This window comes from Pteronotus mesoamericanus, unplaced genomic scaffold (genome assembly GCF_021234165.1).
Source record: "Pteronotus mesoamericanus isolate MK-2021 breed Mesoamerican mustached bat unplaced genomic scaffold, CSHL_Meso_final contig_90, whole genome shotgun sequence".
Lineage (NCBI taxonomy): Eukaryota > Metazoa > Chordata > Mammalia > Chiroptera > Mormoopidae > Pteronotus > Pteronotus mesoamericanus.
The window spans coordinates 34,361,311-34,505,489 of record NW_026555277.1 but is presented as its reverse complement, the minus strand read 5'-3'; the positions used below and the strand labels follow the sequence as shown (position 1 = coordinate 34,505,489).

Here is a 144,179-nt window from a genome sequence, read left to right as displayed (position 1 = left end):
TGATTCTAAATATGGTTAGCAAACATGTTAATGCAATGACCCCTATCCATCTGGCATTGGTTTTCTGGATACTCAAATTAGGCACTCTCCATATGTTGATGCTGTTGAAATGCTGTGACCAGACTTGAAAGAGAAAAAATAAGTTAATCAATTAATCCTCTTGGGTCTTCCTATATGGCTAATTCTCCAGGCTGCCTGCCATAGAATCTCCTATTAGTATGACATTAAGCAATGCCAAAGGGAATCACACCTATTGATTTGGGTGATACTCAAAGAGTGCTATTGCATATTGAGCAATGAGTTCCTTTCTGGTTTTGCAGCTTATGTGGCAAAACAAAATACCTTTCTACACAATTAGACAGAGAAAAGATAAAATAGGTACCCATTATAAAACTGTTTTATGGATTTCCTTTCTTTCCATCTCCAAACTTTACCTGGAAATTGGTTGACAAACTTATTTTTAAATATGGCTCCCTACACCTCACCCCTGATGATCCTCATGCAGATTTTCTTAGGAATCGGAGCCCAGGAATCCAAAGTTTTAACTCATATTTAGAATAATGTTGATGCAAACTGTATTGAGGTACACACCACAAGGGACTCCAGACTAATTCAGAACAGATGCTGCTGACTTCACTGTTCAGCAGATTCAGCCAAATATCTCAAACATGCTAGAGTACATTCCATTACATTTAAAATTAAGTGTTCCATAGTAATAAGTATAGTAGTATAAGTAGTATAAGTCAGAGTAATATATTCCACTACATATTTTTAAATTCCCTGGCAGAATCAATATCAAAGGACAAAATGGCTAATATCCCTATACATAAAGAGCTCCTAAGGTGAAAAGAAGAAAAAAATTTAATAAGTGAAATATACAGAGACACAAATGGCCTTTAGGCACACAGAATGCATAGGGGACAGGTCAAGTTGCCATCTTGGGAACTGTTCTAGGCAGAGGCCACTTCAAATGCAAAGGTCCTGAGCAGGAGCCTGTTTGGTGTGAACAAGGAAGTGGTGTGTGGGTTTCACAAACTGGAGTGTAGTAAGCAAGGGAGTAATTATTGAAAGACAAGGAAGTGGATTGTTTAGGGCCTTCTAGGCTCAGGTTAGGACTTGGATTTCACTCTGAACAAGAGGGAAGTCATTGGATTGGAGTAGTGGAGAGACCTACTATGACTTGGATTATCAAAGAATCATTCTGCTGCTGAGTGGGGAATAGGCAGATGGTGAAGTGGCCCACACCTTCCTCCTCATACTATGACCTCTATTCTTAAGGGAAAAATAACAGGACTGTTATCTGCCTCACCCCAAATTTTCCAACGCACGTACGCGTGCGCGCGCGCGCGCGCGCACGCACACACACACACACACAAAACAGACGTTTGTTAAGTGCCAAAAAGAACTGGATTATTATCTGGCTCTGTTTGGCATTAGCAGAATACTTACCGTCCTAAACTTCAACATCCTCATCTGTTGCATGAATTAGTAACGAATATTTCTTAAGGTTGTTGACAGAATTAAATGAGGTCATGTGCCTAGCCTCATAACTTTCGATGCCCACCAATCATTTCTTTTCTTTCCTTCTCTTTTATTTCAGGTCAACCTCTAAGGCTTAACTGTCTGTAAATGAAATTGTTTCAGGTAAAGTGACAGAGGCAGGGATGGGGAACCAGGAGAGAAACTGCCAAGAGGTGGGAGGCCCCATTCTCAGCATCCTCCCTATGCTCAACGATGTTCAGGGTCCACCTCAAAGCTAAAAAGTATCTTCCATCTTTGGTAGGAAAACTCAATCCTTTGAATTCTTCAATATCATATATTTTTTCCTCTCTAGCCTCATAGAATTGGAAGTTGGAATTCTCATGCCATATAGTGACCAAAGTGGTCTTAAATTTTCCCCTCAGCTTGACTAAACTTTAAGGAGCTTTCTTGCTGGCATAGGCCAGATTTACAACCCAGAAATATCTTTCTTAAGGACCTGGGAGACATCCCTTCAAAATGTAATCATCATAAGAGATAGGAACTTTAATGAGTACCAATTGGAAACACAAATGCCCTAATCACATTGACCAACATCCCCACTAAACTTCTTTATTTTCCACTAGCCCAGCAATTTTCGACCAGTGTGTCACAAAAATTTCTAAAACATGCAATACCTGACTATTTAGTTATGGGGACTGACCTTTCTTTCCCTTAAATTTTGAAATAAAAAATGACAACAGCCAACACAACAACAGCCATCTGTATAAATTAATCAAAATTATACCGATTTTTTTTGGTCAAACCAGTAAAAAAATATATTTTTGTTTTAGTAATTAGTTTTTGTGTGCCATGGGATTAAAAAGGTTGAAAATACCTTCACCAGTGCCAAAAATCTCTCCTGTCATTTGTTTCAGTAGAGCTTAATTCCATCTTTTCTTCTTATTGCAATAATCTTGAATAAAATCTTCCTTGCTTCTTTAACTCTATCTTGTGCAATTTTTCTTTGACAAACAAAACCCTATATCCAGGACCGGAGCATTCACTGAGGCCCATGATTGAGGCTTAACTTAAAGATTCCAAAGAAAAATGCTACTTGTGACATTCCTATACTCAGACTGGGCAGTTATTCATACAAAGAAGACTTAAACAATTGTCTCTCAGAATAGAAATGTGTTTAGAAAGACATCAGAGCTTGCTAGTAAATATTTCTTATCTATGGCATCATTGGTTAGCATTTTTAGTTATTCAATTGTCATGTCGGGAAGATAAATTGCCAACATTCTGCTCCCTCATTTCCACTGATGTCCAGTAAAATCAATTTCTTACATTTTTCCATCTTTCCCTGAAGTATGTGTCAGGTCATTTCAACAGGTAATCAGGTGCACCAGAGGGACCACTGGTTGTGGGGCTCTTGTTCAATGTATCTCTTTGATACTGAAGCTGAGGATAAAGATCCCAGGTGCCACAAATATTTATAGACAAAAGGTTGTCCCTAGTTTTCATTTGCATCTCTTTGTTCTCATCACCAAAGACACTTGTGTAATGGTAGCCTTAAAGAGGATCCTTCTACTTGCTCATAGTGTGATATTTCTCTTGCTAAATTGCGAAAGCTCTGATTAAGGCCCTGTCCTGGGCAAATCACTTATCTTGCCTCCAGTGAAACATGAGCCTCCTGCTTCTTAGAGCATGTTCTATATGCTATGCATGAAAGAACCTTGAACCAGAAGTAAGCTCAGTTCATACTCTAGCAACAAAGGGCCCATAAAATAACAATCTCTGCTTATTCAAAACCGATGAGAGCCTTGATTACACCTACTCCCTGGAAAGAAACAGTCACCTTAGACATGTTTGTCTGAAGTCAAGGATGAAAAAAAAAAAAGCTGTTTATTAAACAGGTGAGTGATAACCTCAAATCTAGCATTATACCATTTGGAATTGGTAGAATTAGAGATCTGTGATAACTTCAGAGGGTAGGATAAGGGCCAGATAATTTGGGGTCAATTTAAGGAAGAGAATGTTAACAGTTAAAATACACAGAACAAGCTGCTTTAGGAAGCAGTGGAGTTGTTAAAAAGGGAATTCATCCATAAAAGAATTACTACCATTTCTGAAATTATATGGTTTTTCATGTTAAATTTCCAACAAAAATAAACTGAAAGCATAAATGAACTGGAACAGGAATCTGTCAGAGTCTATTAGACTTTTGCAAGGCTCTCCTTTCAGTAAATTTGGAAGTATATATTAAGCAATGGAATTTGATAGAGATTGCCATTTTTTCTTTGGGCAGGTTATACCGGCTATACTTCTGCCAGTGAATTATGAGGATTGTCAAACTTTTGACCTTTGATAATCTGAGAGGTAAATATGAAGACATGTATAGTTTTGGTTTACATTGTTTTTTTGATGTGTGATGTCAAACACGTTTTTATATGTTTAAGAGCCAGTTGTATTCCCTTTTCTGTGAATTATTTGTTTATTTCCTTTGCTTATTTATCTTCGAATGGTTGGCCCATTTCTTATAGATTTATATAACTCATAGACATTTTTCTGTGATATGATTAGCAAATGCTTTCCAGCATTTTATGTTTGTCTTATGACTTATTGTGTTTTTCTAATATAAATTTCAACAACCTTTCTAGTGGAATTTTTTCCTTTTACTTCTGGACTTTGTGTCATACTAAGAGAAGAATTTTTAAAGCTATTCTCCATTTATTTGACTAATATTTTTAGCAGATAATATTTCATATTTAAGTGTATAGTCCATTTAGGTGTGAACTATGAATCCAATTTTAGTATTTTACAGGTGACTGCCTATATATTCCAACAGTTATTGAAAAGTCAATCAATGAGTTTCTCACCAATGTCACATCTACCACACACTTAAAATATCATATATACTTGGTATTAGATCTGAAATTTCTATGATATCCCATTGATTGATCTAATGTACAACTGTACTACATTGTTTTAATCATTCTAGGTTTATAATATGCTTTATATGTAGTCAGACTATCCCCTTCCTATATTAAGCCAATGATGTCCTGGACACTTTTGTTTATTTTTTTCATATTAAATTTGTCCAGTAAAAAAACAGCATATGAAATTAGTATTGATATCATATTCAATTTATAGAATAAATAACAATATGAATTGTTAACATTAGTATGTAAGTTCTTCCAAGAATATGGTATTTAATTTCATTTGTTTGTATTTTGGGTCCCCAGTAGTATTTTAGTTTTCTTTGTGTAGATATTGCATATTATTTGTCAAGCTTATTCTTTCATGTTTTTTTTTCCTTATTTCATTCTTGTTTGTTCTTTCTCAAAAGTGGGGTATTTTAAATATGGAACAGGTTTTTTACTTTTATTTTTAAAAGAGGAGAGAGTTGATATATCTGGTGTATGATAGGGTGGCTGGATTTACTTCTTATTACCAAGGTCAAGTTTTTAAAAGCCTTGGATGCTATGAATTTTGAATCTTGTTTTTTTCTCATTTTTAAAATTATATTAAATTTAATTTTTAATTAAATTATACTATTGTATAAATTTAAGGTAAATAGCATTATTTTGCTACTTTTATATATTATAACATGATTGCCATTGTTGAGATATTTACATTACATAACTATAGAACAATATTATATACTGTGCATCATATCTCTATGGCTTATTCATTACTTGTTACAAGTCTGTACCCTTAAAAAACACCACTAATCTTTTCCTCCCACCTGCTATTCCCTGATGACCACCATTTTACCCTCTCTCTTTTTTAATAGATTTGATGTTTTTAGTGGATCTTATTCTTTAAATGTCAATTAATACTAGGGATTTTTAAAAGGCGATATATTATTTTTGGAAGATGACAGTTCTGAAAACAGCGTGAAGAATGTGCTAGAATCAGATCAGCTAGTTGCAAGGCACCTATTTATTTAAAAAAAAAAGAAGTTACGCTCTCTCTCATATTCAAGAGTGAAGAGACAAAGCCATAACTTACTAAGAGCATATCGCATGCCTAACATTGTGCTAGAACTTGCAGAATTTCCCCCCAAAGTAGACTCAATTGCACCCCTTCCTCTAGTTCTTTAAATTGAGGTAGCCTATTCATTTACCACCCACTACTGGTCTATTAAAGGAGACTTAAATAAAAACTGATTTATTGTAATTTATCAACACCCTTCCCCTGATAAACACTTCTGTCTATGACAATTGGTTTTTATCTGTTTTCTCTCTATCTTTTTCTTCTAGATCAAGATCATATCTCTGTGATCCTAATTTTGAACGCCTGGGTTTGACAGCTTCAGATTCAACTTCATCCTCACTTCCGTAATACCTACACTTTTATTCTTTCTTACCAATTCTGACTCAGCCTGGTTTCTTAACCAGCATTTTTCATGGTCAGGGAACAATGTTATTCATCAACTCTGATCCCACAAAACCACACCCTCAATCTAGTCAGTGGACCAACTTTTATATTTGGAAAGAAAATTGAAAGTAGATTGTATTGAAAACTCAATAATCCTAGATTTCACACTCCAAAAATGAGGTCACACTTCATGTGTATCTGGCCTTCCTTGGTTTGATATCCTCTACTTGCAGAATGACTGCCTCTCAGTCAGTCTCCTGTCCCTCAATTATTTGAGGTCATCTGCCTCTATAAAGTCTTAGAAGGTTTCCATTGGTATTATACTATATTTACAGATCCCTCTGGTTAGGGCAACTGACTTGACCCAGTTTGCCCAGGAGTACCCCAGTTGATTACAGAAGTCCCCTATTCTGAAGAATATCTCAGTCCTGGGTGAATTGTTATGTTTAGACATCCTACTTCCACTGCTCAGCCCAGACTCCTTGCATCTTTTCTTGTAGCATTGCCGTGTGCCTTTCTCTGGAATAAAATTCCTCACCTTCATGGCACCTACTCATGCAGTTACCCATTTTCAGGACACTAACATTCACTTTGGCTGCTGCTGGCACCAAAGTCACCTCTAATGATGGCACCACTGCTGCTCACCTCTCTTCAGCCTACATGAGCACACACCTCTCCTTTTTTCCTTGGATCGCACTGTTCTGCTCTTTTTTCTTCAGCCAGCTGGCTTGAGCATCTAGGTGTTATAAGTATTTTAATATTTATAGATACAATGATTCTGTTCCCTAGAAAGCAAACATACCACTCAGATGGTTGATTCTGACTGTTTTCAAGTACAAAACCAATGCACTTATTCTCAAAGCCACTTTTCCCACAGGACCCTCAGACTCTATTGTGGACTCTGGCTCACTGAGCTAAATCTTGCCTTGGCGTAGGTTGAATGAATTCACTCTTGAGCCTTCTGCACGTGTGTCCTCATTTCTCCACACCCATAGGTCTCCATACATGTTCGTGTATCTCTGACCCCCACAAATGAATGGGCTGAAGTTCATAAGTTCTGGAGACTTGAGACCCCATGTAAATCAGTAGAGGCAGCTAGGAACAAGACTAGGTAGGGATGGATAATATACCTTCAGTACTGCTCTGACTTGTAATAAGTTGATGTACCCAGTCCAGAGTTAGCAAATTTCTACTCACCTATCAAATGTCAAATGTGGTTCCTTCTTTTCTGAATTTTCTCAAGAGGAATGAACTGTTTTCCATTTTTCACATCGCTTCATTCACACCCTTTCACTATTACAGCTCATACTACTTTGAGACCAATAAGTCATAAGACAGCATCCTTTGGTAAGTTACTCTTCACAGAGCACACAGGAAAGACAGAGGAGAGCATTTCAGAAACTGAAAAACTAGAACTAATTTCTGTCTTGTCTATATTCAAGATAAGTTATTTTCCATGCTAAAAGAATGCATGCAGACTACATGGATTCAAATCCATGTCTATACTTTTCAATTTCCACCAGAATGATAATTTTTCTCTTCAACTAAAATTTTTAACACAGTCTCCACATCCAATATAACAAATGTTTTTATTTATTTATTTATTTGTTTTTATTTAACAAATGGTTTAGTTAGAACCTTATTATCTAGATGCTCTAACAGGTATTTATAATTAGATTTAGTCATTTAATACTAATAATAATTCTTTAAAAAGGAAACTATTATTGGCATTGAAAATTGAGCACATTGACATTCAGAGAGGCTAAAATACTTATCCTTCCTAAGATACACTTCTACTACATTTTGGAACCTGATTGAAACCTAGGAATGATCCTTTTTTCCCAAAAATAGAAATATTTTTCTTCATTATTTTCTATAAAATGAACAGATAAATTGTTTCTAACAAGTATTGGGATTTACTGTACTATAGTAGGCAGACTTCTAACATTGTCTTCAGTGATACCTGTCTCCTGGTATTCACGTCTTTGTGTAATACCCTTTTCTTGGATGAGGACTGGGTTTTGTGACTTGCTTCTCGCACACAAAAAAATAGTAAATGTGATAGCATGTTAATTCTATTAGATTCCAAAGGATTGTGACTTCTATATTGTTTTTTTCACAAGCACTCTCTTTTTCTTCCTTACTTGCTTTCTTTGACTTGGGAGGCTATGTGGAGAGGCTCATATGGTCATGGACCAAGGGAATCCTCCAATCAATAGCATGCGAGTCACTGGTGCCTTAGTCCAATACTCTGCAAAGAAGCGAATTCTGCCAATGGTCACATGAGTGCTCTAGAAAGCAAATTCTTCCCAGTTGATCCCTGAAATGATTATGGTCCCAGCCAGTGAAAGATCTTAAAGCAGAGGACCCAAATAATCCATGACCAGATTCCTGACACAGAAATTGAGATAATGAAAGTATGTGTGTTTAAACTGCTAACATTTGGGATAATTTGTTATACAGCAATTGATAACTAATACACACACACTTTCTGTCATTATTTGTTACGGCTATGTAACAAATAACACCAAAAACCTAGTGGCTTAACAAATTACAATCATTTCTTTTTCTTCAGAATTTTCAATGTTGTAGGAATTATTGGGTGGGGCTTATTTCTGCTCTATAATATCTGGCACTTTGATTGGGATGATTAGAATATCTGTCACACAAGAATAACAGTACTAGTAATGACAATAGTATCTAATGTGTCCTGAGCTCTTCATGAGATCTTTTAATGTTTTACATGTATTAGCTCATGTAATACTCAGAACAACCCAATGGACTAAGTATTGTGGCACAAGTAACTTAACCACCTTACCAGTGTAAACCAGCTGCTATACAGACCTGAGGTGCAAAAAGCTAGAATGCAAACCCATACATTTTGGAATTAACAAGTGACAGCTCTTATCTTTTTTAATCTACTGTCTCTTACTAGGTGCCTATAAATTGGAGATAAATGCAGAAATTGATCTGCTCCAATCTACGTCACTATTTTGCCGGAATTAGTAAGTTAAGATAAGCCCCTTACTAGTTAGATTTGAATTAAATAAAAATAAAGCAAGTATAAATTTACAGGAAGAAGTAAGGAAATATTTCTGAGGATATAACAGATTATTAGGACAATATCTGACATCAATAGTAGGAAAGCAAAGCCTAGGTGTAATTGGCAATAATAGCTTTATTTTCTCAACTGAGTTTGGAGATTTTACATTTTATATTGAGAAGTAAGGAATCAGATTCCAATCATATTTCCATATACCAAATCTTCATATACACCAAGGCTTACCATCTTCTAACAGGGAGGTATGTTTGTCCACACCTAGGTTCTGTAACTCTTGTGTTCCTTTGTTTCCCTTAGCAATGGAGGAGCTTAAAGCCAATATGGCTTCACATTGACACTGAGCAGTATGAAGTTAGTGGCCATATTCAACAAAGTTTAACTTTGGTAATTCACTTGTAAAGTCATAGAGCCAGAAAAATCAGATTCCACTACCATTTCAGATTTGCAACCAGTTTTGCAATCTTGAAATATAGACTAATCTATAATAGTTACATGATTGATTAACTGATGGGGCTACAATGATCCTGACCACTGATCAATATTTTCAGCCACTTAATAGCTATAAATAGGAAGAAATGCATCAGCAAATTTAACACATATTAATCAAGCACAGATTGGAGCCAAGATTTGCTTAACAGCACAATAATGAAGCAGATATGGACCCTGCATTCAAGGAGCCTAGGGTCGGCTTAGGGAACTAAGACTTAAATACCTAAGACAGGAGTCAACACAAGATGGCAATAAGAGGTATTGAAGACTGTGAAGAGCTAGTGAGATAAGATTAATAAATACTTATATTTCAGCTAGCAGTGAAAAACATGTAATTATATGCTAGTTCTGAACAATAGCATTGCATTATTTATTATTCACTTGGAAATACAATTTTCTAAAGTTTGAAAATCTAGTTTTCATATATTTTACATGTTCTAGGTATAACAGTGTAGCTCAAACAACTGAATCCTGAGATATGTGTACACTGGGGATGGGGAAATGGTTAATAATAGAAGAGTGTAATAGCTAAAAACTTCTCAATGAAAGCAATGATTGTTTGTTCCTTTATAGCACATATGGCTGTGGTGCTTAGTAAATAATTCATCTGGTGATTTCCTTAGTCTCAGTCTTGCCCTTTATGAGAAAGAATTCTGTTTTATTTTTATTTTATTTTTGTTGTTTATTCCCTGAGTCTATTATAGCAACTGAGGCATAGTAGGTGTTCATCAAATAATTTTTGGATAAACGAATGGCAAACAAAAGAATAGTTAAACAATTAATCACATGGACTAATCTCATTCAAGTTATATGAAGCTAGGAACTACAGACTGACAGCAATCAAGTTTCATGCAGAAAAGGCTCTCGTTCTCTATGAGGAAATTATGTGTGTGCACTATATACACAAGTTCTGAGTAAACAGGCAAACACAGACTAACACACCTCATTTCTCCATTTTTGGCTCAGCTGTGATTTGTTTAACAGGTTAGAGGGTGACATTTTTCTGGACTCAAGAAATACACTGAGGGCACTTGTTAAATAATGTGTTGTACAAACACCAAACACCCCAAATAGTCAGCATTCCCCAGTCATTTCATAAACAAACTTCAAAAGGTGATTGGTTTAATTGAGCTGTCAAAGTAGGTCAGACTGAAAGGGTAGAGAGTATATATAAATAGTCCAATATCTGCCAGTCTCAGGGAGCTAGTGATTAGATTTCAATCTGGTCATAATTAATATGTTATTAAAGTCCTCACCAAATAAATTGGCTTCATTTAACTGAGAGAGTTGAAATCATGCAAAAGGATTGAGGAGAGAGAGTGTTCAGGGTGATGGTCTGTACTTCCCTGGAGCTCCAAACGTCGGCAAACCTACATGGACTGTGTCATTTTTCTGCTTGGAGAAAATGAGAGGTATTTTTATTCAGCAGTAGTCTACTCATATTTTAATGCCTTGGAAACTTAGAACAAGCATCCCCAAATTTGTCTGTGTAAGGGCAGAGTCGTGACTTTCCCAATCTACTCCTTTTTCTCCAACAAAAGAAACAAGTGAAGTGTATTCAGCCTATGGTATAAATGTGTCCACAAAACATGTGCATGGTTTGCACAGTGCTTAGGGCAGAGCGGAAGAGTAGACACGTGACAAATATTTGTTGGAATGACCAAAATTCTAATATCCAAGAACAACTCATTCGTGTATTTTCCAAATTCTTTTCTAACTTTTAATCTGTATTTTCTTACTGGGTCTACTATAGAATCAGCCTGTATCATCTAGGAAGTATAATGTTTTGAAGAAGTTGTAAGAAAAATTTTATTGAATGTTTGCTCTGTGCCAGGTACCAACTCTCATTTTACCATCACAAGAACCTTATAAAGCAGGTGTTATTAGTGTTCCTATTTTATAAATGAGGAAATGGATGCTTCGAGAAATCACACAAGTGGCCCCAGTTTATGCAGCTTGAAATGAGAGGGCCAGGATTTAAACAAAACATCAACTTCTCTTAACTCCAGTTTTCACGTTAAATACAGTGAGAAAAAAACATCATAACCCTTTCCCCTGGGCATAGTGATTCTCTGACTGTGTCCTGGGATCTCCCGCATCAAAGTATTTGGAGCTGGGTCAGGGATAGGGGAGAGATCTTGATGAAAGTGCAAATTCCTCAGCTTCACACAGAGTTTACAGAAGGAATGTATTCAGACTTACTGAAGAAAGATGGAGCTCTGAAAACAAAAAAACAAAAACCAAACACCTGCCACATTGGAAGGAAGCTGAAAGAAGGGAAATAAAATTTTGATTAAATATTATTAATATTTTTCAGAACTGGCTAATGTGAAAGACAAATATATTGTGTATCCAAAACAGCTAAGACTGAGTTCAAAGCAGAATATCAGTCAATTCAAATACCACTATTACCTCATAGAGACCAAGGCTAACAGGTTAAGAGAGAAACCTCAGTACTGTTGACAGGAAGAGAAAAATTCCTGACAGAAATAGGCAACCATTTTGCATATTTTACTGAGTGGCCCTGAACACATTGTTTAAAACTCTCTAAGCCTCAGTTTAGTCATGTATAAAATGGGGAAAATAACATATGAAGAAGAAAAACAATACTATAAGTAAACATGTATAACTGAGTGTCTGCTGCGTAATAGACATTGAACCAAAAATATCTTCTTTTTTTCTTAAAATAGCAAGCTTCTATGTGGATAGTCCTAAATTCTCTGTATATTTACATAACCCTCTGTTTAATTTTAGCTACATACGAAGCTAGAATGCTGTTTCTATAGTCCAATAACTAGACTACAAAACCACCTTCCATGATTAAAAATGAAAACAAAAAAAAACAACCCCATAACATTGACTTGTGGGTTTCCCAGAATAGCCATATGTTCATTTTCTCAGAAACCAAATACCCTTTACAGACACTGACCAATGCCAAGGTCATTCTGCACCAGATACGTTCAAAATGGCATAAAGACTTTTTCAAGTTAATTATCTTTATTGGGTCAGACACATGACCTTGGAGCTAAGACAACAGGACTTAGATCTGAGAGAAATTCAGCAACCATTTCAGTCAGTTCGGCTGTGTAGAGTTGCTAATAAGGACTGGGTCAATCCCAGTGTGGGCCTTTTACATCCATCTCTTATAGGACATCCTTGGCCGCATAGCAAAGGCCTGTCTTCCCACCAGCGCAGCAAAGGCCACGGGAAAAAATGGAGCAGAGGGCAAGATTTTGGCAGAAACCATCTCTGTTCATTGAAATTCTCCATGCACGAACGAGATGTTGGGCACTTCTGTCACATTCCCTCAGGAGTAGCAGGAAGCCTTGCTTTGACTCTCAAAGTGTATTCCAAATCTGTTTTCATTGCGAGTTGCAATGAAAGTGCTGTCAAATCAATGATTGAGGAGGTGGGCAGAGGAGAAATATATGTGTACACATTTGAAGCACAAGGACACAAGGGTAGTATGGTATTTGCATTGTCAAAGAGATGTGCTTCTAGTGTTAGAAAAAGAGGAAAGGGGGTGATAGAAAAAGGAAGAAAGGCATTCACATTTATTAAGCACTGTGAGAACTACTTCACACCAGCCCTTTATTTAACCACCCATTAACTATTTCTACTGTGCTAATAAGCACTGGGAAACAGAGGAGCAAGGCAGCCTGTGTTCCTTGTTTTTATAGAATTTACTCTCTTGTAAGGGAAACTAACGCTGAACAATTCATTACAAGTGTGATATGTGTTATAAAGACAAGAGCAAAGGGTCCTAGAGAGGCATATGGCAAGGAAGAGCTCCAGTTAAGATTTCTGAGTATAAAAAAAACACAGAAGCCATTTCTAAGTTTAAACTAAAGTGAGTTTATGGAATGAATATTGATAGTTCACAAAAACCAACAAAGAATATAATATCCAGGCATCTTAAACTACATATTTTCAGGGTTGGGTACAGGATGCTTGAATCCCTTCTTGGAAACTCAGTAACAATTACACTCAAATTGCATTCCCTCCAGTTCCCTTTATTTTTCTATCTTTTCAATTTTTTTATTTTTTAGGGGGTGACGCAACTACTTTTTCACTATTTCACGTCTTCTGAGACCCCAAAGATAGCATCCACTGAAACATATCCTGACTGCCAGAAAGGTGAGAGGGAATAAAGGAGGTATGATATTATGCATATAAAGTGTACTTTGAGTGCAGTTAAGCCATCAAGCTCACATATATAATAGCTTAAATAAAGGTGATTTTTAGATATGAGTACAGGAAGGGGTATTAAAAATCCACAAGAAAAGATGACTCAACAACCAGAAGAGCTTTTGCAGAGGCCTCATTCCATCTCCTCTAGGACAACTGTGGATTCAGGTTTTAAGATATTTCATATTTGGAAATATTTGTGAGAAACAGCCTGGGATCTCTGATTCAAGACGATACTTGAAGGGTGGTTATTTGGCATTAGTAGTAACAAGAACTAACTGAATTTGAATGATTAGTGTTAATATGATTCAATGTTTTACCCTAGATTTGGGGTTTGGAAGTCTGATAAAACTCAGGAAACATGAGTTCCGTCTGGAAAAAGTTCAGCCATTTTTAACATTAAAAGGACAATTTACACAACATCGATGTAATCTGGCAGCCAAGGAGAGTAAACTGGAATGTACACGTGTGAACAATGATAACTTAATTGTACTAGTCAGTGGGGTCAGTAGACGCTGTTGAGTGAGCATGTGTACTGTGTGGCCATCACATTCAAAAACTGAGCATGGAGAGCAATGAATATGCATCAGATCTTGCATTAAGTTTAAACATTCTTCTGTGGAAACCATTTGAGTGATTCAGAAGGCTCCAGCTATGGACAATTGCTGATTAGCAGCTTCATCACAACAATGTGCCTGCTCATGCCTCATGTCTCATGGAGAGATTTTTAGTAAAACATCAAATCACACAGGTGACTCAGCCCCACTACAGCCCAGATTTGGCGCCTTGTGCCTTCTGGCTTTTCCCAAAACTAAAATCACCTTTGAGAGGGAAGAGATTTCAGACCATCAACGAGATTCAGGAAAATACAAAGGGCAGCTGATGGAGATTGGGAGAAATGTGTGAGGTCCCAAGGTGCCTACTTTGAAGGGGACTGAGGTGTCATTGTCCTATGTACAATGTTTCTTGTATCTTGTATCTTCTTCAGTAAATGTCTCTCTTTTTTTATATTACGTGACTGGGTATCTTCTGAACAGACCTCATATATGATTCTGTTACCCCTAACATTTTTGCAAGAAAAGATGGTATGTTAAAAAAAAAAATGAATCCTAGGTAAAATTTAAATGTTTCCTTTGTTAACATTTCCTTAATCCAGATGGCCTCTTTTGAAAATTATTTAAATAGTCTGTTTATTCAGAAATTATGGGTAAATGAAAACATACTTTGGTGGGAATGCAAACTGGTGTAGCCACTGCGGAAAAGAGCATGGAGTATTCTCAAAAAATTAAAAATGGAACTCCTTTTTGACCCACCAATTCTACTTCTGGGAATATATTTTAGGAATCCTGAAGCACCAATAAAAAAAAAATATATGCATCCCTATGCTTATAGCAGCATTATTTACAATAGCCAAGATCTAAAACCAGCCCAAGTGCCCATCAGTAGATTAGTGGACCAAAAAGCTATGGTACATTTACACAATGGAATACCATGCAGCAGTGAAAAAGAGGAAACTCTTGCCTTTTTTCAACAACCTGGAGAATATTGTGCTATGTGAAATAAGCCAGTCAATGAAAGACAAATACCATATTATCTCACTTACATGTGGAATCCAGAGAACAAAATAAACTAACAAACAAAATAGAAACAGAAGCACAGATATATGGAACAGACTGATAGCTGTTGGAAGAGCTGGGGTGAGACTGGATGAAAGAAGGTGAAGGGATTCGCCAAACAGCATTTATGCATGACCCATGGACATGGGCAATGATATGGGGATTGCCTGAGGGAAGGGGGTACTGGGTGGAGGTGTGCAAGGTGAGAAAAAGCAGGGAAAACTGTAATAGCATAAACAATAAAATACAATTTAAAAAAATTGGAAACATTTTTTTTACTGCTTCCATAAAGGATTTCCAAGCTTATTTTTTATCCTCTTTATAAAAATTTAAACTGAAACTTTCTTGAAAAATGGCAGAGAGAATTTCTTTTCTATTAGATTATTTCTCCATTATTCATGTAAGTGGGAATATCTGAAATGTGAAAAAATATGAGAGTTCACGAAACCAGCAAAAGTAATTCATAGGACTGTGCCTTCTTCTTAGAGATGGGCCATAAATCATATCAGGGCCTCCTCTCTCCCAGTTTGCACACAATATTAAATAATGGAATATAATTGGGTTCTCACTGTCAAAGAAGCTGCCAGGTCACCTATATCTTTCTAGCCATTCATCCCCTTGTAAAAATATTATTTAAGAAGAGGGATCAGGGGAGGTAGAAGAGGGAATACAGGGGATAAACGGTGATGGAAGGAGTCTTGACTTGGGTGGTGAACACACAATACAATATACAAATAATGTATTATAGAATTGTATATCTGAAACCCATATAATTTTATTAACTAATGTTACCACAATCAATTTAATAAAAAATAAAAGAGAATGAAAATAAAATAAAAATATTACTTAATATTTAGAGCTAGAATTTAAGGTAAAATTTTAATCATAGTATAAAGACCTTAAATAAACTATAACCAAATCATATTTTATTGAAATATTCAGTATTTATGATTAATTTAAAGAAAATGTGGGCTTGATAGTAAAGTCAGGAAGAATAAATATTATACCAGCCATGACCTTAAAGACCACTGTATCTTCCCATATTTTGTCTTTTACTGTTTATTTACCTTGAATAAATTTCTTCTGCCTTCCTTTTAACTCTGCCCTATTATTTTATGTTCAATGTGTTCCTGGTGGTTAACATGCAATATTTTCCATAACAATAGAGAACAAGGGATTCATCACAGAACCAGAAGCAGAATGGATGGAGTAATATATCCTTATATGTTACTTACACTTATATGTAAAGGCTTATTTTGTACCAAGCAGTTTTCAAAGCACTTTACCTATATTAATTCATTTAGTCTTTCTAAGGTGATAGGGGACAGGTATTTAACAAAAGAAAAAATTGAGAAGATGAAGAGAGGTTATTTGTTTGTCCAGGGAGAAAAGGCAAAAATATAATGGCATCTCCCAGGCATCTCTGGCTCCAAAGTCCTTCTGTTAATCACAATGTTAAAGGGACCCTCATTAAATGTTGGGTTTAATTTTATATGGAAATCATTTTCCAAAGATATTTCAAATACCATTGGATTGATTGAATATTGAAATCATGAGAGAGGTGTTTGTTACAACAGGCCGGAGCAGCTACAAAATGGAACTGAACTACCTCTCAAATGAAACACCTTCTATAAATATTACATTTTCCTACTTTTTAAGGAAAAAGCAATGAGCATATAATTTTGTTTACACACAATTACATTATGTCAGGAAAAAAGCATTTGTCACTATTGCTGTAGTTTGAAATTTAAACATCATCTAGGTGTGTAATTTGATGTTGGGCCAAAAAGGGGTGAATTGTAGTGGGTATTATTATTTCATTTGGATGCACCAAGTCTTTGAACACTCTTCTTCCATTTATGAAATTTGGTACCTATGACACCACAGGTCCCTTTAGAGAAATCAGATATAGGAGCCTCCACCAAAAACATATATCCCTATCAAGTTATTTTGAATCAGTATCTAGTGATCCACAACAATGTGAATGTACTTAATGCCAAAAAATTGTACACTTAAAAATTTTAACTTTTCTGTTATGCATATTTTATAACAATAAAAAAATAATTGTTTAAAGCTAGTAATGTGAAAAAGTAGGCTCTCTGCAGAAGCAGCTTTGTTGAGGGTGGCCCATGTACATCCTAGAAGAAAGAGTGTAGGGGTTCCAGAAGTGGCCTCCAGAGTTTAGGATCCATGGAGTTAGCTCTGCAAATGTTAGGGTTAATTCCCAGTGTCACCACTGCATCAGTTCTGGTAAATGATTTTGTAAATTATTCCTACTGCATAGCTTCAAAATTCTAAAGTCTAGTCCTCTCATCCGTCTAGGAACCCAGTTAGCTACATAATATCTTTATATATGTTTATTTTCTGCTCCAGCAAATTTAGATAGTTTTCTACTATCTGTAACAATGATTATTGATTGAAGCAAACAGTAAGTTTAAGTACTATTTATTAGTACTCATTTAATATTTAGTGCGTGCTAAGCACTGCATTAAATTATTCATCTTCACTGTGTCATTTAATAAAAAGACATGGAAACTATGATTAACCTCTTTACAGTTGAAGGAAATGAAGTTGAGTTGGATTAAGTAACTTGTCCAAGGCCCACGTGACTAGAAATTGGTAGAACCAAGACTGAATCCCAGGTTGTCTTAATGCCAATGTCCATGCTCCTAACCACTGTTCTATGAAAGTTACTGATCCACAGTCTCATATTAGTGTAGTCCAGTGGTATTGCACTTTAGAGATTTGAGAGAACTAATACCAGATTTTAAGTTGATAACCCACAAACCTTAAGTTTGAAGAACTGATTTGCAGATTTGGCTCAATTCTATCGGTGACCTATCCTTCTGGGCCTAAGATTACTCCTTTGTAAAATTAGGGGTTGAGCTAAGGTTCTCAGCCACTGTGTTATTTCACAATTCTAGCTCTCTAATTAGAAGTCTCTTCTTAGCTGCCTTGTTAAGAAGGTAATGTAGGAAAAAAAACTCTATTAACTAACTACAAATCTTTGAAGCTGTCCTCACATTCTCTGCATCCCTCTCCTCTCTGTGCCCAGGTAGAGTCATTTCTCATTAAAAGTCCAAAGAAGTTTCTCCTGTGCAACCCAGATAATCCAAGGTCAAGCTTCAGAAGCTGTTGTGTAATTGCCAGTTGAAAATCAATAATACATGTCCTGTATCCAAGGACGCGCACACACAAATGAGCACAAATCACTTAAGATGACATCTGGTTTTTTTTAATTTCATAAGAGAAATGTCAAAGGGTTATGTTTTTCTCAATGTCATCTCAGAAAAGCAAGGTATTCCATGGGGTAAACTCTGGGCCCATGTATGAGAAAGGTCATTATTGTTGAATTCCAAGATGTGGCTCTAGGTATCACTAAGGAGGCCATGTTTTCTTTGCCCTTGGGCAACCAATCAATGCCCATATGCCAGTTCTTTTCTTTTTTCTTTCCTTTCATTATGACTGCTATATCAGCTCTAAAATTACTGATACTTTCATCACCCAAATTAGTTTTCAAGATCTACTGCCCAACCAGGAACTCCAAGTAAGAGACTGTGTCATCCCACTGTAGTATTTGAAGATGGTTGAATATAAATAATAATAAAAATGGTAATACCTGCACTATTTTCTAACCTGTTCCAGGTATTGGGATAAGAGGTCTATAGGCATTATTACTGCTATACATGTGGCATCCTGGTATAAGTTTTATTATTAACATCTTTATTCTATATATGGAAAAATTCAGTGAGGCCTGGAGAGGAGGAGTGACTTCCCCAAAGTCACATCAACGGTATTACAGACCTGCCTGACTTCAAGGCCTGTGCCCTTAATGCCTCATTGTTGAGATATTAATTCCCACTGAGACTCAGTCTGCCTAAAAGAAAAACTAAATAAAATTTCGCTTAGAAATGCTAATGGAATAGAGAGGAAATCAAGATGGCAGAGGAGTGAATGGAAGTCACGTTGACCTCCTCAAGGACCAATACAGAATTACAACTAAATGTGGAGAAATCACCTGGAACAAACAACTGAACAATGGCGAGAGAGGATCCTTATAACCTTGGACAGACAGAAGCTAGCACAACCTAACTGGTAGGAGTACGGTAGAGCCTTGAGAAGGTGGGCCAGACACCCATAGTCCGCAGCATTAGAGCGATATTGAAACAGCCAGTTGGAACCTCCTGAGAAGAATGGAGTCTAAACCAAAAGCAGGGATCCCCAGCCTATAGAACCAGAACCCAAAAAGTACGCAGATAACAACAAGCAGCAAAAAGTGGCAAAGTTGCTCTCTGCCAGAGACAGGTGTCTGGAGATGCAAAGAGCTTTTTAAAAGGCCAACAAATAAATTTTTATCTGGAGTCACTTACCCTGGTCTCCAGCAAAGGCGGGGGCAGAGTGGGTTGAAGACGGCTGAGGAGAGACTGGGAAGGAGGCTTTGGGGAGAGAACTGAGAGAGTAGCCAGCAGGATCCTGTTGCTGCTGACTCATCCCCCATGTGGCAGCAGCCATTTTGCTCAGGCAGACCACTTCCCTGAGTGGCAACAGCATGAGAGGACTCAAAAGCCCCGCCCACAGGAGGGACTCTGCCCTGGCCCTGTGGTGCTAAAGCCTGATGGCTGAGTACAGAGTGGCAGCCACAGATAATAGATCCCTGGCTAAAGGGTGTGCAGAGTGGTCTAGAGACGCTTGAGGAGAGACTGGAGATGGAGGCTCTGGGGAGAGAATGGAGAAGGTAGCCGGTGGGATCCTGGTGCTGACTCCTCCCCCATATGGCAGCAGCCATCTGGCTCAGGCAGACCACTCCCCTGAGCAGCCATAGCCTGAGAGGACCCAAAAACCCCGCCCTCAGGAAGGACTCTGCCCCACCCTGTGGTGCCTAAGCCTAACTACTGAGTGCAGAAAGACTAGATTAACAGCTGAAGGAAACAGCCACAGACAGTAGATTCCTGCAACTCTTGAATAGACTGTCTAAGGTCAGACAGGATCAACATCTGACACCATCAGAGTCAGATCCAGCAAGAAAAAAACACAATCTCCTATCACAGAAGTTCACCTCACAAAGTCAGGAAATCAAGACAGATCAATTCAAGAAGCAGAAGCAAAAAAGGGGTCTCACAAAAAATGGGAAGACAAAGAAATACACCCGACTCAAATGGAAAGGAGGAATCCCCAGAAAGACAACTAAATGAAATAGAGGCAAGTAAACTATCAGATATTGAGTTCAAAACAGTGCTTCTAAGGGAGCTCAATGAGCTCAATGAACTCGGAGAGAATTATCAAAAACTACAAGGAAACTATGAGGAACTTACTGCAAACTATATGAGCATGAAAAAGGAAATAGAAACTATCAATAAGAGGTAAGAGGAAATTAAGAATACAATTTCTGAATTGAAGAACACAGAGGAAGGAATCAAAAGCAGGCTAGATGAAACCAAGGATCGAATCAGCGAGCTGGAGGACAAGGTAGAAAAAAGCTCCCAGAAAGAGGAAGAAAGTGGAAAAAAAAACAACTCCAAAAAAACGAAGAGGCATTTAGGGAAATGAAGGACAACCTGAAATGTAATAATATCCGTATAATAGGGATACCAGAAGGAGAAGAAGAGGAAGGTATAGAGAACCTGTTTGAGAAAGTAATGATGGAAAGTGTCCTTAATTTGAGAAAAGAAAAAGTCCAGGAAGCAGAGAGGGTCCCATTCAAGAGAAACCTAATGAGGCCCACTCCAAGGCATGTCATCATTAAAATGGCAAATATCAAAGACAAAGAGAGAATCGTAAAGGCATCAAGGGAGAAAGATGTGTTATAATATAAGGGAGCCCCAGTACAGCTAGCAGCTGACTTCTCAACAGAAACGCTAGAAGCCAAATGGGAATGGCAAGAAATAATCCAAGTAAAGAAAAGCAAAGGCCTGCAACCAAGACTACTCTACCCAGCAAGGCCCTCAATTAAAATGGAAGGCGAAAATAAGGAATTTCCCAGACAAAAGAAGGCTTAAAAGAATACACCTCCACCAAACCAGCATTGCAAGATATGCTAAAGGGACTGCTTTAAGATGAAAAAGAAGAGTCTATGCATACCCAGTTCCTTTCACAGTCACCAATACTCGATATTTCTAATATTTTTAATACTTATTAATCTGTTTGTGACAATGATGTATTTTAATTGTTTCTTTATTATGTGTTGAAACTAAACCTATTATTGCATATTTCTTGCCTATTTCTATTATTTTAAGAAAGCTTTAAATGACTTTTTGGTATTCTTTATTCACTTTTTTATTAAATGTTTGAAGAATTTTTTCTCTCCTTTTTTAGATGTGTTGCAAATACTTTCCTATTCTATTATCTGTCCTTTAACGTTTTTATATGTATATTGCTATATAGTCTTAAATGTTTAATATATTCATATTCTCAATATTTTACTTTAGAGCTTCTGGGTTTGAATATTTTACTTCAGGATAAGAAAAATATGACTTTGCATTTTCTCCTAAAACTCCTTAGATTTTACATATTGATTTTTAAGTCACCTGAATATTTTATATATAATGTATGAAATAGGACTCTATATTTGTTTTATTTCAAGTAATACTGGTCCATGCATTTTATTTGTTGAATAAGCCTTGTTTTCCCCATTGATTTGAAATATCAATTTAATCATATATTACATTGTTAGAAAGATATATACATTTATTTATTTTTTATTTCATTGATCTACTTGATTATTTCTGTGCTGATGTCATGTTGTTTTAATTGCTGAGACTTTATAATGGATTTAAAGTTTTTAATCCATTTGGTATTTAAAAAATAAATAAATAAATAAAATCAGCATTAAAAAAAAAGAAGAAGAAAGAAAGAAGAAACTTTTATCTTTTGCGATAACATGGATGGAGCTGGCGAATATTATGCTAAATGAAAGAAGCCATTCAGTGAAAGACAAATACCATATGATCTCATCTATAAGTAGAATCTACTCAACAAAATAAACTAAAGAACAAAATAAACCACAAGCCTGGAAACATGGAGCAGACTGAAAGTGACCAGAGGGGAGGGGGAAAGAGGACAATGGTGGAAAGAAGGGGAAGGGACTAAACAATGAACATGTATAAATGACCCATGCACATGGACAATAGAGTGGGAATTGGCTGTGGGAGCTGGGGGTGGGGGCGGATGGGATGGGTGGAGGAGGGCAAATGGGGAAAAATTAAGACAACTGTAATAGAATATACATGATTTAAAAAAATAAAATAAAATAGAAATTCTAACAGAATAGCTGAGCTCATCTTCAATCCATTACTGAAGAAAGTTTCTTTGTAGACTGAGTTTCAGTAGTGGGAGACACATGTGGGTGTATTCAAATTGACTTGATAGTGGCAATGAAGCAAGACCAAAGGGCACATGAGGACAGAATCAGTGATGTAATTTCAAGTGCAGTCCCAGTGGCAAAAGTTGATTTAAGGACAAAAGACAAGGCCACTTAGCAGGTATCCAAATGAAACAGGCCAAGTGAAGAAAGAACTCATGAAATCATCAATTAGCAACAACAACAACAAAGTAGCTTAAAAGTGGTCTTTTTAAAAGACTTGCAGAGTGGTTCAAATGAAAGATAGCCTTGTGGATTCCAGGACTACTGTTCAGGAGCTTGAACTACGCCTACTCACTGAGGTGTGACTCTACCTGAAAAGATAAGCCCAACAAAGCTGGTGTAGAAGGAATAGACAGATTTCACAGTCAGATGAGAAAACAATTACAAAGACTGTTGCAATGTATAATAAAGAGAAAAAATCACAGAAAAAAAAAGCTGTGATTCTAAATTGGATTTGAACACAGATTTTGAAACAAATACCTCGAGTACAGAAGGGCAAATAATCAGGCATATAAAACTTGATAGATACTTCTAGGAAACCTCATTTCACAAACAAGCAACTGTCTGCTAAGAAATTAGGCCTTGCTGAAGAAGCCCACTCAGGCTGGGAGCGAGGGAGTTGGGAAGGGTGCAGTCAGGGTACCATATGCGGACACCAAAGTCTTTTTGACACATGTTTCTCCCATTGTACAAATTATTTCTTTAGTGGCAATTTTTTTTTCATGTATATTTTGAGCTCATGTATATACTGTTGAATGGGATATAAACTGGTTAACTGGGCAAAGTTTCTACCCTCACTAAATTTACAATGAATTAGAAGAAACAAGAAAAAGAAAAGCCAGTGACAACTGAATGGGACAGGTGCAGCATGCAAGGGTTAGTAATGGTTTTCCAGAAGAAATTATACTTCATGTGGGACTAAGGGGTTGGTAAAAGTGATTCTGAAGAACAGAAGCAGGGATAGAGGAGTGTTCTGGGAGAAAGGAAGAACATCTGGAAAGTCTACTCAATGTACAATAAATTTTACAAAGTGTCGAAAGTTTAATGTTTGGAGTACAATTTACAAAGGGAAAGTGGAAGTTGATGAGGGTGGCAAGGTTCAAAGGAGGTAGCACAGGAGGCCCTTGTAAGCTTATATTAAGAAGTTAGTACTTTTCCTGAGATCAACTGGGAGCCATTGATAGGGTGCCAAGGTACCAAGGAAGGAAATGGCATGATCATATTTGCAGCTTAGAAAGAGAGGTTTGGCTTTCACGCTGCTATGTTAGGTTGAATGGCATGTGCTATTTTTCTAGATAAACTGATGAATGACTGTGGTCACCCCAGAGTGAGCTAATGACATGGACTTTATGAACCTGTGATGTGGAGGCAACTCCCTCAAGGTGCTCTGACCCTTTTATTACCAAAATATAATGAGCAATGACAGTGACTTGGAAGTCCCAAGTGCTCCATTTAAAAGTCAGACCCTCTCCATCTAGTTAATTCTGATTCCAAACTGACCACTAGTTTTCATAGCTGTTGTTTGTACACAAACAACAGTAGTTCAAAATGGCAAAGGTAGAAAGATACTATTAGCCCTTCTGGGCCAAAATTTTTGATAGCCATACCATTTTTAAATGGAACTTCAGACATAGCAGTTAGGCATTTGCATGAATTGTCTTTTCTACCCCTTTACGTTCAGTGTATATATCTTTTATTCTGAGGTGAGTCTCTTGTAGACAACACATAAAGTACTGGATAGGTAAAAAAAAAACAACAATAACTCCTACTACTCATTCTAATAGGTTTCAAGCACTATTATAAACACTTTATGTGCCTTATAGCATTTAACTTTATAATTCTGTGAGGTTGGTACTAGTGTTATCCCTATTTTTTTAGATAAGAAAACCTAGATTTAATGAGGTTAAATTGCTTGCCCACAGACCCAGAGTTAGCAAGTGGCAAAACTTGTGTTCTAGGCCACATCTGTCCTACTGCAAAGCATGTGCTTTTAATCACAATTCAATCTTCACTCCTTTCTCATAGGGTGATGCAGTCACAGTGCTAACTATCCAACCTGGGGAATGGCGGAAGCCATGTCAGAAATCTGCCAATTTTAATATCAATTATTACATTTGAACTCAAAGGTGAATGTGTTCTCAGAGTAGGGCAACCCTATTAAAAACAACAAATACATGCAATTGTTAATAATATCTGCACTCTTCTGAACAGTCAAGGACTTGGAAACTCAGACTTAGATGGGGATTTTAGGAGTCAGAATTAAATAGTTATGTGTGTGCTATTGGAGCTGATGGATTATTTAGCCTGTATCTTCAGAACAAGAAAGTGTTAAAGGAAAAAGTCAAAACAGAAAAAGTGTCTAATCAAAACAGAGACTTGACAAAGAGACACAATTTTTAATTAAAATTAAAGGCAAAGCAAGTGGTGTCGGTAGACTGAGAAAGTTCTTGTGGCTGAGAAAACAAGGAGGCAGAAACAGAGATCTGGCCAACAGTCCCGGACACATAGACCCATACCCTGTTTATAGAAAATGAATTGATTTGGACCCCTCCACCCCCAGTCATGACATATTGATAGAAAGCTCTATCATCACCTCTGCATCAGGAAAGACCCCTCCTAGTAGATTGGGATTGGGGGTATGTCAGAACAGTTTCTGGGGTACAGAAAATTCCATATATAATGTAAAGGTAATAGAGGAGGAGGATTGGAAACAAAGTCTCCAGAAGCAGACTTACTAAATTCAACACACAACTTCAGGACTAACTCATGTACTCCAATACCTTGCTTATGTTTTTTATGCTTCAGTTTCCTCATCTATTAATTAATGCTGTTAATATATACATCATTAATAGTGTTACAAGGAATAAATAAGGAAACCCAGTGAAATATCTAGCATAGTCACTTGGGCAAAATCAAAATATATCATCATTATTATCATTGCCATAATTATATCTGTATTTGATGTTTATCAAAGAAGATCTTCAGAGTAAAGAACTTTGGTAAATAAGATAGAATTTCAAGAGATAAAAAATGAAATATCTAAAAAGTTCAAAGACCTTAAATCAGGTCCATGTGACTTATTGAATAGAACAAACAACCAAGTGCTGAGACGGGGCTGTAGAGGCAGCAGGAATCTGATCAGGCAGGATTCTACTGAAACATTCAGTTTTATTCCAAGGACAGTACAAATATCAATAAATGAGGTTCCTTCTGCAGTGGAAAATGGAGACAAGCAAATAGATATGTCAATGTTGTGTAAAAGGTATGTCAGCAATTAGGACAGGGCTTTTGAAGTGAATGGAAGGGAAACTTAACTCAGCCTTCAAGGAGTCTCCCACACTTTGAAAAAAGAGAAGGGACAAAGACATAGACTACATTTCCATTAAAAAAGAAAGAAGAGGGCTTGGTGTGTGCACATATTGTCAGAAGATATTTCCATTCTTATTGTGCACAAAACACTGACTACACACACACCCACACACACACACATAAAATGACACTTAAGAGTGTGTCATTATACATGTTGGTTGCCTGCTGTTGAAAGTGTCAGAGCTTTATAGCCTCTCATGTCCTGACAGGTTGGAAGAAAATCCAAGTCCATTAATGGTCAGCTGGGCAAAAATTAACAAGGCAAACAGATGTAGATTGCAACAATATCACCAAAGAAGAAAATAGAGCTGGTGACTTGTTTCCACTAATGGTCATGTAGAGGCAAATATTAGTGACAGAGGATTTCTGAATTTTTAAGGTTCTGAAGGACAGAAGGTACCACCTTCAGACTTCTTCTCTAGAGTATGTCGTTCCGAAAGCATAGTTGGCCAGGAATATTGGCAATACAGTAGACCTTTGTTATCTGTGAGGAATACTTTCCAAGACCCCAAGTGGATGCCTGAATCCATGGATAGAACCAAAACCTGATACATACTGGTTTTTTTCTTATATATACAATGGTTTCACTTGAAGCACATTTCTGCTTCTCTTTAGCATATCTGAACTGTCAGCAACACTACTCTTGTGCTTTGGGGCCATTATTAAGTAAAATAAGTGTTACTTGAGATACCGTAATCTGATAACCAAATCAATCTGATAACCAAGATTGCTACTGATGAACAGGTGGAGAGTGTATACAGTGTGGATTCATTGGACAGAGAATGATTCATGTCTTGAGCACAGGGGAGCAGAAGGGTCCAAGATTTATTCATGTCAATATGAAAGGAAAAATTCCAGAGACAATAAAATTCATAAGTTTTAACTGGATTGTTTATTTCTGGAATTTTTCATTTAATATTTTTGGACCACAGTTGACCACAGATGAGCACAGTAACTGAAACCACAGAAATAGGACCCATGTATTAAAGGGAGACTGCCTACTGCATTGGCTAGAAATTGTATTCCAGGCTTAGACACCAGCTAGCTGTAGTTCTAGAGCCCAGAGGACTGGCAGGGGCATCACACACTGAGTAACACCTGGCTCTTGAATTATTTGAGATTTAGCCTCTTAGCCAAAGTCACTCACCAAAGGTATTAAAAAATTTAAATAACTCCTAATATCAGGGGTCAGATAGCAGAAACAAGATTCAAAATCAAGTAAAAATATATTATGTAACAATTAAGAAAATGTTTCATTATTATCTCCCAACCACCTCCAACGAGCCTTCCATGTCAGCTGTTTTAGCCAAGCTGACTTCCATATATGAAGTGGACAGCCCCGCTTTCCATCCTGACCCCTGTCATGAGCATATGTTTGTGATATGGTCTTTCCTATAAGGCAGCCAGGCAACTGATTGGCTAGCTGACTACTGAGCAGCCTGGCACCAAGGGATAGACAAGAGTCACACATGCTAACTATGCTATTCACTCAGCTTTTGTTGAATGTAGGTTCATTCAAAGTAGAACATCAACATACATTGATATCCTACTCACACTGTAACAATCTTAAAGAAACAAAACACACACATAGCAATCAATGGGGAATAACAAATTCAAGTCTCAGAGTCTCCATCTGCAGGTCCAGGAGACAGCACAGTGGGCAAAGGAGACATCAGGGTCTTGCAAGGAAGGACCTCCAGAGCCAAATGGGCAGCAGGGCAGACAAAGTCCTCAGTCCAGAAGGGCAGAGCTTCCAGAGGCCGATGCCAAGCATGTTGTGGAGCAGCACTCTTGCATGTGGAGCTCAGTTGTCTTAGCAGTGGTCTAGAGCCTGCCTCAGTTATACCCTTGAAAGTGGTACACTCCACCCTTCTGGGTCTCTTGATAAGAGTCTTGGCACCCCTGATGGCAAGTGATGAATTTTCTCAGAAGTTTATCTATGGGTGGTCCTGCTTTGCAGATGTGGTTGTTCTGATCATGTGTACAGATATCTTAGGTGTGTCTCCTTGCCAAACGTGCCTGCTCTGACTTTAGGTAGTTTCTCTTTGATTGGCAGCCATCTTGGTTGACATGAGTGACTCTACTTTGTTAAATATACTTGATGCTATCTTGACCAGACCAATGCCATTTTATTGGCCCTGCTCTCCATACTCCCATTGGTCACCCCTCTTCTCTACTCATCCAAATCCAATTAATTCTTTCAGATCTAACTCCAGAGACATCTCCTTGATGGAAAATGCCTGGATGACTCTACCTTAGAATGGAATAATTGCCTCCCTCAGGACCCCTCCTGAATCTGCCTGATGGGCCTAAGAAGAAAACCTTCTGAACCAAATTCCAGATGATGTAGTTAATACTGGTAAGAGGGTAACTATCATAAATGTGTATTCATGAATACGTTGTCAAAAGAAATTAGCCATTCCTAGCCTTTCCTATGAAGAATGTATGCTTTTGTCACTTTTTGTTACTTTTAATATTTTTCTCAAAATTGGAGAAATGTTAATGTTAAGAGATTAAAATATGGGATATCTCAGTGTAGCCTATAGAATACCAGTGTTTGTTTTAAACACATGGAGACCCAGTGACCCAGATTCTCTCAGAGCCTGTGTCAGCTCTACCAACTGTATTTAGTAGGCTTCCTACAGACAGGGACAGAGCCCCCTGCACTAAGCAGGGAACACAAACTACAGCTACCTGTATTTTTTACCTGACTGATCAGCTGGCAGGCCATCTGTTGGACCCAATGTTTGACAGACCAACTGACAGATCCCACTGGAAATATATAAACTCAACAGAAAAATAAACCAGCATGCTATATTTAATAAGTCCTAGAAATAAGAGTCCTCTTTAGGGATTAGAGCAGAATCTTAATGGCTTTCCTAGAACCTACTGTTGACATTCATTTGCTTCTGGGACATGTGGGAGATGGAGCATTGTTAACATAGCTCTCTTTGATGATTGAACTGGTGCGTTCCAGGACTTATACAAACACTCAAAAATGTCATACCCATTGACTGCTAGGGTGGACACATACAAGGGCTGATTGTCCTGCTACTGAATAGAATAATGCCATGCCTACAAATGAGAGCTCAAATCAGGTTTTCTCTTCACCCTACTCCACCCAAAGCCCAGGAAAAAGGAGATCTGATAGGAGGATATCATCAAAGACAAGAGATTTAAATATACGTATGTACATATGTACACACACACATACATGCACACTGTATACCCTGAGTTCTTATCTCAAGAGATAGTTTTTTTTAAAGAGAAACTTCTGTAGACTGAGCACAACAAATAAGATTAGATATGCATATCTTTGTTTTTAGACAAATTTTCCTAAAATATGCATTCTCTGAATGTGGGGAAGGCAACTAGGAGTATTTATGCCCACCACAAGAAACTGGCAACAAAAAATATTTTCCACAGACCAATGGGAGGAGCTTTCCTGCCAGAGTGCTTCCTGCCTTAGGGCTGAAGGAAGTAACTAGGGACTGTTGGAGGCTTGCTACCTGTATATCTTTTCAGAAGGCCAGTTAAACCCAGAATGCAGAGCCCAGCAGCTCTCTTGGCCAGACTCTTGGCTTGAGATGGAGTGAACTGCAGGAAGCCAAGGGTTAGACAGGGGTTAGGTAGCAACCTGGCTGAAACCTTGCTTCTCACCAATCAAATCCCAGCAGCACAGAAAAGCACTTCATCTCTCAGTTTTAAATTTGGTTCAAATTAATTAACTTGTAATACTCTAGGACCAGAAACAAAAAGATAACAATACCAGTTTCCAACTCATGGAAAATTTAATTTTGTTCAGCCTTTTAACTTTCTCTCCTAACCCTCATCTTCCTGTCTCATACATATAACACACTCTACATTTTTATCACATTACTCTACACAGATGATAAGCTTAAGTAGAGTATAAGTATGAATATATACTCATATATAATGATAATTTTATAGCAAATACAATTCTAAGAATCACTCAAAATAAATGTTTTGATAAAGGATGACAGTATAGTTATATATAATGTCAGATCTAGGGGCCTGAAACTTGGCTGTGTTAAATTTTATCTTATATAACTCTTAAAAAATCATTTAATGTATATTAGTTTCAATTTAACTACGTGTAATAAGACAATATTTTCAGATCCACTGTTGTTATATGATTAAATGAAATCATAAAGAAGAAAACTTTTCAAATGTTAAGCATCAATTTAATAAGGCATTGACAGGAAAACCATAATATGATGAAAATTAATGAGGTAATGGTTAAGATCTTCACCTTTATCAGCTCTATAATCAATAGCAGTGAATACAAGTGTCAAGTTTGCTAGTTTTTAGTTGTATAAACTTTGTAAAGCTTCCAAACTTGAACATAAGCTGCCTCATTTGTAAAAAGAGAATGATAATAATATCTATCTTGTAGAGTTATTGTGTCATTTAAATTAGATAATGAATATTAAGCTATTAATACCATATCTGGCAAGCAATAAGTACTTAACAAATTATCAGCCAGGGTCTCATTGGAAAATATGTGTCTTACATAGTTTAGAGTAATTTGAGATACATTTAATGAAAGGACAATTTGCAAAGAGGTGCATAGGGCAATGAAAAACCACAAGCGATAATGAACGCTGTTACAATCACTGTATTGGAAGGGATGAAGGTATGGAGTTACTTAATCCAGCAGAAGTGAGTAAGGAAGAGAAAGGTACCTTAAGAAGTGTTGAGAGCTTTGATAGAGGAACTCCCTAACCGAAGGAACTCTTGCGTAGAATTTACTCTTTTCCTTCTCTTCAGTCTCTCTTTGTTCCATTGACCAACCCAAGTAAAATTTAGAAGACGAGGAGGGTATTGATGCAGTCCGGTATTCAGGTTTGTTTTTATTTCTTCTGTAAAAATTCAGATAGTAAGTATTTCAGGCTTTCAAGCCATAGGAGCTCTTGAAAACAGCCATGTAAGCAATGAGAGTAACTATGTTTAATAAAACTTTATTTATATAATCAGGCAACAGTTTTCCAGATGCGTGACGTCGCCCATACAAGTTAGATTCCTAGTGAAGAGAGGAGGAGATTAGAAAATAAATCAGGAGGGTCAGGTGGAGGATATCAAGCTCAAAGCAATGCTAGCTGTTCTAGCTTTTGTTATGTTTGTTCTTAATATCAATACCACTTAAACTACATATGAATTTAACATATTGGCATATTTTCTTCTTCTGTATGGTGGCATTTGCTTAACTGTGTCAATCTCACATGAGTGTACTACAGAAAGCATTAAATAATCCAAACTGTGTTAAGCTCCAGGAAAGTAGAGACTGCATTTTCTTCCCAGCTATAAGCCCTGGGTTTATATAAGCCCACTATTCTGGTATAAGGCAGGTACTCAATAAGTGCTGGATACATTCATGAATCCAAAATGTATTGGATGTTCTAGGAAATATAAGGTCATCAATTTACCTAGAAGCATAACATACATACAGAAACTACAAATTTTAAATATACAGGCTGAATAAATTTTAACAAAATTGATATATTCATTTCATCATCACTCAGATTCTTAAAAGTCTGATATATGTGTTGCAAATATCTTTTCCCATGCTGGCTTGTCTTTTTACTTTCTGAAGATCAAAAGTTTATTCAAATATTGTCAGATTTATCAGTTTCTCCTTTATAGTTTTATTTTAAAGCCTCTTTAAGAAATATTGTCATACTTTAATAACATTAGAATATTCTCCTATGTAACTTCTAGAAACTTGATTGTTTCTATAGTCTAAAGAAATATGCTTTTGTGTATGTTGTGAAGTAAGTGTCAAGATTCAGTCTTTACTCAAGGATATCGAATTGACCAAGAACCATCTATCGAAAAGATCATCTTTCACTGGTTGCACAGAAATGTCATCTTTGTAGTTCAAGTGGGCCTGTTCTAAACTTTCCATTTCTGATCCGTTGATCTACTTACTTAAGATACTTGTCTTAATTATTACATCTTTCTAAGAAGTATTGATATCTCAAACTTTCTTCTTCAAGATTATCTCGGGCAATGTATTGCATGTTACATTTTCAAATATACTTTAGGATCAGCTTTTAGCTGTCCATCGCCTTAACCACTCGGCCACCTCGTCCCATTGAGGATCAGCATTTAAATTTCCACCAAATTATGACAGATAAATTTATTACACATACTTTGAATATATAGATAAATTTGGGGAGAATTTTTATTCCAATCATATTGAGACCTCTGATACCTGAATATGGTATATTTTCTAAGAATTCAAGGCTTCTTTAATATTTTATAGTTTATTTTTGTTTATACATCTCACAAATCTTTTATTAAGTGCATCCTTAGGTATTTTGTGTTTTAGGTGCTGTTATAAATGCTATAATTTTTTAAATGTTCATCAGTGTCTGTTATTGGTGTATTGAAATACACATACTTTTTGTATCTTGACCTAATGTCATACAATTTTACTGAATTTAATTACTACTTCTGCAGAGTCTTTTAGATTTTCCATGTTGAATTATTAGTTTTCCTGAGCTACCATCACAAAATACCACAGACTGGGTAGCTTAATCAACAGAAGTTTATTTTCTCCCAATTCTAAAGGCTAGAAGTCTAAGATGAAAGTGCCAACAGCGTTGATTTCTGATGAAGCCTTTTCCCCTGGCTTGCTGATAGCCGATTCTTCATGGTGTCCTTACATGGCCTTTTCTCTCTGCTCATGGAGATAGAGGGTGATCTCTGGCATCACATCCTCTACTTATAAGTATACCAGGACTATCAGATTAGGGTACCTCCTTTATGGTCTCATTTAACATTCATGTCTCCATAAAGGCCTTATCTCCAAATGCAGACTCATTGGCAACTAAGGATCAACATATGAATTTTGAGGGGAAAAAATTCAGTCCATAACACTTAGACAGATTTACAATAATAGGTAAAGATCTTGATTCACCAGAGTAAATCACTTGGGCAACCTTGAACTTCAATTTTTCATCTTCACTGGCCCATGAGACTGTCAAGAACCTCTTCACAGGAGCTTTCTACTCAGGTCTCACCCTCTTGGCTCATGACTGTTAGGAATCCATGAAAATTTTCAGGAAAATAAAAAAATCAAGATAAGTGAGTGTTTCATTTTCCTTCCTCTGAAATGTTAACCTCCCTGTCCAGATGCTTAAGTAGCACTCTGATACCTTAAAGTAATTAAATGGTTTATATTTAATTACTCTAGCTACCTTTTTCAGTTGTTCTTGATGGGTGAGTTGGTCTCCTGTAAAGTAATCTCTGGGAGAAGCAGAAATTCATACAATTCTGATTGGGAAGTCCTTGAGAGGAATGAGATTGGGTAGGAGTTTAATAAGAATTATATAGCATAGTAGTAGTAATAAATATTACAGAGAGGTAGAACAATATTAGGAAAGTTTCAGAGCAAAAATTAGCCTGCAGTGGTAGAGGATTTGTGTTAGAGATTTAGAAGCTTGTTTCATTGCACATGATATTACAGATGTTGCCAACAACTATAAAGCAAAGTTTAACATATATATATGCCTTGTGATGGTTTTAATTTTATATTTTTAGTTATAACAAAATGAAGAGAAGGGAGAAACCAAGGAAGGCATTTATAGATAGGACAACAAATGTTTTTTGTTTTGTTTTGCTTTTAGCTAAAAAGAAAAATATATATGTGGAACATAGTTTAAAATATGGAAGAAAAGCAAAAATATGGTATAGGCAGTGGTTTTCAAACTTTGGCATGAATTATTCACTAAGAAGGCTTAAAATGAAGGTTCTTGCATTTAAATTATCTACCTCCCAAAGTGAGACCAGATAATTTGCTTTTTCTGACAAGTTCCTCTGTTCTCCGAGGTAGCTGATGCTGCTGGTCTGGGAACCACATTTTCAGAAGCAGTAGTATAGAGAAACCACTAAAAGAGTAATAAAAGAATGTGTAAATAACAGCTAATAGAGTAGTAAAGTTGACTAGTAATTTAAATAATTATTGCTTCAAATAATTCAAATGCTTTCTTCAAAAAATTGTAATGTATTTTATTTGGCTGAAGCATGGGATCTGGGTGTAGACTTCTGGCATGTAAGATCATAAGCAACTTGGGCCTAAGATTGTGAAAACATTTCTAATTTACTAAGAAGTGTGATGGCCATACAGCTAGGAAAAAGGATAATTACTTTATAAGTCACTTTTCCTGAGCCAACATCCCTTTATCGTCATGACTTTGTAAATAATGGAGTTTCCTTTTCCAATATTTTCACCAAAATTCAGCCTGATTGGCTTAAGAGCTGTTAGTAGCCCTCCATGGTAATTTAATTTTTTAATAATTGTAAGGAACAAAATCACTATACAACATTTTCTTAAATGACATACCATGTGACTTTTGCTTTTCATCAACTTACAGTCTTAAGATAGAGTTAGTTGAACCATCACTTATGGCCAAATGAATCTAAGTGAAAAAAATAACTTCCTTAAATATCAGGGATAATTATTTAACTTGATAAAAGCATCAACTTAGAGTCATGTTGTTATTTACATATAGTAAAACATTACATTTATATGTTTCTGGAAAATTTTAAAAATATTGCTTTATGGTAAAGTTAAAATTGAGGTAAACTTACAAATAATCAACACATTGCTTCTGTGAAGAAAAGATTATGTTTATTTTAAGTATTGAATAAAATTTTAATTATGCAAAAAATTTTCAACTTCATATTCTTCAGTCCCCATTTGGAAAAGTCTGCAGTTATTTTCTTTAAGTGAAATACATGTTTTAGGAAAGCTGGACATTTTTAACAAGGTGCAAACACTCCAGCAAGTCTTCTTGACTATCCTTATAGCTTAACAGCTGGTTATGGGTTAACTCACAGCATTTCTGAGAATTCTTATACACACAAAAAACACAGTGGAAATTGCCAGAACTCAGTATATTAGTATATTGACAATTTTAAAAGAGTTGCTGCATCTGGAGATTCAATAGATGAAAACCTGGGGAAATGTCGATTGTGATACCATCAATAACGAAATTCATTCTATTCAGCTATACATGAGGCTTGGTGAGCCAAATCTCTCAGCTCTTCAAAATGAGTTTAACATGTCCAATAGCTTTCACCACCCTCAACCTGGGTCTGATCTTCCAACAGTTAAATAGAGGTAAATTGGATTTCTAAGCTATAAGCACTGGGTCAGCAAATCCCTTGTTGGTTCTTGGTTCTTTAAAATAATTGAATGTGTGATTTTATTAAGTAGACATTAAAGACAGAGGAAGTAAAAGACTCCATGGGATGCTGTTTACAAAGAACCATTTGATTTAATCAAAATAGAATGTTCTGCTCTTTATAGTAAGGCATCAAATTCTTTGTGGTCACCCAGATAAAATAAATATGAAGAACCTTGGACATTACCACCTCCTTCAACATTGAGTGAAGCACCACATGTCCTCTCTGAATGTTCCCATCATTGATGATCAAGCAGAGACAGCCTTTCAGGCCTTGTGGGATAGATGGGGCCCTATTCCCTGTGGATCACAATGGGACTGCTGCAGCTCGCTGGACTGCAGAATGACACGCCCATTACCTTCTCCCACAAGGAAAAACAATCAGTCCATATACAGAGTTCTTCTTCTCTAATGTACCCAGAAATTATAGAGTTTAACACATATTTGAATAGCTTTATGTTTTTCCTTCTTCATATCAAAGGCAAATTACAAAATAGTAAATTTTCTCTCTGCCACAAACTAAATTTGTTTTAGTCTGTGGAGCCCTTGACATGCTTTCTGTTTTTCAGAGTTCTTCAATAAGCACAGATTCTACATTCCTGCTTTGAATTCAGGATATGGCAAACTTCATATTTCTTTAAGGCCTGATGGTAAATATTTCAGTTTTTGCAGGTTATATGGTCTATGTCATAACTATTCTCTTCTGCCATCATAGTGGCATTTAAATTAGGAAAAGACTGACTGGGTTGGACCTCTAGTTTTGCCATAATGTGACCCAGGGTAAGACATGTAACACCTTGATGTCAGAATTATGACTAAGTCTCCAGTGATAATTCATCTGTAAAAGGCACAACAAGTTCTTTCTCAGTCTCATTGGGAAGGCTACTACTGAGTCCATTGTGTGTTCGAGAGACCCTACCACACAATTTCACCCAGTGCTCATCTTCCCAACAGTGGCTTGTGGACTTCTTATTAGCCCCTAGGAGAGTTTTGACAAAAGGTTCAGAGGCTAGTTCTGGGTCACACAGCTCACAATACAGAGCTGGAATTCTGAACCAAATTTCCTAAGACTCCAAAGCCCTTTGTCCTTTCTAATCTGTGATACCTGGCCCACACTATACTTCTTGTTAAGAATGAGAGAGAATGGGGGGAAAAAAAAGACTAGCACATTCTGTGGCCTGTGGTAGGTACTAAGCAAGTGTTGAGAACTTCCTGCTTTGTCAGAGAAATTGTGGACACCCAAGGTCCCTTCTAACAGCTATCAAATTGTGAGAGCAGAGTGTGGATTTTTATGGGGTTTAGTTATGTCAGATCGTGTCTGTGCATTTTCTTAGTACTCAGAGCTCTGTAAATCTACAGTCGTTTTGAAAATCAAAGTGATAATGTAGAGAGGATGAAGCAAGCAGAGAGGAACCCAATGAGCACACTGCCAATGTGCTCAATCACAGCTTCTTCCCTATTTCTGTCCCTGCCATCAGGTGCAGCCAGCCTGTCAAATTGCTGCTCCCAATCCACAACGGCAGTGCTTCTTTTAGTGACAGTCTAAACCTAGGGATTAATTCTGAGCACGGTTTGGGATTAGCTGGTGAAGCTGCATTTTGCATTTTTCTCTGTAAACTGGAAAGGGCAGAGGCAAAGCTTGTGAAATCCCAGTGCCCCTCCCTCTGTGTTCTCTGTAGAGGCTTGCCCAATTCTTCCTCCAAAAGGACCATGATTCCAGTCCCCACCCCAGCTAGGTGGCCCACCTACCACCACCACAAACTAAGAAACTGGATGTCACAATCTCCCCCTTCTCAAAAGGGGCCCAATGGCACAGCCCTTCTCTCCTGGCTCAGTTCCAAAGCTCTGGCCTGCTCAGCGGCTTCCATTGGAACAGCCGGCATTTCCCTTCCAGGGCTCCTGTGGTGGGGCCCAGGCTCATCTAGATGCAGAGCTGCCTGCCTCCTGCCAACATGAGTTTTCTCCCATTCTTGATCAATAAGTCACAGACCTATTTGGCCTTATCTTAGAAGCAGGGCTCAAAAGGGAAAAATGGCCAAAATAGACTGTCGTCTTTGCTTAGCATTCCTCTCACACGTGTTCCTAGCCCCGCCACTGTGCCCAGGCTAGAATTTATGTCACAGGGGATAAGAAGGGAGGGAAGAAAAAAGAAGAAAGATAGGAAGGAGGAATGAAAAGAAAGAAGAGAGACAGGGGAGGGGAAAGGGGCAAAAAGAAAGTCATTATGTGTTGGAAGATTTAAAAAATATAGTTTTCTATTCTGGAAATACATCCACACATTCTTATTCTTCCCACTGGCTTGAACTGAAGCCCCAGTCTAAGCCCCTTACTGATCTTCCCATCATCCCTCCAGTTCTCTCTAATCAGACCCAGTTCCCCAAGCCATGACCCTGCTGTATTTCCTTAGGCGCACAGGCTCCCAAACTTGTAGACAATGTTCAACCAACCACTTTTACTTGACAAAATAATAGCTATTGACTGCTTATCAGCATATTGACTGCTCTCCATGATTCAGGCTTAATTCCAAGCACTCTATAAGTATTCTTGCCTCTAGTTGTCACCACCTTCCTGTAAGTTGTTGTCAGCTCAATTTTATGATGAAGAAATTGAGGCTATACCCCTTGGCACAGAGCAAGTAAGAAGCCATGATTCATCTCCTGGCAGTCTGGAGCTGGAATTCCTGCACCTAACCCCCTCCCCTCAACATTGCCTCCCATAAGGAAGAAGAAGGACATGACCAACACTTCACTCAGACTCTGGAAGCAATGTCTTCTCGATGAGAGATGTTGAACTTTCCCAGAATCCATGGGGACTGCAGAGATGCAGCCACTCTTTTCTTCCCCAAGGATGTGCTTCGAAGCAAAGTGGAACAGAAGTCTGATTAAATCATAGAACTTCAGAGCTGGAAGAAAGTGCATCCAAATTCTACTTCACAAATGAAAACGCTAAGGCCCTCAAACCTGAATGGGCTCGTAAGATTACTTTGCTGACCATAACTAGAACAAAGCTGCTTGATCAAAGAACTTCAGATCTAGAATCCATCTGATAATCTACTTAGTCTCAGCCACTCATTTCTATCTTCCTCCCTTTTTTACAGATGAGGGCACTCAAAAACATAAGTAATGGGTCTATATTTGAATCACAGTATAAGCTTTTCTACCAAATGTGGAAATGTAGCCAATTTCAGAGAAATATTAAGGTTTACTATAGAAGAGATGGTGTCTAGAATGAACAGACCAAATGCAGGGTACAGGAATAGTGCCTGGATACAGAAGGTACTCAATAAAGAGATATTGGATAAATGAATGATATGTGATTGAATGAATGGAAATTTCAAAGTAGAAGTAGAAACAATTGGTCAATCCATGTGGTTCCAAATATGCCATCTTAAACCTTCTATAAGAAAAATCCTAGCTTCTTCCTTATTAAGAAACTCCTTTCACTGGGGTAACGTAAGTGGGACACTTTGACACTGGGATAAATATATGAGTGAGATCCAAACCTTCTATTTGATCTACAGTTTCATCTCCCTGCATTGATGGAGCAAGTTCAAACAGGAAATGGGCTTCACTTACCCTAGTGAACATGAGACAAGGTTCCAGGGTCTGGTGCCTTGAGCTGCCATCATGAAGAAAACCTCATCAAAGATGTCCTCAGTGTTTGTGGATTACTCCGCTTCCTTCACGTTCATCCCCAAAGACCTGGTATTGTTAGCTATCATTTTATGTATGTCTCCAAAAATTTAAGAACACTAGCTTACACTCTAATGTAGTGGTCAGGACCTTGGGCTCTAGCTTTGTCAAGGTCAGGCAATTCTTATTCCAATCATGTCCCATCACTTAACTATAAGACCCTCACCATCTTCCTGAATTCTCTTCAGAACTCATCTGTAAAATGGATGGGCTTAATAATAGTAACTAACTTTTAACAGTTTCTTGGTGCAGAGAATTAAATAGAAGAGTATTTTGCATAGAATTCACCTTTATTTTCCAAGAAGTTGTTCACTCCCTACTAGACCCAAGCAATTCCTCTCCTGACCACTAGTGGAAAAGGACATAATAGCTTCATCTTTCTTCTTAGTTTTATTTTTACAAAACAAACTTCTCTTCTGGTTGATCATTAAGATATTTAATCCCCAGGCATTATCTATTAAGTTGGAGTCAGAATCAAGGCTGTTCCTCAGAGTTAAAAGGCAATTTTGGGCTACAGTAAAGATAAATTGCTTAGAAAAGAGGTTAGATTCCATTTATGCCTATATTCACTGTCCCCATGGTCAGTGAACAATGTCTCATTCAAAATTCAATGTAGAGAATTATGGTCTTCTAAATGAGAGAAAGAGAAGCATAGATAAAATCACTGCAGCATGGCCTTTGTCCACTTCTCATCAGTTGGATGAGTTACTGTAGATAGAAGAGTCCTGCTCAGAGGTCTCTTCTGGAGGGAATCCTAAAAGGAGAGCAAAAAAATGGGAAAATAAGGTAGCACTCTCTCTCTAAATATTCTAACTGACAGCTTCCAGAAAAGGAGGGGAGGAAAGTATAGGTAGAAGGCGAAGCCACAGAAGCTTTGTTCCCTTTTATAACTAACAAGACAGGAACCTAAATGATGCAGTGGCTCTCAAAGACACTACATTGGATCTCTTACCAAGAGATGCCCTGGGTCACAGAGAGTGATCCTTTATCTGTATTTATAAGAATTTAATGTTTAACTTCAGGCCTTTGCATTTGAAGCTGCTCCTAGAACTCAGTTCTGGCATTTCATCCTTCTCAGCAAGGTAAATTAAGGAAAGATTACTAATGTGATTTTTCTTTTCCTATCTTTTAGAGTACAGAAAGGCAAACCACCTGCACTGTGGAACAATAATTGATGAGCCAACTCACTTCTGGCAGAAGCTAGGAAGCTGAAAACATGCTTAGGAAAGAGAATTCAGAGTGGAGACAAGAAAGGGACATTTAAGCATCTACTCTGCAGCTGGCATTCCATACATCACCTAATTAAGAACTTACCACAGAGACTTATGGTCAAGAAGGCAGTGTAGGCTCACATGACTCACCTCTCCACACAATCACATCAAAATTACAACTAAAATATAGAACAACCATCACTCAGAACCATCAGAAATCAAACAGAACGGAAGTCTGACGACTATGGAATTAAAGAAACCACATCTGTTCAGACTGATAGGAGGGGCACAGGCACAGAATGGGCTCATCCTTCACCCACATGTGGTGGATAATAATTCAGGTGGGATATCTTGGGAGTTAGGAGTCCCAGCCCCACACCAGGCCCCCAGTCCAGGGTTCCAGTCCCAGGAAGGTAACACCCTACAACTTCTGGCTGCAAAAACCAGCAGGGATTGAGTCACTGAAAGAAACTCCTGAATCCCCAAACAGTCCTTCTTAAAGAACCCACACACAGACTCATTTACTCAGACACTCTCTCTGAGCTCCTACACCAGGGTAGCAGCTTGAAGGGCACCAGTGGTATACAGGGAAGAACTGAAGTGTCTGACATAAAGGCAAGCAGAGGCCATTGTCCCTTTTTTTAACCCTCCTCCCACAGAGTCAGCAAGCTGGTTTCATATCTGAGACTCTACCATCTGGCTAACACTGTGTGACCCACCTTGGTGATTCCCAGAGACTTTGCCTCACTGACTTGCTTTTCCCACCCAAGTTGCTTTTCCATATGAATGGCTGGTCTTGGCTCATGCTTCACAACTTCCTAAATCCTCTCAAACAAGCAACAGCTGACCTCAGGATTTAGGCAGTTCTAAGAACCAGAAGGGAAACAGGCTCTTCCAAATCTTTGTCTTTCAAGTAGAACCAGGCAGAGAAGACTTTTGAGGCACCTAATAAATGTACATAATTTTCTTCCTTTCTCCCTCCCTCCCTCTCTTCATTCTTTCCTTCTTCTCCTTCTTCCAGAATATGTTTCCTGGTTGTCTATGATGTGGTAAACACTGGACAATAAGACCCTGGGGGTGAAACTCTCATTAAAGTAGGATGTACCTGTCAAATAGAGCTTTGCAAATGGTGGTGGAAATAGGCATTAATCAAGTGATCCCACAAATCATGTAAGGTTTCAACTATGGCAGGTGTACTGAAGAAGAGGTGTACCCAGCTTTGAGAGAAGGTCTAATCAGGGAGGGCAAAGACAACATCCTAAAGAAGAGACACATGACTTACAATCTAAAGGGTAAAGAGGAATCAACTCTTCAAGTAGGTAAGGAACATATTTCAGGCAGATAGGACAGTGTGCTCAATGATACTGTGGTGAGGGGTGTCCTGGCAAATTGGAGGAAACACACAGATGGCAGTCTGGATAAAGAACAAATAGAGGGGAATTTGTTGCAAGATGAGGCTGAATAGATGACTAGGACTCCAAAGGAACATGCAAATTATTGTAAGAAGTTTATTGTGAAAGCCCCAGTAGGGTTCTAAGAGATGAGATGATCAGCTCTGTGTTTTCAAAACTTCATTTTTACTTAGATGTGTGTGGCAGGGTGTGGATGGGGTAGGGGTCACAAATAAGTTCTCCTGCGCACTGTGTGCTCTGAATTTCTGTTCTCACTTAATTGCCATCATCCCACTCATCAACACGCATCCTGTAACAATTCTCGGCTTCATCCCTTGATCCCCAAGCAGACCATTTTCCTGTTTCCTTTAGTTCTTTAAACACTGCTAACACAGGCAGTATGTAGTGCATTTTCTACTAATAATTAGTGATTACAGGGGATTTATGTAGAGCACAGATAAGGCAAAAACCGGATACTGAATATTAGACTTTAGTCTCAAAGTTCCCTGGATAATTTCTACCAGGATTATCTCACTGGCTTCCTTTTCCCTTCGGTCCCACACCCCTGTTATCCTGCCACAGTACCTTTTTTTCATCTATCGAGATCTTTCTCCTTCAGTGTCTCTAAGTCTCAAGACCCCTCTCCACCACCAACCCCCAAGCTCCTGTCTACCACTCACTGGCAATCAGAGGCAGCCTCAAAATTCCTGCTTCCCTTTATTTAAATTTCTTATTAGAGTGGTGGGGAGCAGACAAGAGATGGAAGGCTTTGCTTTTCATAAGCAAACATGCCAGAGAGGTTTTATCCAAAGCAAAAATGCAAATTTCTGACTAAAAAGGATTCTTTTCTACCTAGTCAAAGGGTTTAAAGTACAGTTGTTTTTTAAGTTATGACTATTTCTTTCCTTTACATGTACAAGAGTTATTTGCTCCTAATTTACTCACCTGACTCTATGTGATTATGCCATATCAACACCAAAATTCAAGAAGTATGAGGGATGTTTAATAAAAATGACTGTAGCAGATCAAAACAAGAAGAAATCAAATAGTTATCACAAAACTTAGAAGAGATAGCAAATGTATCTTTAAAAGCAAGTAGATAAAGTAAGTCTATGAATGAAAATGGAGATTAAAAAAAAATATGCTGTAGGAAATATCAGCTCCCAAAAGACACTGATAAGTGACAGCATAAACAGCAACCAAGGCAGTAAGGAAAGAAGAAAGGAGAGAATGAGAAAATACGAAGGCTGCCGAGATGAAGAGAACAACCTGCCAACACGTGTGTCACTCCTCTCAAAAATTAACTTCATAGATGGGTCTAATTGTATGAAAAAATGGGATGAAGCTATTTTCAGACCAATTATTTTTTCTAATCACCGATTCCCTTACAGAGAAGAGAACAGCAGAGAAAACAGGCTTTTCCAGGCTTCCTCATTTCAGTTTAATATTTACATGTTCAACCTGCTTTTTGGGTCTCCGAAAGATAAGGGTTCATGGTAATGGTGGATTTAGGTTGCTGCAGGTGGGTCTCTCAGGGAAAGAATCCATCCCTCTGTACACTGCCTGCCAGCAAAAAGCTGCTTCCTTTCATTCAGGCTCTGTGTGTGTGTGTGTGTGTGTGTGTGTGTGTGTGTGAGAGAGAGAGAGAGAGAGAGAGAGAGAGAGAGAGAGAGAGCAATTTAATTTCTAGAGTTAAAAACTAGGCTGTAGCATCAGAAAGCCTAGGTTCAAATACTGGTATCATCATTGCCAAGTAGAGTGACCTTGGCCACGTTACTTATCCTCTCCAAAATCAATTTGCTATCCTATACAATGAGGACAATAATATTTTCGACTTCATCTGATGGTGTGATAATTAAATAAGAAGAAACATTAAAACACTTAGAATCATGTCTATCATATAATGTCTCAAAAGTATTAATTATTGTGATATCATTAATTCTTGTTATAATAGATGAAGTTATTTAGCTAAAGTGCAGTAAATCATCCAGATGTTTGTCTTTATGTGAGTTCCCTCAAAAGTAGATGGCAACAAGGATTTGAGTGCAGGTAGTTTGAGTGGAAGGTGTAGAGACAACCTTCAGAGAAACAGTAATAGGAGGAGGGAAGGCTGTCAGATCAAGTTGAGTTAAGTCAGCCATCACAGTGGGTAACTGAAGCTAAATTCTGCAGGGAAGCCCCTAAAAATGTTTCAATATCACTTGAAAGTTCACAGAATTGGTATATTTATACATTCACTTACTTCATTAATTGGTTGATGGTGCTAAATTCCCAGCATTTCTAGCCAACTCTTCATGGGCAGAGCAGCTTTATGGAAAGAACCCTGAAGCAAAGAGATGCATATACTGGGAGCTGAATGGTGTCTGGAGCCCTGAATGGACAACTGAAATTAATAGTAACTCAGGGGCATGAAGACAACAGTTTCCAGGGCACAACTTTGAACTATGGTGGGTGGTTTCCTTGTAACCTTTTATCATTAAGATTTAAGTGGCCTTAGAAATGACCACATCACATGTGTTCCAGCCAGCCTGTCACTTCACAGATATGTTGACCCAAAAGAGAATTATATCCTTTTTTTTCCCCCCAAAACAGCATAGGATAAAGTATTGAATATAAATGCCATTATAACATAGTGAAAAATAAATAATTTGAAGGTACAGAATATATGGATTTGGACCTTGGCTATGCTGTTCCCTAGTGTATGAGTTTTTAGCTTGTTGGGTTCTCTCTCTAAGCCTCTGTTCCCACTCATTAAATTGGAAGTAACAATAGTTTGTCAAAATGTTTTACAGTGGTAAAATATTCTTAGAAATATCATGTCCAGATAACTAAAGTTGACCTCTTTAGATGACAATTTTCACTTTTTGGGGACATTCTTCATAGAAATGTTTGTAAAATACACATTCCAATAAAATGTATTTCATAAAAATGATAGAATTGTAATCTCAGGACTCTTATACTACAATAACCATGATCTCTAGGCTAATATGATATGTCATACTATTTGCTTTCATTCTTCCTTCTCCCTCATGGTATGTTGTCCCTTCTTATTGCTAATAGTTTCTATGGTAAATAAGTAGCTAGGCTCATAAATCAGTAACCCAAAGTAACACCTAATATTAATCATACAAGTTCCAGCTATCTTGAGGTTATGCACCATTGTAAATAAACTTTGTGATAGCTACCTTCCTTGCTGCTCAGATAAACTTTTTACTTAATTTCAGATTCTTTCCTGTATTTGGATAGTTGAATATTCCAATAATCTGGCCAGTTTATAAATAGTAGAGGTATGATATACTATACATTGACTGTAGTATTGAACGAGATGTTTTTCTATAAATGTCTCATTCATTCATTCAATATCTCATTCATTCATTTATTCAATAAATATTGTCTCCCCAAAGAGTATACTGAAAATGTAATAAGGAATCAGAAGTTTCCTCACCGTAAAGAAAAATAGAGTTTACAAATGCATATAAAGAATGTACCACTGATCAGGATTTTATTATATCTACATTAATCATTATGCTTTATTAAAATTTATATCACAAGGCAGTTGTAAATAAAAAGCTCTGGAATTTAGAATTCAAGGAGAGAAAAAATACTAGTATGGGAGATCAAGAATGACTTCAGGACAGAAGATCTGAATAGACATTTCTCCAAAGAAGACATATAGATGGTCCACTGACACATGAAAAGATGCTCAACGTTACAAATTATCAAGGATGTGTAAATCAAAATATATAATTATATATCACCTCACACCTGTCAGAATGGCTATTACTAAAAAGACAACAAATTAACAAGTGTTCATGATGATGTGAAGGAAAGGGAACCCTTGTGCATTGTTGGTAAGAACGCAGATTGGGGCAACCACTCTGGAAAACAGTAGTCATTCCTCAAAAAATTAAAAAAATAGAACCACCATAACACAGCAATTTTACTTCTTCTGGATATTTATCCAAAAATACCCCCCAAAACACTAATTTGAAAAGGTACATGCATCCCTATGTTCATTGCAGCATTGTTTATGAGAGCTAAGATGTGGAAGAAATATACATGTCCATCAATAGATAAATGGACAATAAAAGTGGGATATATACATATATCAATAATATATATCATATATTACTCAGCCATAAAAAAGAATAAAATCTTGTCATTTGTGAAAGCATGAATGGTCATGGAGGGTATTGCCATAAGTGAAATAAGTCAGAGAATGACAAATACTGTATGATTTAACTTATATGTGGAATATAAAAAACAAAACAAATGAACAAACAAAACCAAACAGAAAGTTGTAGACACAGAAAACAAACTGATGGCTGGCAGAGAAAAGACAGTTGGGGAGGAGGAGTGAAAAAGGTAAAAGGGATTAAGAAGCACCAACTTACAGTTATAAAGTAAGTAAACCATGGAGATTTAATGAGCACCATAGGAAATACAGTCAATATTATCCTAATAACATCGTATGGGGACAGATTGTTACTAGACTTATCATGGTGATCCCTTCATTAGGTACATAAATGTTGAATCACAATGTTGGACACCTGAAACTAATGTGATATTGTATATTATCTGTACTTTAATTAGAAAAACAAGAAGAAGAAAAAAAGAATTATTTAATGAAGGGATTGAGATGGTAAATGAATCTTTGAGAATGGGTAGAATGTAGATTTAAGAAGTTAGAGGGAAAGGCTATTACAGGCTTAGGATAAAAACACGAACAAAGGCAGAGAGGCAGCTCCTTAGGAGATATAGAATGTGGAATGGTAAGCGGGAAGTGTGACTTGAAATAGATACATGAAGAAAGTCATTCCTAAAGTAAGCATGGCCTGAAAGCAGAAGGCATTGACTGCCTTACTAATAGGCATGGACAATGAGGGTCAGGAGTAATTGTGAACAGTTATGGGTAGGGGTCATGGCTATACTTGGGGTATTATTGTATTAGGTAGAGCAGGGATAGACTGGAGTAGAGACCAATAAATAAGTGCTGGGGGAGAAGAAGAGAATAATGAGAGAAGGGTTTACTGCCCACTGGGAAGAAGAAACATAAATAATGTCTCCTAAGAAGAAGATAGAGGAGGGATGAGGAAAAGTCTTGGGACCTTGACAAAGGCAGAGAGACACTCTGGATTGATCACTCAGCTCCCCAAATAATTTCCTTCTCTTGGAAATGAGGTTATCTAATGTTGAACTCAGTCTGTTTTCCCCTCGTCTGTCATCAAAATATTTATCTCAAAATAATTGCTTTCAGTCATCTCTCACCTTAAAGAACATGTGTGTTAGACATAATTTCTATTTTACAGCAAGAGAAAAGGAGGCATGAGAAGTTCTAAAATTCACTTATCATTAAAAGTTCAGGTAGGAGCTAAAATGAAATTGAATTAATCCAGGATATTAATGAATAAAGCAAATTTAAGCAGAATAAAAACAACAACAAAGACACAACCCATGAGTTTATTTAAGTTGTAATAAAGTATTTAGCAAATAATGGGCACCCAATAAATGAATTATAGATTAATTAATAAATGAATAAATTCAGGAGTAAATCAATTAATGAAAGAAGCACATGAACCCTTATTTCAATCGACAAATGAGCTGTTGAAACAAAGTTTTAGATATGACAGCAATGTTTCCTCAATTGTTTATATTCATATTTTTAAAAATTGTATATACATAACAATCCTCAAGCCATTTAGGTGAAGTGCAACCTTATTCAACAAAGTTACATTTAACCCATGTCTTATGATGAGATATTCTCTTAACCTGCATTTTGGTAACAACTATGTGACAATCAATGCATTAGATATGAAGACATATAGAAGGGCTTTGATCATGAGAAGTCAACAATCTAGGGAACTTATTGAATAATAAGTATAAACTGTTATAGAAGTTAAAAGTAGACATTTTTTCAGGCTGCAATGAAATTTCTGTAAAGTTTAGAAATATTCTATTTACACTCACTCTTTAATTTGTTACTTTCTTTTCAATCAGAGGATGGCAATACAGGCATTCCTGGGAGATAGTGCATGTTCATTTCCAGACCACTGCCACAAAACAAGTTGTAATATTTTTGTTAAAAAAAATTCTGTAAAGTGCAAAAGGCAAAATTCAATAAAATAAAATTTACTTGAATAAGGTTTGATTATGGTATAGGATTGTAGGGTTGTTGTAAAAGTCTTATAAATTAAAATCTTTAGATACTTCAGGTGCTATTATTCACTGGACATTTATGGTATCACTGCATGAACATTCCAAATAGGCTATGAGCAAAGCCCTTCAGATCTATGAATTAATGAGGGCAGCACTCATTGACCAAAATCTCAGTAGGTGCTCTCCAATTATAGTGGTTGAATGATTACTTTATGAGGACAAAATTGTGTCACCAGAATTTAAATCTGCCCCAACACTTTTCAGACAGATGTTTTTCACCAAGAAATGATAGATAACCAGCCCTTTGAAATGTGCCACGCAACACAGGAAATATATATATTTTCAACCATTTAAAACCTACTTATTTAAAATGATATATAATAGAATGGCCTTGCTCCATGAGGACACTTGAATTCTGATCATATTCGAGGAAAGAGATTTACAGCTTGAGTTGCATTCCAGCAACTGGTATGAAAAACATCTTATAGTTTACAGTTTATGTACAAAAGCTTATTACCAAAAATAAAATGTTTCTTAAATAAGATTGCTTATCAACAGCAAATGAAGTTCACCTCTTATTACTGATACAGACTGGGACACTTGCAAGAAGTGGGGGGAGGTGGATCAAGTCTGCTGAATTTTTTCAGGGATGTTTCATTTTGTGTTCAATTCTCATGTTCTAGGTTCTTCACAAGTCAACTGGATATCATCTAGGGTGGATTTAAATTATGACAGTGAAGTGAAAATTAAACAGAAAAAGCAACTTCTTGCTTTCTTATTGCCAAACAACATCCATCATAAACACATTAAATGTTGGATTGGTACCTAGTTATCATCCTGAAATTGATGAATCTTTGAAATTTGGAAGCAGAGAGAATCTTGGAAATCATCCTCTTCATTATATCACTCCCCCATCCATGTCCTGTCACATCCACTCCACAGATGAATAAAATGACAAGAAAAGTAAAGCTACTGTCCCAAGGAATTGAGGAGAAGAAAACACAATGTACTGAGCCTCTACCATGTGCAAGACACACTATTTATGTGTGCTGTGTGTCCCAAACCAGCCTTGTCAGGTCAACTCTCTAAGGTCAGAACTGTTTTAATTTATGCCCTTTTTAATACTGATTGTATAACATAGCAACTGACATTTAGTAGCTGCTCAATAAATACATACGGCATAAATGAACAACTGTCTCATTAAAGACAAAGCTACAGAGTGAGAAAACAGTGGGGTGTGGCTTAGAACCCTGTCTTCCTGACACACAGATCCATGTGTTAATCATTGTGCCACCAAGCTATCTCCAAGAGTTAATTTGCAAACGTGGAAGCTTCTTAGGTGAAATTGACCCCATCTTTAGAGGGTAAGGACAAACTAAAGAGAAAAGCAGACTACTCCAGGTTGGTAGGTAGCAGGTTTAATAAGCAAGGGAACTTACATACAAGGTTTGTCTTGGGCAGCTGCAAGGTGAGTAGTTCTCTGCACCTACTCAATAGAGTCTCAAAAGTTTGTATAGAGGCTGTAACGGGGTTTAGTACTGTCCAGATGGTCACAACAACACATGGCTCTCTCAAGGCAGTGTCCTTGAAAATGGGGGCAGGGGTCAGAATGTACATTCTAAGGACAGGGGAGGGGTGAGGAGCTTCCAATTGCCCAGGTCCATCTTGAGGGTCAACAGGTGGTCACATCCTCTAGATGACCTCCTCCAATACCAAATTTTATAACTGGGTGTTTGCTACCAAGGATGAGAATTTTTAGAGTGGTGAGTCCTGTTCAATTTACTTCTGAGCAAAAATGCACCAAAAAGATGCCTGCTTTATTACAAGTTAAAATTTATTTTCTGGATTTTTGGTGATATCTGTAATTGTTTGCTGCTCAATGTATCTTTTAAAGCTATACCTCTAAAATAGTTTGACCAAGATAAAATGTAGAATCACAAACAATCCAGTCCAAGCACCATGGGTCATAATGGAAGTCTCACACAGTAAACAGCAAATAATTCATCTGGGCATCAAGGTGCTTACTGGAACAAAGAGTCTTTAAATACTATGGCCTTAAGAGGCAACTGTTTGTAAGTAATACTTCCTCCTTCCTATAGTAATTTGAGTGGATGAAGAATATTTCCAATTTTCCACCTTATTCATGCACTCTTTTGACAAATGTTTACTGAGAACCTACCATGTGCCAAGTGGATTTCTTTGCACTGGCGATATTTCAGGAACAAAGCAAATTACCTCCTCTGAGACATAGTTTTGCTTTTTTTCTTTTCATTTGTACAGAACTGAAGGTAGAAATACCTACCTGGAATTTTTGTTGTAAGAGTTAAATGAGAAATATGGATAAAGAACACGATAAAGTGCCTGACACATGACTAATAAGAATAATATCACCACCAAAACTAACAATAACATTGAGGAGAAAGTCAGAGAAAAGCAAAGGGGAAAACATTCCCTATATTCTGCCCATGGTGACAACAAGGTAGTTGTGATTAAGAGACAGATAAGAAATATATAGCTCTAAAAACATTATTGTAGAATATGTAAACACCAAGAAAACAAAGCAGAGAGAACTTGGTAGGGGTGGGAGAGCTGCTTGAGAACAAGTGTGTTGCAAGCGTATGTTCGCAATACCGTCTTTCCTATAAGGCAGGCTTTGGTCCCTGCTCAGATGTCTGATCCAGGCCTTAACAACCAAAGGTGCTGAGCCACCCGTGCGACCACTGGTCCTATAAGTGACATTGGTACCAAAAAAATAACAGGGAGTCAAGACAAATAACTAAGCTATTCACTTGGATTTCATTAATGCAGTTTCATTCAGCTTTTATTAATGCAGATTTAATTCAAATTGATACTAACCTAATGATACTACTAATCACTAGGAAACGATCAGTAATAACATTACATGAGAGAATTAGGGGATAACCAACCCGAGTCCCAGAGTCTTATCCTTGGGTCCAGGAGGCAGCACAATGGGCAAGGGAGTTGTCAGAGTCTTGCAAAGAAGGACCTCCAGAGCCAGAAAGGCAGCAGAACAGACAAAGTCCCTAGTCCAGCAGGGCAGAGCCTCTGGCAGCTGATGGCAAGGGAGATCAGTGTGGCGTGGAGCAACATCTTGATGTGTGGAGCTCAGCTCAGCAGTGGTCTGGAGCCTGCCTCAGTTATACCTTGAAAGTGGTGTACTCCACCCTTCTGGATCTTTTGATAAATGTTTTGGCACCCTTGATGCCAAGTGGGAAATTTCCCCAGGAGCCTATCTGTGGGTGGTTCTGCTATGCAGACACGGCTGTTCTAATCACATATGCAGATATCTTGGATGTGTCTCCTTGCCGGGTGTGTCTAGCATGACGAGGTAGTTTCCTACTTGAACCAAAGTGTCATGGCTGACTGGCAGCCATCTTAGTTGACATGAATGACTCTACTTTGTTTTATATACTTTATGCTACTTTGACTGGACCACTGCCATTTTATTGGTTCTGTTCTCCACAAAGTGGAACATGAAATAATTTAGACAGAACTCCATGGCATGCATAACTACAATTATAAAATTTGACAGGAAAGGATGTCCATAGAGACAATTTTTCATGCCAGAGAGTGATATCAAAGTATAGTTATAGGAGAATTTAATCTCTTTTTTCTTTTGAAATGATTTTATTTTTGCTTTCTATGCAAAAATTATTACTCACTATTAAAATGAGAGGTATAATTAGCATATACACCAGCAAGCTCCAAGACCTACCCCACATTTGAGGTGAAAAACCTGCCATGGAGTCAGGCCTACTTTTTCATCTCTTGCTTCTTGTCTGGACTTGTGACTAGCTTTGGCTAGAAAAAAAGTGGAGGAAGCAATTCTAGTCAAGGCCGCAATTGGCATTGTAGGTTCTTTCCTTTCATAACCTGAAACCACCATGCTATGGAAAAAAACAAAATGAAATTCCAAGGGAGTAGAAAGAGGCTGATCATCTGGGCTATTCTAGCCTTCCCATCTGATCCAGGTGACAATGGCTGCATGAAATCTGCAGAAAAACTACCAGTCAACCCACTGGTGGTTATTATTTCAATCATGAGAAATAATAAACTGGTTATTTTTTAAAGCCAAAGCTTAAGCTTAGTTTGGCGGTGTGTTATACATCCATAAATCATTGAAACAATGTGATACACTGTGAAAGTACTCAGCCTTCATCTATCTCTAACTCTTCTGTGATAGAGGAACAATAATATCAATTTTACCCTCTTTCCAGGGATATTGAGATAATTAAAGGTGGTCCTGAGTATTTAAATACAACTAAATAACAATGCTTTAATTTCTTATACCTCTTATATCTTTCAAAATTAGTAGTATATTCAAGTAATATTATTCAACTATATCTTAAATCTTAGCTACAAATTTCTCAGAATAAACATCTGAATCAATAATAGTAAGGAAGTAGTAAGTAACTCAAGAGCAGGTAAAGGATGGAAGAAAAGAAGGGAGAAGAAGGAGAAGGAAGGAGGGATAAAAAAAAGGAAAAGAACAACATTAACACAAAGTATCAACCAAACCGGAAGTATTCACTGAAATGAAAAAAAAAAAAAAGAATTATTTCTTTTTGGGGTTTTTTAAAGAGGATATTAAATTGTTTATTGATTACACATGATAATGGAAAATTCACAAGCATCATCCCCATTTATAATTTTATTTGGTACCATAATTCAATTTAGGTATTTGCATAGGGTATGTCAATAATCATTAATAACCAAATCAATTCTATGACTCTGCTTGAGTCACCCTTTTAATGGTGAATTCCAGGTCACAGCACAGTAACATTAATTCCACTACACCCAGGTTTCTGAAGGCAATGGCTTGTGTGCCCAAGTATACTGTAAATAAATTTCACATGGAATCTGGCATCACCCTGAAGGAATTCCAACTTCACACTGTTGGGGTAATTTACCAAAATGGCTTCAGAGTAGACCAAATTTACACAGAAAAATTTTTTTTAAAGGACACATTTATTAGGTATCATGGTCAGACTATTAGATTTACCAATCAATAACATGGGTGCAAAAAATATCTACATTAAAGCCTTTTGTTGGGATGCTTTATGCTTTCCACAGAACAGAAACTAAAATAACTTGTTATACAATTACTCACAAATACAGTCCTCAAGTTTTTTGCCTATTCACATGAACTGTCTAAAATAGTCTTTGTAGCAGTTAGGTCTTGCCACCCCTGAGTTCACAAATGTGTTGTAACCTGTGGCTTCCCCGTCACTTCTCTGGCTCGCCTCTCTGGCTAAGCTTTGTTTCCTGGCAGTAATTAAAACTGCTGCCGCTGACGTAGCTACTGCTGCTGCTGGAACCATCACAACCACCTTGGTTTTGTGGTTTGGCAAAGTATTGGCCTCTACCCACAGCGAGGACCAGAGCTTCTGCCTCCAAAGTTTCCTCTTTTCATGGGCCCAAAATTTGAAGATTGATCACTGTAATTGCCAAAACCATTGTATCTTCTGCCACCACCAAAATCGCTTCCATCATTACCAAGTCCGCTGTAGCTATCCCCATTCACCACCGTATCCACCACCCTCATGGCCACCACCAAAGCCACCTCAACCACTGAAGTTTCCTCCTCAACCAAAGTTGTCATTCCCACCAAAACCATCTCCACAACCACCTCCGAAGTTTCCAGAACCACTTTGACCTCTTTGGCTGGATGAAGCACTAGCCATCTCTTGCTTAAATAGGGCTTTCCTTACTTCATAGTTGTGGCAGTCATGGCACAGTATTTCTGAATGATGACCTTGTCTAGAGAGTCATGGTCATCAAAGGTCACCAAAGCAAAGCCTCTTTTTTTTGCCTCAGTCAGTCAAGATTCCAACAACTTCTATTTTCCCATACTGTTCAAAATAATCTCTTAGGCAATGTTCTTCAGTGTCTTTAATACCAAGGACAAAGTCCTTTTTCACAGTGAAGTGAGCACCACCAGGTCTTTGAGAATCTTCTCTTGAGACCACTCTCTTTGGTTCCACAACTTTTCCACCCACCTTGTAAGGCCTCCCATCCACCTCCTCCTCAGTGGTATACGTGACAAACCCAAGTCATGCACAAGCCTCTGGGGCGCTTGGTGTTTGGATTTCTCATCACCATACAGCCTGTGAGTGTTCCCCATTGCTCCAAATGGCTCCTCAGACTCTCATCTGTTGTTTCAAATCTTGAATCTCTAATAAAGGGCTCCTGCAGCTGTTCCCAGTCTCTGGAAGACTCTTAGACAAGATGACTACAGGAAGGGAGACTTCAACACTGTTTACTCAGCGGCATCCCCTGGCAGAAAGGCAGAATTATTATTTCTTTACTAAAGTATAAAGTTTGGGGTGAGTTAAACTTTGATGTCACAGAAGCACAGATATCAGTGTCGGAAATGTTTTAAAAGATATGGTGTTCAACTTCCTAAACAGAATTCAGGCAAGTGAGTATGTATGCTTGTTTAACACAGGAATGAATAATTTGCTTTCTACCTAAGTAAGATATGTTATCTCAATGCAATTTAAAATATTAGATTTTCCCTCTTTTGCCCTGAAATCTGATGTTCACACAGAAAAAAGTTGCATCAGAGATTCTCATATTTATCTAAATCAGTGTTCTCCAGATACTGGCTTCAAATTAAATTGATCAGCATGTTCTGTGGTGCTTGATGAAAAATGTTTATTCATAGTCTATTTACTCTGACCTACCTAATCTGCATATCAGCATGGGTGTGTACGTGTGAAATTTTAACTCATGCCCCAGGTCATCCTTTTGTGTACCAACATCTGAGAATCTCTACCTTATACTTTAGGCTGCCCTGGGAAAGGAAACAAAAATCCACTTTGAACTTGTATCCCCAGCCCTTGACATAGTGTCTCGTACATATAGGGAATCAGTAATTTTTCTGAAAGAAATGAGTGATGAAAGAATAAATTATGAATAAGGGAAATATACAGCATTCTAAGGTTTGAATACTACCATGTCTTATCAGTCACTGCTTTAGTCTATATATCCCATGTAAATGGAGCCAAACCCATACACTGTCTAAAACTACCAGGTACAAACACATTATTCATTTGCCCTCACTGTCACTAAGTTCACTGATTTTCCTTCCCAATTCCACAACCAGCCCTGCATAGCTGTAGTCAAGGAAAATTATAGAAATGTAGCTTAATATTCTGGACTCAGTTCCTGGCACATGGTAGGTAGTCAACACAAAATTGTTGACAGATTTTGTTTTGAAATTCCTGCTGGTCTGTTTCTTATTTCTTGTTATAATCTGAGTAATTGGGCCTCAGTTTTGAAAACTGAGACTTTAGTTAATATTTTGTCCTAAAAAATTTCCATGACTCCAGTCCCCTTGTATAAGGACCTGTAAATCTTTTATCAGAATCCTCAAATAGGACACCTGGCCCAAACACACCCAGCTTAGTGTTGACTTTCTTTGAAAGGCTGCTTGACCCCACTATAGCCACCTTCCCAGAACCCAAATGGTGCTTGTTCTTGGGACACCCACCACTGTGATCTACCCACCAGACCTCCTTGGAGGCAAATGCTGGCTTGATCCTGTTGTCTGTTCCTATTTCCTTGGAATATGATGTCCTGGCTCCTTCCACCATCCATAGGTCTGACCTCAGATTCTGGTCTCTCATTAGCTGAATTCTTCCCTGACATGAAGTACTATTATCATATTCTAAATTGACTGCTTCATTCATTTCCAATCCATGGAAGAAAGGGCAATATGCCTTAAAAATAATGAAAGGCTAGGGAATCGTTTCTCTAATTTGATTTGAGAGCTGAGAGTTTAAACTAATTATATCTTATTTTCCTTTTCTAATTGAGCTTGGAATTTGGAGTCAACCAGAAATGGATTTGAAAATGGCTCTGCCTTTCACACCTGAAAACTTATTTAACTCCGGAAGTAGCAGTTTCATCTGTAAAATGGAAACAATATGAGCACTTCCTCATTGGATTGTTTTTGCATTCACTGGGATAATATGCTTTGCACAGTTCCAGGTACATAGTAAATGCTTGATAAATGGTAGTATTATTAGGACTTTCTGTATGGCTCCTCTCTGGGAGACTGTCGTGTTACCTATGGCAACAGGGTGTTAGGAAACTGTGGGCATTTTTCAGCATCCTCTATGATAAGAATGTGTTTGCATTATCTCTAGTGCATAACTCCTCTTGACTAAAAATAGAACACCTTCTGGTTTACGTCAGGAACTATCATTATTCCATTACCAGCTTTGCTGAAAGGCACAGACAGCTCAGCAGAACCTCTGTATCTGCGGCTTGCTCTTTGACCCCCTAAAGGACCACAGGGGCTAAATTCTCCTCCACTTGCTGGTAAATATCCCTCAGAGCTCTCCTTGTGCCTTGTATTTCCTACCCTATCAATAAACATATATACATATGTCATTCTTCTCTATAGAAGAGGAGATCATAAAAACTACTACACTTATGATTAACTGATCAATCAATTTATTACTTCAAGGAAGTGACTAATTATAAGAAGCTTACAAACACACTGAAAAAACAACTTATGTTGGTTGGAAAATTTATGTTTTGATTTCTTCCTGTGAGTAGAGAGATAGGCAACAGCCCAGGCAGACATGAATTGGTAGTTTACATTCTGTTGAGTAAATATTATTTGCCTCTCATACAAAGTCTAACTCAGAAGAGAGCTGCTTCTATGTTTTTTTCCCCCCTTAAATCTAAGGATCATGGATTTGGCTAAGCAAAGGAAGAATTTAAGTTTTACTGATGGTAAAGTAAAAATAATGATACAAAAAAATGATTATAGCTTACATTTACTCAGTATTCACTGTGCATCACCCATCATATTAACCAATTAACATGTACTAAAACACTTAATTTGGAGATATATTAAGAGGTAAATGTTATAATCATACATTAAGAAAGGGGAAACTGTGATGCTGAAAGTTTGAGCACCATGTCTGACGTCCCACAGCGAGTGGGTGACAGAGCCAGGATCTCAACACTGACAATCTTCCTCCAGAGCCATGGAATTAGCTTCCATAATGCTCAGTACCGGGGGTCAACAAACTCTTTTGTTAGTACTACATAGTAATTATTTTAGGTTTTATGAGCCATGATGTTGCTGTGGAAACCAGTCAGCTCCACTGGTGTAAAACAAAAGCATCCATAGACAATAGATAAATGAATGAGCTTGGCAGGGCTCCAATAAAACTTAATTTACAGAAGTAGGTGCATAATCAGCCCCTGCTCATTACAATGTGTGCACTGAGCTTCATTCCTCCAAGTGATCAGAAATGTCCTCTCATAACTTAGACACTAAATATGTTTCATTCACAAATGAAAGTTCTGCTTCCCCCACCCTCTTGCCTGACTTCTCCTTTGGTCTCAGGTAATGGTGGGAGCCTGAAGGAGGAAGTTGCAATTTTACTCTTGCTCCAACGAAGCCAGCAGGATATGAAGGGAGACCCCCCAAACCAGAATTTATTTATAAAAAGTTGTGTATTTATTCATACATGTTTTAACTTCAGTCACCTTCAAAGTACTCTCTATTTGCTGCCATACACCTACTGAGACATTTTTTCCACAGCTCAAAACAGTTTTTGAACTTGATTTCGATGCCTTTTAGTGTTTTTGCTGTTGTCTGTTTCACCTCTCCCACATCAGCAAAATGTTTCCTTTTGAGGACTTTTTTCAATCAGGGTAACAATAAAAAGTCACTGGGGCAAGATTGGGTGACTAGGTAGGGTGGGGCACAGGGGTCATGCCATTTTTGGTCAAAAACTGCTAAACTCTCAAAGCATTGTGGGCACGTGTGCTCGTAAGTCACACACCCTGAAATGGGCAAATGTGTTGAAAGAGCCTTGAGAAAAATTCACTCAAGCCAGACACAGCCTCTCACAACAATGCCAGTTGGTACACTGACACAGATGGGTTTCTGGAACACTCACCTAGTGGGAGAAGCCTGTTTTTTAAGGGGTCCACCCTCCAGAAGATAATTCCATTTTTGGGGTCCCTCTCTATTAGCTTATAACCATCAGCCTGGAAAAATCTGGGTCAGAATGAATATATTTGTTCCTTCTCTTTGTTCATTCTTCTACATTCTCTGTGAATAAAGAAAGAAAAAACAAAGTTGTTTTTTTTTTAAACTGAAATCCCTGTATGACCATCCCAACAGGGGAGTAAAAGCAATTCCAGCAAACTCACCTCATTGTTAGTTATTGCACCAGAACTACTGAATAATTCATTGATCACTATTTATTACATATAGTGTACTACTTCCTTACTAAGTTATTAGTCATAACTAAGCAGAGAGGCTCTGTTATGCAGCAAATGGACTCAGGATTCAGACCACCTGTCTTCAAATGCTGGTTCTGGCTCTTTCTAACTTTATGACTTAAGGCAAATTAACTGCTTTCTCTGTATCTCAGTTTATACATCCACAAAATTAGAATAATCATTAAATTCATAGAATTTGGTAAGGATTAAATGAGTTAAAACATCATATTAAATGCTTAGAAAAGCACCTGGTGCAGGACAAATAATCAATAAATGTTAGCTATTTTTATTAAAGAACATAGGAAAAAGAGTTCTTAATTTTGTCTTTTTTTTTTTTTGTCAAGAACATACCGATTGAGCATATATTTTAGACAAGGGTCTTTTTTGGGTGTTACTCTGAATAACACATAGTGTTAGCCCTCAAGGAATGTAAAATCTAGTAGTCATTAAAACTTTGAGCTACTTCAAGAAATTTTAGGAAATGATACCCAGGCTACATTAAAGCATTGTAAGCCTAGTTGCCTTAATTCTCTTTCCCTTCCTCTTATATACCATAGGCATCTTATCAAAAGTCTCATGTGCATACTACCTACATATAGTGAGGAAAACATCAGAAGGTATATCTTAGCTGGAAGAGTGACTAGAATAAAATGATTCTAGAATGAAGTATCTCTTTATAAAAGCTAACAGAGAAATCATTGGAGAACGACAATACAAAATAATGATTTTCTTGGACTATAGTGAAGGTCATGACATTGTGAAGGTCTCATAACCCTCAATAGTCAAATTCTGCTGTGAAAAATTCTAAGTGAGATTCATAATTCCTAGGTGGAACTGGGATCTATTGATGTTAAAAAGGCTTTGTTTATAAAAGTGTTTAAGAATTATGCCATTTATAACAGATGCAACCTGGAGTAAGAATGATAGTCCCGGTAAGTCTATTTTCTCATCTATACAATAAATATTAAAATGGCAATGTCTACTTCATTGCTTTCTTATACATGTAAATGAATAGTGCACGTAAATCTCCTAACTTGGGACTAATTCAAAATGTAGCATTTATCATTATCTTATCTTCCTCCAGAGCTTAGAAAAATCTGCTACCCAGAAGCTTTATCACAAAAGGGTGTGTTCTCTATTATTCAACCCAAGATGTCTTAAAGGAGGCATAGTAGGGTCCATTGGGTTCTATAGCAGCTGTGAAAGCATGCAGCTCAGATCTCCTGCTGTGGAGAGTATAACTGATTGACAGCCCTAGCAGCTGCCCTTCTGGATTTATGCCCACATTCATGTCACAGCCCTACTTCCTGTGGGCTGTGCCTAGTCAATGGCTGAGCATAATGGGAATAGTAATGTAGGTCCCTCCTATATTATTTTAACAAGTGCCTTTGGCTCAATGACTCCTGAGCTCAATTTAGCCAGAATTTTGTTAGAACTGCCTCCAGCCTGAGACTCTTCGTGCCCTGTCCTTCCTTGCCCTCTTATTCTCATGTGTCACATGGGCATTGTAGTGTGAAGGCTCCCCTTGCTCCCCTGGCTTCCCCTCCCTTTTCATCCTTCACCGAGATTTCCCCCCAATAAATGCCCTGCAGTGTAATCCCATCTTGGCATCTGCTTCTTGGAGGACTCACACTGAGACACACACACACCTAGAATTTACTGATATAGATCCTGAGCTATTAGGATTTACCAGTCTTACCCTCACTCCTCGCTGTGTTTTTTAGCTGTGTTCTATTGATTATGCAATATAAACCCAATTAATTAGACACATGATATAGACTTTTCAAGCCACTGGCTTCTTTTCTTTTCCTTTCCTTTTATTTTATTTGTATTGTTGACACTATTGCAGATATCACCATTTCCTCCAACTTTGTTTCCCTGCTCCCAGACCCCCCTTCCCTCACGCTATCACCACACTGTTAAATTTGCGTCTAAGGGTCATGCATATATGTTTTTTGTCTAATCCCTTTACCTCCTTTCATCTAGTACTCCTCTTCATTCCCCTCTGACAGCTCTCAGACTCTTCCATGTATCTATGCCTCTGTGGCTATTTTGTTTGTTTGGTTTTTTTTCATTAGATTCCACATATAAGTGAAATCATATGGTAATTGTCTTTCTCTGACTGGCTTATTTCACTTAGCATAAAAATCTCCAAGTCCAGCTATGCTGTTGTAATACTTCTTTTTTACAGCTAAATAGTATTTCATTATGTAAATGTACCACAGTATTTTTTATCCACTCCTCTACTGATGTGCACTTGGGCTGTTTCCAGATCTTGTCTACTGTAAATAATGCTGCTATGAACATACAGATGGCCAATAAAACATATAAAAATGCCCAGCATCACTAATCATCAGAGAGATACAAATTAAACCATGATGAGATATCACCTCACACCTGCTAGGCTGGCTGCCATCAGTAAATCAACAAACAACAGTGCTGGTGAGGATGTGGAGAAAAGGGAACCTTAGTGCACTGTTGGTGGGAATGCAAACAGTATCACGTTACCTCAAAAAATTAAAAATGGATCTGTCTTTTGACCCAGTGAGCCCACTTCTGGAAATATATCCTAAGAATTACAAAATGCCAATTTTAAAGAATATATGCATTCCTATGTTCAAGCCATTGACTTTTGCTCTAATTCCAAGCTATGAAATTACTTCCCACAAGTCCATGTGTCCACTACTTTTATCAATAACACCATTGCCCTCACCCACACTCAACTGACCACTCAACAGGCCACTGTGAGCACTGGTGCTTCCCCTTTCGTTGACTGCCCAGTGACTGCCAGTCTCTCCAGGAAATGCCTCTACATTACCTGAGTAAGGTATCTCACATTTTAACTGACTCAAGCCTCTGGCCCTACCACAGCTGCTGTTGATACCATATGGAGCAGAGGAACAACTCTATAGAGCCCAGTCTATGTACAAAATTTTGAGTAATAACAAATGCTTTCTATCATTCGAAGCCACCAAGTTTTGGGATTATTTGTTAAACAGCAGTAAATAACCAAAATGTACATTATCTTTAAGTAGCATGTGAATGGTGATACCTTCCCTATGCAAATTTTTCATGCCAGTCAAATTGGTCTAATAACGAGTTTTTAGACTGGCTTCACATGTGCATTCTCCATGCCTTTGCTTGTGACACAGGTTTTGTGCTTACACACCTATGCAAATTCTAACCATGTTTCAAGGCAGAACTGGTTATACATTCTAGTTCCTCTGTCTTAATTAAGTACTCATGGATGAATTGTTTCACCTCCCTAACCCTCTCCTTATTTATAGCATATGTATAGTAATAGTCACTATCTCACAGTGGTGGTTAGAAAGATTAGAATATGCATTGCATGTAAAGGGCTAACACAACATCTGACCCACAATAATTATTCAGTGAAGGCAATTATTGAAAGCCATTTCAAGTATTTAAATAGCCTGTTTTATTCATCCTTTCCATGTTGTTTACCTGAGTGTTTCCTCATTTCCAGAATTCTATTCCTAAAGATGTGAATGAATTCCTTTCCATCCCTTTAAACCTTTGCTCTAAATTGACCACTGAAGATAATACCTATCAAAGACCTAAGATTCATTCTTTCAAATGAAAATATTTTGATCAGGTTAAGCTCTGTAAACAGCAGAAAGTCAATAGATATTTGTTAAATTAATGAATAAATGAACAAACCAGAAGGCACACCTGATGTTCACCTAAAAATGGGAAAAACAATCATCTTAGATGCTCAATGCTTTATAATTTGTTGCCATCACTTTATATGTCATTCACAAATTGGACTGATCATTAATCAGACTCATTATTTTGAATGTGCCTTGTGTTATGTCATAAATTAAATGTATAATCCATAAATTGTGTATAAGTAAAATATAGGAGTGAAATTTCATCAAGTACACTGTCTAAGAAATGTTTTCAGAATCCATGAGAGCCTCAGGGTTAGTTTATGATGCTGCTCTATAGCCTAAGAGTAGGCCTAATAGATGCTAGTACTTAATGTCACTTCTAACTTTTGGCCCTCACTCTTATATTGCACCTCCCACGGAATAAGAGTCTAGTTACCCATTGCCCTGGAAAATTAAGAACAGCAGAGGAGGTGACTTTAGATGGGAAAGACTAACACAGAGCCAAGCAGGGGGCCAAGGTAACAGCTTAGAAAGAGAGATCTCCTACTTATGGATATTAATTCACCTCTGAAACTCAAGTGCACTATGGGGGTAAAATAGCTGAACAACACCCCAAAAGTCTTCCCATTATTTTATATCAGAAAAAGTATATAATGCTTCAATCCAAAACTCTCAACATATTTCTAAATATGACTACAACACACAGACACACACAAATGCCTCTAGGAAATTAACAAATTGTCATGTTAGAATATAAGATACTCAAGCTGTAGGTCTGAGATTATCAAATAAGATAATTTTTTAATTACATTGTATGCAGTAACATTTCAATTTCTTTGCAATCACTTTCTCATTTGTGTTTACCTCTCCAAAATTGTCATGAATACTTCCTTGTGTTTGGGGATCACATGACAATTAATTTTTGGTCAAAACTTAACAATATGAAAGACCTTCAGGACCAGTGCTCAGTGGCAGAGAATGGCCCACCATGAGTGTGATACTGTGATGCTTTTCTTAGCACCAGACACACCCACCCTACATGCCCTCTTTGTTGATACTCATTGTGCTTTATACTTTTCAAAATATTTATCATGATTTTTACATTCTTTTAATTGTTTTTGCAATATAACTCAAGGCATTTCCTAGACATAATTTTGTTTGAAATGTTTTATTGAACTCTAGGGACAAAAATATAAATTTTCCGATGCAAAGCTAGGCTGGAAAATGTTGCAAATGAGAGTGTTGTAAGCTCGATGAAGACTGAATACTAAACATGAAAAGACAACATTTCATCAGTAAACATTAACTAAAGAGACACTCCATAGGGCATATATGTGCAATGTTGCCTAGAGTTAGTTATTAAAATATAACGTCTATACTGAAAATATGTAAATTAATGTTGACTTCTTTTTTTTTTTTTTGGCTTCCCAGCATCAATTCATCCTCTTTTAGTAATAGCAATTCTATTTCATTTTGTGGAACCACTTGTCACTCATTGTTAATCTGTATGATTTGGGTGGAATTAATCATACCTCTTGGATTCTGGGCAGGTCAATCACAACACAATAAATCTCTGGTCATGATTTATATTTGTGGACAGAGAAATAATTATGGAATCCCAACCAATGCAATGGTATTAAATTCCAGGTACATGTGTGTTTGTTCTTTTGTTTCAGAGAGGGGAAAATATTGCAAATTAAAAAGCTCTTTTTTATTAGCCTGCTAAACTATACATATAAGGAGCCAGAGATACTTTAAGGTAAGACCTTATTTAGAAATAAAGTCAACAGAGAGAAACATAAAACAAAGATGAGGAATCACTTAAGTCCTACTCTTCCTAAAGGCAGTTACCCCTAGAAATTTAGACTATGGCTTTTTGTTTTGTTATTTATTTATTTATTTATTTATTTATTTATTTATTTAATACAAGCCACATTGACTTATTCTATCAGGCAGAACATAGAAGCAAGACTATAGAAACAAGTAAACACAGGGGTTTAACAGAACAAAGATTTACTTCTCACTCACACAAAGTCTGATTTGGATCAGACAACTCTCAAGGGAAGTTCTCCATGAAGTGACTCAAGGACTGAGGCTCATTTAACTCAGAGCCTGCACAGTTACCACCAAAGGGAAAGAGACAGCTGGAGGTGACACAGTCTTCTTAAATACTTTGGCCTAGATGTTACATGTATCACTCAAAAAGTGTTTTGGGGTATTCATAACTGAGTTTCCCAATTAATATGGAAATATATTTCAAGTATATTATAAATATCTCCTTTCCATTACTGAAAAGAGGATTTACAAAGAAAGGTATTAGGGCAAAATGTGGTTAAAGAAGGTGAAACTGAGTTCTTTGGAGAGAGTATGCCCTGTATAAAATATTGGATAAATGTCTAACACGACTCATTGGACAGATGCACACTAGCACCATTCATCTCACTTTCTAGAAATGATATTATTTGCCCAAACAACATAACATTATGTAGCTTTCCCAGACATCCAGTAGTCACCCTCTTCTAGGTCTCCATCCTAGCAAAACCACATTTTGTAGTTGAGAAATGACACTAATCAACTTGTGCTCAGCTGTGAGGTACAGGTTTTAGAGTTTTCATTCATCTCTATCAGCTCTACCATCAACTTTGTTGTCATTCTCAGCAGCACCACCATGATCCAGCCAACAAGCCATAATATTGTGTAGTTTAATCTTTTCAGCTTCACTTATTCAATACATCTTAGCAGTATTTCCTCTCCTTTCCAACTGATCATATTCAAACCCAGGCCCTCATCATCTAGCTCCTAGTTTGGTTAAATATCCTTCCTTTTGCTTTTGATTTTAGGCTTACTTCTCTCTGACCCATGTGGTTCACCCTTGTCAAGATAATTTTACACAAACACCCATAACATATTCATTCATATTATTTCATTGTCTTCCCATATTTATTTATTTATTTATTTACCAAACCCAATGTAACCTTTAGTTCTTCATTTTATGAATATGGCCGTATACTTTCCACCCAAGCTAATGGTGCAGTATTTCACTCACTCGCCTGCTTTTCTAGACAAGGGTGTCTCTAAACAATCTCATGTGAAATATTTTCAGTGGGGTTGACTCTAAGACTTGCTAGTTCTTCAGAAGGAAGCTCATTTGGCGAAAAGAATATGTGATCATGAACCCAAGGGAATACTCTCAGCAGTAGACTTGGACTTCAAGATGGGTAATCAGCAGTCTACATGTTCAGGGATACGGCAAACTCATTTATTAAATTTAAATGGGTCTATACTATACATTAAGGTAGTATAGCAGAAGTCTCCAGTATAATTAATTATTTTTTAAAAACTCAATATCACATCTTGAATATAATTAGACCACTGAATTGTACTCTTTATAAGGGTAAACTTTATGGTAAGTGAATATTGTATCTCAATAAAGCTGTTATTAAAATAATTACATCTCAGGGTTAAGCTCTCAGTGCCAGGTGTGCAAGCTATAGTGGTGTTTTTCAAACTTTAGTGGTGTCTCTAAAAGTTTTTAAAATAGTTTTATTGAGATATAATTCATATACAGCACTGTATAAGTTTAAGGTATACAACATAATGATTTTACTTGCATATATTATGTAATGATTACCACAATAAGTTTAGTTAAAATCCATCACATCATATAAATACCAAAAAAAGAAAAAAAGTATTTTTTTGTTTTATAAGTTTTACAAATTGTGAAAATTTGATTACATGCAAAGTCCAGGGTCCTACATACAGAGATTATGATTTAATAAGTCTATAGCAGGATACTGATATTTGTACTTTTATTAATCAGTCTAGGAGACACTGCAGGTATCCCATGGCCCATGCTTTAAAATAATAATAACAATGACACTGGTATACACAACAACCAGTCCTAGGAAGAGAAGCTGACCATGGCTAGAGGAGTTGCCAAAGTACCAGTGAAAGGTATGGGTCAGAAAAAAATTCAAGATTTTATGAATAGGAGTAGAATGAGAAATTTAAGACATACCCGAAATAAATAAGAAATATTTCAGTCAGTGACTGGACCATATCTGCCAGCTCTGTCCATCACAAAAAAAAAAAACAACAAACAAACTCAGTGTTGTCTTTGAACATATTTTAAACAAATTTATTGAACCCTGGCTTTCTTATTAAAATATTCCAGGCACTGTGATTTAGGTTATACCTCAGGATGACCAGGGTTTATAATCTCTAACACCAGGCATGCCAATATCCACAACTAGTTTGATCTTTTCACAGAAATTACCAATTGATTCTATATTTTAGAAGTTACTCAATACTTCATTGGGTTTTTGCTGTCAAACAAACTGACTGGAGTGGTTCCCAGATAGAGGAAATTAAATTGGTACTAGACAGGCTTTTATAGATTCACTCTGAAAAAACACCTAAGTGTTACCATATCTACATGAAGATGAGATTCAATTAAGTGAGGAAAGGGTTAGAATGGGGAGAAAACTAGCAGCAAATTAGTTGTTTGACATGAATAGTCTAAACAAGACAGCTGGAAGATAGAATTTTTAACTTTTCAATCAATGTTCAGAAAAACAAGGTGCTAAATTGGCTGCCTCTCCTCATTACAAACACTAGCAGAAAGTTAGGAGTTAGAGTCACATTTACATAAGTGATTTTTTCACTCTCCCAGTATGTGTTACTATCAACTAATTTTAGTAGTTTTGTGGCATTCAATGTCAATTACGGAATAAATGGTGGATTCTGGGACATGGTGATGGGCACTATGGTTGATAAAAATCAGTGTTGATCTCTCTGGAACTACAGTTACCATTATATTTGAATCTGGGCTTTCCCAGCAAAGGGAAAGAAATTTTAACTTCCTATACTTCCAGTGAGCGCTATGCTTATAGACAAAGGCACTTTTGAAATGTCTTTGGTAGGATGTCTGAGGGGAGCATTGTTTATTTTCCAAGATCCTTATACCTATTGGATTAAGAAGACTCAGAGTCTCAAATAGTTGAATTATTTAGTCAAATATCTACTGATAATTATTAAAATACTGGGTTGTTACGTCAAAACAATGCATGAAATGATAAAAATTTAAGAAAAAAATAAGGCTCTTTTTGTCCTTTAAAATCATTATCCAGGCTTGGTGCATGTTCTTAGTCAATATGAGAATATTTAAAACAATGTCACATAACTGTTTTGTGTTTAGGAGAATAAGGATATCTCTTTGCAGAGGTGATTTACAATTCACCTAAATTATAAGGGATTACAAATATTGTATGTAATCTATAATTGCAATAATGTTTTGGATAAATGTCATGACTTAGCTAAACCCAGTCTAAGTTCATGCTGAAATCCTAGCTAAAAAGAATCACTATGGGTCAGCGTCAAAAGATTCTTTGGGTGGTTTCTGGTGACCAGAGTTTGCCTGGAAGAAAGGGAAGCATGATAGAATTTTGCAAGGGCCTATTCACGAAAATGGGTCAGCTGAAGGAAAGTGGAAGAAAAAAGTTAGAATATAAGGAATATATGTAGTTCCTTATGACAGAGTGACTGTCAAATTTAAAAGTGAGGGTGTTGTCAATGCATATGTTGTCAGGAGAGAAGGGAGAAGCAAATCCTGTCTGGACACCCAATCTGATTCTAATTTACTAGGAACCAAAAAGCTACTATTGAGCTGCTAGTGGAGCAAAACTGCTAAATACATCAGACCTATCAACAGCACTAGATCATAGTTACCATTCAATGACACTGTCTTGTTCTTTGCTACTTCAGCTTCTTCAGTAAACAGATACCATTTCATCAGGATAGCCTATAAGATGGGAAGAATAAAAGTAGAGCCTTGTGTCAGTGCAGGAAACAAATAGCCTGACAGAATTAAAAGTACAAGCTACTTAGGGCAAAGTCAATGCAAAATTTAGGCAAGAGGGAACAGAATAGGCAGGGAATGCTGTTAGATTTGTTCAGGTCTGAGTGTTGCAGGAAGTTCCTACTGGGTAGGGAAAAGGAAAGAGAAAGGAGAATAATGCAGTAGAAAGAGCCTGGTGCTGCACTATAATTCTGAGAAAGTCTCAGCCAGCTCAAAGGAGCCCAGAGAAGCAATTGCACATTAAAGGAGCCCTGCACTGAGCATAAATGGCCAGAGTCTAGCACCCCTGCAGTGTTCAGTCACTGGACAGAGGGATCATGGTCTTGGTGTGAACAGTGTGCATATTTCAATAGCAATATACCTGGAAGCTATTGGTTCCTACCCTCCTCACAGGAACTTCTCTCTTAATATACTGAACAGCAGAATTCCATGGCTGCCATGGTCCTCCCCTCACTCTGCACAGATCAACTTCACACATAAAAGGAAACAAATAGGTTAATAGGATGAACTACATCCTCTGCTGTTGCTGTTGATCTTGAACTTGCAACTGGTGATTACCTCCTTCCTCTACATTCTAAATTCCCTCACCTTCTGCTATCACCTCTGCAGGTCTTGGTAGCTTACCTGGTGTTACCTAAACCTTTATTCCCAAGTTCTAAGTCTCTTCTAATGATCCACATCAACAATAACACAGGCCCAACACCAGAGACATGGCTGTAGACCCACAAAGGGGTAACTTCTCTGTAGGAGCAACAGCTTCCTCTGACATAGTAACTTCTATAGATACTTATAATGTGCCCCTACACTGTCCACCTTGGCTCTGGCCTGTCCACTTGCACCATGTACCAGATAGACTGATGAGCAGCTATTACTCCTACCCACTGACTTACTTTTTCAGGTCTCCACTTCCTTACCTCCTCCTTCATTTGTCTAATACCTAATTTCTATAATAAACTCTCAGTTTCCATAAAACTTAGAGTGGCTCTGCTGACTGAGAGAAAGATGCCATACTACAGAGCTCTGGACAGATCTGAAACCTAAATATGTTAATAGCTGAATATGTAAAAAAGAATAAAAAAGTTTTAGGAACTTTTTTTTATATGGGTTTTCTTACTGATAACACATTATAGCCAAAGTAAGTATTTAATGCCTTTGAGTGCTCTGAAACACAGATTCTTAAATAAATAAGGACCTTAAAAGCTGCTTCCTCTCTGTCCTGATGAGGTAGATGAGAAAACTAAGGTCAGGGACATCAGGCATTTGCCTCTAGTCCCTCACAGTCAGTGACTTCCCATGCTGATAAAAGCAGATTTCTTAATCAGTTTCCCTAGCTGACCTTGGGAAATGCAAACCATCTTACTCATTTAATCCATTTAATTCAGAATGCCTGTGTCTATGTTTTAATAGCTTCGTTTTCTTATCCATGGTCCTCTTCCTCACTCTACTTCACTTTCTTTTTGACTTCCAAACCACTTGGGTATGGGCCATGCAATATGAATTGCATTGCTCTTGTTTTATCTATGTATATCTTAAGAAATGTCTCCGCTCCTCATTTTGGCCTTAAATAATGAAATATACAATCTCCTAGTCATATCAGTTGTTCTTGGTCTTACAACATGCTCTATTAGTACTATCCATTCTGTGTTATATTTGTTTACAAGTTATTTCAACAATAATGAAATGGAGGAGAGTTGTTAAAGATTGGATTTTTCATGAACAAAAAAGACTATCAAATAAATGGAGCACTGACATCTATTCAGGCAGAGGAAATACACTCCATTATAACAAGATGTCAGTGCATGTTGATGAGTACCCATCAGAATATAATTGCTAGAAATGAATGTTTCAGAGGACCAAAAATACCTGCAGGCAGCCTTTGCTTAGGTCAGCATTGGAAAGTTTAAGAAATGATGCATTGCTCCCTCTAAATTCATTGCTAATACAGTGGCCTTTTCCAAAATTAAATCTAGTCTAGCCTGAAAAAGAAGATATGTTTCATAAAACACTTTACCTGTCTTCCACTTTGTCCTTTGCCCAGAATATTCTCAGGATAATTTCTTTTCATTACAACTAAATAGTGGTGAATTCTATCTAGTGGTTTAACAGGTGTATTAACTATAAATTTAGTTTTTTATTATTTATTTTGTCAACATGTTCTGGTTACTCCTGTACGCCAGTCTTGGTGGAAAGTGTTGGGGGTATGGAATGAAAGGAAGTTCATTAGATTCTAAATTTTGTGAGAACAGGACCTGTTATTCACCAATAACATACTCTCTGCCTTAAAATTACCTGCTACAAGAAAAGTGCTCAATAGATAAATGACTTTTTAAAAATTGACTGATTGACTGAAAGATCTCTGGTTGTAAACAGTTCAGAGTCTGGTGGACACAATTACATTATCTGCAATCATCACTATTTGTGACAATAACGGTAGCAAGACAGAGCTGAGGCAGCTGACAGGAAGAAAAGCCTAATCAATATTCTGATTTGGGAGTCCCACTAGAGTAAGTGAGTTGGGTGCCGTTTTTAGACAACTGAAGAAACAAACACGCCTACAGCAAAAGAGTGAAGGAGAAGGTCACCTTAGGCTAGAAGGGCAGCAGGAAGAAAGAACGTGCAAATGTAAAAGAGTCCCAGATGTACTGTACAAAATGCTACTTGCCATGTTTGCCGTTATTCATTGAGACTTCAAGCAGCAAGAAAAATAAGCTAAAATTCCTGAGAAAGGGAATGGCTTTGATAAAAACTAAGAGGGAATTTATAGAAAAACAAGGAGGCCTTGCAGTCTGACTAGCCAGCCTTGTTATGATATATTTAAGCTTCTTGCAAATAGAATAAAAACAAAAACTGCCCCAAACCCACTCATCAAATAAATAAAATAAACACAACTTTACTTCATTGCCTATATCCTTCTTGACTTTGTCAGTGAATCAGTGGTTGAATATAAAAGGAACTGGTAAAGCATCTAAAGATTTGTGTCCTGGCAAAAAAATGCAGAGAGCAAATCAGAAAGTTCATACTAATGGGCTGCTATAAAGCCTTTTGCATATTTACAATAAGGTCTAAAACTCGTGCTGGGAAATCATAAACATTTTAAATGCAGTTAGAAAATCAAGAATATCTAGAGTAGTAGGAAAAGTATGAAACTTAAATCTAAAATTAAACCCATGAGTATAAACAATTCAACCAAGAGCCAGGTGTTGGATACAAAATCAACTAAATTTTAGCGACGTGAGTGTTATTTTAGCTAGCAGAAATCGTTTCAGGAGTCTGGAAGGCACAGCTTGCCATACCCAAGAGATTGATCTTACATCCCAAACTTAAAATAGAGCCTTTCCTGGTTATGCTGTTGGTATTTTAAGAAATTTGACAGCCCCATCTGCCATGCATATGAGAAGTCGCTCTTTCCAAGATGTCATTGAATTTATCCCTGTAACTCCGAACTAACAGGAAAAGGAAATATCATTCTCCCCCATCTCCTTCCAAGAAAGGTTTAATGTGCAATAGTCTAGCACTCTTTCCAAGAAGATAACCAAAGATTTTTTTCCTACAAATATATATAAAAGTATGTCAATATTCAAGAATATATAAGGTAAAAAAGAGTAGCAATACCCACAATGATTATTTTTACCCCCAAATTTTCCTGCCAAACCTTCATGGGCATTATCTCATTTTAAATCTAACTTTTACAAGGACTCTAGGAGATTAGTTACAACAGTAATTATTTAATAGATAAAAAAAATTCCTTTGAGCAGTTGAGATACTGGTTCAATCAATCCACAAAGATAGCAAAGTTATGGAACTGGGATAAAATCCCACATTTTTCTCATGTCAAATTTTGTGTTCTTTATTATTCTGATACACAGTCTCTATGATGGCATTACTCCCTTGATTACAATATCTTGACAGTCCCCATCATCTGTAGCAAAGTTCCTCATTCTACTGTACGTTGGCAGTGGAGAGAATTCTGCATGTCTTTAAACATGGATGAAAACAAAAACTACATCTTTATTTTCACCAACCTCTAATGCACTTTAGCAAATTGGATCCTTCACTTATGAAGGTAGGTAAAATGTGACAGCAGTGTTGGTAGCACCTCTAAGTTTGTCACTAATAGAAACCACAAATATTTTCACACCACTTAACAGTTACAAAGTATCTCAAAATAGTATTTATTGTCATCACCACTTTCGTAATTGTGTCACTTGTTAGGTCTGCCACTAAATCTTGTCATTTAATGCACTAATGAAAGAGTAACACATATTATATCACAATTTAAAAATAATTTGGTTCAATCTAAAGGCCTTTTTTGAAATCCTAATAGTCTTGTTTTATAGTATTTAAGAATATTTTTCTGAGCCTTGGCTGGTGTGGCACAGTAGATTGAGTACTGGCCTGTGAACCAAAAGGCCACTGGTTCAATTCCCAGTCAGGGTACATGCCTGGGTTGCAGGCTGTGTCCCCAGCAGGGGATGTGCAAGAGGCAATCACACATTGATGTTTCTCTTCCTGTCTTCCTCCCTCCCTTCTCATGTGTCTAAAAATAAATAAATAAAATCTTTAAAAGAATATATATTATTCTGAGAAGGAATCCATAGGTGTCAATAGATTGACAAAGAGGTACATGGCATACAAAAATTTAAAAAACCCTGCTCCATAAAATGTAATCCAAAGTCTCTTCTAAGGCATCCAGAACTTTCCAGAGTACATTGAATAGAGCCTTTTCTGGTCCAAGTTGAACCCATAGACTCTCTCTTAATAAATTTGGAGCTAGAATTCAGGATTGAGACAGCTCCTCCCTGGGAACATAATTTTGAAGTTGCTGAGCTATAGACTCTTTAGTGGCTGTATTTCCCCTCTTGTGGCTGAAGTAGTCTGTATGTATTAGGGGAGAATAAAGCTAAATAAATATATCAATAAATTAAAAAAACAGGAGGATATAGTCACCTCTACTGGACTTACTGTCTGTCCCCAGGCTCAACTGAAAATTCTTCTAATTGATTAACTTCCAGCTATCTGTTCTCTTCCAAGTCCATCCTCTTTATCATTAAGCACACTAGGTTAATCTTCCTAAACAATGACCATATTCACATCATATCACTCCTCAAAATACTTCATGACTCCCCCTTGTCTGCAAACCAAACTTCAGATTCTTTCAATGAATTCACAGTCAAGAATTCCCATGTAATGGACTCAGCTTGCCTTTCCAACTTAATCTCTCAACTTCTTTTTCTCTGTTTCCCTGTATTATAGCCAAATTGGGTCAAGAACTGATTTCCATTAGTGGCCCTGTACTCTCCTTCCACTGAGCTTTCAATTATACTCTTCCCTGTACCTGGGATACCTCTTTAATCCTCACATATCTAAATCATATTTACTTGTCAAGGCCCAGCACAAATGCAACCACCCTCATCTAGTCCTAATTCCTAATTCTCCTTAGTAGCAATAAAATCTATTTTCTGAAGTTGACCTATAATTCACCTATACTTTCCATTGGCCATTTACCCTATTCTAATTGTAGAATTATTTAATTTATAAATTGTCTCCCATGATAGTAAAAGAGTAATAGCAACTGACAATTTATCCTGTACCAACCACTGCTAAACACTTTAATTGAATTGTCTTATTTAACTCTCACAACAACCCCGTGAGTTAAAAAAAACTAGTATGTACCATGTTACAGATGAAGAAACTGAGGCACTTACAATTAGATATCTTGCAAAAGGGTGGAAAGACTAGCCTTCAAATATGGCAGTTTGACTGTAGAAACCCACAGCCATGCTCCACTGTCCTGCTATCTCAAATGGACTACAAGCTCATTGAAAACAGTTCTGAGGTGGGCACAGCTTTGTAGCCTACACAACGCCCACCAGTGCTCTGGGTATATAATCTCTGCTCAGTAAAGATCTGGGTACATCATTTTTGGATATTTACCTAGGGATCATAATGTCTGTGACAAAATAAAACAAGAAAAAATGATTTCTTCTTCTTCTTCAAAAAAATTCTTTTTAGTAGCATTATCAATCTTTTGTGATCTTTACTTATTAAAATATATTTACTAAGCTAAGTAAAGTATGTAACATGGTGGCTGAGCACATAATTACTCAGTAAATGTTAGTGGTAGGTTTTTTCTTGCTGTTATTCTTGCTCTTGTAACCACAGTGACAAGGGAGAAATGTTTCAGACTCCCATTGCACATCAGAGAATACTGAGTCTTCAGCAAGTTGAACAATATGGTGAAGATTACGGTCTAGCTGGTTTCAGAGCCAGGACTGAAAGTACTGGCTTTTCATTTCCAGCCTGTGGCTCAAACCCACAGAGCCCACAGCTATCACCTAATCTCAGAAATCATATCTGCTTCTTTAGCAAAGAGTAGAAATGAAATCCATTCATTACTGGCCTGTGACAGCAGCATTCAGAAATTCAATTGCTATGATCTTTATTCATTTATTTAAAACAGAAGTTGTAATGGAAAAAAAAAATTGAAGACAATTTCTGTGCTTAACTAGCTCCAGAAAATTCAAGATGTTATGCAACTTCAATTTTTAAATAGCAATTTCTTCTACCTCAGAATCACAAGCTTTGGAAAAATAACCAGCCTTTGTTTTGAAGTCCTAGGCTTTTGTCATTTCATGGCAAATTTTAAAATGCTTAAAGATAACATCTTTGATTCATTCTGGCTGGAAAAATGAAGCCAGTCTAATAACAAATGCTGATATTCCAACCTCAAAAGATATATACTGCTAAGTCATTTCCTATTTATGGTCTACCATCCTTTCTGAGAAATAAAAAATATTTTGCATAGACCAAACGGACAGAAGGGGAAAATTAAATTTAACAGCTTTCTGCAATAGATATGCCTTTCTCTAAAGAGAACTCCAATTATCTTGACCACAGTAAGAAGTTAATTGTTAGTAGCCTTCCCTCTGCCAGCTTTCTTCAATTTCAGTCCCCAAACAAGCCAATTGTCTTCAGAGTAAATAAAGAGTCAGTGCAGGGATGAGGAAATGTGACTGTTTAAGCTGGAAGCAATGACCCAAGTGCTTCACATTCCATTCAATCTCTGACTTTCACTGTGACTCAATACAGATGACAGATGACCTTTAATTTGAACTCAACAGCTGTCTACTCTCCCCACTTCATTCTCACTCTTACGCCCCTCCTCTTCCCTAATATGATCCTCTTCTAGTGTGTCCTCCCTCTATTAATAACACCATGACCTACCCAGTCACTTTGTCCCTTCGTCACCCTTACAAAGAACTCCATTCAACTGTGCTGGCCCCTTTCCTAACACCTGCCCAGATATAAAGAATTTAGGTCTTTGTCCAGGCTGGTGTGGCTCAGTGGATTGAGCGCCGGCCTGCGAACCAAAGGGTCGCCGGTTCCATTCCCAGTCAGGGAACATGCCTGGGTTGTGGCCAGGTCCCCAGTAGGGGACATGAAAGAGGCAACCACACATTGATATTTCTGTCCCTCTCTTTCTCCCTCACTTCCCCTCTCTCTAAAAGTAAGTAAATAAAATATTGAAAGGAAAAGAATTGAGGTCCTTTTCATTCTACTTGTTCTGCTGCTTCCCCACCAGATGCTGCGAGTTCACCTCACCACTCCAAAGTTTTGTCAAAAGCAAAAATAATCCCCATCACTGTGCCATATAAACTAGAGGGGTCCAATTCCTTTAAACTAGAAGGAAACACATTGCAACAGGAATATCAAATTCATCAGCGACAATATGGTTTCAGCTTATGAGGGGCTTGGCCAACTGTCAGACCTCCACTAGCAATGCCTCTTCTGAGATTGCTAAAATTCCTTCTGAGGTTGCTAAATCTTCATTTCAGACCACCACCTTTCTGGTCTCCCAAGCAATGCCAGGAAAAGGAACTCAGAACTGGAGTTCTGATATCGCCATATCATAGAATCTTATTGTTCATAAGGCAAACTGTTGTATTATTTTAAACAATTTGTATTATTTTGGTCAATTTTATAGTTATTTAGTTACTTGAAGAATGTTGCTTCAAATGACATTAGCCATATTTTATTGTTATTTTCGACTGTCCCATACAAGGACTCATCTAATAGAAAGAGAGAAAAACAGACAGACAGAGAGAAGGTGATGTCAACTTAGTTTTGTCTAGACTTAGGGCAAAAAAGAAATTCTAGAATGAATGTAGATGATGTCACATTGACTGGAACAAGCTTTTTAGATTAAGACAGCTCTCTCCAAAGTGAAGGCAAAATCATCCATTAAATTATGGAAGATATATTAGAATGTTTTTCCTATTTTTATCTCATTGTATCAAAATTTTATCTTACATATGTTTTTATCTCTATATAGATTATTGATAAAGTGATAAATCTGTATAATTTGTTTTAAAAATCAATGTGTAAGTATTGGTGTAAGCATAAAAATGTTTTAACTGTACTGGTATATCAAAAATACTTAGAAACTACTGGATTATTACATTATTCAAATAGCAGAAAGACTTTTAGAAGTACAATAACATCCCAGTTATTCACTGTTGCTGAGCCATTTACTTTTATTCCATGGACTCAAAGTCAAGGACATTTTTCTGTTTTTATATGTAGTCCAGTTTAAAGAGTAAAAGTAGGGCGATTGGAATTTCTGTCCGTAACAATACTGTTGAAACATAATCTTCAGCGTTTTACATTCCTCTAAACCAGAAACCTCATGGTCTACCTAGAATTGTGCCTTCTTACCCAAACTCTTCCCCAAGGACTGCTGAATTTTGCCCCTAAATACTGCCTCGCTCTGTCCCTCCACTCCACTTGCCCTGCCACTGTGGCACACTGCATGCTGTAAGTGGTGCATCTTCTGGGGTTACACAGAATAGAGTCTGTCTGGACTTGTGTTCAGTGACTGTGCCTATGTTTATTTCCCTGGTTTGGGCACTTACCGCTTCTCAGCTCAATGAGTGCTGTAGCCCCTGCCTTGTATTGCCTCCTCACAGTCTGTCTTTCTCAGAGTCATATGTCTAAAAAGCATCTTTGATCATAACCCACATGCATATTCCTGAAAGTCTTCTGTGGCTTACCATTGCCGTTAAGATAAAGTGTGAGCTCCTCTGCATGGAATAGCACATGTCTTTTACCACCTAAGTCCAAGTTTATCTCCCAGCATTCCCCTTAACTGTATACTCTGGAAATACTAAATCTGGTGTGGTGTTCCACACATACCTAATGCTTCCTTGGATCTCCATGTTTTTGTGAATTAACTTTCAATTGCCTAGAATGTCCTTTATTCCCCACTCTCAACCTTTACTTGCTTAATTAACTGTTGTTCTTTCTTCAAGACTCAGCTCTGTTCTATTCTCATAGAAGAAAACTAATCTTCGCACTTGATTCAGTTGCCTGTTAGAACTTTATCACTTCATCTAAGTTATTAAATTTATTTTCACCACACTAAATTCATAGGATGTGTTAGTGTATCAGCCTTTTCCCCTAGATTGGGAAGTCTTTAAAATCAAACAGTTTCTCTTATTATTTTTGCATGTCCAGTGCCAATAAATAACATGAGCTTGAAAATATTTATTACACTGAACTGAATTGAAAATGTACTTTTATTTTTCCAGAATGCCAAAAGCAGTAGGTGATTCAGGTGTTTACCTAGGACATCCCTAACCATAGCCTGAGGTGGCCCATCTCTTGGCACTGAGCCAGTACACAGCTTACACATGTGGGTAAGCCTGTTAGAAAAAAAAATGCTGTTTTTTATCATTCAAGTACTTTCTAAGGACCATGGATTCTGGTAATTCAAAGTTTCTTGTTCTGCTGCATTTTGATGGATTTGGGTTTTCAAGTTTTATTCAAGAGCTAAAATGAACAAAAATTCTATGCAAAAGAGAGAAGTTAGAGCTGGGAGTGATCATCTGGGCTGGAGGAGGGGAGGAGCAGCGAGAGATGTGAGCGAGCTGGCAGGGCGGCAGATGATTGAGCGTTGCACGAGGACACATTGCACGAGGCTGCCACGCCTGCATGTTCAGTTACTATTATTAATTCACAAAATATGTGGCATAAATAATATTTTAATCAAAACTGGAGAAAATGATAAAGGATAAACATATGTATGTGTCAAAGTGAGAAGAGCGTGAGGGCAAAAGCCCAGAGAAAGAAGTAGCAGTCCTGAGATATCTGAATTTCTTCAGGCATGGAATTAGCTGGGATTTAAGCTGATCATATGCAGAAGCAAAAAATGCCTGGCTAGCATATGAAGCCATATAAAAAAGAAGAAGGAGGAGGAGGAACAGGAAGAGGGGAGCAGGAGGAAGAGGAGGAGAAAAAGAGGAAGACGGTATAATGCACAGTGCTAGCAGACTAGGCACTTGAAGACATGCTAGGAATCCATTGAAGGGGGTTGCTAATTAAGCAATGCAATGCATGAAGGCAGTGAAACTAACAGAGCATCATCAGATTCCAGAGAGGACAGAGAAAATGCTGGCCCAGGTTAATCAGGAAAAGCCTTTTTGTAAAAAGCAGGATTGAAACTGGGCTCTGAGTGATCTGGAGAAATGAGTTAATTGGACATAATTTAGAAAGGGACTAACCCCAAGTACAAAAGCAGCAGTTTAAAAAAAAAAAAAAAAAAAGCAATCAATCTGACTAGGGCAGCAGGTGCATTTGAGACAAATGATATATTTTTCATCCAGGAATGTAACATCTCATCTCTTTGAACTGGTATCAAATAGCTTAGCATTTTGACCAAATGTTTTCATTTAGCTATCAATCACGTCATTACCCATTTTTATGCTCTAAAAACCAACCCATCCTATTAAGAACTTTCAAGAATGAGAACACCCTGAGCATCTGGGACTAAGAGTTTTCAGTTTCCCCTAGGACCCCTTACTAAACACAGTATTTGAATTAGTTTTATGAAAACAGTCTTTCCTCTATTATATTTTAGACAGAGCCTAGCCCTTTGAACAAAGTTAAAGTCTTTCTAAATCCCTGGTATCATCATGGCTCAATTTCTTGCATTGGCATCTAAGGTAACTAGATGATGTTTTGCAAAGTCCCATAAAAATTTTAAGGAATTATATCTGTCACTTTATTAGGGCCATAGATGCTCACTGCTTTTATCAGATATTTTGAGTTGAATTTTCTCATTTGTTTCTCATATAGAGCAACAGTTAAGAGACCATAGAAAAAGAATGCCTGGGTTCAAATCCATACTGAAATGTCTAACCTTAGGCAAGTTTACTTCATTTGCCTCTGCAACTCTTTCCTCATCTGTAAATTGTTGATGCTAATATTGTAATAGCACTTACCTTGTTTGTATGTATTAAATGAACTAATGCTAATGTATGTGTATTATTTACATCAATTATGAGAACAAAAGACCCAGAGAAAGCTCACAGATGAGCACTCTGGTACTGTAGCTCCACTGTATCAGTGAGCCAGGCTCTCTCCTGTTACTCCACAGTGTTTTGTTTCTGTTCTCATGGACATTTGTCATTTCATTATCCTAGACAGAGGTTAAACCTAGAGACATCATATTTCAGACAACAGAAAGAAGAGGCAGAGGAGAGAGTATTATTTATCTATAAAGGCCATTTCTTAGACAGCCTCTACACAACAGCCTCACTATCATTGCACCAAGCAAAACTCATCACGGGGCCTACACATGAAGGAGGTTAAGGAAGGGATAGAGAACAGCTATTGTAATCCTTTTAGGTTTTTGTTCGTTTGTTTTTAAAAATCCTGGAGTCAACAGATTTTCCCATCTACAATCTCATTGTCATAAAAGTTATATACAAACTCTACTTAGAATCCCAATTAGTTAGATGACAATCAAATAAAGATTTCGTATGCAACTGGAATCACTGAAATTATAAATCCATTTGCTGGGTCCAACAAATGCCTGTCTCACTTTCATTCAGTAGAATGTCAAAACTATTTATTGTAAGCCTAAAAATATATTTTGCCTCAGAGTGTCCTACTGCATGGATTGTTTTGAAAAAATATGAAGAACAGTTATTTGGAAAAACCAGACTTTTTTGTTGTCCTAAAGGAAGAACTTTTAGTTTGTCCAATTTCCATATATCATGTTTATTCATAAGTTTAAACTAGAATGTCATAAATTCTTAGCATGGTAAATAGGGAAAAAAAGGGCATGCTTATAACTGATTAGCTTGCAATATGTTGTCTGTTACCATTCTGAATAAACATAAAACTCCATGCTTCCAATTTGTTTTTCTGCCCAATAAATTAATTACTTGGGATGTAATTAATGTACAATTACTTCAATATCACTGACTCATATACTTAGTCACATAGCTTACATGGTTAGAAAAAAATGTTCCAGAAGTAAATTGTTGGAAAAGTTGAGGTCTTAAAGCAGCAAAATCACATGTAATTCAATAAATAACATCTTCAGGAATAAAACATCTTTTTCAGTTGAGAATATAGCTACTTTGAAAAAATACCTGGTTAATTTGTTATTTCTTTTCCTAGGAATAAAATGATTCTGCAGCACTGTCTTGGGCAAAAATTTGGGTTCATGTCCGAAATGTCTAGAAGTAACCAAAAATAGGCTTTTGTATGCTCCAAAAAATAGTTATCAGAAAACTAACTACAATAAGGGTTGTAGATGGTTCAAGGATTTACTATAGATCTGTTAATGTCTGATGGAAATAATTTTTATAAATTGGGAGTAACTAGGATATTCAGAACTATAAATAGAACTAAAATGGATGATAGACTATGGATATTTTTGCAAGGCAACTTTAGGAAATCTAAAGGAAGGCAAAGCAAACTCTACGCAAGCAAGGACTTGTAATCCTAGGTTGGTTACTAAGAGAAAAATGCTGCGTATGTAAAAGGACAGGAAAGAGGATTGATAAAACCAAGCTTTATAATGTTTTCTGTTGTGCTTTTATGTACTCTGTCATGGAGTACCTAACCCTGAAAATTGGAAAATGATTTTTGAGGAAAAAAATACATACATGTATACTTTAGTATACATAGTTATTTCTCCCTATCTATTGTGGCTGAAAAGATGGGAAAAAAAGGAACTGCCTATTTTTTTTTTCATTTAAAGAAAATAATCTAAAAGTATAGTAGAACTAAGAAGGCAGGAGTTTATTCTTCTATATAACAATATAAGTAATTGCACACAGGATAAAATGTTTCTTCCAATGAGTGAAGGTTCTGTGTTTAAGATATCAACCTAAAGATGTGTGGGAAGGGTGAGTTCTCTTATCTGAGGTCGTATCTAGTGGTTACTGGAGCTTCTAGTGTTGGATAGCAAGAATCAAGTGTTAAATTGTCAGGAATTTTGCCAACTAGTTTTTAAACACAGTTTCTATTAAAAATTACATTATATAATCTTACAATTAAAAAACAAATTAAAAATAAAGGTAATAATATACTTAAATCTTATCACTTCCAATTATTTCTTTTTACTACATTTTACTATGAACTAAGCTCTTAGAGTTATTTACATCTATTTTATCTCTATAATGGAAATACTATGTAATGATAGATTCTGTGCATCTCTTTTCATTTCCATGTACACTGGCACCATATTGATAACTTGAAATTAGCCATGCTGTGGGTATTTTTACCATGGAAACCATCAAATCAAGGGTTGACTTATTGTTTCACTGATTGTCTAGACTTAAAGTGATAGAAAATAATTAATAATTAAGATCACATTTAAAGCAGATCATGTTATAGCTGCTATATTATGAATTTACCTCCAAAATGAGAAAATATTCTTCCAGTATTCAAAAACGATTATTCAATTCAACAACAACAACAACAAAAAATCACTGGCATGATTAAAGAATGACTAAAGTTGCAACCATTGCCTTCATTGTTTCACTTTTATCTTACTCATTACAGTAAACAAAAGTATCAGTCAAGATTTATGTTGGGTCTGCACTCATTTATCCCTGTCATGAGTGACTCCTTTGTCAAATCTAAGATAATCAGGCATTTATTTGTGGCCTGATTTTTTTCAGGTGACTGCTGAACTGCAATCATAGGTAGACTGCAGATAGAAGAGTTTAACAAAATCAACCAAGTATTAGTTGAGAAATTTCCCCAATAGAATTCTCCCCATTGAAAAATACTCTTCAGTTTACTTCTTTTTTTAAAAAAAAAATTATGATTTATCGACTATCTCCTCCTAGAAAGAAATTCCATATAGGCAAGTAATTTCATGAGTTTTGTTCACTGACCTGTCCCAGTGAATAAAACAAACCAAACAATGGCTACCACATGTGGATACTGAACACATAATTTGTTGAGTGTATTAATGAACTACATCCTCCAAATATAATGTACAAGACAAAAATTATGATAATTACTCATATTATTTAAAACTAACTTTACAATTATCTAAATCTTTAATAATATTACCAATTCCTATGATTTATAGAGTAATTACACTATGCAATATACACCACAATCTGTCTCATCTTAAAATCACAAGAACTCTGTGAAGCAGGTGTTATGATTATTTTTTTCCAACAAAGGTACTTATTTACAGAGATTAGATGACTTGCCCAAGCTCACAAAATTCACAAGTGGCAGCAGGTAGTGAGTGGACTGCACCTCACACAGATCTTCCTATGGAGCTTATGCTCTTAATTACTCCAACACTGGAGACAATTTGAGGCGTTAAATCTTTACCTCAATTCTCCAAATTATTGCATAACTGGAAATATTAAAAACACAAAACTTGGTTCAGTTATTTTGTAAAGAGAGCAGGGCTTTGCCTTAACGATATCCATCTCAAGTGTACACTTATCTAGGAATTTGTCTTGCTCTTATTCCGATCTAAGGAAAGACTAGGGTTTTATTTTAGCAAGACTTTATCTTTCCACTCACATTTTTCCACTGTTATGAACAGTTCATCTGTAATTTAAAACTATGGGCTATAAATCTTCCTAATAGCCATGCATATCTCCTCAGAAGACCCTTCATACTGCCTGAGTTTTATTATTACAATTTGTCAGACTGGTTGGCAATTGAGAGACTGGTTCTTATCTATCAGCTCAGATAAGTAGTGAATAATAAGCAACTTAAGCACGTATTCATTGATCATCTTTCCACAATTCTTTTCTGTAGTAAAACTCATGTGACTGTGAAATCAGATAGCTTTACATTCATTCAGAAAATAACCAGTGAATGGGTGGGAAAAGATGTGGCTTCTACAAAAGGTCTAATTCCAGAACCTGACCACTATAATGAGGCTCCAAGAAATGTCTATGCCTGAGGTAAAATGATTAGCATGTTTGGGAGAGTCCTTGGTGGCTGCTGGTTTGTCTTCTTGAGCACATTTAAAAATTGTGAACGTGATTGAATGTTACCTCTAGGATAAGTGTAGCTCAAAGGATATTCAAGTTACATCTCAGATAGTGGTATTTTCTTCTGCTTTTATTATATTAAGATCAAACATTTTTCTAAGAAGGGTCTAATTTTTCATTCCCTCATATAGGGAAACAGTCTTAAGGAAGGGACAAGCTCTAAATCATAATCTACAAATGTGCTCACTCTAAATTCCAGTAAACCACTGTATTCTTTTGCTTGCAAATAATAAAAGAGTAAACTGGTGTAGGCCACAAATAAAACTATTGTCTCATGTAACTAAAATGTTACCCTCAGCCACATCTGGGTCCAGGTGCTCTCTGTTTCTCAGCATGGCTTTCTTTACCATCGGCTTTATTCCCAAAAAATCTCCCACATTTTAGTAGGAAGCTGGCCATCACTAGCTCCAGGTTTGTCTCTTCACAGTTTAGCAACTCCACTTGGGAGGGAAAACAAAAAATCTTTTAATGCTTTCTCCTGAAAATGTTTAGATTGTAAATTTTGGACCTGAGTCCCATTGACCATGCTGGTTTTGCTTGCCCATCCCATAACCTATCAGTGAAACTGGGGAGCTAAAATATTCTTATTGGTCAAGCCTGTGTGATATGCCAACCCTCAAAACAGGATTGGGGATAGACCAGCACCACCCTGAAAAATAGGCTGAGTCAAAGAAGGATATATCTTTCCTTATCGGTCACTAAAATAGTCTGATATTCACTCCACCCTCCACCTTCTTAAAGAGGATCTCTAAACATAACAGAAAACCACCATTTATTACAACAGAGAGAAATGTCTGCTAATTTCAGCCTTTTGGTGTTTTTGTTTGTTTGTTTGTTTGCTTTTTCTAAGAGACAGGCTTGGATGAAATAAAAATCAGGGAATTATGGAAATTATGAAGCTAAAGTACTAGTTCTGGCCTAACTACCACCTAAATAAATGAATTTCTACAAGTCTTACTGCATAAAAATTCAAGATCTAGGAACAGTATGACTGAGATCAGATCTGCAACACTTTTTAGATAGCTGGCCTTACATAATGCTATCTGTATTTCCCGAAAAGATATGTTGAACTCTTAAGCCCTGGTACCTGTGAATGTGACCCTATTTAGAAATAAAGTCTTTTCAGATGTAAACACCTTAGAAGATATCATTAGAATGGATCTTAATCTAATATGACTGGTGTTCTTATAAGAAAACAGACAGAAACACAGAGAGAGAATTACATGTGACAACGGAGATAGAAATTAGATGGACACATCTATACACCAAGTTCGCTCAAAGATTGACTGCCACACACAGAAAGTAGGGAGAGGCAAAGAAGTTTTCAGGGGAAGCATGACCATGCCAATACCCCAAATTTGGACTTCTAGCTTCAGTAACTGTGAGAGAACAATTTTCTGTTTTAAACAAGCCAGTTTGTGGTACTTTGTTACAAAAGCTCTAGGCCCTAATACAGGGAATATTCCTAAATGATTTAAATCCTAATTTCCTCGAATGTGAAATGGGAGAATATGATTGCCAGACTCATTTGATTATTGGGACAATGTGTATTATAGGTTTAACACTGAGTTTAGAAGAAAACAGGTCCAAAATATAAGAAAGATGTTCTTTGTTCTTACTCAATGCTGTTAACATTAATAAGAACTTGCATTTAGAACTCTTCTTATTTTAGGTCCTCAAAAACCCTGTTAGCTAGTCAGAATGGGGATATTTATGTCTATTTTACATATGAGCTATCTGAGACTAAAAGAAGATCAAATAACTTATTCAAGTTCACACAGTGACTTTGTGATAGAGACAGGGTTCAGTCTTAAGCTTTCTGAATATTAGTGGGACTTTCTTTACCTATACAAAAATATCTCTCAAACTGACAAGGGTCTCTTTATCCTGCAGGGTCGTGAGTCTAATATTACTTAATACCACCCATGTGTGTCGCTTTTCTAGGTGAACTGCAACCACTAATATATGGATCAACCACCCAGGCAGTGATATGCCCATTCTTAGGAGAGGAAACTGAGGCTCAGAGAAAAGAATTACCTACTCAAAGCCATACAACCTGAAACGGTAGAAGCAAGATTCAAAAACCTAGATTCTTTATGTGTTTTAATCATTTCTTCCAAGCAGCCCTCAACATACAAAGTGTCAACTAAGACTGCATGTATGCTTTTAGCTATGCGAAAGTTAGCATCATTTATCACAAGCAGTTTGGACAATACAATTTGGAACGTTCTTCCAATATTAATTTAGCTATGTCAAGGTAACCTTTAATTCTTATTAAAGACCTGCTTCTTGCCTGTCTAGCACCATAAAGAGGAAGAAAACTTGTCACAATGTTTAGCAGCACAAAATAATATGAATATAAATGGTGCTGTCTTCTTTTTGTTTGTTTGTTTGTTTGTTTTAATCTCAACTTTTTTTTAATTGTTAAAATACATTTGTCTCCATTTTCCAGCCACCACTTTCCCCAGTGCTGTCTTCTTTAAGAGACAACTTCTAGATGCTTTACTTTATGTAGTTCCAGTCTTCAAGCCTGGATTGAAGTCTTTTTGTGACACCAATTCCACCCAGAAGCTTTGATCAGGAAAATAAATAAATTGTGATCGTGGAGTCTTGTGAAATATACAGAGAAAAATCAGATTTAATATCAGGGGAAAAAGACAGAAAAGACAGAGCAAAACTGTTCTGACTCCCAGAACTAGATGTTCAGATTGAAAAGTGGACATGAGTTCCTTCTTAAGGGTGTTGGGGGAATTGCCACCACCTGCTAATGCCCTTCTGATGGTTTCCTTTTGGCCTCAATGGATGACTGAAAATCCAATAGTCATGTGATGACTGGGCAGTGCAAGTAGCAAATGTTATTAAGCACCTTTTTTTTTTTTTTGAGAAGGTATCTTATCAGAAACTGATGTCTCTTATCAAATTTAATCAGTAAATGAGATTAGGAGAGCAGAAATAAAGAAGAAAAGGAATATACACCTGGAGCCCACATTCAACAGCTATTAATTGAGCACCTACTTTTGCAAGTTACTGTTCTAGGCATTTAAGATGCAATACCAAAGTGTCTTCCTTCATGAGACTTTCATTCCAGGACCATCTATTATGTGTCAAGGGCATTCTGAGTGTTCCATCACTTAACCTGCCCCAGATTCCATGATGGTAGATGTAGTAGAAATACTCCTTTTGTTCATTTTTTGATTGATTGACACTTATTTCCCCTTCTTGCAGCAAACATCCTTTGGGGGAGTTAATTTCTCTTCTGTTGTGTGCTCTCTTTTTAAGTCTACAAATCAGTGTCAGTGGGCCACATGGACTGTCTTTCCAGAAACCTGAAACCTGATGAGAGTAATTCAAGGGTGGAAGGAAAAACAGTGAGCAGCATTCATTACAGCTATAGAGTCTGAGAAGATTATAAGCATTCCTATCTCTTGAACCACCTCCACCCCACTCTCAATGCAGCTGTGTTTCTCGCCCATTGCAAATCCTGGTTTTACTGCCTTTCCCTATGTGAATGTTCTGCGAATGTCCCCAACATTCTCCTAATAAATTCCCTTTTTGTTAAGTCTACTAATCACTGTCATTTGCTAGCAATTAATGAAACCTATCACAATAGGTATCATTAGCTTAATGTTGTAGATGAGGAAATGAAGGCTCAGAGAGGCGAAAACCTTGTTCAAGCTCACGTAACTACTATGCAATGGTGATAAGGGTGTCTGACCCCAAGGCCAAGCTCTTCCACTATACCATGTCGTGCATGTCTTGATGAGGGCAATTTAATGAAGGCATCCTTTCTATAGCTGGTGACCAAGAAAATTAGTTAAATGAGAGAAATGGCATCAAAGTCTACCCAACAGAACTTATCTCCTCTTTACAGAAAAATACCAAGACCAGAAAATGCGAAGGCCAATTTCCTGGAGGCTCCAAGTTTTACCTGTTGTCTGAAATAAATAACAGAAATGTTACAGATACTTTTTAAACAGATTTATTAACATGCTTTCTTCTAATCCTTTGTTTGCAGTTTCTTTAATGCCTAACATGACTATGTTCGCTGAATCCTCTGGTAGTTAAAAACAAGCACGCCATGGTTCACAATGTCAAATAACTAGATCCCATTGTAAAATGCCTTAAGAAGAAAAAAAAAATCTATCAATAATTAGCAATAATATGTGTATTTTATGAACCTTTAATCTCCCATATGTCATGTATCTCTGCGGTGGTTCTTTTATTATTCCCCGTGGGTCACAGGGCTTTCAGTCCATAGTGAAGGATGACAGAAGAAATGCCCTTTGAAAATGCATTGTCTTATTACTCCAAATCTACTGCTCACCAAAATAGAAGTTTCTACTCAGTGAGAACCCATTCAAGAAGTCTTGGAACCTAAGTTGCTTGTGTTCCTCCTGAACTGGTGTTTGTATTGCCGTGCTTCATATAACTGATTATACTTCTGTCTTTCCCTTGACTGTTAATAACTTCGAGGTAAGAGTGTGCAGTGAACTCACAGTGGCTTCAAACTGTGTGCCCATCCTTTAATCATTCACCTCATTTTTTATTCTTTTTTCCTATTGACTCAGATGCCCTCACTTTTCCTGAGTCTTTGTACTCTATTTTCAACTTTATTAGAAGAAAAAATGATGCATAAATAGATAATCTAATGCAGTGTTTCATATTTAGGTCAACTTAATTCACCTGCAGTTTGTTGAGTTCCCACTTCATCCTAGATCTTGCCCTTTGCCAATCTGTGTCATGCTGTATATAACGCAAATGTTGCAAAAAATTCCACAATCAAAATATGAAATGTGTGGAATATTCTGATCCAATCCTTTGGAAAATCAGAGTAATTTGAGAACTTCACTAAAGCATAATATTTAGGTAATTGTGGAAGATCCTAACATCCCAATGCCAAAGAAATCAGCTTCATGGTTACAGATGAATTTTAAGTACATAGTAGAAACAGTTTTTATTTTCTTCTCTTATTTTCTGACAGCATTACTGAAATTAGTCATAAGGGCTGAGCTCATTTTTAACTATTATATTTATGTTCAATTACATTTTGAATTTCAAGAACCCTGGAAAAGATTTTTCTCCATGGATTTACACAATTATACATATGGATATCATTACTTTTCTCCCAAATGGAGCCTTGTATATAGCTGGTTCTATAACTCTGAATTTTTTTGACTCTGCTCTAAGCTAGTCATAGAAAGCTTTCAGCCATTAAAATGCCCCTCTCTTTCCTAAAATATTGCTGAACAATCCACATCATCAATCTTTTTATTCTTCTTTATTCCTCTCTGTGCCCCGCTTTCTAATGCTGGCAAATTCAATGTTGTTTTGTCCTGTTACATTAAAACTCAAGTTAATGAGAATGTTCAATAAACCATTCCACTACCCCACCATAACAATAACCTTATCATAATCTAGGTAACCAAATTTTTACTGCTTTAGAAGGAAATGTTTTACAAATGGGGTATGGAGTTCAAGGATTTTTGTTTGTTTTGTTTTTGTAAAACATTTGCCTGAGGTTTCCTGGTTCAGAGTGCTTTCAAAGGGAACCCAGATCCTATCATGGAAAACACATTTTCATTTTTCCTTCCTAAAATAAGCTAATGCATGTTGGTACCAATAAAGCAAAAGAGATTAACTTTGTTTAAAGATTCAGGAAAGTGAAGTCATTATTCCATAACTCACATTTACATTTTCAAAGTCACATAGAAATTTCTTTGCTTACCTTTTTCAATACGCTAGAGCCAAAGACTACTGGGAATATACTTTAAGTTTAACAAGTTAGATTTATTTTGACTTGTTGTAGTGAGGGAAAACACACACCATGAAAAATTATGGGGCATATCAAGGTTAAAAGGTTAGAAAACACAGATTTAGGCTTGCATTAGGTGATTTTAGAGAGAGTATAAGAGGTGGGGGTTTGCTTTGGATTCCATGCATTGAGAAATAGAGTAATTCTATGCTTGGGTGTCTTAATAAATCTTATCTAGAAGGAGGGAGGACTACATTGAGGCTTACATTTCTTAAGTGAATAAAGAAGCAGCAGTCATTTATATTGGCCAGGATAAGAAAATGTTTGGTCAGTTTTGTGGTCTGGGCGCTGTTCATGTTTTGTCTTGGTTCACACATAATTACAGAGTAGTCTTGTTTTTGTCTTGAATCAGGAAGATCACAGAGTGGCCTTGTCTGATGTTGATGTTCTGGGAAATTATTGATGTTCAACAGAAGAATATCAAGCCTAACCAGCTGGGAGTGCTAGGCCAGCTTGTAGCAACAATAAATCCTAGCTGATAGCGCGAGGCGAGGTTCTGGGTGGCAGGGGCTGCTTATCTCTGTCTCATTCCTCACCTTCTGACAAAGGGCAGATGAACTTGGACTGCAGGACATTAATCCATGCTGCTCACACCTTCACCACGGGGGAAATTTTGCTGAGTAGGTGGTTGTTTAGAGAATACAGTGTGTTGTCGTGGGACTAGCGTTAGTCTCTTCTGCTCCTTTTGTTGCAGGACGAGGGGCTGGGTCCTCTGGTGTGTCAGTGGCTAGGCAGGATACAGCACATAACTGCAACACAAGTCCATTATCAAAAACAAGCCTTGAAGCCAGGGAATGAATCCAGCTGGGTCTCTTTTAGAAAACCAAGCATTTTTCCCCTCCTTGGTTCAGTCATAAGCTAATTTATTGGCCTTGCAAGAAGAGCTGGTTATAGCATAAATATTCTCTTGGTTAGGTAAGAGGAAATCAAGGGATGTGTGATTGTTCATTAACAATTCTTAATAATGAATTTAGACTTCTTTGTTTGGCTTTCTGAGTGGTTGTATGAAAGCAAAATTTTGGATTCAAGCAAAGTGATAAAGGTAATACTAATAGTAATTTTATAATTATTTAATTTAATCCTCAAAAAAACTCTCTGGAGTATCATAGAACTTCATTGGACCTCCAGCTTGTCTGAATCTGTAGCAGGCATCCTTAGCAGCTATTTGCTATTGTCCCCAGGCTTCCGGACTCAACTTCATTGATACATTCCTTGAGTAAGATGCCTACGAAACGGTCTTGTATAAACTAGTCTTCCACTGCCACTCTCTGTCCCTGCCTGCACAAGTGTCACTGCTTTGAGGGTGCATGAGAAAAAGAGATATCAGAAGCATCAAGTAATTGGGCAGGTTAGTGGAAGGGTAGATGAGAGATTGAAAGATACCCCCCAGCTACCTTCACTCCATAGCCATCATCTTGCCTCCCCATGAATTGTTATAGCAGGATCCATTTAGGGGGGTGGCCTATATGAAAAGCCAAAACTTACCAATTCAGAAAGGAGTCATTTGTCTTATCTTTTTCTTCAGTAAGGAGGACTATGGAGGTTTGGAACAGTTATTCATTTTATCCACTTTTTTAAATGCTATTTTTTAAAGCATTGTTTTGTTAAAATGTCCCACTGAAATGTAATAAGCTGTCAAACTCCCAACACTGCACTGTATCATTTAACTTAGCAAAGTGTGCTGATGGATACCCCCAGCTAATTAGAAAGATGACTCGAAGACCATATCTCAATGACTCAGAAAATCCGCCTCAACTATTTTTTCTAAGTTAATTATTGGGTTGGGAATACACATGCTATTGTGAGGGCTAAATTTCCCTTTCCTGGAATAAGAACCACAGAAACCTATATCAGTGTTACATTTTTGCATCCATGGTCCTGATTAAACTTTTCCATTTATATATATATTGTTTCCTCATCCATATAAATCACATTTAAAACACAGAGTTCTGTAAAGATTTTTGTTTTTTACCCTGATTATAGATAAAATACTCAAATGTGTATGTAAAAATATATCTAGGAATTTAAATCATATTATGAATATTTCATTGCATACAAAATTTTTCCACTATAGAGTTGCCTAAAGCCAAGTGTTGTTTTGAAGTTTTTAGTTTTTCTCCAAAAGTTCATTTGCTCCTATATCAAGTTTTCCAAAGCAGGAAGGCCTATGCTGTGGAACACATTGCAATTCTGGAGAGAGAAATGTGTATTCTTACAATACTTACATAAATATCAAGTATGGTACTGTGTAATCTAGAGAAAATGCTATGCAGTGTAGTCATGCAAATGCATCAAAACTCAAGGGTTATTTTTATTCTTTGGAACTTTCGAAGAAATGGATGACATTAAGTGTACCTTAACAGAAATCAGTGTCCTATTTAGCTGAACATGCTTTCTCACCAAATCCAACATGAATTCAATCTTTGTTCAAAATACTGTGGGCTCTATGAAGTTCTAATTTTATTTTTAAAAATAATGCTCATTTCTGGGAAAGTGAGATCCAGAAATCAGATCTGAAGCATTTCAGACTAACTATGGCAAACAGTTTGCTTTGCTTTATACATAATTTTATGTTTGAGATGTATTTAGAAGAGGTAAGACAGAGAAGGAGGAGAAGGAAGAGAGAGAAGGATAAATTTTTAAAAAGAGGAGGAGAGACACAGGAGAAGACAAACAAAGTACACACTGATCTAATAGAGAGTGGAATGAAGGACCAAAGAGGAATCAAAATTTGTTCTACATCCAGCAGTTCATGTGATTTCTAAATTTGGCAAACCTGAAATCATGTCTTCTCTCTACAGTGAAATCTCTTCACACTCTGAGGCTCCTAACAGAAAACCTTCTGGAAGGTAGGACTATTCATATTTTACTCAGATGTTCCAGAAACATTCTGCAAATTTAATTAGACCTTCCTACTCAGGAAAATAGGTATGAAGGACTTTTTAAATGCCACGTAAGAGAAAAAGATGCCTAGAAGATCACCTTAGTAATTTGTCTGATGTCACTGTTTAGGGAAATTTTATAAAGCCTGCTTCAAACCCCATTCTCTCAACTAAGCATCCCTGATAACCTCACTCTGAAATAACCCATATTTCAATGTTTCCATAAGCAACCTGCTCATATTTATTTCAATAAAGTCCCTATTTATTTCTACAAAATACAATACTTATTTATTCCTGGGTTACTTAAGGATCCATGCTCTGCAGCCTTATTGTTGGAGGAAATCTGACCCTACCTCCTACTAGCCATGTGGTCTCAAGTGAAACACTTACCCCATCGATTATCTGAGATATCATCAGTTATCTCAACCATAAAATGGAAACACTAATACTTATCTTGCATTGGTATTATAGTGGTAAAGTTAAGACATGTAATGCTCTTAGAAGAGAGTCTAGCATATAATAAGAGTGAAATGAGTGTTAGCTACTATCATTACTGCTACTACCCTCATTACAATAATTATTATTATCTCTGTAATGGAATATATATGATACTACCTTTAAAATATTTTGACTAATTTTAATCATGATCCCCAAAATGGCAAGTATCACACCATTCTTTGTACCCATGCCCTGTCACAGTTCTTTGAGGTTTAGAAGTGCTTGTCAAATACGTGTTAAACATTTGAAAATGAACTTGGTTATTGCTGACACTAACTCTACACGATGGGGCCAAAGTAGGTTTACAGTTGTGAGTACGCGAAATAAGAGTATATTCTTGTATTTTTATTTATTAATTATTGTATTTTCCATACAAACAACTGTATACCTACTTTTGCCCCACCTTGTATGCATTAAATTTCTCTGGCATGAATGCTATACTGGCTCCTGGAGGTCAGGAACTTGATTCATTTCTGCTCACATACCACAGTGTCTAGCATATAGCAAACAATACATATTGTTGAAGTGAATAAATTAATGAACACTAGAACATATGGACCATAAATGGAAGTACTCTGTTTTGTTTACCATTGCGTCCTTATAAATTCACACAGATCTGGGACAGAGTAAGCATTCAGAACATCTCGATGAAGAGCCTATTTACTAATACTCAATGACATTAAAGATTCCTTTGAGTAAGCTGTGTGAATAGGCTAAACACCTGAATAAGAAAATTGTGTTCAAAATGCATATCGCCCCATATCAAGTGAGGTTGAATACATACAGGGAAAGGGAAGGGAAGGGGAAAGTCAAGGAACATATAGCAAGGATTCATGGACAAAACCAAAGGGGAAGAGCTGAGGGAGGGAAGGAGGGAGGGGGCAAGGGAAAGTGGTGGGGGGGAGGCAGAGACAAATGTATTTAAAAAGTAAATAAATTAAAAAAAATACATACAGGAAGTATGAAACCATATTTGGATTAAAGTGACTGACATAATCATGCAACAGAGTTATGATTGGCCTCAAGTAACATTCAATCCTACTTCTCTGGGGTAACCTACCCCACTTGCAGGAAACTGCTATGAAGTTGCCTAGAACAAGTCCCCTAGCCTTCTTTTTTTGCAAAGGCCAAACACTAATTTGTTGGTCTAGAATGACAGCTCATGTAGCTAAGGCCTTGGAAGAGACACAGTAGTTAAAAAAGATTAATATCCTTACCCTGCTTCCCTATTGTCCAAAATGAACATTGGGTTGAGCAGCAACAAATACCAGCCTCTTACTTCCCCTCTGAGATTTCCAAATCCACAAGCTCTTGGTTCTCTCAAGCAGAAAATAACTTATTTTCTCTGTACTGCTATCTTTCTCTTTCATTTTGGTTTGCAACTTCTTGAGTAATATGCTGTATAACTGACCACAGAAGAAAAGGAGGAAAGGAATGGTCTGCAGCCAGAAGCGTTGGTGCTACATTGGACTAATGATCACAAGGGAACAAGTTCTGGACAACATAGTGAGTCCCATGGCCTCTGTATAGGAGTTAAATTACATACCAAGTGGTTTGTGGTTGTTGTGGAGGGAGAAAATAGAGTTTGTGAACAAAATATTTTTAGAGGAATCAGGAGTACCAAGATGTTTTGGCTTTATCTTACTTCTTCCTCTATTTATAATAGCAGTAAAGCAAGCAATCGGTCAACTTTCTGAGTTAAGTCAAGTATGCTGAGCATTGTGCTAAGTGTGTATCACTGTTACAGGGAGAGAATGAATTTAAGACACGAATGTGATCACTGCCAGCACCATAATATACATTATAAACACAGACGCACAAATATACGCTCACACAAAATGGTCTTGCGGGTTAAAAACACAAACATAAATAAGTACTTAGAAGTTATGCCCCCACTTTCATAAATTGTATAATTGTTCCTAATTATTTATGCTCACTCTTCCCACGATAAAATTACATGTCCCTGTCCCATGGGCATCTGGTTTGGCCATGTGACTTTCTATGACCAATAAAATTGGATCTGGAAGCAATGAATGTCACTATTGCATGTTCTACCTTTGCTCTTTTTTCTAGAGCCATGAGCTCAGGTAGGGACTCCTCCTTTAGCCTGGATCCTAGTATGAAGAAGCACTGAGCAAAGCCGCAGCTCACATGTAATATTAGGGAGAAGTAAAATCTCTTTCTGGAAGGCACTGAGGCTTGGGAGTTCTTTGCTACTGCAAAAAAACCTAACGTAGATTGACTATATACATATCTTGATCGATCAAAATAGCTCATATTCTATTAATTTTGTTCCAGCTCTTTCCCTACTTCACTTACTTCTAAAGTTCTTCTCTGTTTATTATGTAAAGTCAAAACTCAAAATTCCATAGGATGTAGAACCTGACTCTTCTTTAGCCTCACTTCCTGCCTTCCATTCCACCCATTACAGCCAAACAGATATAGCTGTGTACCTTTCTTCCATTTCCCCAAGATATTTAACCTCTGTATCAGCTCATAGTGTTTCCTTTTATAGGAATTCTATCTATCCCCAGTCTCTATTTTCACTATACCCACAAGGTCTCTTCTACTTGTTTGCAAAACTTTTTTTATTCCTTCTCCCCTAAGCTTTCTCTGACCCACCCAAATAATTACTCTGTTCCTATTTTTGTCATTAATATAACATATTAAACCTCATTATAATTACTTTTTGACATATTTCAAAGTAGGAGTTCCTTGAAAGCAAACTATTCTGCTTTAGAGATTTTCAGATCTCTAGCGCCTAGTCTTTCACATGATAAATGTCAGATAGATATTGTGGAATTCATGAATAAATAATTGAATGAGTTAATGATCTTTCTCTTGTTCCTCCTTTCACAGCAACATGTGGTTTTTAAAAAATTCTTGCTAAAAGACTAAGAGGAAGAGAAAAAGAAACTGATTTGAATGTGTTGAATTTTCTCTGAAATAAAAATGCTATTATCTCCTTACTAGTGTATCCTCTCATAATAAACCTAGTGCTTTTACCTATGGGAAAAAGTGGAGGTATATAGTAGATGGTATCATCTCATTTGGAGATTATTCCTCTAGTCTCTAATTTGACTTTAATATCTATATTAAATATCACTAATATTTATTTCAGTAACTGGTACACATTGTGTCAATCTTAAGAGGTGCCTACCATATTTATTTTTGCATAATTTTCAGTATGGCATTATCCAAAGCCCATCAGTATGTTCTTCACTTCCTCTAGAAGGTAGCACTAAAGAGCCCCAGAATTATCTTAGAAGTTTCCATCTGGCACTTCTTTCCATCTTAATGCAGGAAATTAGTTTTCTCATACTTCTCACCCAATTGAGGCCAATTTTATTTCTGGCCAAATCATACTGCTTTTGTCCTTCCATACTGGAAATACTCAATAGGGCACAGAAATGGGAACCCTGAACTCAAGGTCCAGCTCAATAAACTGGTTGTGTGTCCCGGGCGCTGTCACCTACCCTGTTTTAGTTGTAGTTTTCTCATGTCTGAAAGGAGCATGGAAGAGAAGAGGAGTAAGGATATTTCTTTAACATTATACCTGACAGAAACAAATTCAGGGTCAATGAATTTACCTATAAATGGAGGAACAAAAGAGAGGTTGGTTATTTAGAACTGGAAAAAACTACAAAAACTACCTGAAACACTTTTGAATCTTCCTTTCTATCCAAAACTGGAATCTAAAGAACAGGCTGTAAAATCAGATCGACCTGGATTGGAATTTTCTTGACTGTAAGAACATGGACAAGTTGCCTCACCCATCTGAGCTTCAATTTTCTTATGTACAAAAAAGGATAAATTGTTTTATCCTATAGAATTTTTATTTAAAAAAAAAAGTCTTCACATCTCAATTTCTTCTGGTTACTCATACCAAAATTTTGAAGTCATCTTGGATTTTCTTTCTTTCTCTCTTACCCCACATCTTATAGCTAGAAATTCATCACATATCTTGAATGCAACAATTTCTCACAACCTTCACTAGGCCACTTAATCTTAATAACAACCTTATGAACAAATAGTGATGATGGTGATGATACTGATGATAAAGTTAACTCTCAGAACTTATTATGTGTCAGGCACTGCTGTAAGAAACTGAGCTATCTCATTTAATCCTTATAACAATATTAGGAAGTAGATACTAACCCAGGGAGTTTGGTTCCATTCCAGTACTCTACTGGGATGCTGTATTATCTTCCAAGGAAAAACAAGTACTTGGAACCCTTAAATGGGTACACTGAAATTCGAAACAAGGCTGTACTCTTTAAAAAGGTACAGCCTTTAAAATATGAAAATATAGTCAGGTGCCACACCAGCATGCATTATTCCTCCTTATTCATCCTTAGCTGTACCCTTTATTTCTCAGCTATGTGTATTGGAAAGACACAAACTGAACCCAGATCCAGGCATGCGTCCCTGTCTCTAGGAGCACACCATTCCCGTGAGCTTCAGTAGACAATCATAGCAATGATCAGCCTGAGCCTAGCAGGTAGCAGGCTGAGGGAAAAATTCGCTAACTTCGCTTCTTTCTGCCTACCAGTTTCCTCCTAAACCCAAGAGAAAAACCAATGGGCAAAAGAGACTACGGCTGCAGTCCATGAAGGCCAATCAGCCTCTTGGCACAGGGCAGTACAGAACAAACTCACGGGCACAAACAACAGAATGACTGTTAACAGACAGAAGGGAAGCGGGGTGGGAGAGGACCAAGAGGAGAAAGGGGGTCAGATACACAGTGACAGGGAGCACATAATAGAGCATACAGATACATCATAAAGCTGTACATCTGAAATTCATATAATGTTATTAACCAATGTTACCCCCATAAATTTAATTTAAAAAAGAACAGGTTGGGGATCTGGCAAGACCCGTGAAAAAGATCTAGCACGCTGCCAAACCTCCATCACATAAGGGAAAGGCCGGGAGAACACTCAAGGGACACCTCCAAAATGAAAGTGTGTACCTTAGGACATTATAAGTAAACACATTTTCTTTCAACTTAATAAAATAGGGAATAGGAAGTAGAAGTAAACACTGATTTGTGTTATAATGACAAAAAGTTCTTTGAGTGTTATTAAATTTTTCCTTCTCAGCCTTGGCATTTTTATCCTCAACAGTCTTCCCAACTTCTTATTTTGACAGCTCACCTCAGTCAGTCTTTATTCTTGTTTATTGAAAGACTTTTCCATCTTAACTAAATCATGTCTGGCCTGGCAGCTGTTGTTCACATAAAATTGGGGACTGTGCAAAGGCTGAACTGATAATAACTCCTCCTTGAAGAAAGTACCTGGAGTTTCCATAATAGGTTTTCTTGATAAAAATAAGTCTCTTCAATTTTTCCCCTCACTTCAATCATACACCACTGCCTGCATTTTCAATCAAGCCACCATATAATACTTGCTTTCATACCTCCCCTTTAAAGTGATTTCTGTCTGATACCATGATCACACGTACTCTAGTTTATCCTATCAATAATTCAAGTGCTTTCAGCTCTTCATCCCACCATCCCTGTGTATTCCCTTTATTTGGTGAGGAAGGGGGAGTTTTACATTTACCTTTGCTTGAGTTTCTGGGAAGAGAAAGGGCATTTTTTTTTCTTTATATAAATCTCTTACCACTATACTAGAACAAAAGTGGTCTCAAATTTATTTTGGAAGACCTCTGTTCTGTCCAACCTGTATACCCACAGACTCAAGCAGCCTATGCTAGATGGGAAGGACTCTTGGGGAAAATGATTCCTTCCACCGAATTGTCTTTAAATTTAGAAGCTGAAATTTGGAGATCTATCTGTTACTTCTCTGAGAAGTATATGAAGTTGCAGTCACCACATGTGACAAGAACTTAGTGTCCCCTAAAGAAATGGAAAAGACGGAAATAAGGTTGCCATTTGAGAGTTAAACTATACATATAATCAGTTCAAAAATGTATCAAAGCAAAAGTATGCAGTTATCTTAGAGAGGCAAGACTAGCTATAAAGAATAAAAGTACAATGTCAACAACAATGATAACATTAGCAACAAATTAAAAAATTTTGAAATCAATTACTCTGTGTGTCAGACACAACATAAAGCACTTGTCACGATTATTTTTATTTAATTTATAAGGAGAATGTTATCATGGTTCTCTTTTACTGATGAGAAAATGGAGGCTTAGAGCCATTGAATGAGTTACTTGCTCAAGGTTCACACAGGTAGTAAATGGGAGTTGGAACTTGAACCTTTAGAACCACAGCAGTCTATGTATCCAATCTAAGAGGAAACCCAGGCAATGGAAACTCAGGCAGGCATAGGCAGGTAGATTTGTACAAGATAGCACAACCCTGAAAAGTATCCCCATACTCCCTGGAAGGCACCTCCCTGTTGCAGAAAGAGACATAGCAGCCTGCACTGGGTGGAAGTTACCAAACATTATAATCACAGAGCATACTGCCCTTTTCTAATTCCAAGCTTACCAGTGAACCTTAATATCTTGGTGTCTCCTGTAGCTTTCCTACAGGGAAATGATGTATTGAATCTATTGGCATTTTAATTTTTTGCTGCAGACTCTTGTGCATTATTAGAGTGTTGGTTTTACATATGTTCAGAAATAGGACACTAACAAGCTTGAATTTAAGGGCCTGTGAAATGAACACCTATTGTTTTTATCATTTTGAATCAGGAACCAACTTCTACACCTCTTTACTGAAGAAATGTTTCTTTCCTCTTATTCTAAGCATGTATTTTGAATGGACATTTACAGATTATTTGGTGAGGAAGGGGGAGTTTTACATTTACCTTTACTTGAGTTTCTGGGAAGAGAAAGGGCATTTGTTTCTTTATATAAATCTCTTACCACTTTCCAGATGGGAAATCTCTTTCCAGATGGGTTTTTCCAGAACCCATCTCCCTAGCCACAGCCAGCCTCTGGCCCACAATCGATCTATCATAGTATCCAATCTACCCAGTCAAAGTGTGGGTCCAGAGATGTGCCCCTACTTGCAAATGGAAACACTCAGAACTTCTCCCCGGGGCTGTTTAACTTGTGACTGAGGGAGAGAGTGCATTTCATGGTCTTTCTTTAAATGGTGCTCTATGACTTTAGAGCTATGGGCAGTCAGTCTCTATCTTGTGGGAAAAGTTAATATAAAGTAATAAATAAAATTACACATAGAGAAATGCAGAAATGAAAGAATGAGATCAAATGATCATGGACGGCATTTGTTTCTTGTCCCTAATACACCACCACCCTACCCTCAGTCAGGTATCTAATTATCTTCCTTTTAGGCCAAAACTAGTTCACATTTAGTTTCAACCAAGAGTACTAACTAATATATCTATTAACCCCAAAACCAAATGCAGACCAATCTAGGCAGGGCAACCACAGAGTTGTGCACTGTACAAGGGCCTTGGCCGAGGTGAGGAGCAGAGGCCTATTCCAGTGGTGTAATTTGGCATAAGGCAGCACCCACCTAGAGGGAGTAACTTTAAAAAAAAACTTCACTAGTCACAGAGTTAATGTTGGCCATAAGTCATTAAATAGATGTCAACTTGTAAGTCCTCTTGTGGGCCAAGCAAACTGAGAATACCCAGGTCTTATCTGATTTCTTCTAATTTAATGTCTATTCCCATGAACATGCAACTGAGAGATGTCAACATTTGAGAATGATGTATCAGGAACCCCCCAACACATGCTCATACACAGCAGCCTACTCCAATCTAAATAAATCCAAGACACTTGTCTTGTTGGTATGTGAGAAAAATGAGCCAGTTTTCTTAATCAACAACCATGGAGAGTAGGTATATTCTAACACAATGAAATTTCTTAGTGATGTAGAATGTTTGACATATATTACAGGTTTATCTCACAATTCCTGGGTTAGATATGAGCTTCTTGTAAGTTTCAGGAGAGAAGCTGTGCATGGCAAAACCTATGTCAAACTCCCATTGCAAGCCACATGACCCATATAAATGCCCAGTCACATGGATGTGATACTCAATATTTCCAAGTCCACAGGCTATACTTATCCTATTTCCTGAGTATCTTAAGAGTTCTGTTGCTGTCATTGTGGTGAGTAAGCCACCCATGTCATAAGAGCCTAAAACCCACCAGCCACCACTCTTAAACCCATCACAAGCATCTTTCATTTCCTCTGGACTGTCATTAGGGAGCATAAAAAGATAAAAACTGGGCTGCTGGATTTTCCTTTTACCCAGTGAGTCACTTTACCTCCAAGTCATAGAGAGAGTTGTAGAAAAAATGATGATTTAAACCTTGGCTGCATTAACAAGCAATCAAATGGGGAAATGGGTCATAAGTCTTATTATGCAGGTTTCTGAATGTCAGTCAAATCTCTCACCAAACACGGTCACTGGAGCTCTTGAAAATACAGCTGATGATATCTGTTTACATTTCCATCCACATACTATTCACGGATGATTTATTCTCTTATTTAAGAGACAGTATGATCTAGAGTATATAATATATATTTTACTGCACACTTCATATTCCTAAATAGTACTGCAAGGTAGCACAATAACTGCAATTTATTGTGAAAACTGTGGCACTGAAAGATTAAATGAACTGCCCAATGAAAGACAACCAATGAATTGGGAAGCCAGTACTGGAATTCCAGTCTGTTTAACTTCAAAATCTGTGTTCATGACACTAAACCACCCTAGCTCGATAAACTATAAAGATTTATTTCAAATTCATTTATCAAGAGAGAGTATATTTAGCCCTTGCTTGCATGGCTCACTGGATAGAGTGCCAGCCTGCAAACCAAAGGGTCACTGGTTCGATTCTCAGTCAGGGGACACACATGGGTTGCAGGCCAGGTCCCCAGTAGGGGGCGTACAACAGGCAACTACACATGGATTTTAAATAAATAAAACCTTTAAAAAGATAAAGAGAGAGAATATATTTAGTAGCTAAACACATAGACACTAGGGCCAGATGGCTCAAATCCCACCTTGTCCAGTTAATGATTTTGTTACTTTGGTACTATTTTCTTCCTGGTGCTGCAACAAATCACCACAAATACAGCGACTTAAAACAACAGAAATTTTTTTCTTTCAGTTTTGGAGACCAGAAGTCAGAAATGAGTCCTACAAGGCTAACGTAAGTGATGGCTTGGCTGGTTCCTTCTGGAGGCTCCAGGGGAGGTTCTGTTCCTTGCCTCTTCTAGCTTCTTGTGGCTACCCTTGCCATTCCGTGTCTTGTAGCTGCATCACTCCAGTTTCTGTCTCCATCATCACATAGCCTTGTTCCCTCTGAGTGTGTCTGTGTCCCTGTGTCCAAATTTCCCCATTCTAAGAGCATCGGTTGTTGCATTTAGGATGCTCCTTAATCCAGTATGACCTCATTTTAATGACTCACATCTGTCATAATCTTAGTTCCAAATAAGGTCATATTCTGAGGTTCTGGGTAGACATGAATTGTAGAGGGACACTCAACCCAGTATAGTCCTTAATAAATAATTGTCTGAATAAACGAATTAGTTCTGATCTTAAACTGACCAAGCGTGTCTGTTGCTGTAGGCAGTTTACAAAAAAGGAAAGCAAGATAATAGAGTAGCTTGGATTTGAGTGGGAGAAATCTCTCTACATTTGACCTTGGTTTATGACCATCAATAATGAACTCAAAATCTACCTGGACTAAAGTGAAGGGTCATATCTCCCTTGTCTTTCCACATATAAACACAAACAAAATTATGTGAGGTTTAGCTGGTATTAAAAGGGAAATTTTTCAGTTTGTATATAAGCTCTAAACTAGAATTTCAGGTCATGAAAATAGCATTAATTGGGGACATATATTTTTAGTTAAGCAAAAAAGTATATGCCAACTCTAATAGCCCACAGAAGTTAAATGAGAACACTGTAAAACAACCATTTAATTCTCTTTGGTGGAAGTAGCATTATTCTATTGATCTGAATCTTTTGTCTGCAATTACAAACTCAGAGAACTCCTTTATAATATAGATCTCTTGATATAAACTCTAAAAATACATACTACTTGCACACGCCTATGGTGATCAATAATTGGTCATTGCTTTACCCATCTCAAGAGCCAAAATGGAATAGATACCATATGTGAATACAACAACCACCAGTGTTGATTGGCTAAAAATGGTCTTAATCAAGGGTTGGGATTGAAGTGGGGCCAATTGTCCTACTGGCTAGCTACTCATTACTTCTCTCTCTCTATATATGTGTGGTCTCCATTGAAGATATAGTAAATATGCCATACCATAATGAAAATAATTACAATATAGATAATTTCCCACTTGGAAAATAACAACTTAATTTGCTTAATCTATATTTAAATTTTCACCTCAAGAGGATTTTTAAAACCTAGTCAAAAAACTATTAATGGGCATTAATATTTACTTATTAACAGTATCCTAGTAGGTAGCTCCCTTCCTATTCTTATTTTGGTTCATTTTTTCTCCACAAAAATTCATTCCTATATGCAAATCAGTGAGCAACGTCACCCATCATCCTCTTTGCCATAGCATCTGGTGTATTCCAGTAGCCAAAAATGTCTGCTGCAAAGGAAGGAGTTAAATGTTCCTGATGCATGTAATTGCTCAATATAATTCTTAGTTACCAGAGGTAGAGAAGAATTGCTTCCTGACATGAATAAATCATTAGTTTAATCTGGACCTTAACTTCACAAATTAGCATTATTCCGTAGTTCAGGGTGCAGAAAGGGACTGGACTTGACCTACAATATGATTCAGCTGAAGGTTAAAGAGGAAGAAGAATTGTATCCTCTTGTCTGTGCTACATCTGCTGCTGAGGTTCAATTGCCAAAGGCAGGTAGATCTTTCAGAAACAGCAAGCAGATTGCTCTGAAGTTTGGGAACTGCTTCCAAATACACACTCCTTCTCTGATTGAATATTACTACAGTAATTCAGCATCCACTGAAGCTATGTCAGCAGGCACTGCTTACCTGACCATGTCAGTTTAGTGATCCCTGATGTATTGCCAAAGAAGTCAGGTTGTGGGGAGGACAGAAACCCCCAGACCCAAACTGGGAGAAAGAGATGAGATCTGGATTCTCTCGGAGAAATGATATAGACTTATAATGTAATATATCAGTGCAGCTCCTTGATGAAAGAATAATTGGATATAAAGGGTTTCTTTGTCTTAAGAAGTAAATCACATCTATAATACAATTTTATAAAAAATAAAAATACTATCTTATGTCTTCTTCAGCTTTGTATTCCTCACACTATGATACTCAGAGATAAAGAAATTACCAACATCAGGGCAAAACTGCCCATAAATCATTCTAAGAAGAGACTATTAGAAGAATTCATGTATGCACTAAGTGTGTAAAGAAATTTTTCTCTGTTCTTCCAGTATTGTCAAGGGTATTTGTTTTCAGATCAATTCCTTTTGAAAGACGTTTAGATAATAAATTGTGCCAATCCTTATTAATCTCTCTGCAACTTTTATCTCTGCTAAAATCTTAGGCTCTGACCCTTACATCCTACTAAATATATGTGTCCAGTCCTCACATTACGTTGTTATTATAAAAGAGCTTCCCACACTCCAAAGACAAATTGCTCAAATAGCATCTGCCATCACAATACAGAACCCTGCATGGGCTGGGGACTTTGGTTTCATCTACTCTACTGAATCCTTTCTCATTATCCCCCTTCTTATGCCTAAAATTATTTGTGCAAAAATGAGCAACGTTAGAAGAGTCAATATTTCTACATTGGTGGTCCAAAGTTGTATGCCAGTAAGATGTTTGGGCAATTAGACAATGAACAAAATAAAATCAGGAAAAACTGAGATTTACATAAAGCTTATCTTCAAACTATCCCCATACTTAAAATTCCTCGGACTCTGAAGCCACGCAGGATTCTCCACCTTGAATTCCTACTTATAATTCACTCTTTTGAACGTTGCTAAAAGAGGGACAACCAATTTCATGCATTCATTTGTTTTGTCATTTGATATGCTACGGTGAGATAATTTTTTTTTAATTCCCCAAGCAATATCTTTGTCAATTTCTGGTGCTCTAACTGAATGAAAATTCTAATGATGGAGACTCAAACAGATGGTTGAACATCTAGTTTTCCTCAACCTTATCTTTTTCAAGCCTCCAATCCTAAACTCTGGTACTGGAATTCAAGAAAACTGGACTTACTTCATCTGTATGACTTAGGCACTGGTCACAGACACTCAGAAAACACACACACACACACACACACACACACACACACACACACACACACCCAGAAATCAGGCTTTGTAGTAAATGGCTACTCTTCCCATTTTAAGGGCTATTGTGTCCTTTGATTAATGCTATTTTCAGTGGTACATTTTAAAGAAATAAAGAAAAGATATTTTAGCAATTGTCTGTGTACTGGGTTGAATAGTGTCCCCCTGAAAATTTATGTTCACCCAGAACTTCAGAATTTGATCTTATTTAGAAATAAGGTCTTTGCACATACAATTAAGCTATAATGGCATCATAGGAGATTGCAGTGGGTCCTAATCCAATGACTGGTGTCCTTGTAAGAACAGAAAATGGAGACACAGTTGCACACAGAGAAAGCCATGGACAATGGAGGAAGAGATTAGAACAATGCACCTAAAGCCAGGGAGCAGCAGGGGTGGCCTGTAATCAGCAAAGACTAGAAAGAAGCAAAGAAGCATCCTCCCCTAGAGCCTTTAGATGGAGCATGGCTCAGTGAAATCCTTCATTTTGGACTTCTAGTCTCCAGGACTATGAGAGAATATACTTCTGATTTTTTATGCCAGCCAATATGTGGCACTTTGCAACACAAGCCTTTAGAAATTAATAAAGCCTGTGACTGTACCTCTACTCAGTGCAATTCTCTCTTCTCAAGCCATACCAGGAATCTAAAAATGGAGCTAATATCATGATTTTTCCAACAAGGAAGAAGCTATCCTCCAAAATTCCACAGCGTCCCTCCTCGCCGTATCTCCTTCCTCTCATTCAAGAATGCTTCAAAGACTGGTAATCTCTAGTCTCCTGAGGTATCAAGTCTGGAGAGAATTCTGGGGTAGAATCATGATAATAGTACTATTGTTTTAGTATAAGATTATCCCCACAATATACTATTCTCTTAATTCACCGCAACCTAATAAAATAGAAATATCCACTGAGCCCACACCCATCAATGGATAGTGCCAAATTCTCCAGCAGCTCAAAGCAGTAAAAGCAGGCAGTTTCTTTCCTTACTGGCAGCTCCCACAGTGGTTGAGATCCTCATTATCACAGTGTACAACAGCCCCTCCTCAAGAGAGTGGTTCCAATGACTGGCTGCAACGAATAACAGCAACATCTGCTCTTAGCAGTGGTGGTAACTACCAGGCATAAACCAAGACCAGGTGTTATACAATTATTCACGACCATTGTACCAACTAAATTTTATTAGTAACCCTCAGTAATGTTATCATTAAAATGTCTTGAAAGCAAGACATTTATACAAAGGAAGCTCTAAGCCTTTGGCACCGTTTTTGGTCATACAGGTTGTGGCTAGAGCCTGGAAGTGTTAATTTCCTAGAAAGTAATTAATAAAATAAATCAAACTACAGTTTACCTAAAATTCAAAATCAGATTTTTCTGGCTCATGCACATTTTAAATTAAATCTAGAATGGCCATGGTGCTGTTGGTAAGGTGATTTCCTTTCCTTCCACAATAAACATGTTTGCTCTTGAGAAAACAGGGTTGGTACCTGTCAGTACAACTCAGCTCCCCAAACAGAGGTCAAGTGAGGCTCAACAAATATAAAGACCCTTGATAAGTTCAAACTTCAATTACAAGTACAATAGAAGCAGCCCCCAAATAGCACACAAAGACAAATTTATTGTGCTACTTAGTATATAGAACTGCACACATTGAGCTCTCCTTAAATCCTTCTTGCATGAAAATTGGCTCCTAATAAGAATGAACTTTAAACCAAGTAAAATTGAAGTCTACAGTAGGCAAGAGAAGAAAATCTACTTATTGCTATCAGAAGGAAGAATTAATATTAATATTCATCGTGTAGCTGCTACATATCAGGCATTTTACAACAATCTCTGCTGTTTTGATTTAGTGCAAACCATCCTTGCTGTAGATATTACTATTTTTAGATGGGTGAGTTGAGTCTCAGAGAGGTCAGCTAGACAAAAGCTTGGTGGAAAGCATGGGAACACACCCATGGCTCCAACGTGCATGCTCTTTTCCTTACCCAGTGCTAATTCTCTCTGTGCTAATGCCAACCTACATTATTAGAACCTCACACTTAAATCTACTTCAAAGAATCAAGGAGACTAATTTAATCAGCTCAGGATGCTTTCTCAAAATACTATAGACTAAGGCACTTAAACAATAGACATTTATTTCTCACAGTTCTAGAGGCCGGGAAGCCCAAGATTAGCGTGCCAGCAGATTCTGTTCTTGGTGAGGCTGCTCTCTCAGGTTTGTAGAAAGCAGCCTTTTCCTGTCCCATAGGAACAATGAAGCATGTTCTAAGACTATTTATTTTATTTTAAAAATATTTTTATTTTAGTATAGTTGGTATGCAACAGTATATTAGTTATATTCAGTGCAGGTGTATAATACAGTAGTTCAATATTTTTATACCTTACAACGTGATCACTAATTCTAGTCATAATCTGTCGCCATGCCAATTTATCACAGTGTCACTGACTATGTTCCCCTTCACTGTTTTCACCCATCTCCCCACCATCTCCCACCATTAAGACTGTTTCTTAACATGGAGAAAAATTTTGCTTAAGTCAAAGTACCCTCTACCTATGTAATCATTCGATATTTTTAGATTGTTCACAATATACAATATTATCCTTTCAGTCTAGCTCAAATCTCTCTTAATAGTTTTTAATGTTCTGGTCACTACTTATCTTTCTAAAATACTTCAAAAACAATGCATATTCTCCTCTCCCTTTTGTCTACCACCTTCCTTTCTTCTTTCTTCCACAAAAGTTGTCTTGGTTTGCTGTTTCTTACATGAAGACTGTTTTCCTGAGTCCCTGTTCCAACACCATCCCTTTCCCCAAGGTAAGGTTTGTACTTTTCTTTACTTTCCACCAAATATGGCTTTTTTAGCATCTTTGATTTGTTCTTCTGCTTCTGCCCTGACTAGAGCAGGCTTCACTCTTTGGAAGCAATGGTCTTTGATCGCGACTGGATCACCTCTCTCAAACCATCTAATGAGATGCTGGGTTTTGGTTCAAAATAGAATAAAAAGCCGATGACTTAAAGGAAAACTGAGAGAATCAGAAAAAGGTCACCTTGCCCCTAGAGAAGTCATCAATTAATATTTATTCACTAACTGCTGGGTCATGAGATAAAACTAGATTAAATAAAAGTTTGATGATTAGCTACCTGAAAAATTAGAAATCTGTTAAGTTATACCTTTAGAATCAGAGACAGTTAGAAGCAGAAAAACTTTAGAGATCATCAACTCTAACGCTGACTTTTTTTAAGTCACCAAAGAGAATAAATGCCCGGCCCCAAATCGTAGAGCTGGTAACTGCCACAACTGCAGATGAGCTCAAAGGTCCCCCAGTAGCACTGTGGTCTGGGAGGATTTTAAGAGGCTTTTTACAAAAAGAGCTCATAGTCAGGACAAGTTTGTAGGTTACAAAAGTAAGCTCAATGATTTGTGAAATAATTAAAGAGGCAAGGGAAGAAACATCATCATCCCCATTGTATTATATTTTACTAGTTAAAACACAGATTCAAATCCTTACTTCACTTACTAGGTGTATAATTTGTGACTTTGGGCAGATTACTTCGCCCATGCCTCAATAACAAAATAAATTTGATAACAGTGATGTCAAAAACTAAATCAGAGTACTAAATAATGTAATGTGCCTATATTTTTTAGGGACTGCTTTTGGCTGGGTGTACATAAAACCCAACTACCTAAATTTAAACAAATAGAAGACATTATCCCATAAATTCAAAGTCTAGAGGCAGGCACAGAGGCTCCACAATGTCTCAGGAGCCTTCTCTCTTCCTGCTTCATAGTACTTCACAAGGTTTCCATGCTTGCCTCCTCCAGATGGCCTCCTTCCATTTCCAGAAACCAGAAAGAGGAGGGAACCAGGGAGTGTCAGAGCTTTCCCAGAAATCCATGGCAGACTGTGGAATCTAAATCTGTTGCCAGAACATGGGTTACATGGCTATTCCTAGTTTCAAGAGAGGCTAAGATGTAGCTTTTCAGGCAGGCACATAATTTAATGTTTTGTTAACATGGAAGAATAGGTATAGGAATGACAATTGACCATGAGTGCTTCAACAATTGAAGTAGTTAGCACAATGGCTGGCATATAGTAAATGTTTAAGAAATAGGACGGATTGTTTTTATTATTAATAAAGAAACTGAGGTTCCAAGAAAAATAAGAGTGCCTAACATCCCCGCAAAGTTCTACATATGTTATTTTATTCAGTACTAATCACTACAAACCTATGACATCAACTTTGTTTTGGCACATTAATAATATTTTGACATAAAGGTCATAAAGGACATATAGTCTCAGAGTAAAAAATCTTGCCCAGGGTCTGACAGACAGGAAATGACTGAGCTGAGATTCACATTCAAGTCCATCTGACTCTAGAGGCCCACTCTTCTGACCGTTCTGCTGTTCTATGACAATATTTTTGGGGGGTGGGGGGAAAAATGGTGACACCATGGACATGAATATTTCCTAATGTGATCTTTTGTAGGGCTTTACTCAACCAAATTGGTTATTTAGAGCCTAGGCCACCCTGAGCTGTGAGACGTTGAGTAGAAGCTTTTGGAAACATACTTAGGTGCAATGTGGCATAGAAAGCACAGGCAGCAGATCAAAGGAAACATTCCTAACAGACATCTGACTCATTTGGAGCCTGCTCCACAGTGCACACAGCCCCCGCACACTCAGTACCTTAGAACTGAACAATGCATTCCCACACCTTGTTCCTGAGAGTGTGTTCAGGGCTCTGGCTGCCAATAAGAGATCAATAGAACCAAATGCACTGCACAAATGAATCACATAGTAGTCTTGTTGCTACATCCATACCATAGAACTCTGAATGATTCTGAGTTTCTGGAAGACCTTTACAAAGTAGGATTTCTCACTTCCTTCCCAGACGGGATGAGTATTTGGCTGTACACCTTTAACCTCCCTAATACTCCTCAGAAGGTTGGCAGCATTAAACAGGTGGGAAATGTGCTCTAATGCTATATGGTAATTTATTCCTGACTATCACATAAAAGAGGTGTTTTAGATCAAGTTAAATCAGTATCCCACAACCACCATGTGCAAAATATTTGACACATAATTTGAAGGGCTTAATAATATGGATAAGTGTGAGAATATTCCCCAGTAGTCTACAAGGGATAAATATAAAAATTGAATGGTTTGAATAGATTGGGGATAAAAGGATTGTACAAAGAAACCAGAATGCAGATCAAGTGTGAGGAACATCTTTTATAGGGATCTTTGGAACTGGTAGAAAAATTGAAGTGGATAGTTATCTTAGGAGACCTTTCACTAATATGGGCACAATAAATCCCACATCCTCTGTGCTCTAGGTGTTGATACTCTTATGTCTGGAATAACAGAAGCATCCTCAAAACAGGTGAAGTAACAGAGAGGACTCATTTTATCTATTATTTATTCAAAAAATGCATATGCAGCTCCCCAAAATACAAACACTATTCTACAGTATTGGGAAAATAAGTGGTGAGCCAAATAGATGAGGTATCTGTTGTTATGTATTGTGTTCTAGAGGAATCTGATAATAAACAAATAAAGTAAAATTCAAGCAGGTAAATCTCATTAGCACACATTTACGGTGCTAAATGCTATGAGGAAAACAGAGCAGAGTGACAAGAGGTAAGGAGTATGACAGCAGGAACTCTTAAGGGAAAAATTCTGCTACATGATGACATTCAAACTGAGACCAATGGGACCAGAGAAGTCACCCATGTTAAAACCTGGAAAAGAGTGTCCATGAACTCAAGAGTAGAAAGCACAGAGCCCAGACCCATGAATTAAAAAGTTCTTAGGGGCTATAGAGCTATTGGGAACCAAAATAATTATTCTCTTAAGGGCCATACTACCCTTGTCTCTGCTTCTTTCTGTGATCATCCTTAATGTTTCTCTCTCTAAACCAGCTTCATCGGCACTGCTTGGCAAAGGTTCATCCAGATCATTAACCTGAATCACTGCTTCACAAATCCAAATTTCAAGAAGAATATTTTTTATCCACCTTGGGCCAGATGATCGCCCTTGTTTCAGTTGGGCTGATTCCCAGCCTCTGTTCTTCATGAAGCAGGCTGAGAAGAGGACAAAGTTGGTTCTCTGAAAGAGGATATTGAGTTTAATAAAGTGAATTGAATGAGAATATTCTATTCTTTAAATCTTCAATGGCTCTTCTAATTGTTCACTCATTTATCAAGTTAATATGTGATTACAGAGCCAACTATATACCTGTTAGTTTATATCTTGGTCAAGGGAATGGGGTGAGAAGAGGAATACAGAATTAGGAACAATTATAGAATCATAGGGTCTATTAAGAAAGCTAAGCCCTTGGGATACCAGTAATATACAGATAAAAGGGACATAATGGGCACAAGAACAGAGCACTTGATACAGGGTATTTGGCACAGAGAGAAGGACACATACCTTTGTCCATAAACTGTATATTTTATCCCATTTGTTCAGAGGGATGGTGGAGAATTTCCAAGCCATTGGCAGGATTTTGAATCTGCCACTGCCTTCCTATGACATCCTGAAAAGTTATTTCCATCAGAAAAGTTAGCATAGCAGGTAAGGTAAATGGTCCTGCCAGGGAAAGTGTTAGGAGGCCAGAAGGATAAGTGCTGTATCAATAATAAATGTGTGAATATTCTATGGCTTGTGATTAAATCAGGCTTTTCTAAGAGTCAATAGGGCAGGCTCTTCAGAAAGCCAATTATCTTTGCCAGGGTACTATTGTGCTGGTGAGCATGGAGCTGAGATTTTTTTTTGATAGATTATACTGGTACAGCATTTTATATTTTCCCAACCACATTCACATGCATGATCAAATTTGAGTCTAAAAATCAGCAATTTTGTTATGAGTTTTGGAATCAAAGCTTTGTTGCTCTTGACCATGGAGATAAATTTTTTGGCCTCATTTCTAGGTGAAAAATATTTAGGTTGATATTTAAGAGTCTAAAATATGAAGAATTATTGGTCATTCTACATAGACATAATAGAATGTGAAATGTAATTTTTATATTCTTTTACAGTTATACAGAGACCTCAATCATTGAAGACAATACAATAGGCAGCAGGCCATATAATTTGGTTATGGTAAAAGATGATGATATTGGATATTCGATCCTTAGCCCATCAAGCACCTTGAGATTGAAGGTTTAAGGTGTGGATGGAGAAGATAGAAGTTTTCCTACTGTGTTGAGTGTAAATGCTCTCTACCAACCAACCATCTGTTTAGTGTGGGAAGAAGAGGAGTATTTCTCCATAATCTAAAGCTAAATGCAAAGAGTTTTAAGAGAACTATTTAAGAACTTGGCTGTGGCTTGAGTGGTCTATAGTAGAAAAAAAAGGGGGGGGAAGAGGAGCTAAAAATAGAGTTATCAGTAACCATCCAGAGGAGATATATCTTCACAGCTGTATCTGCCATTGGAGAAGCTCTTTTAAGGAGAAATATTGAAGGCTCCAAAAAGGCCCAATAAGAAACCCACCCACCTCAGCTTTGAACTACTAAACACAGACATCTACAAAACCAGACTGCATCTTCTAAAATTCCTTGCCCCAGCTCACCAATGTTTGACTCTAGAGCAGTACAGGAAAAAAATGATAAAGAACAGAGGCAGAATCTACGAAATACCCCCTTTTCTTTAGTGAACACACTCAAGCTGGGGGAAGTAAGGAACTTGAAATTGATTAACAGTTTTTGCTAGACTGAGTTGGAGTTTTACTATCTGAGAATGACCAGAAGAGTCATGATCTATACCTGAGACCACATTTAGGGAAGCAGTATGCTGTGGTTTTCAAACATATAAAAAAATCTTTGATATTCCTTCCTTCAAGCAATAGAGCTTAATTCCAGTCTAAGGAACAGAATATGATGGAAGTGACAATGTATGACTAGGTCATAAAAGACAATGCAGCTTACTCCTTGCTTACTCTCTTGAATCAGTCACTGTACAGGAAGCCAGTTGTCATGCCAAGAGGACACTCGAACAGCTCCATGGGGTCCATGTGACAAAGCACTGAAAACCTCTACCAAGAGCTATATTAGTGAGTCATGTTGAAGTGCAAGATCTAGCCCCAGTCAAGGCTTCAGATCACTAAAGCCTTGTCTGACATCTTGAGTGCAGCCTCCTTAGAGTCCCTGAGCCAGAACCACATGGTTAATGGTTAAGCCATACCCAAGAGCCCTTTCAGAAATTTTATGAGATAATAAATGTTTGTCATTTTAAGCTGCTAAGTTTTTGTATAATTTGTTACTCTTAAAAGGTAAGTAATGCAAAGTATCATTAAATCCACAGAACAGATATAAAGGGCCAGGTGTGGAAAAGAATGTAGTCACTTCCTGATTGCACCCTACCAAGCCCAGCTCATTCAATAAATCAGTTACATGGAAAGCAAATATAATACCTAAAGTTTTTGACTTTGGTTTACTCAATCTCTTTCTCAATTATTGCAATGGGTTTCACAAGCAGGAAGTACTAAGTTGCTCACCAAATAACATGGAGAGGTCAATTCTTGGTAAAGATCCACACCCCCAATAATAGGATAGAAGGTGATTTATCACACTTTGGTGTCGAATTGAATTTGAATATAGTCTCTCATGTACTAAATGCATGACTTAGAGAAGTAACTTAACTGTGTTCTCTGCTTCAGTTTCCTTATATAAAAAACAGAATAATAAGGAAAGATGATCTTGGTGGTAAGATGACCAAGTCTGATATTCTATAGAAGAATTAGCAATAGATTAAAGTATAATACTACCACCATTTCCCCCAACCCATCCAATCACAGGGGCAGGAGCCTGAGATCTTCTCTCTGTTTCAGAAGTAACTGAGTGCCAGTGACAATGAAATCCAAGCATAGCAAACCCTAAAATGCCTCCAAATGCAGAGGAGACAATCTAGTAGGAATGGAGCCATTGTTGCTTGAAGCCATGATAACACATAGCATTTTGCATAAAATTGAAAAAAACATCCTTTACAAATATTAAAAATATGGGGTAGGGTTGACTGAGATAATGGGAAGCTCAAGCCATGCCCTCTACACATACACACACATGCACTGAGCCCTCCTTTGGACCTCACACTAACACCAAAGGGCATTAAAGTTGCATGACATCAAATGGTACTAGAACCTCTTAGACTAGACTGTTTCTGAAAGCAGAGGTGGCAGGACATAAAGAGATAGGAGCCCTGCCTACAAGAGAGATTAATACTATAAGATCAGGGACATAAAAAGGGGATAGTTTAGTTTGCATAAGAATAGTTCATTATACCTCAGCCCTTATCCTCTAAATTATACACTATCAATCTAACCAGTTTAAAAATATCACTCCATCCACTTCTACTATATAAATACTGACTGCTGCCAGAATTTATTATGTATTTGCTTCAGGGACAGACTCAAGAGGTGAACAACAGGTAGAGAACCGAATCACTAAACAGAAAAGTCTACAAAACCTCTTTGTAGACTTGGAGTTTGAGTAATATGTACCTTTAAATCACTTAACCCCAGTGGAGATCCAGTGAGGTCATTTCCTCAATTTCCTTCTTTCTGTGGTTTCAGAAAAGAAAAAGCCTGCCCATCAGAAGCATTTGTAATATGCTTAGCATTACACCTAACACAAAGCTCAAACATAGTAAGTGAACAAGGATGGAGAATCAGAATTTGCTGAATTTCTTACTCTGAGTTTGAAATGGGATCACCAGCTCAGATACATGGGAAGTCCAGGGTATTATTTTTGATTTTCATATGAAAGTCAAAGCCACCGGAGCTAAGTTAGGACTAGCTTTGCATACAACATCACGTCTAGGGCATCAAAGAGGCCTCAGGATCTCTGCTGGGTCTCTAGCCCAAGGTTTCTCTCTGATAAGACAAACTGTCCCTGGAAAGAGAAGGGAGAAAGGCAACCTTGCTACTATTAGCAGAGTTTTACAGCTTTATATTTGATAGGGTTGGTCAGCATTTGCACTATCGATATTTTGGGTTGGATAATTCTTTGTTGTGTGGGCCCATCCTGAACAATGTAGCATGGTTAGCAGCATCCGTGGCCTCTATCTGCAAGATACCAATAGCAACCTCCCAGTGTGACAACCAGAACTATCTCCAGACATTGTCAAATGTCCCCTAGTTGCAAATTCTCTCCCAGTTGAAGAGAACTGCTTTTCTGCAGCAGAAAACCCAGTCTAAATTAACTGCTAGGCAAAAGGAGCTTATCAGTTCACATGATGAAAAAGCTTAGGCATGGAACCTACCTCAAGGGGAGCTGAATACCAGGGTTCCAATGATATCACTTAGATTCTGCCCCTCTCCTTTTCCTCAATCTGTTAGGATTAATTTAGTTTTCATAACATTTCACTGTAAGATTATTACCAAAAATCTTAAAATTGCATCTTTTATTTTTAAGATCAATAAATTTTTTTCTGTGTTCTTCAATAGTTTAATTTTAAATCTGACCCTCATTTGGTCTCTATTAAGTCTCAAACTTACCCCTGGACCAACCATTGTAGTAGTAACATGATATAGATACTTAGATTTACAAACCCGCCCTTAAATAGTTGTGGGGTCAGTCCTACCCAAACCCACATACTGAAAATAGGGGTTTTTCTGAAAGCAAAGGTGGATCTAGTACTATCAAAGGATTTTGGTAAGACGTGGACATGGGGTACAAAAACTAAGATTGACTCTACAAGGGACTTTTCCCAAAGATGCATCTGGCTTGCGTTCCTTTCATGGTGAAAAATAGGCAAGGCTGGCTTCCCAGGCTTTACTGTGATTGCAGGACCCCTCATTAAGAGATATTAGTTACAAAGCCTTGGAGAATCAGTAACACTGAGGAATTGAGACAGCTCATAATGCATCCCCTTGGAAACTTTTCAAAAGTATCACCTCGCTAATGCAGAGGAGGATTTCTTTGCCTACTATAAATTGGGGGGAGGGGGAAGACAGAGGAAAAAAATCCAAGCTGCCTGACAATTACCCTCACTGTGCCTCTCTCACACTGCAATCACGCCCACACCCTCGTGCCAGCACACCACGCATAGGCACACGCGCTCACAGAAACCTCACACACACCAACCACCTCGGAGTCGGCCCACCAGGCTGACAATCACTCTGGCAACTGGGCACAACCAAAGCCTCTTCCCCCACAACCTGTCATCTCCTAGGTTACCAGCTCCCCAACCCAGAAAGGCTGCAGAAGAGGGGAAGGAAATGCCCCACAGATACACAGCAAACCCAGCTATGCAGAAAATATGGTCTCTGTAGGTGAAGAAATCCTTCTAACAAACCTTCCTAGAGGGCTGGCTGCAGGTGAGGATCCTGCCACTGGTAATTCACTTCCAGTTCCCTTTCTGAAGCACAGGATGCCAGGGGCATTGGCCAGACTTCAATTGGTAGCTCCTAAGCCAAGGGCCATGCTAGCTTGTTCCTGAGTTGGAAGACAAACTGAACGCAGGCGTTACTGGGGGAGATGAGCAGTGTATGAGGAGGAGGAGGACAGGGACAGTGCCAGGAATTCCAAAGAGCAGTCCTCCCCCAGGGAGCTGGGTGCCAGGCTCTGTGGGATGGGCAGGCGACAGAAATAGCATCTCCTGGATCCTTGTGGGGCCGGTAGTGGGTGGGTAGCTGGAACCCTCTGTGACCCAGTTAGGAGAAAGCTTTCCCGGGGCTGGAGCTGGCCTCGTGTACAATGAATCTAATGGTAATAGTGATGATATTTCCTCAACTGTAAAGTGATGATAAAAATATTTAATTTCTCCCTCAGGGTAGTGTTATGAGGATGAAATGAAGAGAACATTAAACACACAGAGCCCATTGAGTAGTGCTTGGCTTATAGTAAAAGCTCAATAAATGTTTGCTAATAATAATAATGAGAGGCAGCATTGCATAATGAAAAAAAGCACAGACCTAAATTCAAAACCTAACCCCACCACTTACTTGTTCAACTCAGCCAGGAGTATCATCTCTGAGCTTCAATTTACTTAGCTGTGAAGTGCTTATTTTATGGGTACTTTTTTTTAGGAGAATACATCATATAACATATGTGAAATTTCTTTAGCTCCATGACAGATAAATAAAATTTCAGAATCAGCCAGCAATATCATCATCATCCTCACCATCTACCTTTGTACTTTTCTCTTAACAAAACATTACATTCAGTATCCTCCTTTCCTTCATTCAGTCCTGTACACTATGCAGAGGAATAGAATAGGAATTACCCTTATTTTTTAGATTATAAAATGAGAGTCAGAAAGGTTCAATGTGTTGTCTATAACCAAATGGTTAGGAGGAGGCATTTGGGATGCATGAGCTCTTTGGATTCTTAAGGTGGTGCTCACGGTATTTTGCCACAGCACCTCCAGAGTACAGCGATGCACCAAGTGATCCATGACAATAATCACAGCTGTTATTTATTGAGTCTCTATTAGGCTACAGGGCCCATTCTAGACATTTTCGCAGACTCGAAAATGATGACCACAGATGCACCCCAGGAATCTTGACAGCCCACGCTTATAGGTGAGCTACAATCTATTTTAGATACTCATCTCTCCATATATCACTTCTATGTAAACTTATGCTTTCCGGCAAGACCCGGTCCCCAGATAATGCACATGGGTTCCTTCTTATGCACCGTATAGAAGACTTAACTTCCGCACAGTTTTCCAGAGCTTTCCTCTTGCCTCCACTAGTCTCCTCCAGTCTCCTCCCATTCTTAAAAAGGACTCCTCCTACCTTACAGTCAGCTGGGTGAGTCATGGGGGAAGAGGCTAGCTTTCTTTATCTCCCCCAGCTAAGGATCCATTTTATTTTGACTTTGTCGCCCTGTTCACCAGTGCATTAGCAAACAGGGAGCTGATCCTGGGAGGACCACAGCAGCAGGAGCACTCGCCTCCATCCACACATCAGGCAGGTCACAACCCCCTCCAGGTTCTGACGTCTCCCTCCCTCTCCTGAGGTAGCATTTCTTTTGGTGTACAATCTAGATTTTTCTACCATTCAAGAGTTCTTCATTTTTCTCAATAAAAACACTGCTCATTAAATGGCCTCTTTTGATACTGATGTGGGTGTCAAAATGTAGGTTTGTTTGATGAGTGCCCTAACACATAAGCATTTTTTACAGCAAATGTTAAAAAAAAATAAATGGAATGCTTGGAAATCAACTTGTTATAGAGTTTAAATGTACAAGTTGGGTAGAAAAGATCTATCCTTAAAATAAAGTGCCAGATTTGACAAGATATGGAAAATTCAGAGAAGTATTTCAAAGGCACACAAATGATACTAAGGCTTGATAATGATCATCTGACACAGATATAAAAATGAGTCATATTTATCAGAGGTTTTTGCAGGAGAAATGAGAGGTGATCACACACACACACACACACACACACACACACACACACAACACACACACACACACACACAAATCAAACACCAAAAGGTTGTTATTTGCTCAAATGCTGTGTTTTGCAAATTGGAGAGGTAGTACTCATTTTCAACAAGATGCAATAGCCTCCTACCTAGCTCGAATTCCATGACCAGAGTTTACAAGTAAGAATAAATCTTCTCAGCAGTCATAAAGGTATAATTTTTGAAATGGTTTCAGAACCAACTCTTAAAATTTCTTTCTTCTGCTTGACTCATACCTTGACCTGGAAATCCCCTCAACCTCCAAACCAATCCCCCATTTGCTCTCCCTCTTTATATTTCTCATTTCAAGCTAATGGTAACCAGTTGGAGAATGCCTCTGACCCCTTGGAGTTAGGAGAAGTGAAGATTTACACTTGACATGTGAATAGGCACTTGTGGTTCAAGTTCCACAGGAAACCAGTCATTGTGACCATGAGCAAACCATTTTCACTTTCTGGGATACACTAGTCTCATTCATAAGCAAAGGTCATCGACGAGACCCTATGCTGTCAGTCCAAGTGTCTACAGAAGTACATGGAGATGAACACAGAAGCCTCCTGAGGAAAACAGAGTCAAGCATCTGGGGTTTAGGAGGCAGTCAGCTTCCAGCTCCAACTGAGCAGCAGTTTTACTGATTAACTTCAGTAGATGGAATTTTGAACTTCAATTGTTCATTCATACAATAAACAATTCTTGAGAATCTGCTCTGCTACAGGCTATACTCTACTCATAGGAATACAAACAAAAGCAAGGAAAAAAAACCTTCCCCTTTTGGAGGGTTTGTTGTAACAGAGTAGATAAACAACAAACAGGTAAATTTTAAAGATATTATTCTAGGTAGGAATAAATGCAGTGAAAAAAACAAAGATCTTGGTTGCCTGTAGTATGGGTACAAGGGGAGGGGGGTACTTTGAAAAACCACAATCCAGGCAAGTGCAGGGTCTCTTTTCAAACTCTATTGCCTCCCATCCATAAAATATGAATAAATCCCTGAATAGAAATAAATAAATATGTTTAATGCATCTGTTTCATGAGGAAGTAAAGAAATAAAACAAAGAAAAGAATCAGTAAACTGCAACTTGAATTTTGCTCAATAAACCAAAGAGAAGGCTGAAGATGTTCCGGAGCAGCTGCCAAGATGGTGCGCATGCCTGCAGTGAGCCAGGATCCTCAAAAGGAAAGAAACGGTCCCCAAAGAGTAGGACTAGCTGGCTCCAGGCAAGAAGCAAATACAATATCCTCCAGAGAATCCCTAATTTATACCCTCTGGATTTCTCATTTTAAGTTCAACCAAACATCATCTTTTTGACCTCAGTCAGAATTCTAAGTACAGAACATAAAAATACATGAAAGAGTTAAAGAACTAAAAAGACAGAATAAAAGATAAGTAACAAAATACTATCAAAATGAGTCAGTCAGATGGAAAAAAAAAAAAAAAAAGACCAAACCTCTGTGGAAAATAAAAAGAATTGTGCTCAAATAACCTTAAACACATTGTTTAAAACTGAAAAAATATAAAGGATTCACAGGGCCAAAATGTAAGCCAACACTTCTCAGACCCCCCAAGACCCATTCGGAAGGTCTATGAGGTCAGAACTATAATAATGCTGAAGCGCCACTTTTCTTTTTTGCTGGGTTGACATTTGTAAGGTTGGTACCAAAGAAATGGGGGGGTGGGAGAGGGGTAAGACTGCTGGTACCTAAGCCCAAATCAAAGCAGCCGCCTCACGAGTAATCAGAGTACTGACATTCAAAAAGCCAGTTCCACTTAAAAGTACCTTCACTTGAATCGTGAAAAATAATATTTTTTAGGATTTTGCATGGTGAAATGGTCAGAATACTGAAATTTTTGCTGCGTACTGAAGTATGATGTTTGTCAAGATGAAAAGCACAATGTCGTGTTGGAGCTATAAGCTCCACTAGCTGCTTTTTTGTTGGATCACCATTTTTACTTGAAAGAACAGATGAAGTGTGATTATTTGGACTTGGGTGTTTTCCAAGGTTTTTTTTTAAAAAAATGAATGAAATGAGCCTGTCACTTCAAGGAAAGCAACTGGACAGTATTTGTTGCCAATGAAAAGATTTGAGATTTAAGCAAAATATAAAATTTTGTAAAACTTGTATCTGCTCTCATGAGCTTGACAGTTTCCTTATATATAAAGATATTTCTCATGATATCAGTGATGTTATTAAGAAATATATTTTTTAATTCATATACTTTATTTTTTTAGGTGGGCTTTAGAGAGAATTGAGTAGATATTACAGAGTATCCAAATATTCCCTCTGCCTCCAACAGTTTCTCTTATTAACATCTTACATGAGTGTGGTACATTTCTTATGTTGATGAACCAATATTGATGCATTACTATTAATTAAATTCCATAGTGAATATTAAGAATTTAACAGTTCTATGTGTCTGGACAAGTGCATGTTGGCAGGTACCCATTTTATAGTATCATGCATAATAGTTTCATCACCCTAAAACCCCTCTTTGCTTCACTCATTTATCCTCTCCCCCAAATTCATGTCCTTTTATTCTCTCTGTACTTTGCCTTTTCCAGAATTCATTAGTTATAATACTATAGTGTGCAGATTTTCATACTGGCATCTTTCATTTAGCAGTATGCATTTAAGTTTTCTCCATATCGTTCTTGGATTGATAACTTGATTTTTTATCACTATATAATATTCCATTGTCTGAATGTAGCACAGTTTATTTATCCATTCACTTACTAAAGGACATTTTCTTTGTTTCCACCTTTGAGAAATTATAAATAAAGCTACTATAAATACTTGTGTACAGGCTTTTGTGTTAATGTAAATTTCAACTCATTTCAGTCAATATCTAGGAGTGAAATTGCTAGATCATGTGATAAGACTAAGTTTTACTTTGTGAGAAACTGCTAATCTCTTCCAAGGTAGCTGTACCATTTTCCATTCCTTCCAACGTAGAATAAGTGTTCCTGTTGCTCCACATCGTTGTCAGCATCTGGTGTTGTCAGGTTTTTAGATTTTTAGTCCTTCTAAGAGCTACATTGTGGTATCTCATGTCAATTTGAAATTCCTTAATAATATGTGATTTTGAGCATCTTTTAATATGCTTATCTGTCATCTCTTTATTTTCTTTGGTTATGTGGCTTTCAGATCTTTTGCTCATTTTATATATACACTTTTTAAAATTTTACCCCTTGCGATAGTAAAGAAGGATCTAGAGAACATTATGCTAAGTGAAGTAAGCTAGTCACAGAAAGACAAATACCATATGATTTCACTCATGTGTGGAATCTAATGAAAAAACTGAAGTAACAGGGGAAATAAAAAGACTTATAAATAGCAGAATGACAGCTAAGGGGTGTGGGAGAAGTTAGGTGGTGAAGGGATTGAGCAAAAAGGAAAAAGGGCTCATGGACATGGACAACAATGTGGTGATTGTGGGGGAGAGGAGAGTATAAGGGGACTAAATGGTAATGGAAAAAAACTACAATAAAAAATTTTTTTAAACCAACAAAAAATAGTGTGATAATTTTGTATTGATGACAAATGATTACTAGATAATGCAGTGATCACATTGCAAGGTATACATATCAAGCCATTATGTTATACACCTGAAACTGATACAACATTTTATGCCAACTATATTTTAATTTAAAAAAAAGAAGAAAAATATTTCTTTGGTATACTACATTATTTTTCCAAAGATGTCTATCTCTATTTCAGTATCTAAGGACAAAGACTTTTAAAAAATGACCACAATACCATTACTACTTATAAAAATCAACGATAAAATTTAATTTTTAAGAAAAAGAGTTATTTGTATACTTTGAATATAAATCCCTTATCAGGTACATGTTCACAAATATTTTCTCCCAAGCTGTGGTATGTCTTTTCATTCTCTTAACATCATCTTTTGCAGGCAGCAGTTTTATTTTTAATGAAGTCCAATATCAATTTCCTTTCAGGGATTGTGCTTTTGGTGTCATATTTAAAACTTTATTACCAAACATGAGGCCACCTAGATTTCCTACTATATTATTTCCTAGAAATTTTATAGTTTGGCATTTTACAGTTAGGTCTATGATGTATTTTGAGTTAATTTGTGTGATGGGTATAACATATGTGTCTAGTTTCATGTTTTTATAGGTAGACATCCAGTTGTTCCAGCACTATTTGTTGAAAAGACTGTCCTTTCGGCATTGAATTGCCTTTGCATTTGTCAGAGATCAGTTAAGTATATTTGTGGGGATATATTTCTGGACTCTCTATTCTGTTCCATTGACATATTTCTTCATTATTTCAGCACAATTACCCTGCCTTGATTACTACAGCTTTATAACAAGTCTTAAAGTCAGGTCAAGTCAGCCCTCCAACTTTATTCTTTTACTTCAGCATTTTGTTGATCATTTGAACACTTGCCTTTCCATATGCATATAGATTATTCCTTTAGAATAAGTTTGTCAATATCTACAAAATAACTAGGAGTTTGATTGGAGCTGCATTGAATCTATAGATCAAGTTGAGGAGAATTAACATCTTAATAATCTTCCTCTCCATGAACATAGACTATCTCACCATTTATTCAGATGTTCTTAATTCCCTTCCTTAGTTTTCTGGTTTTCCTTATGTAGATCCTTTACTTATTTTATTAGTTTTATGCTTAAGCATTTATTTTCTTTTCTGGATATAATGAAAATAGCATTGTGTTTTTAATTCAAGTTCTAATTGCTCATTTCTAGTGTGTGAGAAAGCACTGACTTTTGTATATTAACCTTATATCCTGCAACCTTACTATAATTGCTTATTCAATCCAGTAGTTTGGCATTTTCCTTTTAGTTGTTGTTTTATAGTTTGTCATTTCTTGGGATTTTCTACATAGAGAATTGTGAACAAAAACAATTTTATTTCTTCTTTTGCAGTCTATCTTTATTTCCTTCTCTTGTCTCACTGCTTTAACTTAGGCAACTCCCCAATTATTTATAGTGCAGGCTCCAGGGATGATGAATAATTGGCTATAATGTGTTTTATTTCTTAACCAGAAGAGATTAAAAAAAAGCTTTACTATAATAATACAATCTTTTGTGATATTTATTTACTTTAGGTATAGCTAGCTGGAAAACTCACAGTACATATGTAATATAATGGAAGTTAATCTTAGGGAGAAGGAATTCTTTGTATTACATTTACAACCCAAGAATAGGCCTTATATTTACCCAACAGACCATCCCAGAGTCTCCTATATGACCATATCCTCTAGCGACAAAATTAATGTCACCTAGATATTTCACTTAATGCATTGTATTGGATTAAATGCAGTGAATTTTATACCAGGAACTAATACATATCTTTGGCAGCAGTTTTATTTGTATGGGAAGAAACAGCAGCTGAAAAGTATCAGTGTCAATTGGGTTACTATACCTATATCATGAGTTCTCATTTCACAGCCCCAGAGTTAAAACGGCAGGAGGCTAATTCTGTAATCACAATTTAGGCAAAGCTTCAAGAATGCAAAATGCTCAATTCCACGTAAATAGGAAACTCTGTAAGGGATTTGGAGAAAGAAGGGGATGGGCCATTATTTCAATTCATTATAGAATAAAAAGTATTCTATCTTGAAAATCGGAAGCCGTCATTGAAGCTGTAGTTAGAGTTTAAAAGAATAATATCTCCTAAAAAAATCCCTCCTCTTTTTAATTACAAACAATAGAGTGATCCTGTTCTGCATTCCTTATTTCTGTTAATATCTTCCAGGTTAACTCAGTCAGGAGTGTTAATGGGCACTGAAATATGAGAAATCTAGACTGGCAGGCCACTTAGCTGTGTGATCCCAGGCAAGCTCCTTGTTTTCCTAATCCTCTGTTTCTTCATTTGTAAGATTAGGAAAATGAGTGCATCTACTTCAGACTGTTGAAAGAACTAAATGAGCTAATAATGTTTGTAAAATACATAGTATAATATCTGGCACATAGTAAGATCTTTTTAATAATATTGTTGATATTATTACTACTAATAATGTTCATGTGGCTTAAAGTCCCACCAATTTGTTTTTAATCTGTCATACCCTCCCTTCCTCTCTCTCTATTTCTATCTTTATGCAGACCCAGAGTGCCCATTACGTGGCTCACTCTGGTAGCATCTAGTCTCTAATCTTTTCCTGTGTTTTATTTTACACACAAATGCGAAGTTAATTTCTCTAAAGCACACCCTGTATAAAACCTTTATTGGGGCCACAATGTCTACAGAAAACGTTTTAAGCTCTTTACCTTGGCACTCAAGACTTTCATAATTTGCCCATTACCTCCAGCTCTAAACTGTTCTATCCCTGCCATGCATTTAAGTTGCAGCCAGACAACAGGGCAGTCAAGCTCAGGTTTGCTTGGGCTTCCCAGTTTCCCAGAATGGTCAGGAGGGAATAGCCAGATGGGGAGAGTAAACTTCATCCAGAGGAGCACGCCAAGGTTTAAAACTCGAGAGAAGCAGCCAGATCTGTTGTCAAGACCAAGGGCTAAACTGAGGATCAGGAATGACAGATTAAGCCAAGAGGATCTGAGGATAGTAAAAGCAGCCAGAGTGAAATCAAAGAATAGAGCGGGAAGGAGGAGGGCTCAGGACTTTTTATGTGACTATGTCTGGGATTGCCAAAATGTGCTTTCATTTGGTTCTATCTGTATGGTGTGAAAACAGTCAGCACAGTTCAAAATGTGACTTAAATAGGATTGAGAAAATAGCATATTGCATAAAAATTATCACCTATAAAATTTGGCAATGGGAATGTTCTTCACAGTCTGTTTTATAACATAAAACTAGAAAACATATATGTACATATATATGTAAGTAAAATTAGTAAGAGGAATATATGAAAAGATAAATATTGGTGATTAAAATTTATATTCCTGTATATCATGAATATTTATATATGTAAATATGTAATCTCTAACATATTTATGTATTATATAAATATATATTTATGCTTACATATATTACATATAACATATATTTATATATGTAATTATTATAAGTATAATACATAAATATGTATTAGTTATATATGCATGCATATTCACATATGTAAATAGGAAATGTCTAACATATTTATGTATTACATAAATATATAAATATATAAATATAATACATAAATATAAGTATGCTATATATTATGTATAACATATTTATATACTATATACATATCTATATATGTATATATGCATGTATGTGTATGTGTACAGATATATTTACCAAAGAAATATGTACTATAATGTTAATATTGGTTAAGAATAGTATAGTATTATAGGTAATTCATTTCTTCTCCCTTATACTTAAGTCAAAATTTTCTGAGGTGAGTGTGTATTGAAAAAACAAATGGGTAAGCCAATCACCTGAGCCACATAATTGATCAGAAAGAAATTTCTGGTTTAGCTCTTTATAAAATTTCCAAATCTGCTGATTATATAACAAAAAGTTAAGAAGTGGACTCAGTTATACTTAAAGAAGTTAAAGTTAAGCGTTTTAACTTCTGAAGAAATACACCGATTCTTAAGCCAAACAGTACTAAATAAATGGGAGAGAGTAAAAGACATTATCCCACAAATTCAAATCTGTATCTTATATGACTACTAACTTCCTTGGATATAGGCAATCCATACATTTTTACAGCACTTTTGCCAACATAGATGCATTTGGTTCTCAGAACATTCCCTATGTACAGATGTAGAAACCTAGACACTGAGAAGTTAAGAAATTTTGTCAATTTCACAAATTGAAATTTCACAGAATTAAAACTAGATAAAATACATATATTCTTGTGAATAATATGAGGTCTAATACAGTGTATAGAACACTTAATTGATTGGGAATTTTTATATGTTTAGATAAATGACATATTACATGATATATTAAGAACATCTGATTCTGTTTTTAAAGACATAATTAAAAATATTTAGAAAGATGCTAAATTCTCTACTATGATTGAGCAGTATCACCATCTTTTAACAGATAAAGGAACCAAAGCAAAACAAAGAGCAATGGGGAAAAAAGAAGGAAGAAAGGGAGAGAAGGAGGGAGAGAGGGAAGGAAGTAAAGGAAAAAATAGATTCTTCAAGCAGTAGAGATTCATTTTTAGACCAAGGAAGGTATTTTTCTTCCTTCTTTGCACATTTTCACACATAGCACTATCCCCAAAATCCACTGCAATGTGACATCAGGGACTAATTCAACATATAAATCAAGAACTAATTAGAATGGATTGATAGGGTTTGGACTCTGGTGAATTGCCAAACAAAAGAAAAACAAGCAAGAAACAAGTCTTCCACATTTCATTTAAAATGATGTTTTATTTATTAAAGAATTTTGAATATAAACTAACCTCTGACTTTTTCTTTTTTCTTTCTTTTTTTTTTTTTTCTTGTCCATCCCTGACTTGAATTCAAGATTGCTCTGATAAATGGATCAAAACTTATACCATTTCTGGGCAGTTTCACTTCTACCTCCATGTACTGGGCTATCATTCCGTTTTATTACTCCTACTGTTTTATTACTCCTTTCAGTAATAATCCTTATTGAATTACAGCAATGCCCATGGTGCCTTCCAGAGAACAGAGAACTGGTATGTTTCCCCATATCCTCTCAACAATAAAAAATGCCTGGGAGGAAAACCTGAGCTAGAGTCAGAAGCCAATTCTTTCAGAACCATTAAGACCAGACTGAACTTATCTGTGCTGTGAAAGAGCCACGTGGGCTCCCTAAAGTGGATGTTCAGCCCATAAATAAAAACAGCAAAGATCTCTGGCTGCTGTGGCTCAGTGGATTGAGTGGTGGCCTGCGAACCAAGAGGTTGCAGGTTCAATTCCCTGTCAGGACACATGCCTGGATTGTGGGCCAGGTACCCAGTAGGGGGCCGGTGAGAGGCAATCACACATTGATGTTTCTCTCCCTCTCTTTCTTCCTCCCTTCCCCTCTTTCTAAAAATAAATAAAATCTTTTAAAAATTTTCCTTAATAAAAAATTCTGTGGAGACCAAAGCAAAGCCTAACCTTAGAGATCAAAAAGGTCTCTGCACAAAGGTCTACTTGCAGTCGATTGCAGGTTAGGGCTTCCTGCAGTGACATGAGAGTTGAGATTGTTTATAACGACTTGAAGTTTATAATCACAACAAATAAAGCCTATTCAGTGAAGCCAAGTTAAAGGTAAACCAGGCAGGCAAGTACAAACAAAAGCTCTCTACAATTTTAGAACAGCAAGGAAATACTCATCAAGACTATAAAAGCATTTATGTTTTACTTCCCTGTTTCATTAATTAACATTTCAATATCAATAGTTGCTGTATTTTTTAATTGAAAACTGTCTTTCCAGTAGAGAATTTCTTAGGCAAAGAGGGAAAGATCCCTTCTGTAATTTAACTTCACAAAATATTTTGATAAATATGACAATTCATCATTGCTTTAAACCACTACTCTCTTTCTTAACTTTGTTAATTGCTCAGGCCATCTCATAAATGTAGCAATTTCTACAATCTACCTTCAAAATGTCTCTAAAGTCTCCAGGGTTGCATGAACCAATCACTTTAAAATATGGGGCATGTTTTGTCATCAGCACAAAAGATGTGACAGTGCCTTCCATGTTTATTTTACTGACCATCAAATAGTAAGTTTAGTCTCCTAATAAAAAAGAGGGAGAAATAACATAGATATCTGAAAGAATTTGTGTTTGAAAGTTAATCCTGATATGAACACTGCTACTTCCTGACTGAGGAAAATTACTTTATCTATGTGAGCCTTGGTTTCCTTTTTTATAAAATGTGATAGTGATATATACATTCCAAGATCAGTGGAGGATTGAGACCATTTTTGTGATGATCTCAATACAGAACCTAATAATAGGTACTCAAAACAAAGGAGCTGTTATTTAGAACCTGTGTACTCAACAATTAGGTTGTATTCTGATATAGGTGTGTGTGTGTATATACATATATCTATATATATAGATATATATAGATAATAAATAGGTATTGATTAGATATATAGATAAAATGACTGATACTATCCCAACTCCAATTAACTTCACAGAAGAGAATTCCTTATGTGTCAAGTCTCAACAGCCTTTTTTTTCTATTTTTCACTTAAAAAATAAATAAATTCATTGTAAAATATCATGGGTTAAATAGAACTCTGTGCATAACGGTCTGTTTGCTCAAGCGAACTTATAATTGGGGAGCATGAAGGTGGGTAACTAGAAGAAGCTTCCAAGAAAAACATTCAATTTCTCTTTGCTGGATTCTGGACAATGCTCTAAAGGGAAAAAAAAATCTCCACTTGGTTAAAACTTTCAAGAGTCACAGAGGTAAATCACAGGGACCTCTCCTGGGCCTTCTGAAGTAACCAGAAAGTGGTTGCCAGTCTGACAAAAAATATATATATATAGGTATAATTTTGATTTATTCACACTGGGCAGCTATTGTTGTGTTGACTGTTGTCATTTCTTTTTATTTGACAACATAAGGGAAAAGAGGCCAGTGCTCCTGACTATATAGTCAAGTATGCCACATTTTAAAAATTCTTGTGGCATACTGATTGAAAATCACTGGTACAGTAGAGAAAAAGTAAAAAGCAATATGTCTGTAACATTTTTGTCCCTACCATTATTTCAGAATATAAAGTGGAAACTCCTCTATGGAGAATTTTAATTAACTGTAGTAATGATAAACAACTGGATTCCAGGAGTTCTGAAATAACATAACTTGTGGTGAACTGTTTAAAATAAATGTTTTTCCTTCTAAAATCCATAGTTTTAAATGCTCACTTCCTCCTTCTGAGAAGCAATTTCAAGTACAGTATGAGCTAACCAAAATGGCATACATTTATAATAATTCAATATAAATATATTAAATACCTCAGATTGAGTTTCCTTTGCCCTGAGAATGAGTTGACCTACGTACCCTTTTAAAAAAACTAAAATTTCAACAAAAATTTTTTGTTAGAAATAAAATATGACTCAAAAGTCCTAAAACATCTTAGAGGAGAGCAACCAAAAGTGCTTCAGGAAGGTTTCAGGAGTCCCTTTATTTAAAATGTGACACCAGCATTTTTAAATCATGGCAACCTGACAGCAGTGCAAGGGTTGGATTGCGTGGTCCCTGCAGCCCTCGCCTCCTAGGTGGAGTCTCCTTGCAGAAACCCGGGAGCAATTTGTTTCAGTGCAAAGTATAAGCTGGGTCTTAGGAGGCCTCAGCCCTTGGTGAATAAAAGAGTGGATGACAATGAATTAAGAAAGTGCCTCCATCACTTTGCATGCTTAAGGAGAGGGCTAGAGGATGGTCCCAAAGGTATTCTCAGTTCTGTCATTTTAAACTTGTATCTATGTCAAGTAGGCATAACAAGTAGAAACAGAGAGGGTCCTTTCTGTCTCTCCAGGTGCTTCTTCCTGTCTTGGGGAGAAGCGGGGAGGCAGAGATGGATTTCACTCTCTACAGAGTATGATTTATTCATGGCTATACAGGGAAAGGTGCTTATCCAATGAGCTAAAGTCAGAATAAAAACAAGGGAAGCGATAAATGGAAGTCTGTGTACAGCACAAAGAATAAACTGACTTCACTCAAGAATTTGGTGTTTACTTATCTAAATGAATCCTGAAGGGACAGGAATACACCACTGAAGAGTGTTTATGAGAACAGGTTTCTAACTACATCCCCTTGGGTCAATTCTGATTCTGTACTTATCAGCTAAACTGCCTTGAACTAACATAAATAGTTACTTGAACTGTTTATTTCTAGTCTCTTCTATAAAATAAGAACAAAAACAGTGTGTTCTCTAACAGGGTTCTTGGGAGTATTCGACAAGTTAAAACATGGAAAATACTTAGAAACATGACTGTTATATGTTGAGTCCTTAATAATTATTGGCTATTATTATTTGTCCTCTGATATCATTCAATTTTCATAAAGCACCAGGCAAATAAATAACCAATTTTTTAAAATGGATAAATCAATAAATTCAGATATAGCTAGAAGACTGTGCTTTAGAGTCAACTAGTTATAAATTATTATTATTATTAATCTTGATGATGATGATGATGATGACCATTCATGCATTGCCTGCCTTGTCTTATAGGAACTTTCCAAGGAACTTCTAATTTTCATTATTGCATCCTACCAATAAACCTACAAAAGAAACTATCATTATATAAATTGAAAATCTGAGGTTCAGGTATACTAGTAAAATGTCTTATAGTTACAAAGTTAGAATACTGAAAAACCACGGCTCAAAATTATGCCCAGAAGCTCTGGAGCTCATTCTTTTTCCATTTTAACATACAGTACATCATGCCCATGAGATTAAATTTTAACTGGATGGGCTTCAAGGAAAAGCAATACAGAGATTTTTTATTAAGGTAGAGAAATTACCAGATGGGCTAAAGATTAAAATTAAACCTCACTGAGAATGAACAAGAATATAAATATATCCCAACCTCCCCATTTTAAGGAGGGAAAGAAAAGACTGATCTAGAAGCATTTACCCAATTAATCCTGTGACTATGTAGTCAGTGTCTTTTAACTCTGAATGGTCAACACAGTTGGAAGAGACTTAAAAAGTATCACTGGATCAAGAGCACGTATGAAATGGAGAACAAAAATGTAGAATGAAAATAGAGATAGAAGATTCCTCAGGAAACTAAGGAAAGAGAGTGGCAAAAGAATATAGCTGGAAGCCCGAGGTCCCTGCATCATTTCCAAGTTAGGTTCTGCAGAGAAGTCAATGACAAGCGACAGTGGCTAGAGTTAGGGTTGTTGCAATAGAAATGTTGAGAATTATCACACTTGCAATATATAGTTTCCAAGTAAGTATGCTACAGTTCTATCAGTTATCTATTGCTAAGTAACCAATTCCCCAAAATCCAAGTCTTAAAGTAACAACAATTTATTTGCTCAAGATTTTGCAGTTTGGGCGGGGTTCAGCTGGACAGTTTTTCGGTCTCCCCAGGAGTCCCACATGAAGCTGTAATCATCTGGAAGCTCAGCTGGAGCTGAGTGGTCCTCTGTGGCCTCAGTCACATATCCATTGGTTATCTGGGGCTGCCAGCCAGAGAACCTTGGTAAACCTCTACAAGGTCTCCAGTAGAATAACCTAGGCTTCAACATGAGCATTCTAAGGGTGAGCCTCAACATTCCAGCACCTAACAGGTTATGAGACAGTGCAGGAGTCACATTTGGATTCCATCGTGACTGAAAGAACTCCATCTTATAGGCCTGGCTATGACTCCTTGCTTTCAATTAAATTCTGTAATTGAAATTAACCTTTCTTAACACTATATTCTGCAAAATAGCTGTTTCGTCAATTAAATGGTAACTAGAATATTTGTATAAGCATTATTTTATAGGCCTTTTGAGTGGGTCCATTGACCATGGAAAACATCTTGTGATCACCGTGGGATCGACAACCCCCAGGTTACAATTGTGGCACAACTGACCTCATCCTAATTCCCAAGCCCTACTTCCACCCCAAGGTCCCTACATAAGCCATCCACAAAAACATCTCAGGGAGCTCAACTTCTCTTTTCTGGTCCATCCCTTGTGCACAAGCTCTTTTCAATAAATTCTATCTACTTGATCTTGTACTGAGTTCAGTGCTAATTTCTCTGACATTGAGACTAAGGACATGGCATTTAAGGCCAGAAACAGTTGTTGCTTGTGTTATGTGTTTTGATGTCCTATTGACCAAAACAAACCATAGGATCAAGCCCAGAGTCAATTTAGGAAGGGACTATCCAAGGGTGTGGTTATTGGTGGGTGTAATTAATTGGGTATTATTGCTGTAATAATCTATAATGGCCAAAAGAATAAACAGAAAACTGTCTATCTATCTATCTATCTATCTGTCTAATCTACATGTCTATCATCTTTCTATCTACCTCTCTTCCAATGCCTCCCAGCCTAAGATAATTCAGATCTTACCATTATCCATAGGAATTCACATTCACTTTATTCGCCAGCAAATATAAGATTAAGTGTAAACTATTACCCACACTGCTCTCAGCATGGAAAAGAAAGTTATATTATTCAATGATCTCTTCAGTCCTAGATATGGGGCTAACTCACTTGGCAATGGGAGGGTGCCCAAGGGTTCTAACCCAGAAACTGACTACTGCCCCTGTAAACTGCAGGTTATGTGTTCCAATAAAATAATGATTTCTTTTGTATTACTTGAGATACGACAGCCGTAGTTCTCCCTAATTAATGTAGAGTAAGATAGAAAAGGGGCAAACGAGAAATATTTCTAAACAAACACACTTTAAGCAATGACTAACAAATATTATAGTCAAAATCAAAGAGTATATATTGGGAGAGGTAAAGTTATACTGAATACCTTGCATAGTAAGACACTTGCTACAGTTTTTAGTGCCATCTATTTTTGTGAGAAAAAAAACAAATTGCCAAGCAATGCCAGAGTCTCAAGCTTAAGGAAATAGTGACCACAAAGGAGAAATTCAGATGAGTAAGGTAAGTTTGTGAACAAGATTCTCTTTGCTCCTCTACAAAACTCTGAAGATGAAAGAGCTCCTGCACCCACTTCTCTTCACCAGATCAAGGCTAGTCAAATAGTGAGAGATTCTGCCTGTGGGGTAATCAAGATTCAGTAAGCAAATGGAATACTGGATTTTCCCCCATGGGAAGGGTTAGTGTGCTCTGATTTGGAAAGCGGAGTGCATTGGTAGCAGAGTGAGCATGTGGTAGATTTGATTAGTTTCTCATCAAAGACTCATTATCCCTTCCATTGGAAAGGGCTAGCATATTAGAAAATGCATCTTTCAACCTGCTCTGCATTGCTATTGGGCAATGTGACTGAGGACTGGTCAATTCAATGTGAATGGAAGTAATGTGTACCACTTCTAAACATGGCCAATAAAAAAATGCTATGCGATTTTTTTCACATTCTATGATATAATGATGCCATAACTCCATCAGCTTAGGACCCTGAGTGATTACATAGAAAAAAACACCAACCTATCCTCCTCAAACACTACCCGCATTGGGATTTATATGACCAAAAATATCTGATTGTGTTAAACCACTGAAATGTTTTGTTTTAGCAGATGGCATTACCTTAGCAAATATGAGGGGATGTCAGGAATGTTAGCCTCACTGGAATTCTGATGTCAGGTGAATTAGATTGAGTTGGTAAATGGGAGAGCTGGGAAGAATGAAAGCACAGTGACAGAGATCAAAGCCAAAAGCAGGATTTTTGGAGGCGGACAAATCTAGATTTGAATTCAAGATTCACAACTTATAAATAAGTAGAGTGACTGTCATACAGTAACATTCTTTATTTAATTCCTACTAATTGCCAGACAGCGTTATAAGCACTGAGGATATTGCAGCAAATGGAATACAAAATTGCCTATCATTTTGAAGTTTATATTCTTTCAGGGAGATGGATAATACACAGATGGAAAAAAAAAGTACAATACAACATCAGATAGCAATAGGCTCTTTGAAAAACAATGAAGAACAAGGAGATAGAAGGGCAGGGTGCATTATGTCAGAATCATATTCAGAGAGGGTGTCTCTAAATAGGTGACATTTGATTAGAAATGTGCATGAAGTGAGGAAGTGAGCCTAGTTGCTATTGAGAAAAATAGGGTTTCAGGTGTAGGGAAGAGTAATTACAAAGACCTTGATGTCCTGGCCAGGTAGCTCAGTTGGTTGGAGCATCGTCCTGATACACCAAAGTTGCAGGTTCAATCCCCAGTCAAGAAACATACAAGAAGCAACCAATGGATGCACATATATCTGGAACAACAAGCTGATGTCTCTCTCTCTCTCTCAAATCAATAATAAAAAATAAAATAAAGACCTCCTTGAAAATGACAGATGCTTAGCATATCAAAAAAACAGCAAGGAGGCTATTACTGCTAGAATCAAATATGTAAGAGGAAAAGTAGTAGGAAATGAGATTAGCAAGAAATGCAATGATCAGATCATGTAGTACTTTGCCTTAGTTCAGGTCTCCTGGAAGCAGAACCTAAAGAAAAAACAAAGCAAGAATGTGAGCTCTGTTTTGGCTAGAGACTATAACGTTAATTCAATACCACAGAGAGCTCTGGAGAATGAAGGACCCTACAGAGTTGGTCCCACTTTGTAGCAAAAAGAATGGCCTTTTGCTCCCACATGTCATCAGTCACTACCAAAAGGTCCTAGGTGAAGCAGCTTCTCCTGTGCAACCAAGGGCAATGCTCAAGAGAAATGGGCAACTATGAGCCATCAGAAGCCACCATGAGGTAGATCCACTGGTCTGGTAAATGATATCTGGGTGAAACACTAAGAGCACCCACCACATTCCACCCCTTGCACCACTCATATCAACATGACCTTTAGTTCATCCAGACAATATTTTTCTGGGATTCTGGTTGGTCACAATTTCATGAAAGAGAGTGAACACTGCTGTTGTTGGTCCTGTGGCTATAACTGATATCCATCACTTCCCTCCTTCAATACCCATTGTAGATTCCCCGCTGGCTCATCTAGCACTTCCACTGGACTGCTGGTTTGTCTGACAAAGTAGCCCTCATCTATGTGGGTTCTGAGTGTTTTATCAGAACTTGGTTGCTGCACCTGCAGATCAAGTTAAAACTGTGCATAAGACTAACAAGAAATGCCCCAGCACATGAATCAATTGCCAAAAATATGCAGCAATAACCCTATCTCCTTGTGACGTGCAAAGTCAAATACCTCTGCCCCTAACTCTATTCTTTGCCTGCTGACCTACGGGCACAAATGACCCCAAGAAACCTGGTGGCAGTTGTAGCTTTAAGTTTAGTGGAACTCTAACTGTACCCCCTTGAAGAAGAATCCTTCCTTTCTTGGACCTACGATCTCCACAACAGGGATCAGCAAACTTTTTCATTTAAGAGTCAGAGAGTAAATATTTTAGGTTCTTAAGGCCTCATACATATTATTCTGTTTCTGTCAATATTCCTTTTCTCTTTTATATGTATATAACCTTTTAAACATGTAAAATCTGTTCTCAGCCCCTCAGGCTATGAAAACACAGGTTGTGGGCAGGATTTGGTCCATTGACCCTGGTTTGCTGAGCCTTGCTCTAGAACCAATGAGCCTAGAGTTGTGAGGACAGGAAATAGAAATTACCTTGATGGGTCACTGGGAGAGACCAAGAACATGGCCACATTTACTTCTATCCCTAGGTTCTTTGATCCGTGTATTCTATCTACTGGAGACACATAAATAACACCCTGCCTTTGGCTCTATACATAGCTTGTGACTTTGCCAGCATAGTTACCTCATTCATAATCCATTGTGTAAACACTAGGGTGTCTGTGGTGATCAGGGACAGATGCTGGCGATGTCAACTGGCCAAGTCATTTTGTCCACTTGATTACTTAGTGCCTCTATTGCAGTAACGGCTCTCTGGTGGCATTCAAATGCAATACAAAGGCTGTCATATTTTTAATTCACCCTTAGGATTTGATAATGTAAAATAGCTACAGCTTCCCCTCAGTTATCAGGCTTCTCCGTTCTTATTGTTAGGCATTTAGAGAAGGATGAGGGGATGAAGATCAGATGAGAAGCTTCAACTCAACAAATTCAAATGCCATACTGTCACTCTTGTGTCTTGTCCTTACTCTCCATCTGCCTTTCCCTTAGTTCCCCTCTACCCATAGTGTTGTCAAATAAAATACAGGATGCCCGGTTAAGTCTAGATTTTAGATAAGCAAATAATTTTAGTATGTGTGTACCTCAGCCAATACTTGTGACACATATCTATAAAATACTACTTGTCATTCAGCTGAAATTCTAATTTAACTAGTCATTCTGTATTTTTATTTACTAAATCTGGCAAACCTATGCATCTAAATACCACTACTGCTGCTGCTCTATTTCATGCCCCGATACACCTTGCCTTTACTGCAGTTTTCAAGCCATATTTCAAACTCTCTTAACCACTTGTGGTTTCCTAAACACATTTTCATATCCCTCTTCCTTTGCCTGTTCTTGATATTTCCTCAGCCTAGAGTCCCCTTCCCCACATACTCCTACATGGAAGAAATCCATTTCACCCATGAAAGCCCAGCTCGAATGCCTGGAAAGCCTTCCCTCAGGCTCCCTGTCCAACTCAATTGCTTTTTCACCTTTGCCCCCATAGCAATATTTACCTGTTATAGGGTAATATGTATGTATTTCATTCAGCCTTATATTTTCATTAGCTGTTTGTATACCTTTCTCTTTGACTGAATTTCCAAGCTCTCTACCTTTTTCTTTATTAGCTTATTAAAACCAAGCAAGCACAGCATCTTGAATATAAATGATAAAGGATATTTTCCTGTTTCAATTGGATTAGACCACAGCCTGTCAATTTAATCCAGCCATAGTCTTAACACAAAACATGGTTCTACTGATAATGATTAGTATCAGTTTAAAAGGACGGCCTCTTCCATTGTGTTTTGCTCTCAGAGACAGCTTTAGAAATCATCTAAAATCTATGCACATGAGAAGGATCAATGTTAAAGGGGTCTTAAAAGTAGAGATGGAAAAACCCCTATTACATCAACAACACGATGTAAAAACTCAACATTTAGAAGTACAGCAAGTAATAAAATAAAATGGTTTGAAAAACACACAGTGAAAGCTATGATTACTTTACAGTCACCTGCAAAACCCATCACACCTCATTTCAGAAATGGTGTTACCGAGGGAAAAGTCCTGGGTTTGCTCTCTCCAATGATCAAACCAGCTTGTCCCTGCTATGAGGTCGTTGATCATGCTTAGTTTTTAATTGATCATATTAGATATAGATACCCCTCCCAATTCTGAGAAGCACTGCTGGAAAAATTTTAAACCTATAATAACAGGTCATAAGCTGTATTAAACTAAGAAATCAACTAAGAATTTTTATTTAGTAAATAAAAATACATCTGGACAGGTTATAAAAAAAGCACTAGTCTTCTAATATAAAGATGTGATGCAGAGTCCCAGCTTTACTACTTCCTAACTCGATGACTGTGGCAGCTTATACTTAAAGTCTATGAACTTCAGTTCCCTCATGTACAGTTCATCAGTTCTTCTGGGGAGTGAGCACCATGACCTTCAGTAAAAACAGTACATGAAAGATGTTTTTTAAAAAAAAGAAATAGTATTTAGAGGTTAAATTTATCTACTACAAAAAAACTCAAAAGTCATCAATCTCGGCCCCTTGGCCGTAGGAATACTATTTTTGATAACTGTGGTCATCACCAAAATCTTCACAACCAAATAATTTGGTAAGAAAAAATGTTTTTTTCAGCGTCTGTCCATGAGGCAGTTGGACACCTGTTATATATAATCGTGTTACCTTGTGGGCTAAATAGCCTCACTCCTGATTTTGAGAAAGTAAGGTATGCTAATCTGTAATTCCTTTAGCAACTCCTTGGGGCTGGGATGCTGGTACCAGCTCCAGAGAGAGGAGCAGCTCCAACAACTCCCTGGAGTTGCCTCCGGAGGCCCTTCTCAGGTGACACAGTTAAGCTTCCTTAAAGATAAAGTAAATGAGTTCTGCTGATAGCAAATGACAGCCTCCAGCTCTGGCGGAATAGGGAGCAAGAGAAACAATTCCTTTTTCTTCTGTCTAGTAATGGCAACAGAGAGGGGAGGAGCCAGGAAAGGAGGGGGTGAGGGAGAGGGAGAGAGAATACATCATTATTTTCCCTCCTGTCTGAGAAGAGTTTCTCACAGCTCTAATCAGCAGAATGTTTTTGTGTTGTTTTGTTTTGTTTTGTTTTGTTTTGTTTTGTTTTCACACAGAGACTTGCGGAACAATAAATGCATCCAACACTCAGGTTCAAAATTGGTCACCTCTCTGGTGTAGAATTGCTTTGTGGGATGGAAAAAGACAGGAGGGGAATAGATTTGTGTGGCAGAAAGTACATGGGGGACTAGACCTACATCAGCTATTATGCTCTTTTAGAAATTCTGAGAATCTATAGTAAGTACCTTTACACAGATTTGATCCAGCCCCACTCCAGCCCCGGAGCCAGGCATGGTGACTTAGACACCCTGTGGCCTCAATAAATGTTTTGCCCAAATGAACCAAAAAGAAATAAACAAGCAGCCCTGCCTGGTGTGACTCGATGGATTGAGAGCTAGCCTGCAAGTCGAAAGGCTGTTCATTTGATTCCCAGTGAGGGCACATGCCTTGCAGGACAAGTCTCCTCTTGGGGGCATGTGAGAGGCAACAGATTGATGTAGCTCTCTCTCTCTCTGTCTCACTCCCTTCCCCTATCTCTAAAAGTAAGTAAATAATATTTTAAAAAATAAAAAGAAAAGCTGAGAGATAGTTGTTAAATTAAAGAAAAAAGGAAATAAGCATCACATAAGAGGGAAAAAAATCTAAGACCTATAATTAAAGGATAAAAGTCAGTGCCCTTTGCTATTGTGGCACCATTTGCCAAGCATGTCTATGACCTTGTTGATCATGACTGCCATTTTACTCTTCTGAGCTGTCCCAAGGACTGGAAAATATGGGAAAGCAAGACTAGAACTTGCTACAGCTATGAGCAGGAGACAACATTGGAACAAACTGCAGCCTCGGGTTACCATGCCCCAACGGCCCAGGGGCCACCCAACAGCAACCCCCTAACTTTTTTATCCAACTGTAATCCAATAAAAGCTCACAGCCCCCACCCCTCAAGGCTGGTGTACCTCTCCATACCATGTCCCTCCCCTTTCTTGGAGAGTGAATAAAAATGTTATTCTCTATACTTTCTTCTCTTTGTGCACTTTTTCATAGTCCACATGAAAGAGTTCCACAGACCACCCTAACATATAAGACTCTCTTCTCTCCGGAGAAGACTTTCTTGGCAGGGAAACATCTGGCGCTTCAAATATCTGGCCATGTCCTTGGGACATATCTCTCTACCTAATAAGTTTACCCTGGTTTAAAGTGCAATCCAATCACTTACTGGGCACAAAAATAGTGCCTTTTGGTTCTGTCCACTCTTAAATGGCCTACACAAATAGAAGAATAATTACCACATGATTATAAAAAACAATGAATATTCTAAAATGAAAATGTAACTGGCTTTGAGATAAATCAAGGCATATTAATATACATGCAATAAGTTTGTTTCTGCAGCCACTGGCTTGTGCTCCTCTCCTTTCCAATATACAGATCAGATTAAATGGGGCTACACAGATGTGGAATGCCCACTTTTTGTGAGAAAGAAGTATTCTAGCATTCATCCATTCAAAAGGACTACAGCTTTGTCTGAATCAGTGTCTCTGTCTACCTAACTTCCACCTCCTACCACCTAACTTATTTAAATAATAAGCATTTTCCTTTCTTCCTACCGCGACAGCATCTTTAGCTTAAGTGCTCTGCACTAAATGCCTCTCATTATTTTCTCCTATCAACCTTTATTACCAATTACACATCAGACTTTGTACTCTGCCTTTGGGGTAAGAAAAAAAAAAAAGGGATTCAAGAAACATAACAGTCTGTGGAGGGCAAGGAAAATGGTAAAAACAAAAACAAAAGGTCCCTGAGGACAGATACCATGTTCCCCTGGGCTTTGCATCCCAGTGCCTAGCTCAGTGGCTGGCATGTGTGTCATAAATACAGATGGAAAGCAATGCTTCCTTACAAAGATATAAACAAGTGTCCTGGGACACAGAAGAGATTTAGGGTCCGTTCCAAAGAAACTGATGCCTAAAGGATGGGTCGGTGGGTAGCTGAAGAGGGGAAGGATATGCCAAGGAGAAGGGGCCGGTGTAAAGGCAGGATGAATGACAGTGTGGTGCCTGCTGGGCCCAGAGCATAGAAAGCAAGTGGGCGCGGCTTGTGCGTTGGTGTCAGCTGCGTTGGGAGTAGCAGCAGGAGATGAGCAGGAGAGAGGTAGTAGGAGATGGATTCGGGGGCCTTGATGCTGCTTTAAGAAATTTGAACTTTATTACTACTTAACTCGTGACATGTGATAGTTATATATCCCAGGTTAAATCACAATCTCTTTGGGGCCAATGGCTCTGTAAGAACTCACTTTTTGCCGCCTAGTGGCATATGCACAGAAGCATATCATCCCATCACCGTCACCACCAGCACTGTCATTGTCACCAGCGTCGGCATCATCTAACATTTTCTGAGCTCCTAGCATGTGCCGGAGCACATAAGATTTTTATCTAACTTTGACTTCAAGTTTTATGCCTCATATACTCTACCTCCCTTCATAAACGTCCGTTGATTTACTGAATTTATATTTTTGTCTTCACCCCAAAAGAGTTGCTTTCGATAATCAGTTTAACGGCAGTTCATTTTAGTTCATTTAGTTCCTATAGTTCATTTAGTTCATGTAGTTCATTTTCTTTTCTTGTAAGCTGCTAGTGTGATAAGGTGGGCCATGTGAACAGACCATGGCAGGAGGTCGGCCCGGTCAATGACCTGGGAAAGGTCTGAGCCCCACGCCGCCCTCACCTCTATGACTTGTCACGTACATCTATTCTGGTAAATCAAAAAGTGCAGGAGTTTGATCTGAGTGCATGTCACCAGCTTTAATAAGTTTTCTCTCTTCTTTACCTTCCCCCAAATTGACAGATATCATTAAAACCTCCTCCATAAAACTTTTTAGCAGTTAACTGAGTCCCAGTCTCCATGGGAAGAATAAATGAAGGCTTATTTTTTTAAACGTATAAACTGAATCTTCAGAGGTACAGCGTTGGAGGTTGCCATGGAGACTTTTTTCTCTCCTTCCTACTGTTTTTGGCGAGTTTTTTATTAAACAAAACAAAAAAAAATTTAAATGCCCTCATTAGTCCCATCTTCATTTCCAGCAGAATCAGACCATTCTTCCTAATGTCTTACGGTCCAAGTCATCGGCTCACAATATTCTGAATGCTGAGAAAAATAGGTACTTTAGTTCCCCAATACTGAGAACTGAGGATTGAATTCATTCACTCACTCATTCAATGCATGTAACGTAGGACTCCACTTTTATAAAGGTCTAATCTAGGCCCTCTGTGAATATAGACTTGTAAAAAGGCCCTTACTTAAAGGAGTCGACCACGTAGTAGGAGAGAGAAAATGAATAGGTGACTATGGTTTAAGACAGCATATGGAAGAAGTTTAAATGCTATAAGCCAGATTCATAGGAAAAAGCAATCTTACCCAGCTAGAGCCAGCAGGTAAGTCTTCCTGAAGAAACTGCATTTAAATTGATCCTTGAACATTGACTAAGAGTTTAGGAGCAGGAGATCAGGTTTAATTATACTAGGTCCTCTATGTCAGACTGGAAAGCCTTGTCTTTACTTACCAGAGAAGATATTTCTGAGTCACAGTGTGATACGATATATGATACGGTATATCTGAATCATAATTCTGAAAGTCTAGTAAGCTACTGAATTGGGAGAGATCCTGAGGGCTTGGGAGTATAGAGAGGAGGAAGAAACAGGGAATTTAGAAGGATCAATAAGTGCAGGGGATATGATAGTGTTTCATTTCCTATATACCAACCTCGAAATAAAAAAGATTGTTTTTCCCCCAAATCAATTGACAAGTTAAAAAAAAAATCACATAAACATTTCTTGTAGCAATGCTAAATGAGATCCTAGCCAAGGATGAAATGAAACCTTTTCTAAAGCATAATGAGAGTTTCAGGATAGGCCCCATGGTATTTTCTTGATAAATAATGACTAAATTTTTCTACATGCAAACTAGCTGTATTCTTCATTTTCCTCATTTCCTTTGGTCATATATTTTGTACCACATTTACTTCATGCCAGAGGTTAGAAACCAAAAGAAATTCTTAAATAGGCAATGCTTAAAGCCTGTTCCCCTACATTGTCATTTCACTGAGGCAAAGGGCAGAAACTCATTTGTCTGAAACCCATTAATTCCTGGCACTTAGCAAGTACCAGCAAATATTTGTGCATTATGGCAAAAATGCTTCTTGAACATTCAGCTAAGATCCTGACCTGAAAATAATTCTAAAGTTCTCAAAAAAAAAAAAAAGAGAAGAAATTATCCTGCTGGCCTTTCTGAACTCCTAAAATTTAACCCAAGTGTTATGACTTGAGCTTTGTCTGTGGTTCCACACCGGGCTTTCCTAAAATTGAAGTTATTTTTTAAACGGAGGAAAACAGATTTTCAAAAGCAAATTTTTGATGTGTTTAAAACCTAACTGAAGTTCTCCAATTACATATGGCAAAGCTAGAAATTGTCTTGCCCTCCGCTGGATGTAATCATCTCAGAGCGGTCACACTGCTTATATCTCATGCTGATCAGGAGCTTTATCTGGCAGCTGTTTAAGTCCCTGGTTAATTAAAAATGGGAAAACAAATTAATTATTGCTTAATATATGCAGTTGGCTTGATAGTGAAATCTTTTAGAACAGTGAATCTATGAAGATATAAAAATGAAATAAAATGATCCTTACGTATAAAAATCTGGGAACCAGAAAATTCTTGTGACAGTTCAACTAAGTGTCTATTGCTTCCATTAAAATATGAAGAAGAATTCATCGTTCTTAGGCACTGGGACAGGGACCTGGAGCAAATAAGCTTTCGTGTAAAGGGGTTGGGGGAGGAGGTCAATAACTGCAGTAGAACTTGATCTAAGGAGGCCAGGAGTACCTAGGGCATTGGATTCCTGAGCAGCAAAGCAAACTTGGACATTTTCACAACTTAGTCTTAAACTGGTCTTGGTCTAATGCGAGTACTTGCATATCATTAAAATAGCAACAATACCAAGCACAGCACATAAATGGCTGTGACTGACAGACTACGTGGGTAGAAATCTCAGAATTATTCTGCCATGATGGTTTGTGATCCAGCTTAATAGAAAGGTCCACTGAATTCCCAAATCAATCTGGGATATCAATCAAGTCTTGTGAGTTCTGATTCAGCACTCAAAACCAGAAAATAATGAATTCTAAAGGATGCCAACTTATTGTGTGACCTTAGGCAAGTTATTTAACCTTTCTGTGCTTCAGCCACTCCTCTTATAACATGAGTGAGGTTCATTCTAGTCTCTGAGTCACAGGATGCAATGGAGGAAATTTATTCATGGCTATTCTGAGTTCTGAGCAAGATATTTAGATTCTTCCTAGCTCCAAAAGCTAATAGCTTTTTTGCCTTTGGGTATTTATCTTAATTGATATTTCTCCAGCTTTGCTAATACCAGGGAGGACAGCTATGTCTAGACTTCTTCAGGGCCATTTCACATTGCTGTTACAGAGCAAATTATTAAAGCGAATTCATGGTGTAAGTGCATTACCTTTCAACCACAGCATTAAAAATCACACCAGCTTCTTTAAATTTATATTGTCATTTTCTTTCGAAGAGCTCTAAGCCCTTTCAGCTCATTTTGACCTCACAACATCCCAAAGAGAGACTCATACTAAAATCTCCAATCCTTATTACAGATGGAGAAATTTAGAATCAGAGATAAACAACTGGTTTGGGGAGACTGAATGAGTAGAGGTGAGATTAGGACATATATCTCTAATCTTTCTGCCCCGCAGGAACAGCTTGCTTGGTAGATTCAACTGGGAGAAACAGGAAGGTATACTGCTCAGAAAATAGGTCTCTTATAAGCTTCCTAAAGCATCTTATATTTACCCTGATCCTATCCTTAGGCTACTGTTGTAGCCAATAGTGATGGAGTATGTACCTCGTGCTGAGGCAGGATAATAAGAAGCTAGGAAAATCCTTTGGCAAGTAGAATGGGGAAACGGAGGCAAATAGCTGATTCAAACCAGCCTCATCGAGCACCCTGTTTCGCCTGCCTCCTTCTCCTTTACACACCACTCCCTTAAGCATTATGACAGTGAAATTCTGATCAGCATCAAATAATCTTAGAAAAAAAGCCTCAGGTCCATTGACACAGACACAGTTAGGGTGAAACTAGAGATAACATCTAAGCCTCAGTTGTATTTCAGCTCCAAACCAAGAAAAGCAGCAAAACCAAAGTGTCATCATGGTTGACATCAGGACCAGATGCAATGGCTAATAACCCCCTTACCCTAGCACCAACCAATCAGTAGAGACCATGACCCTGAGAAGACACACCTGGAAAGCTGATGAATATTCTACTGAGATCCTCCCTGAGACCTCCCCTAAAATTACGAAGTACTGCCTTTAGGAAACATAAAAACCCTAAAGCAAAGGACCTAGTTCTCTCTCCCCTTCCCTTCCCTTCCCTTCCCTTCCTTCTCCTTCTTCTCTTTCCCTCCCTCTCTTTCTCTCTCTCCTCCTCCTCCTCCTCTCTATCTCACTCTCTCATACCTGCACCTCCTCCCCTTGTTTCCTCAGACATATCTTTGTTCTTCTTTCTCCTAAGCACTAAACTTTCCCAAAAGACTTACAACCAGGTAAGCAGCTCATCCTGTGATAACCCCTGAACCTGTCCCCAAGGACCCTTTTTTTTTTTTTTTGCCTCTGTAACTAGCTTCCTGAGTGCATGCAGCCCAGCCGGCTCACTGCTTCTGCCTTTGTGACTTTCTTTCCAAAAGGCCAAGGCAGCCATGCCTAAGCTCGTCTCTTCCTCATGTTTCCAAAGGCCAAGGCAGCTCCACCTTGGCCCACCCCTGTTTCTACAATCTTGCCTCTTCTATCCTAAGCCCTTCCTTTGTTTCAGTCTCCAGCTTTAATAAACATACTCTCAAAATCACCTGGACTCATGTTGTGAAATCTTTCTTGCACAAAG

General features: G+C 37.4%; 1 pseudogene; it reads right to left on the bottom strand.

The window, feature by feature from the left end:
- Positions 1-52,836: 52,836 nt before the first annotated feature.
- LOC129080673 (heterogeneous nuclear ribonucleoprotein A1-like) lies at positions 52,837-139,635 on the bottom strand (annotated as a pseudogene).
- Between the last annotated feature and the right edge of the window lie 4,544 nt (positions 139,636-144,179).